This window comes from Vicugna pacos, chromosome 8 (assembly GCF_048564905.1).
Source record: "Vicugna pacos chromosome 8, VicPac4, whole genome shotgun sequence".
In the NCBI taxonomy this organism is placed as follows: Eukaryota; Metazoa; Chordata; class Mammalia; order Artiodactyla; family Camelidae; genus Vicugna; species Vicugna pacos.
The window spans coordinates 18,971,023-19,078,015 of NC_132994.1; the positions used below are offsets into that span (position 1 = coordinate 18,971,023).

General features: G+C 53.8%; 1 protein-coding gene across 1 annotated transcript; it reads right to left on the minus strand.

Moving 5' to 3' along the window:
• Positions 1–6,037: 6,037 nt before the first annotated feature.
• On the minus strand, positions 6,038–104,622 carry LOC140697662 (uncharacterized). The gene is made up of 115 exons (XM_072965609.1): positions 104,109–104,622; positions 101,673–101,787; positions 101,342–101,515; positions 97,207–97,313; positions 94,213–94,280; positions 91,236–91,294; positions 90,197–90,335; positions 89,654–89,712; positions 88,615–88,753; positions 88,068–88,126; positions 87,029–87,167; positions 86,506–86,564; positions 85,467–85,605; positions 84,940–84,998; positions 83,901–84,039; positions 83,378–83,436; positions 82,339–82,477; positions 81,780–81,838; positions 80,741–80,879; positions 80,214–80,272; positions 79,175–79,313; positions 78,656–78,714; positions 77,617–77,755; positions 77,108–77,166; positions 76,069–76,207; positions 75,540–75,598; positions 74,501–74,639; positions 73,980–74,038; positions 72,941–73,079; positions 72,434–72,492; positions 71,395–71,533; positions 70,886–70,944; positions 69,847–69,985; positions 69,318–69,376; positions 68,279–68,417; positions 67,758–67,816; positions 66,719–66,857; positions 66,212–66,270; positions 65,173–65,311; positions 64,666–64,724; positions 63,627–63,765; positions 63,108–63,166; positions 62,069–62,207; positions 61,562–61,620; positions 60,523–60,661; positions 60,016–60,074; positions 58,977–59,115; positions 58,470–58,528; positions 57,431–57,569; positions 56,912–56,970; positions 55,873–56,011; positions 55,366–55,424; positions 54,327–54,465; positions 53,798–53,856; positions 52,759–52,897; positions 52,240–52,298; positions 51,201–51,339; positions 50,694–50,752; positions 49,655–49,793; positions 49,118–49,176; positions 48,079–48,217; positions 47,541–47,599; positions 46,502–46,640; positions 45,973–46,031; positions 44,934–45,072; positions 44,403–44,461; positions 43,364–43,502; positions 42,857–42,915; positions 41,818–41,956; positions 41,310–41,368; positions 40,271–40,409; positions 39,746–39,804; positions 38,707–38,845; positions 38,200–38,258; positions 37,161–37,299; positions 36,653–36,711; positions 35,614–35,752; positions 35,093–35,151; positions 34,054–34,192; positions 33,545–33,603; positions 32,506–32,644; positions 31,975–32,033; positions 30,936–31,074; positions 30,405–30,463; positions 29,366–29,504; positions 28,859–28,917; positions 27,821–27,959; positions 27,313–27,371; positions 26,275–26,413; positions 25,769–25,827; positions 24,730–24,868; positions 24,222–24,280; positions 23,184–23,322; positions 22,633–22,691; positions 21,594–21,732; positions 21,090–21,148; positions 20,051–20,189; positions 19,543–19,601; positions 18,504–18,642; positions 17,992–18,050; positions 16,953–17,091; positions 16,447–16,505; positions 15,408–15,546; positions 14,906–14,964; positions 13,867–14,005; positions 13,355–13,413; positions 12,316–12,454; positions 11,804–11,862; positions 10,765–10,903; positions 10,257–10,315; positions 9,218–9,356; positions 8,712–8,770; positions 7,675–7,813; positions 7,206–7,252; positions 6,038–6,315 (listed from the first exon to the last, which is right to left on the minus strand). The coding sequence occupies exons 1-115, from the start codon at positions 104,327–104,329 to the stop codon at positions 6,121–6,123; spliced, it is 11,619 nt and encodes a 3,872-aa protein (XP_072821710.1). The 5' UTR covers positions 104,330–104,622; the 3' UTR covers positions 6,038–6,120.
• Between the last annotated feature and the right edge of the window lie 2,371 nt (positions 104,623–106,993).

Here is a 106,993-nt window from a genome sequence, read left to right on the forward strand (position 1 = left end):
AGTGGTATTGGGTCCTTTTTATAGCACACAGATTTCTTTCAGTCATAGCTCTGTAGTTTGGGACTCAGTCATTATTAGAGGCAGAAGTCATCTGTGTGATATTGAAAAAACTATACTGTACATGCTCTGAAAAGATGTTTGATGTCCTTTTGCATCACTGAGATTTGTTTAAAAGGTATTTACAAGTTTTTATGGCTTCATTTTTCTCTTAGACATTTCTGATCAGGACTTTGAATTTAGCATTAACTGTTCCAATAAAATGTAGTTGTCAGATATTAATTACTGTTTTTCTTATTTGTACTTTATTTGTGGGGACAGCAAACTCTTTGTGCAAATTTATTACACCTGTGGATCAAACTACACATACACATTTATTACAAATTTGCACTAGGGTCTTTTTTCCCACTATTTTTATTATTCTGAGTCTTTTTTTTTTAACTTCTGTGCTTCAGTGAACCTCTTGCACCATTAAACTTATTTTTGAGTTGCATTTGACCAAGAAAACACAAATTTAGTACATATAAAGTAGTCATGCAAATGAGATGAAAATATATTGGTTAAGACAAAAGTGTATACTTTTTTTAGTGGGGGGTGGTAGTTAGGTGGATTGATTGGAGGTACTGGAGATTGAACCCAGGACCTTGTGCATGCTAGGCATGCACTCTAACGCTGACTTATATCCTCCCCCAAGACGAAGTGTATACTCTTAATTGAATGTTAGAGAAGAATAACTGATCAGCCTTGTAAGAACATGCATAGCCTTTAAGAATAAAACTTCATTTCTGTAAGACTGATGATTCAATATTTCGAGTTGTATTTAGAGGGGTCTAAGTGAAAGGTACATAGAGAAGAGAATAAACAGAAGAGAGAGGCGAACACCTTGTAGAATTAGTGGAGAAGAGAAAATGCTGGAAGCTGGAAAGGGTAGGACATAACCACAGCCGTAGATGTCTGAAAGTTTGTCACACTGGCAAAAGATTTGACTTTTTTATGGACAATGGAAAAGAGCTGTATCCAATAGGTATGAGTTAGAGGGAGGCAGAGTTTGGTTAAAAGGAAGAACTTGTAGTTACAGAGTAATAGATTCCCCAGGGAATTTCATCGGGGATTTAGGTATCATGTAGTTGTTTCCATTAGGTGACCTCTTATGGTCAGTGTCCTCCCAGAGTCCTTTGTCTCTATTATTTCTTCTTTATTAGAAATTAGATTATGTTTACTTTAATCTGGAATCTTATTTGTAGGCTTGATATATTTCTTTGCTTCTTTAAATTATTTAAAATACAACTTTAAAAGTATAATGATAACTTCATTTATTGAGCATCTTTCATTGGTTTTAATTCTCTGTTTCAGGCCAGCTCATTTCTAATGCTTTATATTCAGTTTAGACATTTTAAATTCTTCTTCTCAAACAGATATTTTTCGTTAATCATTGCCACAAGCCATCCTTAGTATCAAAATAAAAGAACTGAACTCTGAGATAAAACAAGCCCTTTAACACAAACACTAAAATACCACTTTCTAAACTCAGAAAATGCAGAGGTAGGGAATTTTTGGCCCAAGGCCAGGGCTTTCCAGTTTATGGTTTTAGTTTGTGTATTTTATTGCTGTTCCCTGTTTTACCTCTACATGATTCAGTTGACTTTTGCTTACCTTAGCTTGGCATGATATAAAGCAGAGCATATTTTAATTTTACTTTTCCTTGACTAAGCATTTACTCTTCTGTGTTTTAAATCTAAAATGTGAAGTAAAATTAATCATGTCATCATCACTGTGTCCCTAATAGTGGTTTCTTCTTTTCACCTATTACTTAAAATTCACTCTGTATGATTATTTTTTACTGTGCTGTTGTAACAAGTTGCCTTTTCCATGGTCTTGGGCATACTCTGGGTTTTATTGAATCTACCTTTTTCCCCTGGGGATCTGCCTCCCAGGGCGCTCTGTCATTGTCCTGTTCCTGTGTTTGCCATTCTCCGGGGCTGTGGTACCTCTGTCATCCCTGAGCTTCGCCGCCCTCCTTGAGTGGAGCTCCTGTTTTCCTGTATTTCACTTTTTTCTTTCTCTTAGCACTCTTTACTTAATGACATCCTTAGTAACTTTCTAATAATGTTACACTTAATTAATATTTGCCTTTATATAGAAAACAAGATTGAGTATCACCTTTTCTTAAAAATTTAAGTCCTTGTTTCTTAGCTTTTTGTTACCTGGTGTAGCTGGTGGATTGTGTCCCTGGCTTTTGTGTGAGACTTGTTGCTTTGTTAGGTGCTCTTTCCTGCACCCCCACTCCAGGGTCTTCTCCTTATCTTTTGGTATTTAGTCTTTGATTTAGCTTTGCTGGCATGTGGTGGGACTTTTCAGTTTGGAGAGTGATCCCTTCAGTTATGGGAGGTTTTCTTGTGTTTTCTCTGCAGACTCCTAGTAGACGCTAGCCCTTCTGGATTAATTGCCCAAGTTTCTTACCACTGGCCAATCACAGGTGACCCTGTTGGGGCGCTGCCCACAGACAGGAGGCCATTAGTCCTAGTGAAGTGCAGAGAGAGGCCAGGAGGGCCTGGGCTCTGCTGGGGTCAGGGACGCACCTCAATACCTTGTCTTTGGGGTTCTTCCTTGTGAGGCCGGTTCTTGCCAAGCTTTGTGGTGGAGACCACGCTCCTCCCGGCTCTGTGAAGGGGCCGCCAGAATGAGGTGGAGGATGGATGACAGGAGGAAGACACACAAACACAGAAGAGCAAAACCCAAGAAAATGCACAAGAGTGAGGGAGAGCCAGCTTGAGCCCGTCACCTACGGGTCCCAAGATATACTGGGGGCCAAACTTCCCACATTGGGAGCCATGAGTGGGACACAGTGCAGAGGAAACCCCACCACTTCCTCCTTCCCCATGCATTTCACCAGTGAGGAGCAGGTCCGGGCCGGCGACCAGAGAAGGCAGCCTGCAGAACCGTTTTCATTGGGCTGATAACAGCCCCTCAGTCCAGTCTTGGAGCTCGGAGCTCTGCCAGTGCCACCAAGCTCATCTTCCCTGTCTGTGCACCCCACCTCAGCGGGGTGGAAAGAAAGCCAGATGATCAGACACAAGCATGAGAACAGAAGGGCAGGAGCAGCACTCAGAGGGCCAGAGGCTGATGAGGACGTGAGACGTGTGGCTGAAACTAGCTGCCTATTTCTCTGATGGCTCTGGTGCTCAGAGCCTGCCTTGTCTTTCCCAGCCTCTCCTTGCCCTGGGAATTTCCTTGGCCCCCAGTGAAAAGGAGGCGATGGGTCCTTTCCCATCTATGTTTGTTCCTGGCTTTGCTCTCTCTGCCTGTCTCTACAGAAACCCCCTTTCTGCCAACTCCTAGGAACATACGGCAGGTTCCATAGATCCTACCTCTTCTGGTTTGATGTGGCCTTGTGCCCCCAGGGGAAGGGCCTTGCAGTCAGGGGGGCTGAGGTAAGGGGGCAGGGGGTCCTCACTGTCCCTTCAGTGATGTCCTCGTAGCCAAGCTTGCAGTCCCTGGTCCAGGAGGGACCAGGAATAGGATCAGCAGGGGGTGAAGTGCGGTATTCCATTACCCCATCAATATTCCATGAGCTGGACACCGGATTCTCTCCATTTCCCAATCTCCATCCTCCCAGCTGCGGCCTGTCATCCTGCAGACCAAGGTGGGGCCGGGGGTGGACTCTAACCCTAAGCTCACCTACAGCAGAACCCACCCATGTCTGGGGTCAGGCATCTCCCATGCACAGGCTTCGATATGGTTCCCCAAGGACCCCTGTTATGTCGGGTCATATGAGGTTGGGGAAACTCTTTTTGCCCCTGTAGAGACAGCCTAGAAAACTTAGGCCTCTCTACTCAGGGCTAGGGAGCCAGTCTCACCCCCCAAACCTGGCCCCATCCTAGCTCTAGGCCTTTCCTTTATTCTTCATATGCCAGATAAGACACGGAGGGGTGTGTGTGTCTGTGTCCTGGTGAGAAGTCAACCAAGAACCACCTCTTTCATGCGGCATCAGCTCCCAGTTTAGGGAACCCTGGCATCTTCATGATTTCCAAAACAGTCCCAAGGCAGGTGAAAGAAGGCTGAGGTAGCACTGACCTGTCTGCATTATCCGGCTTTGTGTTATCTGGGACAGACCAGTGGGAGGAAGAGGGAAAGAAAACCACTCTAGAAACGGGAAATGGATGCCTTTGGAATTACCTTGTTTCTCCCCAAAATGAGACTATATAATCTTTCTCGAGCAACTAATCATAACCAAAGGCTTTGTCAGATATTTGCACATTTCATCCTCCTAGCAGTTATGGGAGGGCCACAGGCTTCTCATTCAATCCAGGAAACACCTGGGGCTCTGAGATTTGGGATCAAAGCACACAGCTCCCACCTCCCAGGCTGACAACACTCCCACCCCACCCTCAATGCTGTGGGATCGCACTTCTCTGCGAATGTGATTCCCATCCTGACCACTCGGAACTTTGGCAAAAAGTCTACTCATTCCAGCACCGCTTGCAGACGGGGACGTCGTCTGTGAAGAGTCCCATGGACCATGCCTATGTTTACAGAGAGGGACCTCATTTCAAAATAAAGCATCAATACATTTTGGAAGAAACTTACAAATATTAAATTACTGATGAACTAAACTGGAACAGATCAATGAGCCCATTAGAAACAGCCATGTGGGGGGGAGGGTAGAGCTCAATGGTCATGTGTGTGATTAGCATGCACGGGGTCGAGGGTTCCAACACCAGGACCTCTTTCAACTTCCAGGACTTCTGGTTAAAAAAAGTAATAAAGAAATGAATAAATAAACCTTATTACCACCACCAGCCCCAACAAAAAAGGAAAGAAACAGCCCTGTGGTGATGAGAAAGGAACCATCCTCTGACATTTCTCCCTGCCTGGTGGCCTGAAGGGGACAGGTGTGAGCTGTGCTCTGACACTTGCAGCAGGTAGTGGGTCTGTTGTGGGCCTGCTCTCCAATTCCAATCTCACTAGCAAGACAAATAAAATAATTATAAGTTCAGATGGCTACTGTAAGAAAAGAGAGCTCCATGATCAAGACACAGGGCTTGGTCTAGACTGGGCCCAGGGACTATCCCCCAGGGGTGAGATGGCCACACTGGGAAGGAAGGATGAGCAGGAAGCAGTTAAGCCCAAGAGGAAGCAGACCACCTAGAGCGCGTGCCCGAGGCCTCCCGCAGGCGGCTTCCAGCCAAGATGGAGGAACAGGCACGGACGGGCCTGCCTCCTTGAAACAAGCAAAACCAGAACAGACAAAATACATGAAAAAACAATCTTCAACACACAGGACTTCAGGCACTGAAGGACAGTGATCCCTAAACACACATGAAGTGAGTCTAGTGGATGCCCCAGTGCACGGCCTTGGGAGAATATCAAGGCTGTGACACAGGGACAGGGAACAGAGGTAGGAGGGTCCACCAGACGCCCTCACTCGAGGTGACGAAGCAGAGAGTCAGACGAAACCAACACAGATAAGAGATGAGAGAGAGGGCTGGTGAGGAGGCAGCGGACCACAGAAAGGCCCCTGGAAATCTGCAGTGCGGCCCCAAGGACAATTCAACTGAGTAAACAACAGCGCATTAAGGGTGAGAAAACACTTGAGATGCGGGATGGGGTGGGTAGATACATTTTAAAACAGGAAACAGTGCATACTGCTCACGTAGTTTGAGGAATAGAATCCATTCCTATCAACAGGATTGGCCCTGAATAGAGCACAACTGCATCAACTGATGGTATAAGAACGTAACGTATCTCATATAGCTTACCATACGGTTCATTCTCCTGAAATGTCCCTGCAGCTCTACTTGAAAACATAAAATTTCAAAGGAAGCAAGCACATGTTTTAAATTTCAAGAGATGAAAATAGAAAAAATAACAAAAACAAAAACACTATTCCTTTTAAGCAAATATTTTTGCCAGAATCACTGTAAAAATTAAAACATCCATTTATAAAAAAAAAAAACCCATCGAAACAGTATGACAAATACTTCTGAAATAAGAGAAAACATAGGTTAAGAATCCAAACAGAATCTATACAAATACAAATCACACATTTTTGAGCCAGAAAGACGGGTTTAATGAATCGAGGGGGAAACAATCGACAAATGGATACAACGCAGGATATACCATTTACACCCGCCACAACTCATCAATGGTTGGTTTATATAATACAATAAAAATCAAAACGACGCTGGAGAACAGTAATATAAACATTAAAATTCCTTCATAAAATGCGATTTCCTCCTGCACAATTGGATCCTCAGGAGCATCTTCAAGGGATTGAGTAACATATTCTACTGCATTTTTCTGCTGCGTTGAAACTTCCTGTAAAAACACAAGATAATGACACAAGCCCAACCCTGAGGAACCATCCTACTCATGCACGGGGCCATTCAGTCTATCAGTCAGCGAGGCAGGAGCTATGTAAGGTGTCTATCAATTCACACGCATTATCCTGGTAAAAGCTGGGAATACACACGAAGGACAGATCCTGCCCTTTACTGTTACCAGAGGCAGGGACCCGTGAACACCAATCAGCACACAAAAGGACCATTCAGCAGCTCTACAGCCGAAGGGAAAGGACAGGCAGGGCACAAAGGAGAGAAGACTTTGGGGCGGGTCCCGGCTTGGGGAACGCTGGTAAGTCCAGGCAATGTCTTTGAAGACAGGCCGAGCGCACAGGGGACAGGGTGAGGGATTCCAGGAAGGGCAGCTTGAGCCGAAGGACGAGGTGGGAAACGGCATGAGAAGTCACACGGAAATCCTGAACACACCGAGCGGGAAGGGAACGGGAAGGCCCCACTGGCAAGCTTCGGTAAGAGACAACAGTCGACTCATCCAAAACGAGGAGTGCCGAAAACACAAGACAAAATGGGAGACATCTTAAACCTCACCGAACTCGCACAGGAAACCGTCTACATTCAGTCACTTGGCCTAACCGGCTGAGGAAAAGTACTGGAGGAAAAGACCTCAGATACAGACACCGCTTTCCGTAGGTGAGCGTGGAAAACTCACACAAGTGCACTGTGTGCTCGCGGGACCGAAAGCACAGAATGACTTTAGCAGTTGTGGATTAGAAAATATTAGGCAAGAACGGTAATGGGAAAATGCAAACGTCAGGACGCAGGGGTGACGTATTCATCCGCTTACATATCAACGACCCTCGACGGTTAGGTAGTAAAAGAAGAAAAAAAAACAGCCAAAGGAGACGGTACCTCCTCGTCAGTGGACTCCGCGTCTTCCTCTTGTCCTGATGTGTCACCTACAGGGTGCAGACACACAAATGTTAGCGACAACACTGACCACTTTGAATTGTACCCAAACCCGAGAAGTCTAACCCCATTCAAGAATCTTTCTGTAAACTAACGTGGCCCAAAGGAACTTCAGAGGACTCAAGAATTTTCTTGAGGGAAAACCTGGTAGTGTTTGGGATGTGTGGGGGACAGTGGGGAAAAGGAAAGCAAGCAGTACTGAAGGTGGTATCTGGATCTACAGTCTTGAGGTACTTTAGGTTCGCACGTAGCTTCTTTCCTTCGACGGAGGTCCTGGCGATGGAGCCCAGGAACACCTGCGGCCGAAGCATGCCTTCCATCTACCCACAAGCTAACCCTTTCCCTAGCCCCACAGTGGCGTTTAAGCACAGACGGCAGAAAAGTCAACCTCCAGGGATGTTCGCCGACTTACCGGACATGTCAGGCTGGTCTGCTGTGAGCACAGACCTCAATGTCTTGTCCTCGGCTGGCTCCTCCAGAGCAACTTCGTCAACTATGCTCGTCTCAGGACGGGTGTCTTCCCGTTCGGTTTCTGGCTCGGGCACCCCTTCCTGTAAAAACAAAGCGGAAGAACCCAAAAATCCACCTGAATAAACCATCCTACTCATGCACAGGGCCATTCAGTCTATCAGTCAACAAGGCAGCAGCTATCTAAGGTGTCTATCAAGTCACAGGCATTATCCTTGCAAAAGCTGGGAATACACATGAAGGACAGATCCTGCCCTATACTGCTACCGGAGGCAGGGAACCGTGAACACCCATCAGCAAGGCTAAGGGGCACTCAGCAGCGTATCTACAGCCGACGCAAACGGACAGGCAGGGCACAAAGGACAGAAGAGTCTGGGGCAGGGCTCGGCTCGGGGAACGCTGGGAAGACCGCACCGTGTCTTCAAAGGCAGGCCGAGCGCAGAGGGGGCAGGCTGAGGGACTCGAGGAGGGGCAGCTTGAGCCAAAGGACGAGGTGGGAAACGGCACGGGAAGTCACACGGAACACCGGGAACACACTTGGGTGGGAACGGAATGGGAAGACCCCACTGGCAAGACTCAGTAAACTGAGGCACCAGCCACTCATCGAAACCGAGGAGGGCCAAAACGACAAGGCGAAGCGGGAGACCTCTGAAACCTGACCGAACTGGCACGGGGAGCTATCTATATGCAGTGACTTGGACTAACCTACCAGGGAAAAGCAGTGCAAGCAAAGAATGGAGACACAGACACCGCTCTCTGTAGGGGAGTGTGGAGAACTAACACAAGTGTACTGTGCCCTGGCGAGACCGAAAGCACAGAGTGACTTAGTGAGCTTGGATTACAAAAGGGGAGTCAAGAACCGCGACGGGAAAATGCAAACGTTGGGACGCAGGGGCGATGCATCCATCCGCTCATGTGCACTAGGGACCCTCGACGGCTAGGTGCTACAAGACGACGTAAGTCAAGAAAACGAGATGGTACCTCCTCGCCAGGGGTGCGTGCGTCCTCCTCCGGTCCCGAGGGGAAAGGTGACTCTTCACCTAGAGGGTGCAGTCACACAGATTATTCAGAGACATCACTGACCACTTTGACCTGCACACACACACACACACACACACACAAACACTTGAAGCCTAACTCCACTCAAGAAGCTTTCCGTAAACTAACATGGCCCAAGAGCATTTCAGAGGACTGAGGCAGTTTCTTGAGGGAAGGCCTGCTTGTGTTCGGGTATGTGTGGAGACAGTGGGCAGAAGGAAAACAAAACGGGAGTACTGCATGGGGTATGTGGACCTACAGCCTTGAGGTATCTTAGATCGCCATTTGGCTTCTTCCTTTGAAAGGAGGTCCTGGCCATGGGACCCAGGAACTCCTGCATCCGAAGCATGCCACCCATCTACCCACCAGCTACACCCTTCCCCGCCCCACAGTAGCCTTTAAGCACACACAGGAGAACAGTCAACCTCCGTGGATGTTCACCAACCTACCGGACTCATCAGGTTGCTCTGCCGCAAGCACAGACGGCAGGGTCTCGTCTTCGGCTGTCTCGTCTGGAGCGCCTTCGTCAACGACGAGTGTCTCAGCACGGGCGCCGTCCCGTTCTGCTTTGGGCTCGGGCACCCCTTCCTGTAAAAACAAAGCAAAGGAACCCCACAACCCACCTTGAGAAACCATCCGACTCCTGCACTTGGCCATTCAGTCTGTCAGTTCGGTGAGGCAGCAACCAGTCACTGCCTGTGTCAAACCACAGGCATCACCCTGGCCAACAGCTGGGAAGACACACGAAAGACACATTCTGCTCCGTGTTGTTACCAGACGCAGGGACACGGGAACACCCATCAGCACGGCAAAGGGCCATTCAGCAGCCTATCGACAGCCGACGCGAACGGACAGGCAGGGCACAAAGGACAGAAGAGTCTGGGGCAGGGCTCGGCTCGGGGAACGCTGGGAAGACCGCACCGTGTCTTCAAAGGCAGGCCGAGCGCAGAGGGGGCAGGCTGAGGGACTCGAGGAGGGGCAGCTTGAGCCAAAGGACGAGGTGGGAAACGGCACGGGAAGTCACACGGAACACCGGGAACACACTTGGGTGGGAACGGAATGGGAAGACCCCACTGGCAAGACTCAGTAAACTGAGGCACCAGCCACTCATCGAAACCGAGGAGGGCCAAAACGACAAGGCGAAGCGGGAGACCTCTGAAACCTGACCGAACTGGCACGGGGAGCTATCTATATGCAGTGACTTGGACTAACCTACCAGGGAAAAGCAGTGCAAGCAAAGAATGGAGACACAGACACCGCTCTCTGTAGGGGAGTGTGGAGAACTAACACAAGTGTACTGTGCCCTGGCGAGACCGAAAGCACAGAGTGACTTAGTGAGCTTGGATTACAAAAGGGGAGTCAAGAACCGCGACGGGAAAATGCAAACGTTGGGACGCAGGGGCGATGCATCCATCCGCTCATGTGCACTAGGGACCCTCGACGGCTAGGTGCTACAAGACGACGTAAGTCAAGAAAACGAGATGGTACCTCCTCGCCAGGGGTGCGTGCGTCCTCCTCCGGTCCCGAGGGGAAAGGTGACTCTTCACCTAGAGGGTGCAGTCACACAGATTATTCAGAGACATCACTGACCACTTTGACCTGCACACACACACACACACACACACACACAAACACTTGAAGCCTAACTCCACTCAAGAAGCTTTCCGTAAACTAACGTGGCCCAAGAGCATTTCAGAGGACTGAGGCAGTTTCTTGAGGGAAGGCCTGCTTGTGTTCGGGTATGTGTGGAGACAGTGGGCAGAAGGAAAACAAAACGGGAGTACTGCATGGGGTATGTGGACCTACAGCCTTGAGGTATCTTAGATCGCCATTTGGCTTCTTCCTTTGAAAGGAGGTCCTGGCCATGGGACCCAGGAACTCCTGCATCCGAAGCATGCCACCCATCTACCCACCAGCTACACCCTTCCCCGCCCCACAGTAGCCTTTAAGCACACACAGGAGAACAGTCAACCTCCGTGGATGTTCACCAACCTACCGGACTCATCAGGTTGCTCTGCCGCAAGCACAGACGGCAGGGTCTCGTCTTCGGCTGTCTCGTCTGGAGCGCCTTCGTCAGCGACGAGTGTCTCAGCACGGGCGCCGTCCCGTTCTGCTTTGGGCTCGGGCACCCCTTCCTGTAAAAACAAAGCAAAGGAACCCCACAACCCACCTTGAGAAACCATCCGACTCCTGCACTTGGCCATTCAGTCTGTCAGTTCGGTGAGGCAGCAACCAGTCACTGCCTGTGTCAAACCACAGGCATCACCCTGGCCAACAGCTGGGAAGACACACGAAAGACACATTCTGCTCCGTGTTGTTACCAGACGCAGGGACACGGGAACACCCATCAGCACGGCAAAGGGCCATTCAGCAGCCTATCGACAGCCGACGCGAACGGACAGGCAGGGCACAAAGGACAGAAGAGTCTGGGGCAGGGCTCGGCTCGGGGAACGCTGGGAAGACCGCACCGTGTCTTCAAAGGCAGGCCGAGCGCAGAGGGGGCAGGCTGAGGGACTCGAGGAGGGGCAGCTTGAGCCAAAGGACGAGGTGGGAAACGGCACGGGAAGTCACACGGAACACCGGGAACACACTTGGGTGGGAACGGAATGGGAAGACCCCACTGGCAAGACTCAGTAAACTGAGGCACCAGCCACTCATCGAAACCGAGGAGGGCCAAAACGACAAGGCGAAGCGGGAGACCTCTGAAACCTGACCGAACTGGCACGGGGAGCTATCTATATGCAGTGACTTGGACTAACCTACCAGGGAAAAGCAGTGCAAGCAAAGAATGGAGACACAGACACCGCTCTCTGTAGGGGAGTGTGGAGAACTAACACAAGTGTACTGTGCCCTGGCGAGACCGAAAGCACAGAGTGACTTAGTGAGCTTGGATTACAAAAGGGGAGTCAAGAACCGCGACGGGAAAACGCAAACGTTGGGACGCAGGGGCGATGCATCCATCCGCTCATGTGCACTAGGGACCCTCGACGGCTAGGTGCTACAAGACGACGTAAGTCAAGAAAACGAGATGGTACCTCCTCGCCAGGGGTGCGTGCGTCCTCCTCCGGTCCCGAGGGGAAAGGTGACTCTTCACCTAGAGGGTGCAGTCACACAGATTATTCAGAGACATCACTGACCACTTTGACCTGCACACACACACACACACACACACACACACACAAACACTTGAAGCCTAACTCCACTCAAGAAGCTTTCCGTAAACTAACGTGGCCCAAGAGCATTTCAGAGGACTGAGGCAGTTTCTTGAGGGAAGGCCTGCTTGTGTTCGGGTATGTGTGGAGACAGTGGGCAGAAGGAAAACAAAACGGGAGTACTGCATGGGGTATGTGGACCTACAGCCTTGAGGTATCTTAGATCGCCATTTGGCTTCTTCCTTTGAAAGGAGGTCCTGGCCATGGGACCCAGGAACTCCTGCATCCGAAGCATGCCACCCATCTACCCACCAGCTACACCCTTCCCCGCCCCACAGTAGCCTTTAAGCACACACAGGAGAACAGTCAACCTCCGTGGATGTTCACCAACCTACCGGACTCATCAGGTTGCTCTGCCGCAAGCACAGACGGCAGGGTCTCGTCTTCGGCTGTCTCGTCTGGAGCGCCTTCGTCAGCGATGAGTGTCTCAGCACGGGCGCCGTCCCGTTCTGCTTTGGGCTCGGGCACCCCTTCCTGTAAAAACAAAGCAAAGGAACCCCACAACCCACCTTGAGAAACCATCCGACTCCTGCACTTGGCCATTCAGTCTGTCAGTTCGGTGAGGCAGCAACCAGTCACTGCCTGTGTCAAACCACAGGCATCACCCTGGCCAACAGCTGGGAAGACACACGAAAGACACATTCTGCTCCGTGTTGTTACCAGACGCAGGGACACGGGAACACCCATCAGCACGGCAAAGGGCCATTCAGCAGCCTATCGACAGCCGACGCGAACGGACAGGCAGGGCACAAAGGACAGAAGAGTCTGGGGCAGGGCTCGGCTCGGGGAACGCTGGGAAGACCGCACCGTGTCTTCAAAGGCAGGCCGAGCGCAGAGGGGGCAGGCTGAGGGACTCGAGGAGGGGCAGCTTGAGCCAAAGGACGAGGTGGGAAACGGCACGGGAAGTCACACGGAACACCGGGAACACACTTGGGTGGGAACGGAATGGGAAGACCCCACTGGCAAGACTCAGTAAACTGAGGCACCAGCCACTCATCGAAACCGAGGAGGGCCAAAACGACAAGGCGAAGCGGGAGACCTCTGAAACCTGACCGAACTGGCACGGGGAGCTATCTATATGCAGTGACTTGGACTAACCTACCAGGGAAAAGCAGTGCAAGCAAAGAATGGAGACACAGACACCGCTCTCTGTAGGGGAGTGTGGAGAACTAACACAAGTGTACTGTGCCCTGGCGAGACCGAAAGCACAGAGTGACTTAGTGAGCTTGGATTACAAAAGGGGAGTCAAGAACCGCGACGGGAAAACGCAAACGTTGGGACGCAGGGGCGATGCATCCATCCGCTCATGTGCACTAGGGACCCTCGACGGCTAGGTGCTACAAGACGACGTAAGTCAAGAAAACGAGATGGTACCTCCTCGCCAGGGGTGCGTGCGTCCTCCTCCGGTCCCGAGGGGAAAGGTGACTCTTCACCTAGAGGGTGCAGTCACACAGATTATTCAGAGACATCACTGACCACTTTGACCTGCACACACACACACACACACACACACACACACAAACACTTGAAGCCTAACTCCACTCAAGAAGCTTTCCGTAAACTAACGTGGCCCAAGAGCATTTCAGAGGACTGAGGCAGTTTCTTGAGGGAAGGCCTGCTTGTGTTCGGGTATGTGTGGAGACAGTGGGCAGAAGGAAAACAAAACGGGAGTACTGCATGGGGTATGTGGACCTACAGCCTTGAGGTATCTTAGATCGCCATTTGGCTTCTTCCTTTGAAAGGAGGTCCTGGCCATGGGACCCAGGAACTCCTGCATCCGAAGCATGCCACCCATCTACCCACCAGCTACACCCTTCCCCGCCCCACAGTAGCCTTTAAGCACACACAGGAGAACAGTCAACCTCCGTGGATGTTCACCAACCTACCGGACTCATCAGGTTGCTCTGCCGCAAGCACAGACGGCAGGGTCTCGTCTTCGGCTGTCTCGTCTGGAGCGCCTTCGTCAGCGACGAGTGTCTCAGCACGGGCGCCGTCCCGTTCTGCTTTGGGCTCGGGCACCCCTTCCTGTAAAAACAAAGCAAAGGAACCCCACAACCCACCTTGAGAAACCATCCGACTCCTGCACTTGGCCATTCAGTCTGTCAGTTCGGTGAGGCAGCAACCAGTCACTGCCTGTGTCAAACCACAGGCATCACCCTGGCCAACAGCTGGGAAGACACACGAAAGACACATTCTGCTCCGTGTTGTTACCAGACGCAGGGACACGGGAACACCCATCAGCACGGCAAAGGGCCATTCAGCAGCCTATCGACAGCCGACGCGAACGGACAGGCAGGGCACAAAGGACAGAAGAGTCTGGGGCAGGGCTCGGCTCGGGGAACGCTGGGAAGACCGCACCGTGTCTTCAAAGGCAGGCCGAGCGCAGAGGGGGCAGGCTGAGGGACTCGAGGAGGGGCAGCTTGAGCCAAAGGACGAGGTGGGAAACGGCACGGGAAGTCACACGGAACACCGGGAACACACTTGGGTGGGAACGGAATGGGAAGACCCCACTGGCAAGACTCAGTAAACTGAGGCACCAGCCACTCATCGAAACCGAGGAGGGCCAAAACGACAAGGCGAAGCGGGAGACCTCTGAAACCTGACCGAACTGGCACGGGGAGCTATCTATATGCAGTGACTTGGACTAACCTACCAGGGAAAAGCAGTGCAAGCAAAGAATGGAGACACAGACACCGCTCTCTGTAGGGGAGTGTGGAGAACTAACACAAGTGTACTGTGCCCTGGCGAGACCGAAAGCACAGAGTGACTTAGTGAGCTTGGATTACAAAAGGGGAGTCAAGAACCGCGACGGGAAAACGCAAACGTTGGGACGCAGGGGCGATGCATCCATCCGCTCATGTGCACTAGGGACCCTCGACGGCTAGGTGCTACAAGACGACGTAAGTCAAGAAAACGAGATGGTACCTCCTCGCCAGGGGTGCGTGCGTCCTCCTCCGGTCCCGAGGGGAAAGGTGACTCTTCACCTAGAGGGTGCAGTCACACAGATTATTCAGAGACATCACTGACCACTTTGACCTGCACACACACACACACACACACAAACACTTGAAGCCTAACTCCACTCAAGAAGCTTTCCGTAAACTAACGTGGCCCAAGAGCATTTCAGAGGACTGAGGCAGTTTCTTGAGGGAAGGCCTGCTTGTGTTCGGGTATGTGTGGAGACAGTGGGCAGAAGGAAAACAAAACGGGAGTACTGCATGGGGTATGTGGACCTACAGCCTTGAGGTATCTTAGATCGCCATTTGGCTTCTTCCTTTGAAAGGAGGTCCTGGCCATGGGACCCAGGAACTCCTGCATCCGAAGCATGCCACCCATCTACCCACCAGCTACACCCTTCCCCGCCCCACAGTAGCCTTTAAGCACACACAGGAGAACAGTCAACCTCCGTGGATGTTCACCAACCTACCGGACTCATCAGGTTGCTCTGCCGCAAGCACAGACGGCAGGGTCTCGTCTTCGGCTGTCTCGTCTGGAGCGCCTTCGTCAGCGACGAGTGTCTCAGCACGGGCGCCGTCCCGTTCTGCTTTGGGCTCGGGCACCCCTTCCTGTAAAAACAAAGCAAAGGAACCCCACAACCCACCTTGAGAAACCATCCGACTCCTGCACTTGGCCATTCAGTCTGTCAGTTCGGTGAGGCAGCAACCAGTCACTGCCTGTGTCAAACCACAGGCATCACCCTGGCCAACAGCTGGGAAGACACACGAAAGACACATTCTGCTCCGTGTTGTTACCAGACGCAGGGACACGGGAACACCCATCAGCACGGCAAAGGGCCATTCAGCAGCCTATCGACAGCCGACGCGAACGGACAGGCAGGGCACAAAGGACAGAAGAGTCTGGGGCAGGGCTCGGCTCGGGGAACGCTGGGAAGACCGCACCGTGTCTTCAAAGGCAGGCCGAGCGCAGAGGGGGCAGGCTGAGGGACTCGAGGAGGGGCAGCTTGAGCCAAAGGACGAGGTGGGAAACGGCACGGGAAGTCACACGGAACACCGGGAACACACTTGGGTGGGAACGGAATGGGAAGACCCCACTGGCAAGACTCAGTAAACTGAGGCACCAGCCACTCATCGAAACCGAGGAGGGCCAAAACGACAAGGCGAAGCGGGAGACCTCTGAAACCTGACCGAACTGGCACGGGGAGCTATCTATATGCAGTGACTTGGACTAACCTACCAGGGAAAAGCAGTGCAAGCAAAGAATGGAGACACAGACACCGCTCTCTGTAGGGGAGTGTGGAGAACTAACACAAGTGTACTGTGCCCTGGCGAGACCGAAAGCACAGAGTGACTTAGTGAGCTTGGATTACAAAAGGGGAGTCAAGAACCGCGACGGGAAAACGCAAACGTTGGGACGCAGGGGCGATGCATCCATCCGCTCATGTGCACTAGGGACCCTCGACGGCTAGGTGCTACAAGACGACGTAAGTCAAGAAAACGAGATGGTACCTCCTCGCCAGGGGTGCGTGCGTCCTCCTCCGGTCCCGAGGGGAAAGGTGACTCTTCACCTAGAGGGTGCAGTCACACAGATTATTCAGAGACATCACTGACCACTTTGACCTGCACACACACACACACACACACACACAAACACTTGAAGCCTAACTCCACTCAAGAAGCTTTCCGTAAACTAACGTGGCCCAAGAGCATTTCAGAGGACTGAGGCAGTTTCTTGAGGGAAGGCCTGCTTGTGTTCGGGTATGTGTGGAGACAGTGGGCAGAAGGAAAACAAAACGGGAGTACTGCATGGGGTATGTGGACCTACAGCCTTGAGGTATCTTAGATCGCCATTTGGCTTCTTCCTTTGAAAGGAGGTCCTGGCCATGGGACCCAGGAACTCCTGCATCCGAAGCATGCCACCCATCTACCCACCAGCTACACCCTTCCCCGCCCCACAGTAGCCTTTAAGCACACACAGGAGAACAGTCAACCTCCGTGGATGTTCACCAACCTACCGGACTCATCAGGTTGCTCTGCCGCAAGCACAGACGGCAGGGTCTCGTCTTCGGCTGTCTCGTCTGGAGCGCCTTCGTCAGCGACGAGTGTCTCAGCACGGGCGCCGTCCCGTTCTGCTTTGGGCTCGGGCACCCCTTCCTGTAAAAACAAAGCAAAGGAACCCCACAACCCACCTTGAGAAACCATCCGACTCCTGCACTTGGCCATTCAGTCTGTCAGTTCGGTGAGGCAGCAACCAGTCACTGCCTGTGTCAAACCACAGGCATCACCCTGGCCAACAGCTGGGAAGACACACGAAAGACACATTCTGCTCCGTGTTGTTACCAGACGCAGGGACACGGGAACACCCATCAGCACGGCAAAGGGCCATTCAGCAGCCTATCGACAGCCGACGCGAACGGACAGGCAGGGCACAAAGGACAGAAGAGTCTGGGGCAGGGCTCGGCTCGGGGAACGCTGGGAAGACCGCACCGTGTCTTCAAAGGCAGGCCGAGCGCAGAGGGGGCAGGCTGAGGGACTCGAGGAGGGGCAGCTTGAGCCAAAGGACGAGGTGGGAAACGGCACGGGAAGTCACACGGAACACCGGGAACACACTTGGGTGGGAACGGAATGGGAAGACCCCACTGGCAAGACTCAGTAAACTGAGGCACCAGCCACTCATCGAAACCGAGGAGGGCCAAAACGACAAGGCGAAGCGGGAGACCTCTGAAACCTGACCGAACTGGCACGGGGAGCTATCTATATGCAGTGACTTGGACTAACCTACCAGGGAAAAGCAGTGCAAGCAAAGAATGGAGACACAGACACCGCTCTCTGTAGGGGAGTGTGGAGAACTAACACAAGTGTACTGTGCCCTGGCGAGACCGAAAGCACAGAGTGACTTAGTGAGCTTGGATTACAAAAGGGGAGTCAAGAACCGCGACGGGAAAACGCAAACGTTGGGACGCAGGGGCGATGCATCCATCCGCTCATGTGCACTAGGGACCCTCGACGGCTAGGTGCTACAAGACGACGTAAGTCAAGAAAACGAGATGGTACCTCCTCGCCAGGGGTGCGTGCGTCCTCCTCCGGTCCCGAGGGGAAAGGTGACTCTTCACCTAGAGGGTGCAGTCACACAGATTATTCAGAGACATCACTGACCACTTTGACCTGCACACACACACACACACACACACACACACACAAACACTTGAAGCCTAACTCCACTCAAGAAGCTTTCCGTAAACTAACGTGGCCCAAGAGCATTTCAGAGGACTGAGGCAGTTTCTTGAGGGAAGGCCTGCTTGTGTTCGGGTATGTGTGGAGACAGTGGGCAGAAGGAAAACAAAACGGGAGTACTGCATGGGGTATGTGGACCTACAGCCTTGAGGTATCTTAGATCGCCATTTGGCTTCTTCCTTTGAAAGGAGGTCCTGGCCATGGGACCCAGGAACTCCTGCATCCGAAGCATGCCACCCATCTACCCACCAGCTACACCCTTCCCCGCCCCACAGTAGCCTTTAAGCACACACAGGAGAACAGTCAACCTCCGTGGATGTTCACCAACCTACCGGACTCATCAGGTTGCTCTGCCGCAAGCACAGACGGCAGGGTCTCGTCTTCGGCTGTCTCGTCTGGAGCGCCTTCGTCAGCGACGAGTGTCTCAGCACGGGCGCCGTCCCGTTCTGCTTTGGGCTCGGGCACCCCTTCCTGTAAAAACAAAGCAAAGGAACCCCACAACCCACCTTGAGAAACCATCCGACTCCTGCACTTGGCCATTCAGTCTGTCAGTTCGGTGAGGCAGCAACCAGTCACTGCCTGTGTCAAACCACAGGCATCACCCTGGCCAACAGCTGGGAAGACACACGAAAGACACATTCTGCTCCGTGTTGTTACCAGACGCAGGGACACGGGAACACCCATCAGCACGGCAAAGGGCCATTCAGCAGCCTATCGACAGCCGACGCGAACAGACAGGCAGGGCACAAAGGACAGAAGAGTCTGGGGCAGGGCTCGGCTCGGGGAACGCTGGGAAGACCGCACCGTGTCTTCAAAGGCAGGCCGAGCGCAGAGGGGGCAGGCTGAGGGACTCGAGGAGGGGCAGCTTGAGCCAAAGGACGAGGTGGGAAACGGCACGGGAAGTCACACGGAACACCGGGAACACACTTGGGTGGGAACGGAATGGGAAGACCCCACTGGCAAGACTCAGTAAACTGAGGCACCAGCCACTCATCGAAACCGAGGAGGGCCAAAACGACAAGGCGAAGCGGGAGACCTCTGAAACCTGACCGAACTGGCACGGGGAGCTATCTATATGCAGTGACTTGGACTAACCTACCAGGGAAAAGCAGTGCAAGCAAAGAATGGAGACACAGACACCGCTCTCTGTAGGGGAGTGTGGAGAACTAACACAAGTGTACTGTGCCCTGGCGAGACCGAAAGCACAGAGTGACTTAGTGAGCTTGGATTACAAAAGGGGAGTCAAGAACCGCGACGGGAAAACGCAAACGTTGGGACGCAGGGGCGATGCATCCATCCGCTCATGTGCACTAGGGACCCTCGACGGCTAGGTGCTACAAGACGACGTAAGTCAAGAAAACGAGATGGTACCTCCTCGCCAGGGGTGCGTGCGTCCTCCTCCGGTCCCGAGGGGAAAGGTGACTCTTCACCTAGAGGGTGCAGTCACACAGATTATTCAGAGACATCACTGACCACTTTGACCTGCACACACACACACACACACACACACACAAACACTTGAAGCCTAACTCCACTCAAGAAGCTTTCCGTAAACTAACGTGGCCCAAGAGCATTTCAGAGGACTGAGGCAGTTTCTTGAGGGAAGGCCTGCTTGTGTTCGGGTATGTGTGGAGACAGTGGGCAGAAGGAAAACAAAACGGGAGTACTGCATGGGGTATGTGGACCTACAGCCTTGAGGTATCTTAGATCGCCATTTGGCTTCTTCCTTTGAAAGGAGGTCCTGGCCATGGGACCCAGGAACTCCTGCATCCGAAGCATGCCACCCATCTACCCACCAGCTACACCCTTCCCCGCCCCACAGTAGCCTTTAAGCACACACAGGAGAACAGTCAACCTCCGTGGATGTTCACCAACCTACCGGACTCATCAGGTTGCTCTGCCGCAAGCACAGACGGCAGGGTCTCGTCTTCGGCTGTCTCGTCTGGAGCGCCTTCGTCAGCGACGAGTGTCTCAGCACGGGCGCCGTCCCGTTCTGCTTTGGGCTCGGGCACCCCTTCCTGTAAAAACAAAGCAAAGGAACCCCACAACCCACCTTGAGAAACCATCCGACTCCTGCACTTGGCCATTCAGTCTGTCAGTTCGGTGAGGCAGCAACCAGTCACTGCCTGTGTCAAACCACAGGCATCACCCTGGCCAACAGCTGGGAAGACACACGAAAGACACATTCTGCTCCGTGTTGTTACCAGACGCAGGGACACGGGAACACCCATCAGCACGGCAAAGGGCCATTCAGCAGCCTATCGACAGCCGACGCGAACGGACAGGCAGGGCACAAAGGACAGAAGAGTCTGGGGCAGGGCTCGGCTCGGGGAACGCTGGGAAGACCGCACCGTGTCTTCAAAGGCAGGCCGAGCGCAGAGGGGGCAGGCTGAGGGACTCGAGGAGGGGCAGCTTGAGCCAAAGGACGAGGTGGGAAACGGCACGGGAAGTCACACGGAACACCGGGAACACACTTGGGTGGGAACGGAATGGGAAGACCCCACTGGCAAGACTCAGTAAACTGAGGCACCAGCCACTCATCGAAACCGAGGAGGGCCAAAACGACAAGGCGAAGCGGGAGACCTCTGAAACCTGACCGAACTGGCACGGGGAGCTATCTATATGCAGTGACTTGGACTAACCTACCAGGGAAAAGCAGTGCAAGCAAAGAATGGAGACACAGACACCGCTCTCTGTAGGGGAGTGTGGAGAACTAACACAAGTGTACTGTGCCCTGGCGAGACCGAAAGCACAGAGTGACTTAGTGAGCTTGGATTACAAAAGGGGAGTCAAGAACCGCGACGGGAAAACGCAAACGTTGGGACGCAGGGGCGATGCATCCATCCGCTCATGTGCACTAGGGACCCTCGACGGCTAGGTGCTACAAGACGACGTAAGTCAAGAAAACGAGATGGTACCTCCTCGCCAGGGGTGCGTGCGTCCTCCTCCGGTCCCGAGGGGAAAGGTGACTCTTCACCTAGAGGGTGCAGTCACACAGATTATTCAGAGACATCACTGACCACTTTGACCTGCACACACACACACACACACACACAAACACTTGAAGCCTAACTCCACTCAAGAAGCTTTCCGTAAACTAACGTGGCCCAAGAGCATTTCAGAGGACTGAGGCAGTTTCTTGAGGGAAGGCCTGCTTGTGTTCGGGTATCTGTGGAGACAGTGGGCAGAAGGAAAACAAAACGGGAGTACTGCATGGGGTATGTGGACCTACAGCCTTGAGGTATCTTAGATCGCCATTTGGCTTCTTCCTTTGAAAGGAGGTCCTGGCCATGGGACCCAGGAACTCCTGCATCCGAAGCATGCCACCCATCTACCCACCAGCTACACCCTTCCCCGCCCCACAGTAGCCTTTAAGCACACACAGGAGAACAGTCAACCTCCGTGGATGTTCACCAACCTACCGGACTCATCAGGTTGCTCTGCCGCAAGCACAGACGGCAGGGTCTCGTCTTCGGCTGTCTCGTCTGGAGCGCCTTCGTCAGCGACGAGTGTCTCAGCACGGGCGCCGTCCCGTTCTGCTTTGGGCTCGGGCACCCCTTCCTGTAAAAACAAAGCAAAGGAACCCCACAACCCACCTTGAGAAACCATCCGACTCCTGCACTTGGCCATTCAGTCTGTCAGTTCGGTGAGGCAGCAACCAGTCAGTGCCTGTGTCAAACCACAGGCATCACCCTGGCCAACAGCTGGGAAGACACACGAAAGACACATTCTGCTCCGTGTTGTTACCAGACGCAGGGACACGGGAACACCCATCAGCACGGCAAAGGGCCATTCAGCAGCCTATCGACAGCCGACGCGAACGGACAGGCAGGGCACAAAGGACAGAAGAGTCTGGGGCAGGGCTCGGCTCGGGGAACGCTGGGAAGACCGCACCGTGTCTTCAAAGGCAGGCCGAGCGCAGAGGGGGCAGGCTGAGGGACTCGAGGAGGGGCAGCTTGAGCCAAAGGACGAGGTGGGAAACGGCACGGGAAGTCACACGGAACACCGGGAACACACTTGGGTGGGAACGGAATGGGAAGACCCCACTGGCAAGACTCAGTAAACTGAGGCACCAGCCACTCATCGAAACCGAGGAGGGCCAAAACGACAAGGCGAAGCGGGAGACCTCTGAAACCTGACCGAACTGGCACGGGGAGCTATCTATATGCAGTGACTTGGACTAACCTACCAGGGAAAAGCAGTGCAAGCAAAGAATGGAGACACAGACACCGCTCTCAGTAGGGGAGCGTGGAGAACTAACACAAGTGTACTGTGCCCTGGCGAGACCGAAAGCACAGAGTGACTTAGTGAGCTTGGATTACAAAAGGGGAGTCAAGAACCGCGACGGGAAAACGCAAACGTTGGGACGCAGGGGCGATGCATCCATCCGCTCATGTGCACTAGGGACCCTCGACGGCTAGGTGCTACAAGACGACGTAAGTCAAGAAAACGAGATGGTACCTCCTCGCCAGGGGTGCGTGCGTCCTCCTCCGGTCCCGAGGGGAAAGGTGACTCTTCACCTAGAGGGTGCAGTCACACAGATTATTCAGAGACATCACTGACCACTTTGACCTGCACACACACACACACACACACACACACACACACACACACACACACACACACACACACACACACACACACACACACACGAAGCCTAACTCCACCCAAGAAGCTTTCCGTAAACTAACGTGGCCCAAGAGCATTTCAGAGGACTGAGGCAGTTTCTTGAGGGAAGGCCTGCTTGTGTTGGGGGTATGTGTGGAGACAGTGGGCAGAAGGAAAACAAAACGGGAGTACTGCATGGGGTATGTGGACCTACAGCCTTGAGGTATCTTAGATCGCCATTTGGCTTCTTCCTTTGAAAGGAGGTCCTGGCCATGGGACCCAGGAACTCCTGCATCCGAAGTATGCCACCCATCTACCCACCAGCTACACCCTTCCCCGCCCCACAGTAGCCTTTAAGCACACACAGGAGAACAGTCAACCTCCGTGGATGTTCACCAACCTACCGGACTCATCAGGTTGCTCTGCCGCAAGCACAGACGGCAGGGTCTCGTCTTCGGCTGTCTCGTCTGGAGCGCCTTCGTCAGCGTCGAGTGTCTCAGCACGGGCGCCGTCCCGTTCTGCTTTGGGCTCGGGCACCCCTTCCTGTAAAAACAAAGCAAAGGAACCCCACAACCCACCTTGAGAAACCATCCGACTCCTGCACTTGGCCATTCAGTCTGTCAGTTCGGTGAGGCAGCAACCAGTCACTGCCTGTGTCAAACCACAGGCATCACCCTGGCCAACAGCTGGGAAGACACACGAAAGACACATTCTGCTCCGTGTTGTTACCAGACGCAGGGACACGGGAACACCCATCAGCACGGCAAAGGGCCATTCAGCAGCCTATCGACAGCCGACGCGAACGGACAGGCAGGGCACAAAGGACAGAAGAGTCTGGGGCAGGGCTCGGCTCGGGGAACGCTGGGAAGACCGCACCGTGTCTTCAAAGGCAGGCCGAGCGCAGAGGGGGCAGGCTGAGGGACTCGAGGAGGGGCAGCTTGAGCCAAAGGACGAGGTGGGAAACGGCACGGGAAGTCACACGGAACACCGGGAACACACTTGGGTGGGAACGGAATGGGAAGACCCCACTGGCAAGACTCAGTAAACTGAGGCACCAGCCACTCATCGAAACCGAGGAGGGCCAAAACGACAAGGCGAAGCGGGAGACCTCTGAAACCTGACCGAACTGGCACGGGGAGCTATCTATATGCAGTGACTTGGACTAACCTACCAGGGAAAAGCAGTGCAAGCAAAGAATGGAGACACAGACACCGCCTCAGTAGGGGAGCGTGGAGAACTAACACAAGTGTACTGTGCCCTGGCGAGACCGAAAGCACAGAGTGACTTAGTGAGCTTGGATTACAAAAGGGGAGTCAAGAACCGCGACGGGAAAACGCAAACGTTGGGACGCAGGGGCGATGCATCCATCCGCTCATGTGCACTAGGGACCCTCGACGGCTAGGTGCTACAAGACGACGTAAGTCAAGAAAACGAGATGGTACCTCCTCGCCAGGGGTGCGTGCGTCCTCCTCCGGTCCCGAGGGGAAAGGTGACTCTTCACCTAGAGGGTGCAGTCACACAGATTATTCAGAGACATCACTGACCACTTTGACCTGCACACACACACACACACACACACACACAAACACTTGAAGCCTAACTCCACTCAAGAAGCTTTCCGTAAACTAACGTGGCCCAAGAGCATTTCAGAGGACTGAGGCAGTTTCTTGAGGGAAGGCCTGCTTGTGTTCGGGTATGTGTGGAGACAGTGGGCAGAAGGAAAACAAAACGGGAGTACTGCATGGGGTATGTGGACCTACAGCCTTGAGGTATCTTAGATCGCCATTTGGCTTCTTCCTTTGAAAGGAGGTCCTGGCCATGGGACCCAGGAACTCCTGCATCCGAAGCATGCCACCCATCTACCCACCAGCTACACCCTTCCCCGCCCCACAGTAGCCTTTAAGCACACACAGGAGAACAGTCAACCTCCGTGGATGTTCACCAACCTACCGGACTCATCAGGTTGCTCTGCCGCAAGCACAGACGGCAGGGTCTCGTCTTCGGCTGTCTCGTCTGGAGCGCCTTCGTCAGCGACGAGTGTCTCAGCACGGGCGCCGTCCCGTTCTGCTTTGGGCTCGGGCACCCCTTCCTGTAAAAACAAAGCAAAGGAACCCCACAACCCACCTTGAGAAACCATCCGACTCCTGCACTTGGCCATTCAGTCTGTCAGTTCGGTGAGGCAGCAACCAGTCAGTGCCTGTGTCAAACCACAGGCATCACCCTGGCCAACAGCTGGGAAGACACACGAAAGACACATTCTGCTCCGTGTTGTTACCAGACGCAGGGACACGGGAACACCCATCAGCACGGCAAAGGGCCATTCAGCAGCCTATCGACAGCCGACGCGAACGGACAGGCAGGGCACAAAGGACAGAAGAGTCTGGGGCAGGGCTCGGCTCGGGGAACGCTGGGAAGACCGCACCGTGTCTTCAAAGGCAGGCCGAGCGCAGAGGGGGCAGGCTGAGGGACTCGAGGAGGGGCAGCTTGAGCCAAAGGACGAGGTGGGAAACGGCACGGGAAGTCACACGGAACACCGGGAACACACTTGGGTGGGAACGGAATGGGAAGACCCCACTGGCAAGACTCAGTAAACTGAGGCACCAGCCACTCATCGAAACCGAGGAGGGCCAAAACGACAAGGCGAAGCGGGAGACCTCTGAAACCTGACCGAACTGGCACGGGGAGCTATCTATATGCAGTGACTTGGACTAACCTACCAGGGAAAAGCAGTGCAAGCAAAGAATGGAGACACAGACACCGCTCTCTGTAGGGGAGTGTGGAGAACTAACACAAGTGTACTGTGCCCTGGCGAGACCGAAAGCACAGAGTGACTTAGTGAGCTTGGATTACAAAAGGGGAGTCAAGAACCGCGACGGGAAAACGCAAACGTTGGGACGCAGGGGCGATGCATCCATCCGCTCATGTGCACTAGGGACCCTCGACGGCTAGGTGCTACAAGACGACGTAAGTCAAGAAAACGAGATGGTACCTCCTCGCCAGGGGTGCGTGCGTCCTCCTCCGGTCCCGAGGGGAAAGGTGACTCTTCACCTAGAGGGTGCAGTCACACAGATTATTCAGAGACATCACTGACCACTTTGACCTGCACACACACACACACACACACACACAAACACTTGAAGCCTAACTCCACTCAAGAAGCTTTCCGTAAACTAACGTGGCCCAAGAGCATTTCAGAGGACTGAGGCAGTTTCTTGAGGGAAGGCCTGCTTGTGTTCGGGTATGTGTGGAGACAGTGGGCAGAAGGAAAACAAAACGGGAGTACTGCATGGGGTATGTGGACCTACAGCCTTGAGGTATCTTAGATCGCCATTTGGCTTCTTCCTTTGAAAGGAGGTCCTGGCCATGGGACCCAGGAACTCCTGCATCCGAAGCATGCCACCCATCTACCCACCAGCTACACCCTTCCCCGCCCCACAGTAGCCTTTAAGCACACACAGGAGAACAGTCAACCTCCGTGGATGTTCACCAACCTACCGGACTCATCAGGTTGCTCTGCCGCAAGCACAGACGGCAGGGTCTCGTCTTCGGCTGTCTCGTCTGGAGCGCCTTCGTCAGCGTCGAGTGTCTCAGCACGGGCGCCGTCCCGTTCTGCTTTGGGCTCGGGCACCCCTTCCTGTAAAAACAAAGCAAAGGAACCCCACAACCCACCTTGAGAAACCATCCGACTCCTGCACTTGGCCATTCAGTCTGTCAGTTCGGTGAGGCAGCAACCAGTCAGTGCCTGTGTCAAACCACAGGCATCACCCTGGCCAACAGCTGGGAAGACACACGAAAGACACATTCTGCTCCGTGTTGTTACCAGACGCAGGGACACGGGAACACCCATCAGCACGGCAAAGGGCCATTCAGCAGCCTATCGACAGCCGACGCGAACGGACAGGCAGGGCACAAAGGACAGAAGAGTCTGGGGCAGGGCTCGGCTCGGGGAACGCTGGGAAGACCGCACCGTGTCTTCAAAGGCAGGCCGAGCGCAGAGGGGGCAGGCTGAGGGACTCGAGGAGGGGCAGCTTGAGCCAAAGGACGAGGTGGGAAACGGCACGGGAAGTCACACGGAACACCGGGAACACACTTGGGTGGGAACGGAATGGGAAGACCCCACTGGCAAGACTCAGTAAACTGAGGCACCAGCCACTCATCGAAACCGAGGAGGGCCAAAACGACAAGGCGAAGCGGGAGACCTCTGAAACCTGACCGAACTGGCACGGGGAGCTATCTATATGCAGTGACTTGGACTAACCTACCAGGGAAAAGCAGTGCAAGCAAAGAATGGAGACACAGACACCGCCTCAGTAGGGGAGCGTGGAGAACTAACACAAGTGTACTGTGCCCTGGCGAGACCGAAAGCACAGAGTGACTTAGTGAGCTTGGATTACAAAAGGGGAGTCAAGAACCACGACGGGAAAACGCAAACGTTGGGACGCAGGGGCGATGCATCCATCCGCTCATGTGCACTAGGGACCCTCGACGGCTAGGTGCTACAAGACGACGTAAGTCAAGAAAACGAGATGGTACCTCCTCGCCAGGGGTGCGTGCGTCCTCCTCCGGTCCCGAGGGGAAAGGTGACTCTTCACCTAGAGGGTGCAGTCACACAGATTATTCAGAGACATCACTGACCACTTTGACCTGCACACACACACACACACACACACACACAAACACTAGAAGCCTAACTCCACTCAAGAAGCTTTCCGTAAACTAACGTGGCCCAAGAGCATTTCAGAGGACTGAGGCAGTTTCTTGAGGGAAGGCCTGCTTGTGTTCGGGTATGTGTGGAGACAGTGGGCAGAAGGAAAACAAAACGGGAGTACTGCATGGGGTATGTGGACCTACAGCCTTGAGGTATCTTAGATCGCCATTTGGCTTCTTCCTTTGAAAGGAGGTCCTGGCCATGGGACCCAGGAACTCCTGCATCCGAAGCATGCCACCCATCTACCCACCAGCTACACCCTTCCCCGCCCCACAGTAGCCTTTAAGCACACACAGGAGAACAGTCAACCTCCGTGGATGTTCACCAACCTACCGGACTCATCAGGTTGCTCTGCCGCAAGCACAGACGGCAGGGTCTCGTCTTCGGCTGTCTCGTCTGGAGCGCCTTCGTCAGCGACGAGTGTCTCAGCACGGGCGCCGTCCCGTTCTGCTTTGGGCTCGGGCACCCCTTCCTGTAAAAACAAAGCAAAGGAACCCCACAACCCACCTTGAGAAACCATCCGACTCCTGCACTTGGCCATTCAGTCTGTCAGTTCGGTGAGGCAGCAACCAGTCAGTGCCTGTGTCAAACCACAGGCATCACCCTGGCCAACAGCTGGGAAGACACACGAAAGACACATTCTGCTCCGTGTTGTTACCAGACGCAGGGACACGGGAACACCCATCAGCACGGCAAAGGGCCATTCAGCAGCCTATCGACAGCCGACGCGAACGGACAGGCAGGGCACAAAGGACAGAAGAGTCTGGGGCAGGGCTCGGCTCGGGGAACGCTGGGAAGACCGCACCGTGTCTTCAAAGGCAGGCCGAGCGCAGAGGGGGCAGGCTGAGGGACTCGAGGAGGGGCAGCTTGAGCCAAAGGACGAGGTGGGAAACGGCACGGGAAGTCACACGGAACACCGGGAACACACTTGGGTGGGAACGGAATGGGAAGACCCCACTGGCAAGACTCAGTAAACTGAGGCACCAGCCACTCATCGAAACCGAGGAGGGCCAAAACGACAAGGCGAAGCGGGAGACCTCTGAAACCTGACCGAACTGGCACGGGGAGCTATCTATATGCAGTGACTTGGACTAACCTACCAGGGAAAAGCAGTGCAAGCAAAGAATGGAGACACAGACACCGCCTCAGTAGGGGAGCGTGGAGAACTAACACAAGTGTACTGTGCCCTGGCGAGACCGAAAGCACAGAGTGACTTAGTGAGCTTGGATTACAAAAGGGGAGTCAAGAACCGCGACGGGAAAACGCAAACGTTGGGACGCAGGGGCGATGCATCCATCCGCTCATGTGCACTAGGGACCCTCGACGGCTAGGTGCTACAAGACGACGTAAGTCAAGAAAACGAGATGGTACCTCCTCGCCAGGGGTGCGTGCGTCCTCCTCCGGTCCCGAGGGGAAAGGTGACTCTTCACCTAGAGGGTGCAGTCACACAGATTATTCAGAGACATCACTGACCACTTTGACCTGCACACACACACACACACACACACACACACACTTGAAGCCTAACTCCACCCAAGAAGCTTTCCGTAAACTAACGTGGCCCAAGAGCATTTCAGAGGACTGAGGCAGTTTCTTGAGGGAAGGCCTGCTTGTGTTGGGGGTATGTGTGGAGACAGTGGGCAGAAGGAAAACAAAACGGGAGTACTGCATGGGGTATGTGGACCTACAGCCTTGAGGTATCTTAGATCGCCATTTGGCTTCTTCCTTTGAAAGGAGGTCCTGGCCATGGGACCCAGGAACTCCTGCATCCGAAGCATGCCACCCATCTACCCACCAGCTACACCCTTCCCCGCCCCACAGTAGCCTTTAAGCACACACAGGAGAACAGTCAACCTCCGTGGATGTTCACCAACCTACCGGACTCATCAGGTTGCTCTGCCGCAAGCACAGACGGCAGGGTCTCGTCTTCGGCTGTCTCGTCTGGAGCGCCTTCGTCAGCGACGAGTGTCTCAGCACGGGTGCCGTCCCGTTCTGCTTTGGGCTCGGGCACCCCTTCCTGTAAAAACAAAGCAAAGGAACCCCACAACCCACCTTGAGAAACCATCCGACTCCTGCACTTGGCCATTCAGTCTGTCAGTTCGGTGAGGCAGCAACCAGTCACTGCCTGTGTCAAACCACAGGCATCACCCTGGCCAACAGCTGGGAAGACACACGAAAGACACATTCTGCTCCGTGTTGTTACCAGACGCAGGGACACGGGAACACCCATCAGCACGGCAAAGGGCCATTCAGCAGCCTATCGACAGCCGACGCGAACGGACAGGCAGGGCACAAAGGACAGAAGAGTCTGGGGCAGGGCTCGGCTCGGGGAACGCTGGGAAGACCGCACCGTGTCTTCAAAGGCAGGCCGAGCGCAGAGGGGGCAGGCTGAGGGACTCGAGGAGGGGCAGCTTGAGCCAAAGGACGAGGTGGGAAACGGCACGGGAAGTCACACGGAACACCGGGAACACACTTGGGTGGGAACGGAATGGGAAGACCCCACTGGCAAGACTCAGTAAACTGAGGCACCAGCCACTCATCGAAACCGAGGAGGGCCAAAACGACAAGGCGAAGCGGGAGACCTCTGAAACCTGACCGAACTGGCACGGGGAGCTATCTATATGCAGTGACTTGGACTAACCTACCAGGGAAAAGCAGTGCAAGCAAAGAATGGAGACACAGACACCGCTCTCAGTAGGGGAGCGTGGAGAACTAACACAAGTGTACTGTGCCCTGGCGAGACCGAAAGCACAGAGTGACTTAGTGAGCTTGGATTACAAAAGGGGAGTCAAGAACCGCGACGGGAAAACGCAAACGTTGGGACGCAGGGGCGATGCATCCATCCGCTCATGTGCACTAGGGACCCTGGACGGCTAGGTGCTACAAGACGACGTAAGTCAGGAAAACGGGATGGTACCTCCTCGCCAGGGGTGCGTGCGTCCTCCTCCGGTCCCGAGGGGAAAGGTGACTCTTCACCTACAGGGTGCAGTCACACAGGTTATTCAGAGACATCACTGACCACTTTGACCTGCACACACACACACACACACACACACACACACACACACACACACACACACAAACACTTGAAGCCTAACTCCACCCAAGAAGCTTTCCGTAAACTAACGTGGCCCAAGAGCATTTCAGAGGACTGAGGCAGTTTCTTGAGGGAAGGCCTGCTTGTGTTGGGGGTATGTGTGGAGACAGTGGGCAGAAGGAAAACAAAACGGGAGTACTGCATGGGGTATGTGGACCTACAGCCTTGAGGTATCTTAGATCGCCATTTGGCTTCTTCCTTTGAAAGGAGGTCCTGGCCATGGGACCCAGGAACTCCTGCATCCGAAGCATGCCACCCATCTACCCACCAGCTACACCCTTCCCCGCCCCACAGTAGCCTTTAAGCACACACAGGAGAACAGTCAACCTCCGTGGATGTTCACCAACCTACCGGACTCATCAGGTTGCTCTGCCGCAAGCACAGACGGCAGGGTCTCGTCTTCGGCTGTCTCGTCTGGAGCGCCTTCGTCAGCGACGAGTGTCTCAGCACGGGTGCCGTCCCGTTCTGCTTTGGGCTCGGGCACCCCTTCCTGTAAAAACAAAGCAAAGGAACCCCACAACCCACCTTGAGAAACCATCCGACTCCTGCACTTGGCCATTCAGTCTGTCAGTTCGGTGAGGCAGCAACCAGTCACTGCCTGTGTCAAACCACAGGCATCACCCTGGCCAACAGCTGGGAAGACACACGAAAGACACATTCTGCTCCGTGTTGTTACCAGACGCAGGGACACGGGAACACCCATCAGCACGGCAAAGGGCCATTCAGCAGCCTATCGACAGCCGACGCGAACGGACAGGCAGGGCACAAAGGACAGAAGAGTCTGGGGCAGGGCTCGGCTCGGGGAACGCTGGGAAGACCGCACCGTGTCTTCAAAGGCAGGCCGAGCGCAGAGGGGGCAGGCTGAGGGACTCGAGGAGGGGCAGCTTGAGCCAAAGGACGAGGTGGGAAACGGCACGGGAAGTCACACGGAACACCGGGAACACACTTGGGTGGGAACGGAATGGGAAGACCCCACTGGCAAGACTCAGTAAACTGAGGCACCAGCCACTCATCGAAACCGAGGAGGGCCAAAACGACAAGGCGAAGCGGGAGACCTCTGAAACCTGACCGAACTGGCACGGGGAGCTATCTATATGCAGTGACTTGGACTAACCTACCAGGGAAAAGCAGTGCAAGCAAAGAATGGAGACACAGACACCGCTCTCAGTAGGGGAGCGTGGAGAACTAACACAAGTGTACTGTGCCCTGGCGAGACCGAAAGCACAGAGTGACTTAGTGAGCTTGGATTACAAAAGGGGAGTCAAGAACCGCGACGGGAAAACGCAAACGTTGGGACGCAGGGGAGATGCATCCATCCGCTCATGTGCACTAGGGACCCTCGACGGCTAGGTGCTACAAGACGACGTAAGTCAGGAAAACGAGATGGTACCTCCTCGCCAGGGGTGCGTGCGTCCTCCTCCGGTCCCGAGGGGAAAGGTGACTCTTCACCTAGAGGGTGCAGTCACACAGGTTATTCAGAGACATCACTGACCACTTTGACCTGCACACACACACACACACACACACACACACACACACACACACACACACACAAACACTTGAAGCCTAACTCCACCCAAGAAGCTTTCCGTAAACTAACGTGGCCCAAGAGCATTTCAGAGGACTGAGGCAGTTTCTTGAGGGAAGGCCTGCTTGTGTTGGGGGTATGTGTGGAGACAGTGGGCAGAAGGAAAACAAAACGGGAGTACTGCATGGGGTATGTGGACCTACAGCCTTGAGGTATCTTAGATCGCCATTTGGCTTCTTCCTTTGAAAGGAGGTCCTGGCCATGGGACCCAGGAACTCCTGCATCCGAAGCATGCCACCCATCTACCCACCAGCTACACCCTTCCCCGCCCCACAGTAGCCTTTAAGCACACACAGGAGAACAGTCAACCTCCGTGGATGTTCACCAACCTACCGGACTCATCAGGTTGCTCTGCCGCAAGCACAGACGGCAGGGTCTCGTCTTCGGCTGTCTCGTCTGGAGCGCCTTCGTCAGCGACGAGTGTCTCAGCACGGGTGCCGTCCCGTTCTGCTTTGGGCTCGGGCACCCCTTCCTGTAAAAACAAAGCAAAGGAACCCCACAACCCACCTTGAGAAACCATCCGACTCCTGCACTTGGCCATTCAGTCTGTCAGTTCGGTGAGGCAGCAACCAGTCACTGCCTGTGTCAAACCACAGGCATCACCCTGGCCAACAGCTGGGAAGACACACGAAAGACACATTCTGCTCCGTGTTGTTACCAGACGCAGGGACACGGGAACACCCATCAGCACGGCAAAGGGCCATTCAGCAGCCTATCGACAGCCGACGCGAACGGACAGGCAGGGCACAAAGGACAGAAGAGTCTGGGGCAGGGCTCGGCTCGGGGAACGCTGGGAAGACCGCACCGTGTCTTCAAAGGCAGGCCGAGCGCAGAGGGGGCAGGCTGAGGGACTCGAGGAGGGGCAGCTTGAGCCAAAGGACGAGGTGGGAAACGGCACGGGAAGTCACACGGAACACCGGGAACACACTTGGGTGGGAACGGAATGGGAAGACCCCACTGGCAAGACTCAGTAAACTGAGGCACCAGCCACTCATCGAAACCGAGGAGGGCCAAAACGACAAGGCGAAGCGGGAGACCTCTGAAACCTGACCGAACTGGCACGGGGAGCTATCTATATGCAGTGACTTGGACTAACCTACCAGGGAAAAGCAGTGCAAGCAAAGAATGGAGACACAGACACCGCTCTCTGTAGGGGAGTGTGGAGAACTAACACAAGTGTACTGTGCCCTGGCGAGACCGAAAGCACAGAGTGACTTAGTGAGCTTGGATTACAAAAGGGGAGTCAAGAACCGCGACGGGAAAACGCAAACGTTGGGACGCAGGGGCGATGCATCCATCCGCTCATGTGCACTAGGGACCCTCGACGGCTAGGTGCTACAAGACGACGTAAGTCAAGAAAACGAGATGGTACCTCCTCGCCAGGGGTGCGTGCGTCCTCCTCCGGTCCCGAGGGGAAAGGTGACTCTTCACCTAGAGGGTGCAGTCACACAGATTATTCAGAGACATCACTGACCACTTTGACCTGCACACACACACACACACACACACACACACACACTTGAAGCCTAACTCCACCCAAGAAGCTTTCCGTAAACTATCGTGGCCCAAGAGCATTTCAGAGGACTGAGGCAGTTTCTTGAGGGAAGGCCTGCTTGTGTTGGGGGTATGTGTGGAGACAGTGGGCAGAAGGAAAACAAAACGGGAGTACTGCATGGGGTATGTGGACCTACAGCCTTGAGGTATCTTAGATCGCCATTTGGCTTCTTCCTTTGAAAGGAGGTCCTGGCCATGGGACCCAGGAACTCCTGCATCCGAAGCATGCCACCCATCTACCCACCAGCTACACCCTTCCCCGCCCCACAGTAGCCTTTAAGCACACACAGGAGAACAGTCAACCTCCGTGGATGTTCACCAACCTACCGGACTCATCAGGTTGCTCTGCCGCAAGCACAGACGGCAGGGTCTCGTCTTCGGCTGTCTCGTCTGGAGCGCCTTCGTCAGCGACGAGTGTCTCAGCACGGGTGCCGTCCCGTTCTGCTTTGGGCTCGGGCACCCCTTCCTGTAAAAACAAAGCAAAGGAACCCCACAACCCACCTTGAGAAACCATCCGACTCCTGCACTTGGCCATTCAGTCTGTCAGTTCGGTGAGGCAGCAACCAGTCACTGCCTGTGTCAAACCACAGGCATCACCCTGGCCAACAGCTGGGAAGACACACGAAAGACACATTCTGCTCCGTGTTGTTACCAGACGCAGGGACACGGGAACACCCATCAGCACGGCAAAGGGCCATTCAGCAGCCTATCGACAGCCGACGCGAACGGACAGGCAGGGCACAAAGGACAGAAGAGTCTGGGGCAGGGCTCGGCTCGGGGAACGCTGGGAAGACCGCACCGTGTCTTCAAAGGCAGGCCGAGCGCAGAGGGGGCAGGCTGAGGGACTCGAGGAGGGGCAGCTTGAGCCAAAGGACGAGGTGGGAAACGGCACGGGAAGTCACACGGAACACCGGGAACACACTTGGGTGGGAACGGAATGGGAAGACCCCACTGGCAAGACTCAGTAAACTGAGGCACCAGCCACTCATCGAAACCGAGGAGGGCCAAAACGACAAGGCGAAGCGGGAGACCTCTGAAACCTGACCGAACTGGCACGGGGAGCTATCTATATGCAGTGACTTGGACTAACCTACCAGGGAAAAGCAGTGCAAGCAAAGAATGGAGACACAGACACCGCTCTCAGTAGGGGAGCGTGGAGAACTAACACAAGTGTACTGTGCCCTGGCGAGACCGAAAGCACAGAGTGACTTAGTGAGCTTGGATTACAAAAGGGGAGTCAAGAACCGCGACGGGAAAACGCAAACGTTGGGACGCAGGGGCGATGCATCCATCCGCTCATGTGCACTAGGGACCCTGGACGGCTAGGTGCTACAAGACGACGTAAGTCAGGAAAACGGGATGGTACCTCCTCGCCAGGGGTGCGTGCGTCCTCCTCCGGTCCCGAGGGGAAAGGTGACTCTTCACCTAGAGGGTGCAGTCACACAGGTTATTCAGAGACATCACTGACCACTTTGACCTGCACACACGCACACACACACACACACACACACACACACACAAACACTTGAAGCCTAACTCCACCCAAGAAGCTTTCCGTAAACTAACGTGGCCCAAGAGCATTTCAGAGGACTGAGGCAGTTTCTTGAGGGAAGGCCTGCTTGTGTTGGGGGTATGTGTGGAGACAGTGGGCAGAAGGAAAACAAAACGGGAGTACTGCATGGGGTATGTGGACCTACAGCCTTGAGGTATCTTAGATCGCCATTTGGCTTCTTCCTTTGAAAGGAGGTCCTGGCCATGGGACCCAGGAACTCCTGCATCCGAAGCATGCCACCCATCTACCCACCAGCTACACCCTTCCCCGCCCCACAGTAGCCTTTAAGCACACACAGGAGAACAGTCAACCTCCGTGGATGTTCACCAACCTACCGGACTCATCAGGTTGCTCTGCCGCAAGCACAGACGGCAGGGTCTCGTCTTCGGCTGTCTCGTCTGGAGCGCCTTCGTCAGCGACGAGTGTCTCAGCACGGGTGCCGTCCCGTTCTGCTTTGGGCTCGGGCACCCCTTCCTGTAAAAACAAAGCAAAGGAACCCCACAACCCACCTTGAGAAACCATCCGACTCCTGCACTTGGCCATTCAGTCTGTCAGTTCGGTGAGGCAGCAACCAGTCACTGCCTGTGTCAAACCACAGGCATCACCCTGGCCAACAGCTGGGAAGACACACGAAAGACACATTCTGCTCCGTGTTGTTACCAGACGCAGGGACACGGGAACACCCATCAGCACGGCAAAGGGCCATTCAGCAGCCTATCGACAGCCGACGCGAACGGACAGGCAGGGCACAAAGGACAGAAGAGTCTGGGGCAGGGCTCGGCTCGGGGAACGCTGGGAAGACCGCACCGTGTCTTCAAAGGCAGGCCGAGCGCAGAGGGGGCAGGCTGAGGGACTCGAGGAGGGGCAGCTTGAGCCAAAGGACGAGGTGGGAAACGGCACGGGAAGTCACACGGAACACCGGGAACACACTTGGGTGGGAACGGAATGGGAAGACCCCACTGGCAAGACTCAGTAAACTGAGGCACCAGCCACTCATCGAAACCGAGGAGGGCCAAAACGACAAGGCGAAGCGGGAGACCTCTGAAACCTGACCGAACTGGCACGGGGAGCTATCTATATGCAGTGACTTGGACTAACCTACCAGGGAAATGCAGTGCAAGCAAAGAATGGAGACACAGACACCGCTCTCAGTAGGGGAGCGTGGAGAACTAACACAAGTGTACTGTGCCCTGGCGAGACCGAAAGCACAGAGTGACTTAGTGAGCTTGGATTACAAAAGGGGAGTCAAGAACCGCGACGGGAAAACGCAAACGTTGGGACGCAGGGGCGATGCATCCATCCGCTCATGTGCACTAGGGACCCTCGACGGCTAGGTGCTACAAGACGACGTAAGTCAGGAAAACGAGATGGTACCTCCTCGCCAGGGGTGCGTGCGTCCTCCTCCGGTCCCGAGGGGAAAGGTGACTCTTCACCTAGAGGGTGCAGTCACACAGATTATTCAGAGACATCACTGACCACTTTGACCTGCACACACACACACACACACACACACACAAACACTAGAAGCCTAACTCCACTCAAGAAGCTTTCCGTAAACTAACGTGGCCCAAGAGCATTTCAGAGGACTGAGGCAGTTTCTTGAGGGAAGGCCTGCTTGTGTTCGGGTATGTGTGGAGACAGTGGGCAGAAGGAAAACAAAACGGGAGTACTGCATGGGGTATGTGGACCTACAGCCTTGAGGTATCTTAGATCGCCATTTGGCTTCTTCCTTTGAAAGGAGGTCCTGGCCATGGGACCCAGGAACTCCTGCATCCGAAGCATGCCACCCATCTACCCACCAGCTACACCCTTCCCCGCCCCACAGTAGCCTTTAAGCACACACAGGAGAACAGTCAACCTCCGTGGATGTTCACCAACCTACCGGACTCATCAGGTTGCTCTGCCGCAAGCACAGACGGCAGGGTCTCGTCTTCGGCTGTCTCGTCTGGAGCGCCTTCGTCAGCGACGAGTGTCTCAGCACGGGCGCCGTCCCGTTCTGCTTTGGGCTCGGGCACCCCTTCCTGTAAAAACAAAGCAAAGGAACCCCACAACCCACCTTGAGAAACCATCCGACTCCTGCACTTGGCCATTCAGTCTGTCAGTTCGGTGAGGCAGCAACCAGTCAGTGCCTGTGTCAAACCACAGGCATCACCCTGGCCAACAGCTGGGAAGACACACGAAAGACACATTCTGCTCCGTGTTGTTACCAGACGCAGGGACACGGGAACACCCATCAGCACGGCAAAGGGCCATTCAGCAGCCTATCGACAGCCGACGCGAACGGACAGGCAGGGCACAAAGGACAGAAGAGTCTGGGGCAGGGCTCGGCTCGGGGAACGCTGGGAAGACCGCACCGTGTCTTCAAAGGCAGGCCGAGCGCAGAGGGGGCAGGCTGAGGGACTCGAGGAGGGGCAGCTTGAGCCAAAGGACGAGGTGGGAAACGGCACGGGAAGTCACACGGAACACCGGGAACACACTTGGGTGGGAACGGAATGGGAAGACCCCACTGGCAAGACTCAGTAAACTGAGGCACCAGCCACTCATCGAAACCGAGGAGGGCCAAAACGACAAGGCGAAGCGGGAGACCTCTGAAACCTGACCGAACTGGCACGGGGAGCTATCTATATGCAGTGACTTGGACTAACCTACCAGGGAAAAGCAGTGCAAGCAAAGAATGGAGACACAGACACCGCTCTCTGTAGGGGAGTGTGGAGAACTAACACAAGTGTACTGTGCCCTGGCGAGACCGAAAGCACAGAGTGACTTAGTGAGCTTGGATTACAAAAGGGGAGTCAAGAACCGCGACGGGAAAACGCAAACGTTGGGACGCAGGGGCGATGCATCCATCCGCTCATGTGCACTAGGGACCCTCGACGGCTAGGTGCTACAAGACGACGTAAGTCAAGAAAACGAGATGGTACCTCCTCGCCAGGGGTGCGTGCGTCCTCCTCCGGTCCCGAGGGGAAAGGTGACTCTTCACCTAGAGGGTGCAGTCACACAGATTATTCAGAGACATCACTGACCACTTTGACCTGCACACACACACACACACACACACACACACACTTGAAGCCTAACTCCACCCAAGAAGCTTTCCGTAAACTAACGTGGCCCAAGAGCATTTCAGAGGACTGAGGCAGTTTCTTGAGGGAAGGCCTGCTTGTGTTGGGGGTATGTGTGGAGACAGTGGGCAGAAGGAAAACAAAACGGGAGTACTGCATGGGGTATGTGGACCTACAGCCTTGAGGTATCTTAGATCGCCATTTGGCTTCTTCCTTTGAAAGGAGGTCCTGGCCATGGGACCCAGGAACTCCTGCATCCGAAGCATGCCACCCATCTACCCACCAGCTACACCCTTCCCCGCCCCACAGTAGCCTTTAAGCACACACAGGAGAACAGTCAACCTCCGTGGATGTTCACCAACCTACCGGACTCATCAGGTTGCTCTGCCGCAAGCACAGACGGCAGGGTCTCGTCTTCGGCTGTCTCGTCTGGAGCGCCTTCGTCAGCGACGAGTGTCTCAGCACGGGTGCCGTCCCGTTCTGCTTTGGGCTCGGGCACCCCTTCCTGTAAAAACAAAGCAAAGGAACCCCACAACCCACCTTGAGAAACCATCCGACTCCTGCACTTGGCCATTCAGTCTGTCAGTTCGGTGAGGCAGCAACCAGTCACTGCCTGTGTCAAACCACAGGCATCACCCTGGCCAACAGCTGGGAAGACACACGAAAGACACATTCTGCTCCGTGTTGTTACCAGACGCAGGGACACGGGAACACCCATCAGCACGGCAAAGGGCCATTCAGCAGCCTATCGACAGCCGACGCGAACGGACAGGCAGGGCACAAAGGACAGAAGAGTCTGGGGCAGGGCTCGGCTCGGGGAACGCTGGGAAGACCGCACCGTGTCTTCAAAGGCAGGCCGAGCGCAGAGGGGGCAGGCTGAGGGACTCGAGGAGGGGCAGCTTGAGCCAAAGGACGAGGTGGGAAACGGCACGGGAAGTCACACGGAACACCGGGAACACACTTGGGTGGGAACGGAATGGGAAGACCCCACTGGCAAGACTCAGTAAACTGAGGCACCAGCCACTCATCGAAACCGAGGAGGGCCAAAACGACAAGGCGAAGCGGGAGACCTCTGAAACCTGACCGAACTGGCACGGGGAGCTATCTATATGCAGTGACTTGGACTAACCTACCAGGGAAAAGCAGTGCAAGCAAAGAATGGAGACACAGACACCGCTCTCAGTAGGGGAGCGTGGAGAACTAACACAAGTGTACTGTGCCCTGGCGAGACCGAAAGCACAGAGTGACTTAGTGAGCTTGGATTACAAAAGGGGAGTCAAGAACCGCGACGGGAAAACGCAAACGTTGGGACGCAGGGGCGATGCATCCATCCGCTCATGTGCACTAGGGACCCTGGACGGCTAGGTGCTACAAGACGACGTAAGTCAGGAAAACGGGATGGTACCTCCTCGCCAGGGGTGCGTGCGTCCTCCTCCGGTCCCGAGGGGAAAGGTGACTCTTCACCTAGAGGGTGCAGTCACACAGGTTATTCAGAGACATCACTGACCACTTTGACCTGCACACACACACACACACACACACACACACACACACACACACACAAACACTTGAAGCCTAACTCCACCCAAGAAGCTTTCCGTAAACTAACGTGGCCCAAGAGCATTTCAGAGGACTGAGGCAGTTTCTTGAGGGAAGGCCTGCTTGTGTTGGGGGTATGTGTGGAGACAGTGGGCAGAAGGAAAACAAAACGGGAGTACTGCATGGGGTATGTGGACCTACAGCCTTGAGGTATCTTAGATCGCCATTTGGCTTCTTCCTTTGAAAGGAGGTCCTGGCCATGGGACCCAGGAACTCCTGCATCCGAAGCATGCCACCCATCTACCCACCAGCTACACCCTTCCCCGCCCCACAGTAGCCTTTAAGCACACACAGGAGAACAGTCAACCTCCGTGGATGTTCACCAACCTACCGGACTCATCAGGTTGCTCTGCCGCAAGCACAGACGGCAGGGTCTCGTCTTCGGCTGTCTCGTCTGGAGCGCCTTCGTCAGCGACGAGTGTCTCAGCACGGGTGCCGTCCCGTTCTGCTTTGGGCTCGGGCACCCCTTCCTGTAAAAACAAAGCAAAGGAACCCCACAACCCACCTTGAGAAACCATCCGACTCCTGCACTTGGCCATTCAGTCTGTCAGTTCGGTGAGGCAGCAACCAGTCACTGCCTGTGTCAAACCACAGGCATCACCCTGGCCAACAGCTGGGAAGACACACGAAAGACACATTCTGCTCCGTGTTGTTACCAGACGCAGGGACACGGGAACACCCATCAGCACGGCAAAGGGCCATTCAGCAGCCTATCGACAGCCGACGCGAACGGACAGGCAGGGCACAAAGGACAGAAGAGTCTGGGGCAGGGCTCGGCTCGGGGAACGCTGGGAAGACCGCACCGTGTCTTCAAAGGCAGGCCGAGCGCAGAGGGGGCAGGCTGAGGGACTCGAGGAGGGGCAGCTTGAGCCAAAGGACGAGGTGGGAAACGGCACGGGAAGTCACACGGAACACCGGGAACACACTTGGGTGGGAACGGAATGGGAAGACCCCACTGGCAAGACTCAGTAAACTGAGGCACCAGCCACTCATCGAAACCGAGGAGGGCCAAAACGACAAGGCGAAGCGGGAGACCTCTGAAACCTGACCGAACTGGCACGGGGAGCTATCTATATGCAGTGACTTGGACTAACCTACCAGGGAAATGCAGTGCAAGCAAAGAATGGAGACACAGACACCGCTCTCAGTAGGGGAGCGTGGAGAACTAACACAAGTGTACTGTGCCCTGGCGAGACCGAAAGCACAGAGTGACTTAGTGAGCTTGGATTACAAAAGGGGAGTCAAGAACCGCGACGGGAAAACGCAAACGTTGGGACGCAGGGGCGATGCATCCATCCGCTCATGTGCACTAGGGACCCTCGACGGCTAGGTGCTACAAGACGACGTAAGTCAGGAAAACGAGATGGTACCTCCTCGCCAGGGGTGCGTGCGTCCTCCTCCGGTCCCGAGGGGAAAGGTGACTCTTCACCTAGAGGGTGCAGTCACACAGATTATTCAGAGACATCACTGACCACTTTGACCTGCACACACACACACACACACACACACACAAACACTAGAAGCCTAACTCCACTCAAGAAGCTTTCCGTAAACTAACGTGGCCCAAGAGCATTTCAGAGGACTGAGGCAGTTTCTTGAGGGAAGGCCTGCTTGTGTTCGGGTATGTGTGGAGACAGTGGGCAGAAGGAAAACAAAACGGGAGTACTGCATGGGGTATGTGGACCTACAGCCTTGAGGTATCTTAGATCGCCATTTGGCTTCTTCCTTTGAAAGGAGGTCCTGGCCATGGGACCCAGGAACTCCTGCATCCGAAGCATGCCACCCATCTACCCACCAGCTACACCCTTCCCCGCCCCACAGTAGCCTTTAAGCACACACAGGAGAACAGTCAACCTCCGTGGATGTTCACCAACCTACCGGACTCATCAGGTTGCTCTGCCGCAAGCACAGACGGCAGGGTCTCGTCTTCGGCTGTCTCGTCTGGAGCGCCTTCGTCAGCGACGAGTGTCTCAGCACGGGCGCCGTCCCGTTCTGCTTTGGGCTCGGGCACCCCTTCCTGTAAAAACAAAGCAAAGGAACCCCACAACCCACCTTGAGAAACCATCCGACTCCTGCACTTGGCCATTCAGTCTGTCAGTTCGGTGAGGCAGCAACCAGTCAGTGCCTGTGTCAAACCACAGGCATCACCCTGGCCAACAGCTGGGAAGACACACGAAAGACACATTCTGCTCCGTGTTGTTACCAGACGCAGGGACACGGGAACACCCATCAGCACGGCAAAGGGCCATTCAGCAGCCTATCGACAGCCGACGCGAACGGACAGGCAGGGCACAAAGGACAGAAGAGTCTGGGGCAGGGCTCGGCTCGGGGAACGCTGGGAAGACCGCACCGTGTCTTCAAAGGCAGGCCGAGCGCAGAGGGGGCAGGCTGAGGGACTCGAGGAGGGGCAGCTTGAGCCAAAGGACGAGGTGGGAAACGGCACGGGAAGTCACACGGAACACCGGGAACACACTTGGGTGGGAACGGAATGGGAAGACCCCACTGGCAAGACTCAGTAAACTGAGGCACCAGCCACTCATCGAAACCGAGGAGGGCCAAAACGACAAGGCGAAGCGGGAGACCTCTGAAACCTGACCGAACTGGCACGGGGAGCTATCTATATGCAGTGACTTGGACTAACCTACCAGGGAAAAGCAGTGCAAGCAAAGAATGGAGACACAGACACCGCTCTCTGTAGGGGAGTGTGGAGAACTAACACAAGTGTACTGTGCCCTGGCGAGACCGAAAGCACAGAGTGACTTAGTGAGCTTGGATTACAAAAGGGGAGTCAAGAACCGCGACGGGAAAACGCAAACGTTGGGACGCAGGGGCGATGCATCCATCCGCTCATGTGCACTAGGGACCCTCGACGGCTAGGTGCTACAAGACGACGTAAGTCAAGAAAACGAGATGGTACCTCCTCGCCAGGGGTGCGTGCGTCCTCCTCCGGTCCCGAGGGGAAAGGTGACTCTTCACCTAGAGGGTGCAGTCACACAGATTATTCAGAGACATCACTGACCACTTTGACCTGCACACACACACACACACACACACACACACACTTGAAGCCTAACTCCACCCAAGAAGCTTTCCGTAAACTAACGTGGCCCAAGAGCATTTCAGAGGACTGAGGCAGTTTCTTGAGGGAAGGCCTGCTTGTGTTGGGGGTATGTGTGGAGACAGTGGGCAGAAGGAAAACAAAACGGGAGTACTGCATGGGGTATGTGGACCTACAGCCTTGAGGTATCTTAGATCGCCATTTGGCTTCTTCCTTTGAAAGGAGGTCCTGGCCATGGGACCCAGGAACTCCTGCATCCGAAGCATGCCACCCATCTACCCACCAGCTACACCCTTCCCCGCCCCACAGTAGCCTTTAAGCACACACAGGAGAACAGTCAACCTCCGTGGATGTTCACCAACCTACCGGACTCATCAGGTTGCTCTGCCGCAAGCACAGACGGCAGGGTCTCGTCTTCGGCTGTCTCGTCTGGAGCGCCTTCGTCAGCGACGAGTGTCTCAGCACGGGTGCCGTCCCGTTCTGCTTTGGGCTCGGGCACCCCTTCCTGTAAAAACAAAGCAAAGGAACCCCACAACCCACCTTGAGAAACCATCCGACTCCTGCACTTGGCCATTCAGTCTGTCAGTTCGGTGAGGCAGCAACCAGTCACTGCCTGTGTCAAACCACAGGCATCACCCTGGCCAACAGCTGGGAAGACACACGAAAGACACATTCTGCTCCGTGTTGTTACCAGACGCAGGGACACGGGAACACCCATCAGCACGGCAAAGGGCCATTCAGCAGCCTATCGACAGCCGACGCGAACGGACAGGCAGGGCACAAAGGACAGAAGAGTCTGGGGCAGGGCTCGGCTCGGGGAACGCTGGGAAGACCGCACCGTGTCTTCAAAGGCAGGCCGAGCGCAGAGGGGGCAGGCTGAGGGACTCGAGGAGGGGCAGCTTGAGCCAAAGGACGAGGTGGGAAACGGCACGGGAAGTCACACGGAACACCGGGAACACACTTGGGTGGGAACGGAATGGGAAGACCCCACTGGCAAGACTCAGTAAACTGAGGCACCAGCCACTCATCGAAACCGAGGAGGGCCAAAACGACAAGGCGAAGCGGGAGACCTCTGAAACCTGACCGAACTGGCACGGGGAGCTATCTATATGCAGTGACTTGGACTAACCTACCAGGGAAAAGCAGTGCAAGCAAAGAATGGAGACACAGACACCGCTCTCAGTAGGGGAGCGTGGAGAACTAACACAAGTGTACTGTGCCCTGGCGAGACCGAAAGCACAGAGTGACTTAGTGAGCTTGGATTACAAAAGGGGAGTCAAGAACCGCGACGGGAAAACGCAAACGTTGGGACGCAGGGGCGATGCATCCATCCGCTCATGTGCACTAGGGACCCTGGACGGCTAGGTGCTACAAGACGACGTAAGTCAGGAAAACGGGATGGTACCTCCTCGCCAGGGGTGCGTGCGTCCTCCTCCGGTCCCGAGGGGAAAGGTGACTCTTCACCTAGAGGGTGCAGTCACACAGGTTATTCAGAGACATCACTGACCACTTTGACCTGCACACACACACACACACACACACACACACACACACACACACACACACACAAACACTTGAAGCCTAACTCCACCCAAGAAGCTTTCCGTAAACTAACGTGGCCCAAGAGCATTTCAGAGGACTGAGGCAGTTTCTTGAGGGAAGGCCTGCTTGTGTTGGGGGTATGTGTGGAGACAGTGGGCAGAAGGAAAACAAAACGGGAGTACTGCATGGGGTATGTGGACCTACAGCCTTGAGGTATCTTAGATCGCCATTTGGCTTCTTCCTTTGAAAGGAGGTCCTGGCCATGGGACCCAGGAACTCCTGCATCCGAAGCATGCCACCCATCTACCCACCAGCTACACCCTTCCCCGCCCCACAGTAGCCTTTAAGCACACACAGGAGAACAGTCAACCTCCGTGGATGTTCACCAACCTACCGGACTCATCAGGTTGCTCTGCCGCAAGCACAGACGGCAGGGTCTCGTCTTCGGCTGTCTCGTCTGGAGCGCCTTCGTCAGCGACGAGTGTCTCAGCACGGGTGCCGTCCCGTTCTGCTTTGGGCTCGGGCACCCCTTCCTGTAAAAACAAAGCAAAGGAACCCCACAACCCACCTTGAGAAACCATCCGACTCCTGCACTTGGCCATTCAGTCTGTCAGTTCGGTGAGGCAGCAACCAGTCACTGCCTGTGTCAAACCACAGGCATCACCCTGGCCAACAGCTGGGAAGACACACGAAAGACACATTCTGCTCCGTGTTGTTACCAGACGCAGGGACACGGGAACACCCATCAGCACGGCAAAGGGCCATTCAGCAGCCTATCGACAGCCGACGCGAACGGACAGGCAGGGCACAAAGGACAGAAGAGTCTGGGGCAGGGCTCGGCTCGGGGAACGCTGGGAAGACCGCACCGTGTCTTCAAAGGCAGGCCGAGCGCAGAGGGGGCAGGCTGAGGGACTCGAGGAGGGGCAGCTTGAGCCAAAGGACGAGGTGGGAAACGGCACGGGAAGTCACACGGAACACCGGGAACACACTTGGGTGGGAACGGAATGGGAAGACCCCACTGGCAAGACTCAGTAAACTGAGGCACCAGCCACTCATCGAAACCGAGGAGGGCCAAAACGACAAGGCGAAGCGGGAGACCTCTGAAACCTGACCGAACTGGCACGGGGAGCTATCTATATGCAGTGACTTGGACTAACCTACCAGGGAAAAGCAGTGCAAGCAAAGAATGGAGACACAGACACCGCTCTCAGTAGGGGAGCGTGGAGAACTAACACAAGTGTACTGTGCCCTGGCGAGACCGAAAGCACAGAGTGACTTAGTGAGCTTGGATTACAAAAGGGGAGTCAAGAACCGCGACGGGAAAACGCAAACGTTGGGACGCAGGGGCGATGCATCCATCCGCTCATGTGCACTAGGGACCCTCGACGGCTAGGTGCTACAAGACGACGTAAGTCAGGAAAACGAGATGGTACCTCCTCGCCAGGGGTGCGTGCGTCCTCCTCCGGTCCCGAGGGGAAAGGTGACTCTTCACCTAGAGGGTGCAGTCACACAGGTTATTCAGAGACATCACTGACCACTTTGACCTGCACACACACACACACACACACACACACACACACACACACACACACACAAACACTTGAAGCCTAACTCCACCCAAGAAGCTTTCCGTAAACTAACGTGGCCCAAGAGCATTTCAGAGGACTGAGGCAGTTTCTTGAGGGAAGGCCTGCTTGTGTTGGGGGTATGTGTGGAGACAGTGGGCAGAAGGAAAACAAAACGGGAGTACTGCATGGGGTATGTGGACCTACAGCCTTGAGGTATCTTAGATCGCCATTTGGCTTCTTCCTTTGAAAGGAGGTCCTGGCCATGGGACCCAGGAACTCCTGCATCCGAAGCATGCCACCCATCTACCCACCAGCTACACCCTTCCCCGCCCCACAGTAGCCTTTAAGCACACACAGGAGAACAGTCAACCTCCGTGGATGTTCACCAACCTACCGGACTCATCAGGTTGCTCTGCCGCAAGCACAGACGGCAGGGTCTCGTCTTCGGCTGTCTCGTCTGGAGCGCCTTCGTCAGCGACGAGTGTCTCAGCACGGGTGCCGTCCCGTTCTGCTTTGGGCTCGGGCACCCCTTCCTGTAAAAACAAAGCAAAGGAACCCCACAACCCACCTTGAGAAACCATCCGACTCCTGCACTTGGCCATTCAGTCTGTCAGTTCGGTGAGGCAGCAACCAGTCACTGCCTGTGTCAAACCACAGGCATCACCCTGGCCAACAGCTGGGAAGACACACGAAAGACACATTCTGCTCCGTGTTGTTACCAGACGCAGGGACACGGGAACACCCATCAGCACGGCAAAGGGCCATTCAGCAGCCTATCGACAGCCGACGCGAACGGACAGGCAGGGCACAAAGGACAGAAGAGTCTGGGGCAGGGCTCGGCTCGGGGAACGCTGGGAAGACCGCACCGTGTCTTCAAAGGCAGGCCGAGCGCAGAGGGGGCAGGCTGAGGGACTCGAGGAGGGGCAGCTTGAGCCAAAGGACGAGGTGGGAAACGGCACGGGAAGTCACACGGAACACCGGGAACACACTTGGGTGGGAACGGAATGGGAAGACCCCACTGGCAAGACTCAGTAAACTGAGGCACCAGCCACTCATCGAAACCGAGGAGGGCCAAAACGACAAGGCGAAGCGGGAGACCTCTGAAACCTGACCGAACTGGCACGGGGAGCTATCTATATGCAGTGACTTGGACTAACCTACCAGGGAAAAGCAGTGCAAGCAAAGAATGGAGACACAGACACCGCTCTCAGTAGGGGAGCGTGGAGAACTAACACAAGTGTACTGTGCCCTGGCGAGACCGAAAGCACAGAGTGACTTAGTGAGCTTGGATTACAAAAGGGGAGTCAAGAACCGCGACGGGAAAACGCAAACGTTGGGACGCAGGGGAGATGCATCCATCCGCTCATGTGCACTAGGGACCCTCGACGGCTAGGTGCTACAAGACGACGTAAGTCAGGAAAACGAGATGGTACCTCCTCGCCAGGGGTGCGTGCGTCCTCCTCCGGTCCCGAGGGGAAAGGTGACTCTTCACCTAGAGGGTGCAGTCACACAGGTTATTCAGAGACATCACTGACCACTTTGACCTGCACACACACACACACACACACACACACACACACACACACACACACACACACACACACAACACTTGAAGCCTAACTCCACCCAAGAAGCTTTCCGTAAACTAACGTGGCCCAAGAGCATTTCAGAGGACTGAGGCAGTTTCTTGAGGGAAGGCCTGCTTGTGTTGGGGGTATGTGTGGAGACAGTGGGCAGAAGGAAAACAAAACGGGAGTACTGCATGGGGTATGTGGACCTACAGCCTTGAGGTATCTTAGATCGCCATTTGGCTTCTTCCTTTGAAAGGAGGTCCTGGCCATGGGACCCAGGAACTCCTGCATCCGAAGCATGCCACCCATCTACCCACCAGCTACACCCTTCCCCGCCCCACAGTAGCCTTTAAGCACACACAGGAGAACAGTCAACCTCCGTGGATGTTCACCAACCTACCGGACTCATCAGGTTGCTCTGCCGCAAGCACAGACGGCAGGGTCTCGTCTTCGGCTGTCTCGTCTGGAGCGCCTTCGTCAGCGACGAGTGTCTCAGCACGGGTGCCGTCCCGTTCTGCTTTGGGCTCGGGCACCCCTTCCTGTAAAAACAAAGCAAAGGAACCCCACAACCCACCTTGAGAAACCATCCGACTCCTGCACTTGGCCATTCAGTCTGTCAGTTCGGTGAGGCAGCAACCAGTCACTGCCTGTGTCAAACCACAGGCATCACCCTGGCCAACAGCTGGGAAGACACACGAAAGACACATTCTGCTCCGTGTTGTTACCAGACGCAGGGACACGGGAACACCCATCAGCACGGCAAAGGGCCATTCAGCAGCCTATCGACAGCCGACGCGAACGGACAGGCAGGGCACAAAGGACAGAAGAGTCTGGGGCAGGGCTCGGCTCGGGGAACGCTGGGAAGACCGCACCGTGTCTTCAAAGGCAGGCCGAGCGCAGAGGGGGCAGGCTGAGGGACTCGAGGAGGGGCAGCTTGAGCCAAAGGACGAGGTGGGAAACGGCACGGGAAGTCACACGGAACACCGGGAACACACTTGGGTGGGAACGGAATGGGAAGACCCCACTGGCAAGACTCAGTAAACTGAGGCACCAGCCACTCATCGAAACCGAGGAGGGCCAAAACGACAAGGCGAAGCGGGAGACCTCTGAAACCTGACCGAACTGGCACGGGGAGCTATCTATATGCAGTGACTTGGACTAACCTACCAGGGAAATGCAGTGCAAGCAAAGAATGGAGACACAGACACCGCTCTCAGTAGGGGAGCGTGGAGAACTAACACAAGTGTACTGTGCCCTGGCGAGACCGAAAGCACAGAGTGACTTAGTGAGCTTGGATTACAAAAGGGGAGTCAAGAACCGCGACGGGAAAACGCAAACGTTGGGACGCAGGGGCGATGCATCCATCCGCTCATGTGCACTAGGGACCCTCGACGGCTAGGTGCTACAAGACGACGTAAGTCAGGAAAACGAGATGGTACCTCCTCGCCAGGGGTGCGTGCGTCCTCCTCCGGTCCCGAGGGGAAAGGTGACTCTTCACCTAGAGGATGCAGTCACACAGATTATTCAGAGACATCACTGACCACTTTGACCTGCACACACACACACACACACACACACACACACACACACACACACACACACACACACAAACACTTGAAGCCTAACTCCACCCAAGAAGCTTTCCGTAAACTAACGTGGCCCAAGAGCATTTCAGAGGACTGAGGCAGTTTCTTGAGGGAAGGCCTGCTTGTGTTGGGGGTATGTGTGGAGACAGTGGGCAGAAGGAAAACAAAACGGGAGTACTGCATGGGGTATGTGGACCTACAGCCTTGAGGTATCTTAGATCGCCATTTGGCTTCTTCCTTTGAAAGGAGGTCCTGGCCATGGGACCCAGGAACTCCTGCATCCGAAGCATGCCACCCATCTACCCACCAGCTACACCCTTCCCCGCCCCACAGTAGCCTTTAAGCACACACAGGAGAACAGTCAACCTCCGTGGATGTTCACCAACCTACCGGACTCATCAGGTTGCTCTGCCGCAAGCACAGACGGCAGGGTCTCGTCTTCGGCTGTCTCGTCTGGAGCGCCTTCGTCAGCGACGAGTGTCTCAGCACGGGTGCCGTCCCGTTCTGCTTTGGGCTCGGGCACCCCTTCCTGTAAAAACAAAGCAAAGGAACCCCACAACCCACCTTGAGAAACCATCCGACTCCTGCACTTGGCCATTCAGTCTGTCAGTTCGGTGAGGCAGCAACCAGTCAGTGCCTGTGTCAAACCACAGGCATCACCCTGGCCAACAGCTGGGAAGACACACGAAAGACACATTCTGCTCCGTGTTGTTACCAGACGCAGGGACACGGGAACACCCATCAGCACGGCAAAGGGCCATTCAGCAGCCTATCGACAGCCGACGCGAACGGACAGGCAGGGCACAAAGGACAGAAGAGTCTGGGGCAGGGCTCGGCTCGGGGAACGCTGGGAAGACCGCACCGTGTCTTCAAAGGCAGGCCGAGCGCAGAGGGGGCAGGCTGAGGGACTCGAGGAGGGGCAGCTTGAGCCAAAGGACGAGGTGGGAAACGGCACGGGAAGTCACACGGAACACCGGGAACACACTTGGGTGGGAACGGAATGGGAAGACCCCACTGGCAAGACTCAGTAAACTGAGGCACCAGCCACTCATCGAAACCGAGGAGGGCCAAAACGACAAGGCGAAGCGGGAGACCTCTGAAACCTGACCGAACTGGCACGGGGAGCTATCTATATGCAGTGACTTGGACTAACCTACCAGGGAAAAGCAGTGCAAGTAAAGAATGGAGACACAGACACCGCTCTCTGTAGGGGAGTGTGGAGAACTAACACAAGTGTACTGTGCCCTGGCGAGACCGAAAGCACAGAGTGACTTAGTGAGCTTGGATTACAAAAGGGGAGTCAAGAACCGCGACGGGAAAACGCAAACGTTGGGACGCAGGGGCGATGCATCCATCCGCTCATGTGCACTAGGGACCCTCGACGGCTAGGTGCTACAAGACGACGTAAGTCAAGAAAACGAGATGGTACCTCCTCGCCAGGGGTGCGTGCGTCCTCCTCCGGTCCCGAGGGGAAAGGTGACTCTTCACCTAGAGGGTGCAGTCACACAGATTATTCAGAGACATCACTGACCACTTTGACCTGCACACACACACACACACACACACACACACACTTGAAGCCTAACTCCACCCAAGAAGCTTTCCGTAAACTAACGTGGCCCAAGAGCATTTCAGAGGACTGAGGCAGTTTCTTGAGGGAAGGCCTGCTTGTGTTGGGGGTATGTGTGGAGACAGTGGGCAGAAGGAAAACAAAACGGGAGTACTGCATGGGGTATGTGGACCTACAGCCTTGAGGTATCTTAGATCGCCATTTGGCTTCTTCCTTTGAAAGGAGGTCCTGGCCATGGGACCCAGGAACTCCTGCATCCGAAGCATGCCACCCATCTACCCACCAGCTACACCCTTCCCCGCCCCACAGTAGCCTTTAAGCACACACAGGAGAACAGTCAACCTCCGTGGATGTTCACCAACCTACCGGACTCATCAGGTTGCTCTGCCGCAAGCACAGACGGCAGGGTCTCGTCTTCGGCTGTCTCGTCTGGAGCGCCTTCGTCAGCGACGAGTGTCTCAGCACGGGTGCCGTCCCGTTCTGCTTTGGGCTCGGGCACCCCTTCCTGTAAAAACAAAGCAAAGGAACCCCACAACCCACCTTGAGAAACCATCCGACTCCTGCACTTGGCCATTCAGTCTGTCAGTTCGGTGAGGCAGCAACCAGTCACTGCCTGTGTCAAACCACAGGCATCACCCTGGCCAACAGCTGGGAAGACACACGAAAGACACATTCTGCTCCGTGTTGTTACCAGACGCAGGGACACGGGAACACCCATCAGCACGGCAAAGGGCCATTCAGCAGCCTATCGACAGCCGACGCGAACGGACAGGCAGGGCACAAAGGACAGAAGAGTCTGGGGCAGGGCTCGGCTCGGGGAACGCTGGGAAGACCGCACCGTGTCTTCAAAGGCAGGCCGAGCGCAGAGGGGGCAGGCTGAGGGACTCGAGGAGGGGCAGCTTGAGCCAAAGGACGAGGTGGGAAACGGCACGGGAAGTCACACGGAACACCGGGAACACACTTGGGTGGGAACGGAATGGGAAGACCCCACTGGCAAGACTCAGTAAACTGAGGCACCAGCCACTCATCGAAACCGAGGAGGGCCAAAACGACAAGGCGAAGCGGGAGACCTCTGAAACCTGACCGAACTGGCACGGGGAGCTATCTATATGCAGTGACTTGGACTAACCTACCAGGGAAAAGCAGTGCAAGCAAAGAATGGAGACACAGACACCGCTCTCAGTAGGGGAGCGTGGAGAACTAACACAAGTGTACTGTGCCCTGGCGAGACCGAAAGCACAGAGTGACTTAGTGAGCTTGGATTACAAAAGGGGAGTCAAGAACCGCGACGGGAAAACGCAAACGTTGGGACGCAGGGGCGATGCATCCATCCGCTCATGTGCACTAGGGACCCTGGACGGCTAGGTGCTACAAGACGACGTAAGTCAGGAAAACGGGATGGTACCTCCTCGCCAGGGGTGCGTGCGTCCTCCTCCGGTCCCGAGGGGAAAGGTGACTCTTCACCTAGAGGGTGCAGTCACACAGGTTATTCAGAGACATCACTGACCACTTTGACCTGCACACACACACACACACACACACACACACACACACACAAACACTTGAAGCCTAACTCCACCCAAGAAGCTTTCCGTAAACTAACGTGGCCCAAGAGCATTTCAGAGGACTGAGGCAGTTTCTTGAGGGAAGGCCTGCTTGTGTTGGGGGTATGTGTGGAGACAGTGGGCAGAAGGAAAACAAAACGGGAGTACTGCATGGGGTATGTGGACCTACAGCCTTGAGGTATCTTAGATCGCCATTTGGCTTCTTCCTTTGAAAGGAGGTCCTGGCCATGGGACCCAGGAACTCCTGCATCCGAAGCATGCCACCCATCTACCCACCAGCTACACCCTTCCCCGCCCCACAGTAGCCTTTAAGCACACACAGGAGAACAGTCAACCTCCGTGGATGTTCACCAACCTACCGGACTCATCAGGTTGCTCTGCCGCAAGCACAGACGGCAGGGTCTCGTCTTCGGCTGTCTCGTCTGGAGCGCCTTCGTCAGCGACGAGTGTCTCAGCACGGGTGCCGTCCCGTTCTGCTTTGGGCTCGGGCACCCCTTCCTGTAAAAACAAAGCAAAGGAACCCCACAACCCACCTTGAGAAACCATCCGACTCCTGCACTTGGCCATTCAGTCTGTCAGTTCGGTGAGGCAGCAACCAGTCACTGCCTGTGTCAAACCACAGGCATCACCCTGGCCAACAGCTGGGAAGACACACGAAAGACACATTCTGCTCCGTGTTGTTACCAGACGCAGGGACACGGGAACACCCATCAGCACGGCAAAGGGCCATTCAGCAGCCTATCGACAGCCGACGCGAACGGACAGGCAGGGCACAAAGGACAGAAGAGTCTGGGGCAGGGCTCGGCTCGGGGAACGCTGGGAAGACCGCACCGTGTCTTCAAAGGCAGGCCGAGCGCAGAGGGGGCAGGCTGAGGGACTCGAGGAGGGGCAGCTTGAGCCAAAGGACGAGGTGGGAAACGGCACGGGAAGTCACACGGAACACCGGGAACACACTTGGGTGGGAACGGAATGGGAAGACCCCACTGGCAAGACTCAGTAAACTGAGGCACCAGCCACTCATCGAAACCGAGGAGGGCCAAAACGACAAGGCGAAGCGGGAGACCTCTGAAACCTGACCGAACTGGCACGGGGAGCTATCTATATGCAGTGACTTGGACTAACCTACCAGGGAAAAGCAGTGCAAGCAAAGAATGGAGACACAGACACCGCTCTCAGTAGGGGAGCGTGGAGAACTAACACAAGTGTACTGTGCCCTGGCGAGACCGAAAGCACAGAGTGACTTAGTGAGCTTGGATTACAAAAGGGGAGTCAAGAACCGCGACGGGAAAACGCAAACGTTGGGACGCAGGGGCGATGCATCCATCCGCTCATGTGCACTAGGGACCCTCGACGGCTAGGTGCTACAAGACGACGTAAGTCAGGAAAACGAGATGGTACCTCCTCGCCAGGGGTGCGTGCGTCCTCCTCCGGTCCCGAGGGGAAAGGTGACTCTTCACCTAGAGGGTGCAGTCACACAGGTTATTCAGAGACATCACTGACCACTTTGACCTGCACACACACACACACACACACACACACACACACACACACACACACACAAACACTTGAAGCCTAACTCCACCCAAGAAGCTTTCCGTAAACTAACGTGGCCCAAGAGCATTTCAGAGGACTGAGGCAGTTTCTTGAGGGAAGGCCTGCTTGTGTTGGGGGTATGTGTGGAGACAGTGGGCAGAAGGAAAACAAAACGGGAGTACTGCATGGGGTATGTGGACCTACAGCCTTGAGGTATCTTAGATCGCCATTTGGCTTCTTCCTTTGAAAGGAGGTCCTGGCCATGGGACCCAGGAACTCCTGCATCCGAAGCATGCCACCCATCTACCCACCAGCTACACCCTTCCCCGCCCCACAGTAGCCTTTAAGCACACACAGGAGAACAGTCAACCTCCGTGGATGTTCACCAACCTACCGGACTCATCAGGTTGCTCTGCCGCAAGCACAGACGGCAGGGTCTCGTCTTCGGCTGTCTCGTCTGGAGCGCCTTCGTCAGCGACGAGTGTCTCAGCACGGGTGCCGTCCCGTTCTGCTTTGGGCTCGGGCACCCCTTCCTGTAAAAACAAAGCAAAGGAACCCCACAACCCACCTTGAGAAACCATCCGACTCCTGCACTTGGCCATTCAGTCTGTCAGTTCGGTGAGGCAGCAACCAGTCAGTGCCTGTGTCAAACCACAGGCATCACCCTGGCCAACAGCTGGGAAGACACACGAAAGACACATTCTGCTCCGTGTTGTTACCAGACGCAGGGACACGGGAACACCCATCAGCACGGCAAAGGGCCATTCAGCAGCCTATCGACAGCCGACGCGAACGGACAGGCAGGGCACAAAGGACAGAAGAGTCTGGGGCAGGGCTCGGCTCGGGGAACGCTGGGAAGACCGCACCGTGTCTTCAAAGGCAGGCCGAGCGCAGAGGGGGCAGGCTGAGGGACTCGAGGAGGGGCAGCTTGAGCCAAAGGACGAGGTGGGAAACGGCACGGGAAGTCACACGGAACACCGGGAACACACTTGGGTGGGAACGGAATGGGAAGACCCCACTGGCAAGACTCAGTAAACTGAGGCACCAGCCACTCATCGAAACCGAGGAGGGCCAAAACGACAAGGCGAAGCGGGAGACCTCTGAAACCTGACCGAACTGGCACGGGGAGCTATCTATATGCAGTGACTTGGACTAACCTACCAGGGAAAAGCAGTGCAAGTAAAGAATGGAGACACAGACACCGCTCTCTGTAGGGGAGTGTGGAGAACTAACACAAGTGTACTGTGCCCTGGCGAGACCGAAAGCACAGAGTGACTTAGTGAGCTTGGATTACAAAAGGGGAGTCAAGAACCGCGACGGGAAAACGCAAACGTTGGGACGCAGGGGCGATGCATCCATCCGCTCATGTGCACTAGGGACCCTCGACGGCTAGGTGCTACAAGACGACGTAAGTCAAGAAAACGAGATGGTACCTCCTCGCCAGGGGTGCGTGCGTCCTCCTCCGGTCCCGAGGGGAAAGGTGACTCTTCACCTAGAGGGTGCAGTCACACAGATTATTCAGAGACATCACTGACCACTTTGACCTGCACACACACACACACACACACACACACACACTTGAAGCCTAACTCCACCCAAGAAGCTTTCCGTAAACTAACGTGGCCCAAGAGCATTTCAGAGGACTGAGGCAGTTTCTTGAGGGAAGGCCTGCTTGTGTTGGGGGTATGTGTGGAGACAGTGGGCAGAAGGAAAACAAAACGGGAGTACTGCATGGGGTATGTGGACCTACAGCCTTGAGGTATCTTAGATCGCCATTTGGCTTCTTCCTTTGAAAGGAGGTCCTGGCCATGGGACCCAGGAACTCCTGCATCCGAAGCATGCCACCCATCTACCCACCAGCTACACCCTTCCCCGCCCCACAGTAGCCTTTAAGCACACACAGGAGAACAGTCAACCTCCGTGGATGTTCACCAACCTACCGGACTCATCAGGTTGCTCTGCCGCAAGCACAGACGGCAGGGTCTCGTCTTCGGCTGTCTCGTCTGGAGCGCCTTCGTCAGCGACGAGTGTCTCAGCACGGGTGCCGTCCCGTTCTGCTTTGGGCTCGGGCACCCCTTCCTGTAAAAACAAAGCAAAGGAACCCCACAACCCACCTTGAGAAACCATCCGACTCCTGCACTTGGCCATTCAGTCTGTCAGTTCGGTGAGGCAGCAACCAGTCACTGCCTGTGTCAAACCACAGGCATCACCCTGGCCAACAGCTGGGAAGACACACGAAAGACACATTCTGCTCCGTGTTGTTACCAGACGCAGGGACACGGGAACACCCATCAGCACGGCAAAGGGCCATTCAGCAGCCTATCGACAGCCGACGCGAACGGACAGGCAGGGCACAAAGGACAGAAGAGTCTGGGGCAGGGCTCGGCTCGGGGAACGCTGGGAAGACCGCACCGTGTCTTCAAAGGCAGGCCGAGCGCAGAGGGGGCAGGCTGAGGGACTCGAGGAGGGGCAGCTTGAGCCAAAGGACGAGGTGGGAAACGGCACGGGAAGTCACACGGAACACCGGGAACACACTTGGGTGGGAACGGAATGGGAAGACCCCACTGGCAAGACTCAGTAAACTGAGGCACCAGCCACTCATCGAAACCGAGGAGGGCCAAAACGACAAGGCGAAGCGGGAGACCTCTGAAACCTGACCGAACTGGCACGGGGAGCTATCTATATGCAGTGACTTGGACTAACCTACCAGGGAAAAGCAGTGCAAGCAAAGAATGGAGACACAGACACCGCTCTCAGTAGGGGAGCGTGGAGAACTAACACAAGTGTACTGTGCCCTGGCGAGACCGAAAGCACAGAGTGACTTAGTGAGCTTGGATTACAAAAGGGGAGTCAAGAACCGCGACGGGAAAACGCAAACGTTGGGACGCAGGGGAGATGCATCCATCCGCTCATGTGCACTAGGGACCCTGGACGGCTAGGTGCTACAAGACGACGTAAGTCAGGAAAACGGGATGGTACCTCCTCGCCAGGGGTGCGTGCGTCCTCCTCCGGTCCCGAGGGGAAAGGTGACTCTTCACCTAGAGGGTGCAGTCACACAGGTTATTCAGAGACATCACTGACCACTTTGACCTGCACACACACACACACACACACACACACACACACACACAAACACTTGAAGCCTAACTCCACCCAAGAAGCTTTCCGTAAACTAACGTGGCCCAAGAGCATTTCAGAGGACTGAGGCAGTTTCTTGAGGGAAGGCCTGCTTGTGTTGGGGGTATGTGTGGAGACAGTGGGCAGAAGGAAAACAAAACGGGAGTACTGCATGGGGTATGTGGACCTACAGCCTTGAGGTATCTTAGATCGCCATTTGGCTTCTTCCTTTGAAAGGAGGTCCTGGCCATGGGACCCAGGAACTCCTGCATCCGAAGCATGCCACCCATCTACCCACCAGCTACACCCTTCCCCGCCCCACAGTAGCCTTTAAGCACACACAGGAGAACAGTCAACCTCCGTGGATGTTCACCAACCTACCGGACTCATCAGGTTGCTCTGCCGCAAGCACAGACGGCAGGGTCTCGTCTTCGGCTGTCTCGTCTGGAGCGCCTTCGTCAGCGACGAGTGTCTCAGCACGGGTGCCGTCCCGTTCTGCTTTGGGCTCGGGCACCCCTTCCTGTAAAAACAAAGCAAAGGAACCCCACAACCCACCTTGAGAAACCATCCGACTCCTGCACTTGGCCATTCAGTCTGTCAGTTCGGTGAGGCAGCAACCAGTCACTGCCTGTGTCAAACCACAGGCATCACCCTGGCCAACAGCTGGGAAGACACACGAAAGACACATTCTGCTCCGTGTTGTTACCAGACGCAGGGACACGGGAACACCCATCAGCACGGCAAAGGGCCATTCAGCAGCCTATCGACAGCCGACGCGAACGGACAGGCAGGGCACAAAGGACAGAAGAGTCTGGGGCAGGGCTCGGCTCGGGGAACGCTGGGAAGACCGCACCGTGTCTTCAAAGGCAGGCCGAGCGCAGAGGGGGCAGGCTGAGGGACTCGAGGAGGGGCAGCTTGAGCCAAAGGACGAGGTGGGAAACGGCACGGGAAGTCACACGGAACACCGGGAACACACTTGGGTGGGAACGGAATGGGAAGACCCCACTGGCAAGACTCAGTAAACTGAGGCACCAGCCACTCATCGAAACCGAGGAGGGCCAAAACGACAAGGCGAAGCGGGAGACCTCTGAAACCTGACCGAACTGGCACGGGGAGCTATCTATATGCAGTGACTTGGACTAACCTACCAGGGAAAAGCAGTGCAAGTAAAGAATGGAGACACAGACACCGCTCTCTGTAGGGGAGTGTGGAGAACTAACACAAGTGTACTGTGCCCTGGCGAGACCGAAAGCACAGAGTGACTTAGTGAGCTTGGATTACAAAAGGGGAGTCAAGAACCGCGACGGGAAAACGCAAACGTTGGGACGCAGGGGCGATGCATCCATCCGCTCATGTGCACTAGGGACCCTCGACGGCTAGGTGCTACAAGACGACGTAAGTCAAGAAAACGAGATGGTACCTCCTCGCCAGGGGTGCGTGCGTCCTCCTCCGGTCCCGAGGGGAAAGGTGACTCTTCACCTAGAGGGTGCAGTCACACAGATTATTCAGAGACATCACTGACCACTTTGACCTGCACACACACACACACACACACACACACACACTTGAAGCCTAACTCCACCCAAGAAGCTTTCCGTAAACTAACGTGGCCCAAGAGCATTTCAGAGGACTGAGGCAGTTTCTTGAGGGAAGGCCTGCTTGTGTTGGGGGTATGTGTGGAGACAGTGGGCAGAAGGAAAACAAAACGGGAGTACTGCATGGGGTATGTGGACCTACAGCCTTGAGGTATCTTAGATCGCCATTTGGCTTCTTCCTTTGAAAGGAGGTCCTGGCCATGGGACCCAGGAACTCCTGCATCCGAAGCATGCCACCCATCTACCCACCAGCTACACCCTTCCCCGCCCCACAGTAGCCTTTAAGCACACACAGGAGAACAGTCAACCTCCGTGGATGTTCACCAACCTACCGGACTCATCAGGTTGCTCTGCCGCAAGCACAGACGGCAGGGTCTCGTCTTCGGCTGTCTCGTCTGGAGCGCCTTCGTCAGCGACGAGTGTCTCAGCACGGGTGCCGTCCCGTTCTGCTTTGGGCTCGGGCACCCCTTCCTGTAAAAACAAAGCAAAGGAACCCCACAACCCACCTTGAGAAACCATCCGACTCCTGCACTTGGCCATTCAGTCTGTCAGTTCGGTGAGGCAGCAACCAGTCACTGCCTGTGTCAAACCACAGGCATCACCCTGGCCAACAGCTGGGAAGACACACGAAAGACACATTCTGCTCCGTGTTGTTACCAGACGCAGGGACACGGGAACACCCATCAGCACGGCAAAGGGCCATTCAGCAGCCTATCGACAGCCGACGCGAACGGACAGGCAGGGCACAAAGGACAGAAGAGTCTGGGGCAGGGCTCGGCTCGGGGAACGCTGGGAAGACCGCACCGTGTCTTCAAAGGCAGGCCGAGCGCAGAGGGGGCAGGCTGAGGGACTCGAGGAGGGGCAGCTTGAGCCAAAGGACGAGGTGGGAAACGGCACGGGAAGTCACACGGAACACCGGGAACACACTTGGGTGGGAACGGAATGGGAAGACCCCACTGGCAAGACTCAGTAAACTGAGGCACCAGCCACTCATCGAAACCGAGGAGGGCCAAAACGACAAGGCGAAGCGGGAGACCTCTGAAACCTGACCGAACTGGCACGGGGAGCTATCTATATGCAGTGACTTGGACTAACCTACCAGGGAAAAGCAGTGCAAGTAAAGAATGGAGACACAGACACCGCTCTCTGTAGGGGAGTGTGGAGAACTAACACAAGTGTACTGTGCCCTGGCGAGACCGAAAGCACAGAGTGACTTAGTGAGCTTGGATTACAAAAGGGGAGTCAAGAACCGCGACGGGAAAACGCAAACGTTGGGACGCAGGGGCGATGCATCCATCCGCTCATGTGCACTAGGGACCCTCGACGGCTAGGTGCTACAAGACGACGTAAGTCAAGAAAACGAGATGGTACCTCCTCGCCAGGGGTGCGTGCGTCCTCCTCCGGTCCCGAGGGGAAAGGTGACTCTTCACCTAGAGGGTGCAGTCACACAGATTATTCAGAGACATCACTGACCACTTTGACCTGCACACACACACACACACACACACACACACACTTGAAGCCTAACTCCACCCAAGAAGCTTTCCGTAAACTAACGTGGCCCAAGAGCATTTCAGAGGACTGAGGCAGTTTCTTGAGGGAAGGCCTGCTTGTGTTGGGGGTATGTGTGGAGACAGTGGGCAGAAGGAAAACAAAACGGGAGTACTGCATGGGGTATGTGGACCTACAGCCTTGAGGTATCTTAGATCGCCATTTGGCTTCTTCCTTTGAAAGGAGGTCCTGGCCATGGGACCCAGGAACTCCTGCATCCGAAGCATGCCACCCATCTACCCACCAGCTACACCCTTCCCCGCCCCACAGTAGCCTTTAAGCACACACAGGAGAACAGTCAACCTCCGTGGATGTTCACCAACCTACCGGACTCATCAGGTTGCTCTGCCGCAAGCACAGACGGCAGGGTCTCGTCTTCGGCTGTCTCGTCTGGAGCGCCTTCGTCAGCGACGAGTGTCTCAGCACGGGTGCCGTCCCGTTCTGCTTTGGGCTCGGGCACCCCTTCCTGTAAAAACAAAGCAAAGGAACCCCACAACCCACCTTGAGAAACCATCCGACTCCTGCACTTGGCCATTCAGTCTGTCAGTTCGGTGAGGCAGCAACCAGTCACTGCCTGTGTCAAACCACAGGCATCACCCTGGCCAACAGCTGGGAAGACACACGAAAGACACATTCTGCTCCGTGTTGTTACCAGACGCAGGGACACGGGAACACCCATCAGCACGGCAAAGGGCCATTCAGCAGCCTATCGACAGCCGACGCGAACGGACAGGCAGGGCACAAAGGACAGAAGAGTCTGGGGCAGGGCTCGGCTCGGGGAACGCTGGGAAGACCGCACCGTGTCTTCAAAGGCAGGCCGAGCGCAGAGGGGGCAGGCTGAGGGACTCGAGGAGGGGCAGCTTGAGCCAAAGGACGAGGTGGGAAACGGCACGGGAAGTCACACGGAACACCGGGAACACACTTGGGTGGGAACGGAATGGGAAGACCCCACTGGCAAGACTCAGTAAACTGAGGCACCAGCCACTCATCGAAACCGAGGAGGGCCAAAACGACAAGGCGAAGCGGGAGACCTCTGAAACCTGACCGAACTGGCACGGGGAGCTATCTATATGCAGTGACTTGGACTAACCTACCAGGGAAAAGCAGTGCAAGTAAAGAATGGAGACACAGACACCGCTCTCTGTAGGGGAGCGTGGAGAACTAACACAAGTGTACTGTGCCCTGGCGAGACCGAAAGCACAGAGTGACTTAGTGAGCTTGGATTACAAAAGGGGAGTCAAGAACCGCGACGGGAAAACGCAAACGTTGGGACGCAGGGGCGATGCATCCATCCGCTCATGTGCACTAGGGACCCTCGACGGCTAGGTGCTACAAGACGACGTAAGTCAAGAAAACGAGATGGTACCTCCTCGCCAGGGGTGCGTGCGTCCTCCTCCGGTCCCGAGGGGAAAGGTGACTCTTCACCTAGAGGGTGCAGTCACACAGATTATTCAGAGACATCACTGACCACTTTGACCTGCACACACACACACACACACACACACACACACTTGAAGCCTAACTCCACCCAAGAAGCTTTCCGTAAACTAACGTGGCCCAAGAGCATTTCAGAGGACTGAGGCAGTTTCTTGAGGGAAGGCCTGCTTGTGTTGGGGGTATGTGTGGAGACAGTGGGCAGAAGGAAAACAAAACGGGAGTACTGCATGGGGTATGTGGACCTACAGCCTTGAGGTATCTTAGATCGCCATTTGGCTTCTTCCTTTGAAAGGAGGTCCTGGCCATGGGACCCAGGAACTCCTGCATCCGAAGCATGCCACCCATCTACCCACCAGCTACACCCTTCCCCGCCCCACAGTAGCCTTTAAGCACACACAGGAGAACAGTCAACCTCCGTGGATGTTCACCAACCTACCGGACTCATCAGGTTGCTCTGCCGCAAGCACAGACGGCAGGGTCTCGTCTTCGGCTGTCTCGTCTGGAGCGCCTTCGTCAGCGACGAGTGTCTCAGCACGGGTGCCGTCCCGTTCTGCTTTGGGCTCGGGCACCCCTTCCTGTAAAAACAAAGCAAAGGAACCCCACAACCCACCTTGAGAAACCATCCGACTCCTGCACTTGGCCATTCAGTCTGTCAGTTCGGTGAGGCAGCAACCAGTCACTGCCTGTGTCAAACCACAGGCATCACCCTGGCCAACAGCTGGGAAGACACACGAAAGACACATTCTGCTCCGTGTTGTTACCAGACGCAGGGACACGGGAACACCCATCAGCACGGCAAAGGGCCATTCAGCAGCCTATCGACAGCCGACGCGAACGGACAGGCAGGGCACAAAGGACAGAAGAGTCTGGGGCAGGGCTCGGCTCGGGGAACGCTGGGAAGACCGCACCGTGTCTTCAAAGGCAGGCCGAGCGCAGAGGGGGCAGGCTGAGGGACTCGAGGAGGGGCAGCTTGAGCCAAAGGACGAGGTGGGAAACGGCACGGGAAGTCACACGGAACACCGGGAACACACTTGGGTGGGAACGGAATGGGAAGACCCCACTGGCAAGACTCAGTAAACTGAGGCACCAGCCACTCATCGAAACCGAGGAGGGCCAAAACGACAAGGCGAAGCGGGAGACCTCTGAAACCTGACCGAACTGGCACGGGGAGCTATCTATATGCAGTGACTTGGACTAACCTACCAGGGAAAAGCAGTGCAAGCAAAGAATGGAGACACAGACACCGCTCTCAGTAGGGGAGCGTGGAGAACTAACACAAGTGTACTGTGCCCTGGCGAGACCGAAAGCACAGAGTGACTTAGTGAGCTTGGATTACAAAAGGGGAGTCAAGAACCGCGACGGGAAAACGCAAACGTTGGGACGCAGGGGCGATGCATCCATCCGCTCATGTGCACTAGGGACCCTGGACGGCTAGGTGCTACAAGACGACGTAAGTCAGGAAAACGGGATGGTACCTCCTCGCCAGGGGTGCGTGCGTCCTCCTCCGGTCCCGAGGGGAAAGGTGACTCTTCACCTAGAGGGTGCAGTCACACAGGTTATTCAGAGACATCACTGACCACTTTGACCTGCACACACACACACACACACACACACACACACACACACAAACACTTGAAGCCTAACTCCACCCAAGAAGCTTTCCGTAAACTAACGTGGCCCAAGAGCATTTCAGAGGACTGAGGCAGTTTCTTGAGGGAAGGCCTGCTTGTGTTGGGGGTATGTGTGGAGACAGTGGGCAGAAGGAAAACAAAACGGGAGTACTGCATGGGGTATGTGGACCTACAGCCTTGAGGTATCTTAGATCGCCATTTGGCTTCTTCCTTTGAAAGGAGGTCCTGGCCATGGGACCCAGGAACTCCTGCATCCGAAGCATGCCACCCATCTACCCACCAGCTACACCCTTCCCCGCCCCACAGTAGCCTTTAAGCACACACAGGAGAACAGTCAACCTCCGTGGATGTTCACCAACCTACCGGACTCATCAGGTTGCTCTGCCGCAAGCACAGACGGCAGGGTCTCGTCTTCGGCTGTCTCGTCTGGAGCGCCTTCGTCAGCGACGAGTGTCTCAGCACGGGTGCCGTCCCGTTCTGCTTTGGGCTCGGGCACCCCTTCCTGTAAAAACAAAGCAAAGGAACCCCACAACCCACCTTGAGAAACCATCCGACTCCTGCACTTGGCCATTCAGTCTGTCAGTTCGGTGAGGCAGCAACCAGTCACTGCCTGTGTCAAACCACAGGCATCACCCTGGCCAACAGCTGGGAAGACACACGAAAGACACATTCTGCTCCGTGTTGTTACCAGACGCAGGGACACGGGAACACCCATCAGCACGGCAAAGGGCCATTCAGCAGCCTATCGACAGCCGACGCGAACGGACAGGCAGGGCACAAAGGACAGAAGAGTCTGGGGCAGGGCTCGGCTCGGGGAACGCTGGGAAGACCGCACCGTGTCTTCAAAGGCAGGCCGAGCGCAGAGGGGGCAGGCTGAGGGACTCGAGGAGGGGCAGCTTGAGCCAAAGGACGAGGTGGGAAACGGCACGGGAAGTCACACGGAACACCGGGAACACACTTGGGTGGGAACGGAATGGGAAGACCCCACTGGCAAGACTCAGTAAACTGAGGCACCAGCCACTCATCGAAACCGAGGAGGGCCAAAACGACAAGGCGAAGCGGGAGACCTCTGAAACCTGACCGAACTGGCACGGGGAGCTATCTATATGCAGTGACTTGGACTAACCTACCAGGGAAAAGCAGTGCAAGTAAAGAATGGAGACACAGACACCGCTCTCTGTAGGGGAGTGTGGAGAACTAACACAAGTGTACTGTGCCCTGGCGAGACCGAAAGCACAGAGTGACTTAGTGAGCTTGGATTACAAAAGGGGAGTCAAGAACCGCGACGGGAAAACGCAAACGTTGGGACGCAGGGGCGATGCATCCATCCGCTCATGTGCACTAGGGACCCTCGACGGCTAGGTGCTACAAGACGACGTAAGTCAAGAAAACGAGATGGTACCTCCTCGCCAGGGGTGCGTGCGTCCTCCTCCGGTCCCGAGGGGAAAGGTGACTCTTCACCTAGAGGGTGCAGTCACACAGATTATTCAGAGACATCACTGACCACTTTGACCTGCACACACACACACACACACACACACACACACTTGAAGCCTAACTCCACCCAAGAAGCTTTCCGTAAACTAACGTGGCCCAAGAGCATTTCAGAGGACTGAGGCAGTTTCTTGAGGGAAGGCCTGCTTGTGTTGGGGGTATGTGTGGAGACAGTGGGCAGAAGGAAAACAAAACGGGAGTACTGCATGGGGTATGTGGACCTACAGCCTTGAGGTATCTTAGATCGCCATTTGGCTTCTTCCTTTGAAAGGAGGTCCTGGCCATGGGACCCAGGAACTCCTGCATCCGAAGCATGCCACCCATCTACCCACCAGCTACACCCTTCCCCGCCCCACAGTAGCCTTTAAGCACACACAGGAGAACAGTCAACCTCCGTGGATGTTCACCAACCTACCGGACTCATCAGGTTGCTCTGCCGCAAGCACAGACGGCAGGGTCTCGTCTTCGGCTGTCTCGTCTGGAGCGCCTTCGTCAGCGACGAGTGTCTCAGCACGGGTGCCGTCCCGTTCTGCTTTGGGCTCGGGCACCCCTTCCTGTAAAAACAAAGCAAAGGAACCCCACAACCCACCTTGAGAAACCATCCGACTCCTGCACTTGGCCATTCAGTCTGTCAGTTCGGTGAGGCAGCAACCAGTCACTGCCTGTGTCAAACCACAGGCATCACCCTGGCCAACAGCTGGGAAGACACACGAAAGACACATTCTGCTCCGTGTTGTTACCAGACGCAGGGACACGGGAACACCCATCAGCACGGCAAAGGGCCATTCAGCAGCCTATCGACAGCCGACGCGAACGGACAGGCAGGGCACAAAGGACAGAAGAGTCTGGGGCAGGGCTCGGCTCGGGGAACGCTGGGAAGACCGCACCGTGTCTTCAAAGGCAGGCCGAGCGCAGAGGGGGCAGGCTGAGGGACTCGAGGAGGGGCAGCTTGAGCCAAAGGACGAGGTGGGAAACGGCACGGGAAGTCACACGGAACACCGGGAACACACTTGGGTGGGAACGGAATGGGAAGACCCCACTGGCAAGACTCAGTAAACTGAGGCACCAGCCACTCATCGAAACCGAGGAGGGCCAAAACGACAAGGCGAAGCGGGAGACCTCTGAAACCTGACCGAACTGGCACGGGGAGCTATCTATATGCAGTGACTTGGACTAACCTACCAGGGAAAAGCAGTGCAAGTAAAGAATGGAGACACAGACACCGCTCTCTGTAGGGGAGTGTGGAGAACTAACACAAGTGTACTGTGCCCTGGCGAGACCGAAAGCACAGAGTGACTTAGTGAGCTTGGATTACAAAAGGGGAGTCAAGAACCGCGACGGGAAAACGCAAACGTTGGGACGCAGGGGCGATGCATCCATCCGCTCATGTGCACTAGGGACCCTCGACGGCTAGGTGCTACAAGACGACGTAAGTCAAGAAAACGAGATGGTACCTCCTCGCCAGGGGTGCGTGCGTCCTCCTCCGGTCCCGAGGGGAAAGGTGACTCTTCACCTAGAGGGTGCAGTCACACAGATTATTCAGAGACATCACTGACCACTTTGACCTGCACACACACACACACACACACACACACACACTTGAAGCCTAACTCCACCCAAGAAGCTTTCCGTAAACTAACGTGGCCCAAGAGCATTTCAGAGGACTGAGGCAGTTTCTTGAGGGAAGGCCTGCTTGTGTTGGGGGTATGTGTGGAGACAGTGGGCAGAAGGAAAACAAAACGGGAGTACTGCATGGGGTATGTGGACCTACAGCCTTGAGGTATCTTAGATCGCCATTTGGCTTCTTCCTTTGAAAGGAGGTCCTGGCCATGGGACCCAGGAACTCCTGCATCCGAAGCATGCCACCCATCTACCCACCAGCTACACCCTTCCCCGCCCCACAGTAGCCTTTAAGCACACACAGGAGAACAGTCAACCTCCGTGGATGTTCACCAACCTACCGGACTCATCAGGTTGCTCTGCCGCAAGCACAGACGGCAGGGTCTCGTCTTCGGCTGTCTCGTCTGGAGCGCCTTCGTCAGCGACGAGTGTCTCAGCACGGGTGCCGTCCCGTTCTGCTTTGGGCTCGGGCACCCCTTCCTGTAAAAACAAAGCAAAGGAACCCCACAACCCACCTTGAGAAACCATCCGACTCCTGCACTTGGCCATTCAGTCTGTCAGTTCGGTGAGGCAGCAACCAGTCACTGCCTGTGTCAAACCACAGGCATCACCCTGGCCAACAGCTGGGAAGACACACGAAAGACACATTCTGCTCCGTGTTGTTACCAGACGCAGGGACACGGGAACACCCATCAGCACGGCAAAGGGCCATTCAGCAGCCTATCGACAGCCGACGCGAACGGACAGGCAGGGCACAAAGGACAGAAGAGTCTGGGGCAGGGCTCGGCTCGGGGAACGCTGGGAAGACCGCACCGTGTCTTCAAAGGCAGGCCGAGCGCAGAGGGGGCAGGCTGAGGGACTCGAGGAGGGGCAGCTTGAGCCAAAGGACGAGGTGGGAAACGGCACGGGAAGTCACACGGAACACCGGGAACACACTTGGGTGGGAACGGAATGGGAAGACCCCACTGGCAAGACTCAGTAAACTGAGGCACCAGCCACTCATCGAAACCGAGGAGGGCCAAAACGACAAGGCGAAGCGGGAGACCTCTGAAACCTGACCGAACTGGCACGGGGAGCTATCTATATGCAGTGACTTGGACTAACCTACCAGGGAAAAGCAGTGCAAGCAAAGAATGGAGACACAGACACCGCTCTCAGTAGGGGAGCGTGGAGAACTAACACAAGTGTACTGTGCCCTGGCGAGACCGAAAGCACAGAGTGACTTAGTGAGCTTGGATTACAAAAGGGGAGTCAAGAACCGCGACGGGAAAACGCAAACGTTGGGACGCAGGGGCGATGCATCCATCCGCTCATGTGCACTAGGGACCCTGGACGGCTAGGTGCTACAAGACGACGTAAGTCAGGAAAACGGGATGGTACCTCCTCGCCAGGGGTGCGTGCGTCCTCCTCCGGTCCCGAGGGGAAAGGTGACTCTTCACCTAGAGGGTGCAGTCACACAGGTTATTCAGAGACATCACTGACCACTTTGACCTGCACACACACACACACACACACACACACACACACACACACAAACACTTGAAGCCTAACTCCACCCAAGAAGCTTTCCGTAAACTAACGTGGCCCAAGAGCATTTCAGAGGACTGAGGCAGTTTCTTGAGGGAAGGCCTGCTTGTGTTGGGGGTATGTGTGGAGACAGTGGGCAGAAGGAAAACAAAACGGGAGTACTGCATGGGGTATGTGGACCTACAGCCTTGAGGTATCTTAGATCGCCATTTGGCTTCTTCCTTTGAAAGGAGGTCCTGGCCATGGGACCCAGGAACTCCTGCATCCGAAGCATGCCACCCATCTACCCACCAGCTACACCCTTCCCCGCCCCACAGTAGCCTTTAAGCACACACAGGAGAACAGTCAACCTCCGTGGATGTTCACCAACCTACCGGACTCATCAGGTTGCTCTGCCGCAAGCACAGACGGCAGGGTCTCGTCTTCGGCTGTCTCGTCTGGAGCGCCTTCGTCAGCGACGAGTGTCTCAGCACGGGTGCCGTCCCGTTCTGCTTTGGGCTCGGGCACCCCTTCCTGTAAAAACAAAGCAAAGGAACCCCACAACCCACCTTGAGAAACCATCCGACTCCTGCACTTGGCCATTCAGTCTGTCAGTTCGGTGAGGCAGCAACCAGTCACTGCCTGTGTCAAACCACAGGCATCACCCTGGCCAACAGCTGGGAAGACACACGAAAGACACATTCTGCTCCGTGTTGTTACCAGACGCAGGGACACGGGAACACCCATCAGCACGGCAAAGGGCCATTCAGCAGCCTATCGACAGCCGACGCGAACGGACAGGCAGGGCACAAAGGACAGAAGAGTCTGGGGCAGGGCTCGGCTCGGGGAACGCTGGGAAGACCGCACCGTGTCTTCAAAGGCAGGCCGAGCGCAGAGGGGGCAGGCTGAGGGACTCGAGGAGGGGCAGCTTGAGCCAAAGGACGAGGTGGGAAACGGCACGGGAAGTCACACGGAACACCGGGAACACACTTGGGTGGGAACGGAATGGGAAGACCCCACTGGCAAGACTCAGTAAACTGAGGCACCAGCCACTCATCGAAACCGAGGAGGGCCAAAACGACAAGGCGAAGCGGGAGACCTCTGAAACCTGACCGAACTGGCACGGGGAGCTATCTATATGCAGTGACTTGGACTAACCTACCAGGGAAAAGCAGTGCAAGCAAAGAATGGAGACACAGACACCGCTCTCAGTAGGGGAGCGTGGAGAACTAACACAAGTGTACTGTGCCCTGGCGAGACCGAAAGCACAGAGTGACTTAGTGAGCTTGGATTACAAAAGGGGAGTCAAGAACCGCGACGGGAAAACGCAAACGTTGGGACGCAGGGGCGATGCATCCATCCGCTCATGTGCACTAGGGACCCTCGACGGCTAGGTGCTACAAGACGACGTAAGTCAGGAAAACGAGATGGTACCTCCTCGCCAGGGGTGCGTGCGTCCTCCTCCGGTCCCGAGGGGAAAGGTGACTCTTCACCTAGAGGGTGCAGTCACACAGGTTATTCAGAGACATCACTGACCACTTTGACCTGCACACACACACACACACACACACACACACACACACACACACACACACAAACACTTGAAGCCTAACTCCACCCAAGAAGCTTTCCGTAAACTAACGTGGCCCAAGAGCATTTCAGAGGACTGAGGCAGTTTCTTGAGGGAAGGCCTGCTTGTGTTGGGGGTATGTGTGGAGACAGTGGGCAGAAGGAAAACAAAACGGGAGTACTGCATGGGGTATGTGGACCTACAGCCTTGAGGTATCTTAGATCGCCATTTGGCTTCTTCCTTTGAAAGGAGGTCCTGGCCATGGGACCCAGGAACTCCTGCATCCGAAGCATGCCACCCATCTACCCACCAGCTACACCCTTCCCCGCCCCACAGTAGCCTTTAAGCACACACAGGAGAACAGTCAACCTCCGTGGATGTTCACCAACCTACCGGACTCATCAGGTTGCTCTGCCGCAAGCACAGACGGCAGGGTCTCGTCTTCGGCTGTCTCGTCTGGAGCGCCTTCGTCAGCGACGAGTGTCTCAGCACGGGTGCCGTCCCGTTCTGCTTTGGGCTCGGGCACCCCTTCCTGTAAAAACAAAGCAAAGGAACCCCACAACCCACCTTGAGAAACCATCCGACTCCTGCACTTGGCCATTCAGTCTGTCAGTTCGGTGAGGCAGCAACCAGTCAGTGCCTGTGTCAAACCACAGGCATCACCCTGGCCAACAGCTGGGAAGACACACGAAAGACACATTCTGCTCCGTGTTGTTACCAGACGCAGGGACACGGGAACACCCATCAGCACGGCAAAGGGCCATTCAGCAGCCTATCGACAGCCGACGCGAACGGACAGGCAGGGCACAAAGGACAGAAGAGTCTGGGGCAGGGCTCGGCTCGGGGAACGCTGGGAAGACCGCACCGTGTCTTCAAAGGCAGGCCGAGCGCAGAGGGGGCAGGCTGAGGGACTCGAGGAGGGGCAGCTTGAGCCAAAGGACGAGGTGGGAAACGGCACGGGAAGTCACACGGAACACCGGGAACACACTTGGGTGGGAACGGAATGGGAAGACCCCACTGGCAAGACTCAGTAAACTGAGGCACCAGCCACTCATCGAAACCGAGGAGGGCCAAAACGACAAGGCGAAGCGGGAGACCTCTGAAACCTGACCGAACTGGCACGGGGAGCTATCTATATGCAGTGACTTGGACTAACCTACCAGGGAAAAGCAGTGCAAGTAAAGAATGGAGACACAGACACCGCTCTCTGTAGGGGAGTGTGGAGAACTAACACAAGTGTACTGTGCCCTGGCGAGACCGAAAGCACAGAGTGACTTAGTGAGCTTGGATTACAAAAGGGGAGTCAAGAACCGCGACGGGAAAACGCAAACGTTGGGACGCAGGGGCGATGCATCCATCCGCTCATGTGCACTAGGGACCCTCGACGGCTAGGTGCTACAAGACGACGTAAGTCAAGAAAACGAGATGGTACCTCCTCGCCAGGGGTGCGTGCGTCCTCCTCCGGTCCCGAGGGGAAAGGTGACTCTTCACCTAGAGGGTGCAGTCACACAGATTATTCAGAGACATCACTGACCACTTTGACCTGCACACACACACACACACACACACACACACACACTTGAAGCCTAACTCCACCCAAGAAGCTTTCCGTAAACTAACGTGGCCCAAGAGCATTTCAGAGGACTGAGGCAGTTTCTTGAGGGAAGGCCTGCTTGTGTTGGGGGTATGTGTGGAGACAGTGGGCAGAAGGAAAACAAAACGGGAGTACTGCATGGGGTATGTGGACCTACAGCCTTGAGGTATCTTAGATCGCCATTTGGCTTCTTCCTTTGAAAGGAGGTCCTGGCCATGGGACCCAGGAACTCCTGCATCCGAAGCATGCCACCCATCTACCCACCAGCTACACCCTTCCCCGCCCCACAGTAGCCTTTAAGCACACACAGGAGAACAGTCAACCTCCGTGGATGTTCACCAACCTACCGGACTCATCAGGTTGCTCTGCCGCAAGCACAGACGGCAGGGTCTCGTCTTCGGCTGTCTCGTCTGGAGCGCCTTCGTCAGCGACGAGTGTCTCAGCACGGGTGCCGTCCCGTTCTGCTTTGGGCTCGGGCACCCCTTCCTGTAAAAACAAAGCAAAGGAACCCCACAACCCACCTTGAGAAACCATCCGACTCCTGCACTTGGCCATTCAGTCTGTCAGTTCGGTGAGGCAGCAACCAGTCACTGCCTGTGTCAAACCACAGGCATCACCCTGGCCAACAGCTGGGAAGACACACGAAAGACACATTCTGCTCCGTGTTGTTACCAGACGCAGGGACACGGGAACACCCATCAGCACGGCAAAGGGCCATTCAGCAGCCTATCGACAGCCGACGCGAACGGACAGGCAGGGCACAAAGGACAGAAGAGTCTGGGGCAGGGCTCGGCTCGGGGAACGCTGGGAAGACCGCACCGTGTCTTCAAAGGCAGGCCGAGCGCAGAGGGGGCAGGCTGAGGGACTCGAGGAGGGGCAGCTTGAGCCAAAGGACGAGGTGGGAAACGGCACGGGAAGTCACACGGAACACCGGGAACACACTTGGGTGGGAACGGAATGGGAAGACCCCACTGGCAAGACTCAGTAAACTGAGGCACCAGCCACTCATCGAAACCGAGGAGGGCCAAAACGACAAGGCGAAGCGGGAGACCTCTGAAACCTGACCGAACTGGCACGGGGAGCTATCTATATGCAGTGACTTGGACTAACCTACCAGGGAAAAGCAGTGCAAGTAAAGAATGGAGACACAGACACCGCTCTCTGTAGGGGAGTGTGGAGAACTAACACAAGTGTACTGTGCCCTGGCGAGACCGAAAGCACAGAGTGACTTAGTGAGCTTGGATTACAAAAGGGGAGTCAAGAACCGCGACGGGAAAACGCAAACGTTGGGACGCAGGGGCGATGCATCCATCCGCTCATGTGCACTAGGGACCCTCGACGGCTAGGTGCTACAAGACGACGTAAGTCAAGAAAACGAGATGGTACCTCCTCGCCAGGGGTGCGTGCGTCCTCCTCCGGTCCCGAGGGGAAAGGTGACTCTTCACCTAGAGGGTGCAGTCACACAGATTATTCAGAGACATCACTGACCACTTTGACCTGCACACACACACACACACACACACACACACACTTGAAGCCTAACTCCACCCAAGAAGCTTTCCGTAAACTAACGTGGCCCAAGAGCATTTCAGAGGACTGAGGCAGTTTCTTGAGGGAAGGCCTGCTTGTGTTGGGGGTATGTGTGGAGACAGTGGGCAGAAGGAAAACAAAACGGGAGTACTGCATGGGGTATGTGGACCTACAGCCTTGAGGTATCTTAGATCGCCATTTGGCTTCTTCCTTTGAAAGGAGGTCCTGGCCATGGGACCCAGGAACTCCTGCATCCGAAGCATGCCACCCATCTACCCACCAGCTACACCCTTCCCCGCCCCACAGTAGCCTTTAAGCACACACAGGAGAACAGTCAACCTCCGTGGATGTTCACCAACCTACCGGACTCATCAGGTTGCTCTGCCGCAAGCACAGACGGCAGGGTCTCGTCTTCGGCTGTCTCGTCTGGAGCGCCTTCGTCAGCGACGAGTGTCTCAGCACGGGTGCCGTCCCGTTCTGCTTTGGGCTCGGGCACCCCTTCCTGTAAAAACAAAGCAAAGGAACCCCACAACCCACCTTGAGAAACCATCCGACTCCTGCACTTGGCCATTCAGTCTGTCAGTTCGGTGAGGCAGCAACCAGTCACTGCCTGTGTCAAACCACAGGCATCACCCTGGCCAACAGCTGGGAAGACACACGAAAGACACATTCTGCTCCGTGTTGTTACCAGACGCAGGGACACGGGAACACCCATCAGCACGGCAAAGGGCCATTCAGCAGCCTATCGACAGCCGACGCGAACGGACAGGCAGGGCACAAAGGACAGAAGAGTCTGGGGCAGGGCTCGGCTCGGGGAACGCTGGGAAGACCGCACCGTGTCTTCAAAGGCAGGCCGAGCGCAGAGGGGGCAGGCTGAGGGACTCGAGGAGGGGCAGCTTGAGCCAAAGGACGAGGTGGGAAACGGCACGGGAAGTCACACGGAACACCGGGAACACACTTGGGTGGGAACGGAATGGGAAGACCCCACTGGCAAGACTCAGTAAACTGAGGCACCAGCCACTCATCGAAACCGAGGAGGGCCAAAACGACAAGGCGAAGCGGGAGACCTCTGAAACCTGACCGAACTGGCACGGGGAGCTATCTATATGCAGTGACTTGGACTAACCTACCAGGGAAAAGCAGTGCAAGCAAAGAATGGAGACACAGACACCGCTCTCAGTAGGGGAGCGTGGAGAACTAACACAAGTGTACTGTGCCCTGGCGAGACCGAAAGCACAGAGTGACTTAGTGAGCTTGGATTACAAAAGGGGAGTCAAGAACCGCGACGGGAAAACGCAAACGTTGGGACGCAGGGGCGATGCATCCATCCGCTCATGTGCACTAGGGACCCTGGACGGCTAGGTGCTACAAGACGACGTAAGTCAGGAAAACGGGATGGTACCTCCTCGCCAGGGGTGCGTGCGTCCTCCTCCGGTCCCGAGGGGAAAGGTGACTCTTCACCTAGAGGGTGCAGTCACACAGGTTATTCAGAGACATCACTGACCACTTTGACCTGCACACACACACACACACACACACACACACACACACACACAAACACTTGAAGCCTAACTCCACCCAAGAAGCTTTCCGTAAACTAACGTGGCCCAAGAGCATTTCAGAGGACTGAGGCAGTTTCTTGAGGGAAGGCCTGCTTGTGTTGGGGGTATGTGTGGAGACAGTGGGCAGAAGGAAAACAAAACGGGAGTACTGCATGGGGTATGTGGACCTACAGCCTTGAGGTATCTTAGATCGCCATTTGGCTTCTTCCTTTGAAAGGAGGTCCTGGCCATGGGACCCAGGAACTCCTGCATCCGAAGCATGCCACCCATCTACCCACCAGCTACACCCTTCCCCGCCCCACAGTAGCCTTTAAGCACACACAGGAGAACAGTCAACCTCCGTGGATGTTCACCAACCTACCGGACTCATCAGGTTGCTCTGCCGCAAGCACAGACGGCAGGGTCTCGTCTTCGGCTGTCTCGTCTGGAGCGCCTTCGTCAGCGACGAGTGTCTCAGCACGGGTGCCGTCCCGTTCTGCTTTGGGCTCGGGCACCCCTTCCTGTAAAAACAAAGCAAAGGAACCCCACAACCCACCTTGAGAAACCATCCGACTCCTGCACTTGGCCATTCAGTCTGTCAGTTCGGTGAGGCAGCAACCAGTCACTGCCTGTGTCAAACCACAGGCATCACCCTGGCCAACAGCTGGGAAGACACACGAAAGACACATTCTGCTCCGTGTTGTTACCAGACGCAGGGACACGGGAACACCCATCAGCACGGCAAAGGGCCATTCAGCAGCCTATCGACAGCCGACGCGAACGGACAGGCAGGGCACAAAGGACAGAAGAGTCTGGGGCAGGGCTCGGCTCGGGGAACGCTGGGAAGACCGCACCGTGTCTTCAAAGGCAGGCCGAGCGCAGAGGGGGCAGGCTGAGGGACTCGAGGAGGGGCAGCTTGAGCCAAAGGACGAGGTGGGAAACGGCACGGGAAGTCACACGGAACACCGGGAACACACTTGGGTGGGAACGGAATGGGAAGACCCCACTGGCAAGACTCAGTAAACTGAGGCACCAGCCACTCATCGAAACCGAGGAGGGCCAAAACGACAAGGCGAAGCGGGAGACCTCTGAAACCTGACCGAACTGGCACGGGGAGCTATCTATATGCAGTGACTTGGACTAACCTACCAGGGAAAAGCAGTGCAAGCAAAGAATGGAGACACAGACACCGCTCTCAGTAGGGGAGCGTGGAGAACTAACACAAGTGTACTGTGCCCTGGCGAGACCGAAAGCACAGAGTGACTTAGTGAGCTTGGATTACAAAAGGGGAGTCAAGAACCGCGACGGGAAAACGCAAACGTTGGGACGCAGGGGCGATGCATCCATCCGCTCATGTGCACTAGGGACCCTCGACGGCTAGGTGCTACAAGACGACGTAAGTCAGGAAAACGAGATGGTACCTCCTCGCCAGGGGTGCGTGCGTCCTCCTCCGGTCCCGAGGGGAAAGGTGACTCTTCACCTAGAGGGTGCAGTCACACAGGTTATTCAGAGACATCACTGACCACTTTGACCTGCACACACACACACACACACACACACACACACACACACACACACACACAAACACTTGAAGCCTAACTCCACCCAAGAAGCTTTCCGTAAACTAACGTGGCCCAAGAGCATTTCAGAGGACTGAGGCAGTTTCTTGAGGGAAGGCCTGCTTGTGTTGGGGGTATGTGTGGAGACAGTGGGCAGAAGGAAAACAAAACGGGAGTACTGCATGGGGTATGTGGACCTACAGCCTTGAGGTATCTTAGATCGCCATTTGGCTTCTTCCTTTGAAAGGAGGTCCTGGCCATGGGACCCAGGAACTCCTGCATCCGAAGCATGCCACCCATCTACCCACCAGCTACACCCTTCCCCGCCCCACAGTAGCCTTTAAGCACACACAGGAGAACAGTCAACCTCCGTGGATGTTCACCAACCTACCGGACTCATCAGGTTGCTCTGCCGCAAGCACAGACGGCAGGGTCTCGTCTTCGGCTGTCTCGTCTGGAGCGCCTTCGTCAGCGACGAGTGTCTCAGCACGGGTGCCGTCCCGTTCTGCTTTGGGCTCGGGCACCCCTTCCTGTAAAAACAAAGCAAAGGAACCCCACAACCCACCTTGAGAAACCATCCGACTCCTGCACTTGGCCATTCAGTCTGTCAGTTCGGTGAGGCAGCAACCAGTCAGTGCCTGTGTCAAACCACAGGCATCACCCTGGCCAACAGCTGGGAAGACACACGAAAGACACATTCTGCTCCGTGTTGTTACCAGACGCAGGGACACGGGAACACCCATCAGCACGGCAAAGGGCCATTCAGCAGCCTATCGACAGCCGACGCGAACGGACAGGCAGGGCACAAAGGACAGAAGAGTCTGGGGCAGGGCTCGGCTCGGGGAACGCTGGGAAGACCGCACCGTGTCTTCAAAGGCAGGCCGAGCGCAGAGGGGGCAGGCTGAGGGACTCGAGGAGGGGCAGCTTGAGCCAAAGGACGAGGTGGGAAACGGCACGGGAAGTCACACGGAACACCGGGAACACACTTGGGTGGGAACGGAATGGGAAGACCCCACTGGCAAGACTCAGTAAACTGAGGCACCAGCCACTCATCGAAACCGAGGAGGGCCAAAACGACAAGGCGAAGCGGGAGACCTCTGAAACCTGACCGAACTGGCACGGGGAGCTATCTATATGCAGTGACTTGGACTAACCTACCAGGGAAAAGCAGTGCAAGTAAAGAATGGAGACACAGACACCGCTCTCTGTAGGGGAGTGTGGAGAACTAACACAAGTGTACTGTGCCCTGGCGAGACCGAAAGCACAGAGTGACTTAGTGAGCTTGGATTACAAAAGGGGAGTCAAGAACCGCGACGGGAAAACGCAAACGTTGGGACGCAGGGGCGATGCATCCATCCGCTCATGTGCACTAGGGACCCTCGACGGCTAGGTGCTACAAGACGACGTAAGTCAAGAAAACGAGATGGTACCTCCTCGCCAGGGGTGCGTGCGTCCTCCTCCGGTCCCGAGGGGAAAGGTGACTCTTCACCTAGAGGGTGCAGTCACACAGATTATTCAGAGACATCACTGACCACTTTGACCTGCACACACACACACACACACACACACACACACACTTGAAGCCTAACTCCACCCAAGAAGCTTTCCGTAAACTAACGTGGCCCAAGAGCATTTCAGAGGACTGAGGCAGTTTCTTGAGGGAAGGCCTGCTTGTGTTGGGGGTATGTGTGGAGACAGTGGGCAGAAGGAAAACAAAACGGGAGTACTGCATGGGGTATGTGGACCTACAGCCTTGAGGTATCTTAGATCGCCATTTGGCTTCTTCCTTTGAAAGGAGGTCCTGGCCATGGGACCCAGGAACTCCTGCATCCGAAGCATGCCACCCATCTACCCACCAGCTACACCCTTCCCCGCCCCACAGTAGCCTTTAAGCACACACAGGAGAACAGTCAACCTCCGTGGATGTTCACCAACCTACCGGACTCATCAGGTTGCTCTGCCGCAAGCACAGACGGCAGGGTCTCGTCTTCGGCTGTCTCGTCTGGAGCGCCTTCGTCAGCGACGAGTGTCTCAGCACGGGTGCCGTCCCGTTCTGCTTTGGGCTCGGGCACCCCTTCCTGTAAAAACAAAGCAAAGGAACCCCACAACCCACCTTGAGAAACCATCCGACTCCTGCACTTGGCCATTCAGTCTGTCAGTTCGGTGAGGCAGCAACCAGTCACTGCCTGTGTCAAACCACAGGCATCACCCTGGCCAACAGCTGGGAAGACACACGAAAGACACATTCTGCTCCGTGTTGTTACCAGACGCAGGGACACGGGAACACCCATCAGCACGGCAAAGGGCCATTCAGCAGCCTATCGACAGCCGACGCGAACGGACAGGCAGGGCACAAAGGACAGAAGAGTCTGGGGCAGGGCTCGGCTCGGGGAACGCTGGGAAGACCGCACCGTGTCTTCAAAGGCAGGCCGAGCGCAGAGGGGGCAGGCTGAGGGACTCGAGGAGGGGCAGCTTGAGCCAAAGGACGAGGTGGGAAACGGCACGGGAAGTCACACGGAACACCGGGAACACACTTGGGTGGGAACGGAATGGGAAGACCCCACTGGCAAGACTCAGTAAACTGAGGCACCAGCCACTCATCGAAACCGAGGAGGGCCAAAACGACAAGGCGAAGCGGGAGACCTCTGAAACCTGACCGAACTGGCACGGGGAGCTATCTATATGCAGTGACTTGGACTAACCTACCAGGGAAAAGCAGTGCAAGCAAAGAATGGAGACACAGACACCGCTCTCAGTAGGGGAGCGTGGAGAACTAACACAAGTGTACTGTGCCCTGGCGAGACCGAAAGCACAGAGTGACTTAGTGAGCTTGGATTACAAAAGGGGAGTCAAGAACCGCGACGGGAAAACGCAAACGTTGGGACGCAGGGGCGATGCATCCATCCGCTCATGTGCACTAGGGACCCTGGACGGCTAGGTGCTACAAGACGACGTAAGTCAGGAAAACGGGATGGTACCTCCTCGCCAGGGGTGCGTGCGTCCTCCTCCGGTCCCGAGGGGAAAGGTGACTCTTCACCTAGAGGGTGCAGTCACACAGGTTATTCAGAGACATCACTGACCACTTTGACCTGCACACACACACACACACACACACACACACACACACACAAACACTTGAAGCCTAACTCCACCCAAGAAGCTTTCCGTAAACTAACGTGGCCCAAGAGCATTTCAGAGGACTGAGGCAGTTTCTTGAGGGAAGGCCTGCTTGTGTTGGGGGTATGTGTGGAGACAGTGGGCAGAAGGAAAACAAAACGGGAGTACTGCATGGGGTATGTGGACCTACAGCCTTGAGGTATCTTAGATCGCCATTTGGCTTCTTCCTTTGAAAGGAGGTCCTGGCCATGGGACCCAGGAACTCCTGCATCCGAAGCATGCCACCCATCTACCCACCAGCTACACCCTTCCCCGCCCCACAGTAGCCTTTAAGCACACACAGGAGAACAGTCAACCTCCGTGGATGTTCACCAACCTACCGGACTCATCAGGTTGCTCTGCCGCAAGCACAGACGGCAGGGTCTCGTCTTCGGCTGTCTCGTCTGGAGCGCCTTCGTCAGCGACGAGTGTCTCAGCACGGGTGCCGTCCCGTTCTGCTTTGGGCTCGGGCACCCCTTCCTGTAAAAACAAAGCAAAGGAACCCCACAACCCACCTTGAGAAACCATCCGACTCCTGCACTTGGCCATTCAGTCTGTCAGTTCGGTGAGGCAGCAACCAGTCACTGCCTGTGTCAAACCACAGGCATCACCCTGGCCAACAGCTGGGAAGACACACGAAAGACACATTCTGCTCCGTGTTGTTACCAGACGCAGGGACACGGGAACACCCATCAGCACGGCAAAGGGCCATTCAGCAGCCTATCGACAGCCGACGCGAACGGACAGGCAGGGCACAAAGGACAGAAGAGTCTGGGGCAGGGCTCGGCTCGGGGAACGCTGGGAAGACCGCACCGTGTCTTCAAAGGCAGGCCGAGCGCAGAGGGGGCAGGCTGAGGGACTCGAGGAGGGGCAGCTTGAGCCAAAGGACGAGGTGGGAAACGGCACGGGAAGTCACACGGAACACCGGGAACACACTTGGGTGGGAACGGAATGGGAAGACCCCACTGGCAAGACTCAGTAAACTGAGGCACCAGCCACTCATCGAAACCGAGGAGGGCCAAAACGACAAGGCGAAGCGGGAGACCTCTGAAACCTGACCGAACTGGCACGGGGAGCTATCTATATGCAGTGACTTGGACTAACCTACCAGGGAAAAGCAGTGCAAGCAAAGAATGGAGACACAGACACCGCTCTCAGTAGGGGAGCGTGGAGAACTAACACAAGTGTACTGTGCCCTGGCGAGACCGAAAGCACAGAGTGACTTAGTGAGCTTGGATTACAAAAGGGGAGTCAAGAACCGCGACGGGAAAACGCAAACGTTGGGACGCAGGGGCGATGCATCCATCCGCTCATGTGCACTAGGGACCCTCGACGGCTAGGTGCTACAAGACGACGTAAGTCAGGAAAACGAGATGGTACCTCCTCGCCAGGGGTGCGTGCGTCCTCCTCCGGTCCCGAGGGGAAAGGTGACTCTTCACCTAGAGGGTGCAGTCACACAGGTTATTCAGAGACATCACTGACCACTTTGACCTGCACACACACACACACACACACACACACACACACACACACACACACAAACACTTGAAGCCTAACTCCACCCAAGAAGCTTTCCGTAAACTAACGTGGCCCAAGAGCATTTCAGAGGACTGAGGCAGTTTCTTGAGGGAAGGCCTGCTTGTGTTGGGGGTATGTGTGGAGACAGTGGGCAGAAGGAAAACAAAACGGGAGTACTGCATGGGGTATGTGGACCTACAGCCTTGAGGTATCTTAGATCGCCATTTGGCTTCTTCCTTTGAAAGGAGGTCCTGGCCATGGGACCCAGGAACTCCTGCATCCGAAGCATGCCACCCATCTACCCACCAGCTACACCCTTCCCCGCCCCACAGTAGCCTTTAAGCACACACAGGAGAACAGTCAACCTCCGTGGATGTTCACCAACCTACCGGACTCATCAGGTTGCTCTGCCGCAAGCACAGACGGCAGGGTCTCGTCTTCGGCTGTCTCGTCTGGAGCGCCTTCGTCAGCGACGAGTGTCTCAGCACGGGTGCCGTCCCGTTCTGCTTTGGGCTCGGGCACCCCTTCCTGTAAAAACAAAGCAAAGGAACCCCACAACCCACCTTGAGAAACCATCCGACTCCTGCACTTGGCCATTCAGTCTGTCAGTTCGGTGAGGCAGCAACCAGTCACTGCCTGTGTCAAACCACAGGCATCACCCTGGCCAACAGCTGGGAAGACACACGAAAGACACATTCTGCTCCGTGTTGTTACCAGACGCAGGGACACGGGAACACCCATCAGCACGGCAAAGGGCCATTCAGCAGCCTATCGACAGCCGACGCGAACGGACAGGCAGGGCACAAAGGACAGAAGAGTCTGGGGCAGGGCTCGGCTCGGGGAACGCTGGGAAGACCGCACCGTGTCTTCAAAGGCAGGCCGAGCGCAGAGGGGGCAGGCTGAGGGACTCGAGGAGGGGCAGCTTGAGCCAAAGGACGAGGTGGGAAACGGCACGGGAAGTCACACGGAACACCGGGAACACACTTGGGTGGGAACGGAATGGGAAGACCCCACTGGCAAGACTCAGTAAACTGAGGCACCAGCCACTCATCGAAACCGAGGAGGGCCAAAACGACAAGGCGAAGCGGGAGACCTCTGAAACCTGACCGAACTGGCACGGGGAGCTATCTATATGCAGTGACTTGGACTAACCTACCAGGGAAATGCAGTGCAAGCAAAGAATGGAGACACAGACACCGCTCTCAGTAGGGGAGCGTGGAGAACTAACACAAGTGTACTGTGCCCTGGCGAGACCGAAAGCACAGAGTGACTTAGTGAGCTTGGATTACAAAAGGGGAGTCAAGAACCGCGACGGGAAAACGCAAACGTTGGGACGCAGGGGCGATGCATCCATCCGCTCATGTGCACTAGGGACCCTCGACGGCTAGGTGCTACAAGACGACGTAAGTCAGGAAAACGAGATGGTACCTCCTCGCCAGGGGTGCGTGCGTCCTCCTCCGGTCCCGAGGGGAAAGGTGACTCTTCACCTAGAGGATGCAGTCACACAGATTATTCAGAGACATCACTGACCACTTTGACCTGCACACACACACACACACACACACACACACACACACACACACACACACACACACACACACACACACACACACACACACAAACACTTGAAGCCTAACTCCACCCAAGAAGCTTTCCGTAAACTAACGTGGCCCAAGAGCATTTCAGAGGACTGAGGCAGTTTCTTGAGGGAAGGCCTGCTTGTGTTGGGGGTATGTGTGGAGACAGTGGGCAGAAGGAAAACAAAACGGGAGTACTGCATGGGGTATGTGGACCTACAGCCTTGAGGTATCTTAGATCGCCATTTGGCTTCTTCCTTTCAAAGGAGGTCCTGGCCATGGGACCCAGGAACTCCTGCATCCGAAGCATGCCACCCATCTACCCACCAGCTACACCCTTCCCCGCCCCACAGTAGCCTTTAAGCACACACAGGAGAACAGTCAACCTCCGTGGATGTTCACCAACCTACCGGACTCATCAGGTTGCTCTGCCGCAAGCACAGACGGCAGGGTCTCGTCTTCGGCTGTCTCGTCTGGAGCGCCTTCGTCAGCGACGAGTGTCTCAGCACGGGTGCCGTCCCGTTCTGCTTTGGGCTCGGGCACCCCTTCCTGTAAAAACAAAGCAAAGGAACCCCACAACCCACCTTGAGAAACCATCCGACTCCTGCACTTGGCCATTCAGTCTGTCAGTTCGGTGAGGCAGCAACCAGTCACTGCCTGTGTCAAACCACAGGCATCACCCTGGCCAACAGCTGGGAAGACACACGAAAGACACATTCTGCTCCGTGTTGTTACCAGACGCAGGGACACGGGAACACCCATCAGCACGGCAAAGGGCCATTCAGCAGCCTATCGACAGCCGACGCAAACGGACAGGCAGGGCACAAAGGACAGAAGAGTCTCGGGCAGGGCTCGGCTCGGGGAACGCTGGGAAGACCGCACCGTGTCTTCAAAGGCAGGCCGAGCGCAGAGGGGGCAGGCTGAGGGACTCGAGGAGGGGCAGCTTGAGCCAAAGGACGAGGTGGGAAACGGCACGGGAAGTCACACGGAACACCGGGAACACACTTGGGTGGGAACGGAATGGGAAGACCCCACTGGCAAGACTCAGTAAACTGAGGCACCAGCCACTCATCGAAACCGAGGAGGGCCAAAACGACAAGGCGAAGCGGGAGACCTCTGAAACCTGACCGAACTGGCACGGGGAGCTATCTATATGCAGTGACTTGGACTAACCTACCAGGGAAAAGCAGTGCAAGCAAAGAATGGAGACACAGACACCGCTCTCAGTAGGGGAGCGTGGAGAACTAACACAAGTGTACTGTGCCCTGGCGAGACCGAAAGCACAGAGTGACTTAGTGAGCTTGGATTACAAAAGGGGAGTCAAGAACCGCGACGGGAAAACGCAAACGTTGGGACGCAGGGGCGATGCATCCATCCGCTCATGTGCACTAGGGACCCTCGACGGCTAGGTGCTACAAGACGACGTAAGTCAGGAAAACGAGATGGTACCTCCTCGCCAGGGGTGCGTGCGTCCTCCTCCGGTCCCGAGGGGAAAGGTGACTCTTCACCTAGAGGGTGCAGTCACACAGGTTATTCAGAGACATCACTGACCACTTTGACCTGCACACACACACACACACACACACACACACACACACACACACAAACACTTGAAGCCTAACTCCACCCAAGAAGCTTTCCGTAAACTAACGTGGCCCAAGAGCATTTCAGAGGACTGAGGCAGTTTCTTGAGGGAAGGCCTGCTTGTGTTGGGGGTATGTGTGGAGACAGTGGGCAGAAGGAAAACAAAACGGGAGTACTGCATGGGGTATGTGGACCTACAGCCTTGAGGTATCTTAGATCGCCATTTGGCTTCTTCCTTTGAAAGGAGGTCCTGGCCATGGGACCCAGGAACTCCTGCATCCGAAGCATGCCACCCATCTACCCACCAGCTACACCCTTCCCCGCCCCACAGTAGCCTTTAAGCACACACAGGAGAACAGTCAACCTCCGTGGATGTTCACCAACCTACCGGACTCATCAGGTTGCTCTGCCGCAAGCACAGACGGCAGGGTCTCGTCTTCGGCTGTCTCGTCTGGAGCGCCTTCGTCAGCGACGAGTGTCTCAGCACGGGTGCCGTCCCGTTCTGCTTTGGGCTCGGGCACCCCTTCCTGTAAAAACAAAGCAAAGGAACCCCACAACCCACCTTGAGAAACCATCCGACTCCTGCACTTGGCCATTCAGTCTGTCAGTTCGGTGAGGCAGCAACCAGTCACTGCCTGTGTCAAACCACAGGCATCACCCTGGCCAACAGCTGGGAAGACACACGAAAGACACATTCTGCTCCGTGTTGTTACCAGACGCAGGGACACGGGAACACCCATCAGCACGGCAAAGGGCCATTCAGCAGCCTATCGACAGCCGACGCGAACGGACAGGCAGGGCACAAAGGACAGAAGAGTCTGGGGCAGGGCTCGGCTCGGGGAACGCTGGGAAGACCGCACCGTGTCTTCAAAGGCAGGCCGAGCGCAGAGGGGGCAGGCTGAGGGACTCGAGGAGGGGCAGCTTGAGCCAAAGGACGAGGTGGGAAACGGCACGGGAAGTCACACGGAACACCGGGAACACACTTGGGTGGGAACGGAATGGGAAGACCCCACTGGCAAGACTCAGTAAACTGAGGCACCAGCCACTCATCGAAACCGAGGAGGGCCAAAACGACAAGGCGAAGCGGGAGACCTCTGAAACCTGACCGAACTGGCACGGGGAGCTATCTATATGCAGTGACTTGGACTAACCTACCAGGGAAATGCAGTGCAAGCAAAGAATGGAGACACAGACACCGCTCTCAGTAGGGGAGCGTGGAGAACTAACACAAGTGTACTGTGCCCTGGCGAGACCGAAAGCACAGAGTGACTTAGTGAGCTTGGATTACTAAAGGGGAGTCAAGAACCGCGACGGGAAAACGCAAACGTTGGGACGCAGGGGCGATGCATCCATCCGCTCATGTGCACTAGGGACCCTCGACGGCTACGTGCTACAAGACGACGTAAGTCAGGAAAACGAGATGGTACCTCCTCGCCAGGGGTGCGTGCGTCCTCCTCCGGTCCCGAGGGGAAAGGTGACTCTTCACCTAGAGGATGCAGTCACACAGATTATTCAGAGACATCACTGACCACTTTGACCTGCACACACACACACACACACACACACACACACACACACACACACACAAACACTTGAAGCCTAACTCCACCCAAGAAGCTTTCCGTAAACTAACGTGGCCCAAGAGCATTTCAGAGGACTGAGGCAGTTTCTTGAGGGAAGGCCTGCTTGTGTTGGGGGTATGTGTGGAGACAGTGGGCAGAAGGAAAACAAAACGGGAGTACTGCATGGGGTATGTGGACCTACAGCCTTGAGGTATCTTAGATCGCCATTTGGCTTCTTCCTTTGAAAGGAGGTCCTGGCCATGGGACCCAGGAACTCCTGCATCCGAAGCATGCCACCCATCTACCCACCAGCTACACCCTTCCCCGCCCCACAGTAGCCTTTAAGCACACACAGGAGAACAGTCAACCTCCGTGGATGTTCACCAACCTACCGGACTCATCAGGTTGCTCTGCCGCAAGCACAGACGGCAGGGTCTCGTCTTCGGCTGTCTCGTCTGGAGCGCCTTCGTCAGCGACGAGTGTCTCAGCACGGGTGCCGTCCCGTTCTGCTTTGGGCTCGGGCACCCCTTCCTGTAAAAACAAAGCAAAGGAACCCCACAACCCACCTTGAGAAACCATCCGACTCCTGCACTTGGCCATTCAGTCTGTCAGTTCGGTGAGGCAGCAACCAGTCACTGCCTGTGTCAAACCACAGGCATCACCCTGGCCAACAGCTGGGAAGACACACGAAAGACACATTCTGCTCCGTGTTGTTACCAGACGCAGGGACACGGGAACACCCATCAGCACGGCAAAGGGCCATTCAGCAGCCTATCGACAGCCGACGCGAACGGACAGGCAGGGCACAAAGGACAGAAGAGTCTGGGGCAGGGCTCGGCTCGGGGAACGCTGGGAAGACCGCACCGTGTCTTCAAAGGCAGGCCGAGCGCAGAGGGGGCAGGCTGAGGGACTCGAGGAGGGGCAGCTTGAGCCAAAGGACGAGGTGGGAAACGGCACGGGAAGTCACACGGAACACCGGGAACACACTTGGGTGGGAACGGAATGGGAAGACCCCACTGGCAAGACTCAGTAAACTGAGGCACCAGCCACTCATCGAAACCGAGGAGGGCCAAAACGACAAGGCGAAGCGGGAGACCTCTGAAACCTGACCGAACTGGCACGGGGAGCTATCTATATGCAGTGACTTGGACTAACCTACCAGGGAAAAGCAGTGCAAGCAAAGAATGGAGACACAGACACCGCTCTCAGTAGGGGAGCGTGGAGAACTAACACAAGTGTACTGTGCCCTGGCGAGACCGAAAGCACAGAGTGACTTAGTGAGCTTGGATTACTAAAGGGGAGTCAAGAACCGCGACGGGAAAACGCAAACGTTGGGACGCAGGGGCGATGCATCCATCCGCTCATGTGCACTAGGGACCCTCGACGGCTAGGTGCTACAAGACGACGTAAGTCAGGAAAACGAGATGGTACCTCCTCGCCAGGGGTGCGTGCGTCCTCCTCCGGTCCCGAGGGGAAAGGTGACTCTTCACCTAGAGGGTGCAGTCACACAGGTTATTCAGAGACATCACTGACCACTTTGACCTGCACACACACACACACACACACACACACACACACACACACACAAACACTTGAAGCCTAACTCCACCCAAGAAGCTTTCCGTAAACTAACGTGGCCCAAGAGCATTTCAGAGGACTGAGGCAGTTTCTTGAGGGAAGGCCTGCTTGTGTTGGGGGTATGTGTGGAGACAGTGGGCAGAAGGAAAACAAAACGGGAGTACTGCATGGGGTATGTGGACCTACAGCCTTGAGGTATCTTAGATCGCCATTTGGCTTCTTCCTTTGAAAGGAGGTCCTGGCCATGGGACCCAGGAACTCCTGCATCCGAAGCATGCCACCCATCTACCCACCAGCTACACCCTTCCCCGCCCCACAGTAGCCTTTAAGCACACACAGGAGAACAGTCAACCTCCGTGGATGTTCACCAACCTACCGGACTCATCAGGTTGCTCTGCCGCAAGCACAGACGGCAGGGTCTCGTCTTCGGCTGTCTCGTCTGGAGCGCCTTCGTCAGCGACGAGTGTCTCAGCACGGGTGCCGTCCCGTTCTGCTTTGGGCTCGGGCACCCCTTCCTGTAAAAACAAAGCAAAGGAACCCCACAACCCACCTTGAGAAACCATCCGACTCCTGCACTTGGCCATTCAGTCTGTCAGTTCGGTGAGGCAGCAACCAGTCACTGCCTGTGTCAAACCACAGGCATCACCCTGGCCAACAGCTGGGAAGACACACGAAAGACACATTCTGCTCCGTGTTGTTACCAGACGCAGGGACACGGGAACACCCATCAGCACGGCAAAGGGCCATTCAGCAGCCTATCGACAGCCGACGCGAACGGACAGGCAGGGCACAAAGGACAGAAGAGTCTGGGGCAGGGCTCGGCTCGGGGAACGCTGGGAAGACCGCACCGTGTCTTCAAAGGCAGGCCGAGCGCAGAGGGGGCAGGCTGAGGGACTCGAGGAGGGGCAGCTTGAGCCAAAGGACGAGGTGGGAAACGGCACGGGAAGTCACACGGAACACCGGGAACACACTTGGGTGGGAACGGAATGGGAAGACCCCACTGGCAAGACTCAGTAAACTGAGGCACCAGCCACTCATCGAAACCGAGGAGGGCCAAAACGACAAGGCGAAGCGGGAGACCTCTGAAACCTGACCGAACTGGCACGGGGAGCTATCTATATGCAGTGACTTGGACTAACCTACCAGGGAAATGCAGTGCAAGCAAAGAATGGAGACACAGACACCGCTCTCAGTAGGGGAGCGTGGAGAACTAACACAAGTGTACTGTGCCCTGGCGAGACCGAAAGCACAGAGTGACTTAGTGAGCTTGGATTACAAAAGGGGAGTCAAGAACCGCGACGGGAAAACGCAAACGTTGGGACGCAGGGGCGATGCATCCATCCGCTCATGTGCACTAGGGACCCTCGACGGCTAGGTGCTACAAGACGACGTAAGTCAGGAAAACGAGATGGTACCTCCTCGCCAGGGGTGCGTGCGTCCTCCTCCGGTCCCGAGGGGAAAGGTGACTCTTCACCTAGAGGATGCAGTCACACAGATTATTCAGAGACATCACTGACCACTTTGACCTGCACACACACACACACACACACACACACACACACACACACACACACACACACACACACACACACACAAACACTTGAAGCCTAACTCCACCCAAGAAGCTTTCCGTAAACTAACGTGGCCCAAGAGCATTTCAGAGGACTGAGGCAGTTTCTTGAGGGAAGGCCTGCTTGTGTTGGGGGTATGTGTGGAGACAGTGGGCAGAAGGAAAACAAAACGGGAGTACTGCATGGGGTATGTGGACCTACAGCCTTGAGGTATCTTAGATCGCCATTTGGCTTCTTCCTTTGAAAGGAGGTCCTGGCCATGGGACCCAGGAACTCCTGCATCCGAAGCATGCCACCCATCTACCCACCAGCTACACCCTTCCCCGCCCCACAGTAGCCTTTAAGCACACACAGGAGAACAGTCAACCTCCGTGGATGTTCACCAACCTACCGGACTCATCAGGTTGCTCTGCCGCAAGCACAGACGGCAGGGTCTCGTCTTCGGCTGTCTCGTCTGGAGCGCCTTCGTCAGCGACGAGTGTCTCAGCACGGGTGCCGTCCCGTTCTGCTTTGGGCTCGGGCACCCCTTCCTGTAAAAACAAAGCAAAGGAACCCCACAACCCACCTTGAGAAACCATCCGACTCCTGCACTTGGCCATTCAGTCTGTCAGTTCGGTGAGGCAGCAACCAGTCACTGCCTGTGTCAAACCACAGGCATCACCCTGGCCAACAGCTGGGAAGACACACGAAAGACACATTCTGCTCCGTGTTGTTACCAGACGCAGGGACACGGGAACACCCATCAGCACGGCAAAGGGCCATTCAGCAGCCTATCGACAGCCGACGCGAACGGACAGGCAGGGCACAAAGGACAGAAGAGTCTGGGGCAGGGCTCGGCTCGGGGAACGCTGGGAAGACCGCACCGTGTCTTCAAAGGCAGGCCGAGCGCAGAGGGGGCAGGCTGAGGGACTCGAGGAGGGGCAGCTTGAGCCAAAGGACGAGGTGGGAAACGGCACGGGAAGTCACACGGAACACCGGGAACACACTTGGGTGGGAACGGAATGGGAAGACCCCACTGGCAAGACTCAGTAAACTGAGGCACCAGCCACTCATCGAAACCGAGGAGGGCCAAAACGACAAGGCGAAGCGGGAGACCTCTGAAACCTGACCGAACTGGCACGGGGAGCTATCTATATGCAGTGACTTGGACTAACCTACCAGGGAAAAGCAGTGCAAGCAAAGAATGGAGACACAGACACCGCTCTCAGTAGGGGAGCGTGGAGAACTAACACAAGTGTACTGTGCCCTGGCGAGACCGAAAGCACAGAGTGACTTAGTGAGCTTGGATTACAAAAGGGGAGTCAAGAACCGCGACGGGAAAACGCAAACGTTGGGACGCAGGGGCGATGCATCCATCCGCTCATGTGCACTAGGGACCCTGGACGGCTAGGTGCTACAAGACGACGTAAGTCAAGAAAACGAGATGGTACCTCCTCGCCAGGGGTGCGTGCGTCCTCCTCCGGTCCCGAGGGGAAAGGTGACTCTTCACCTAGAGGGTGCAGTCACACAGGTTATTCAGAGACATCACTGACCACTTTGACCTGCACACACACACACACACACACACACACACACACACACACACACACACACACACACACACACAAACACTTGAAGCCTAACTCCACCCAAGAAGCTTTCCGTAAACTAACGTGGCCCAAGAGCATTTCAGAGGACTGAGGCAGTTTCTTGAGGGAAGGCCTGCTTGTGTTGGGGGTATGTGTGGAGACAGTGGGCAGAAGGAAAACAAAACGGGAGTACTGCATGGGGTATGTGGACCTACAGCCTTGAGGTATCTTAGATCGCCATTTGGCTTCTTCCTTTGAAAGGAGGTCCTGGCCATGGGACCCAGGAACTCCTGCATCCGAAGCATGCCACCCATCTACCCACCAGCTACACCCTTCCCCGCCCCACAGTAGCCTTTAAGCACACACAGGAGAACAGTCAACCTCCGTGGATGTTCACCAACCTACCGGACTCATCAGGTTGCTCTGCCGCAAGCACAGACGGCAGGGTCTCGTCTTCGGCTGTCTCGTCTGGAGCGCCTTCGTCAGCGACGAGTGTCTCAGCACGGGTGCCGTCCCGTTCTGCTTTGGGCTCGGGCACCCCTTCCTGTAAAAACAAAGCAAAGGAACCCCACAACCCACCTTGAGAAACCATCCGACTCCTGCACTTGGCCATTCAGTCTGTCAGTTCGGTGAGGCAGCAACCAGTCACTGCCTGTGTCAAACCACAGGCATCACCCTGGCCAACAGCTGGGAAGACACACGAAAGACACATTCTGCTCCGTGTTGTTACCAGACGCAGGGACACGGGAACACCCATCAGCACGGCAAAGGGCCATTCAGCAGCCTATCGACAGCCGACGCGAACGGACAGGCAGGGCACAAAGGACAGAAGAGTCTGGGGCAGGGCTCGGCTCGGGGAACGCTGGGAAGACCGCACCGTGTCTTCAAAGGCAGGCCGAGCGCAGAGGGGGCAGGCTGAGGGACTCGAGGAGGGGCAGCTTGAGCCAAAGGACGAGGTGGGAAACGGCACGGGAAGTCACACGGAACACCGGGAACACACTTGGGTGGGAACGGAATGGGAAGACCCCACTGGCAAGACTCAGTAAACTGAGGCACCAGCCACTCATCGAAACCGAGGAGGGCCAAAACGACAAGGCGAAGCGGGAGACCTCTGAAACCTGACCGAACTGGCACGGGGAGCTATCTATATGCAGTGACTTGGACTAACCTACCAGGGAAAAGCAGTGCAAGCAAAGAATGGAGACACAGACACCGCTCTCAGTAGGGGAGCGTGGAGAACTAACACAAGTGTACTGTGCCCTGGCGAGACCAAAAGCACAGAGTGACTTAGTGAGCTTGGATTACAAAAGGGGAGTCAAGAACCGCGACGGGAAAACGCAAACGTTGGGACGCAGGGGCGATGCATCCATCCGCTCATGTGCACTAGGGACCCTCGACGGCTAGGTGCTACAAGACGACGTAAGTCAAGAAAACGAGATGGTACCTCCTCGCCAGGGGTGCGTGCGTCCTCCTCCGGTCCCGAGGGGAAAGGTGACTCTTCACCTAGAGGGTGCAGTCACACAGATTATTCAGACAACACTGACAGCTTTGACCTGCACACACACAAACACACACACACACACACACACACACACACACACACACACGAAGCCTAACTGCTTGCAAGAATTTTTCCGTAATTTAACGTTACCCAAAAGAATTTCACAGGGAAGATGCACTTTGCTTAGGAAAACCTTGGTCTTTTGTTGGCTATCTATTGCTGTAGTTGGGAAATGGAAAAGAAACAGTAATGGATATGTTATCTGTAGCTACAGACTTCAGATATATTTCATTAGCTGTTGTATTTTTGTTTTTAATGGACATACTGGGTATTGAACCAATGAACTCCTGTATCTGAAGCATGCGATTCATCTACCAATCAACTATTCTCTTCCCTCACCCTGTAGTGGCTTTTAAGCACAGAGAGAAGAAAAATCAAACTCCATAGATTTTACTATTTTACTGGCCATGTCAGTGTTGTCTTTTCCATCCACAAAGGTCAACTTCTTCTCATCTGTTGGTTCCTCTGGAGCACCTTCATCGCTTGCATCCGTCTCAGTACCGTTTTCTTGTTTCTCTATTTCTGGCTCGGTCATCCCTCCCTATGCTTTAGGTCATGACCAGAGAGCCCTAATACTCAAATCTAATCTTCTTGCTCTTTTCCTCAAAATTCCCTATGGAATCCCTGCAGCACATGTTGCTCATTTCCAACCTGACAGCCATTGTTTTTCTTCCCTCTTGTTGCACAATTGCAACTTTACTTTGATATCTTTTTATCCCAATATACAAAGAAGGTAACCTCCCCCCAGCTCCCAAAACAGAATTGACTTCTAAGATAATGAGTGGAACTACCTTTCCTTCACCAGAGGCTCATTTAGGAATGAGTATGTGATATAACCCAGCCAGTAAAATATCCGGGGAAGGCTATTGTAAGCATCCTACTGTTCTTCGTTATTTGTAGGAAAAGAGGTAGACAAAAGCAGTCCTTCCGGCCTTTGGATATTCCCATGTGAGAATATAATGCCAGGAGCTGCTGCCAACCAGCAGACCAGGAAAGGAGACGTCAAACACCGGCAGCCTCACAGCTGAAGGAGGGACATCTGGGATGCTGATGGCATCATGAATCATCTGCACAATCCTACTTCTTCTTGTTTTAGCCACTGCCCCTCAGGTCTATTATTCGTTACAGCAAGCAGCATTCCGATACATTTCCCGGGGTCTACAGGAGACCTACTCTTCTCTGTAGAACTAGAAGGACTTCCCAGAGCGTGCCTGAGCTCTGCATTCACCTCGTTCCCAACCACGCCCACGGCATCCTTTTTGGGCCAACTTCATGAAACTCATGAATCCCCTTGAGTTCCCTGGCACATCTTTGCCTCTGCCTGCTGTTCCTTTGGCCAAATGTCATCTTGAAAGTTGTTCCTCCTACCAAACACTGTCCTTCTCTCTGCTTCCCTGGCAAACTTCTCGCCCTGCATGCTTCCCTCCAATCCTGCCCACTTTTTCAAGAGCCATTTCCTCACCATGAACTTAAAGCATTGGGCACATATGAAATACCAATGAAAGATACAGAAAGACACTTATGAAGCCCTAGGGGCCCTGGGACACAGGGAGCAGAGTCACCGAGAGGGACTCACAAACATGACGATAAGTGACATGCTCCTGGGGGGTGGGGCTGCATGTTAAATGTCTGCATTTTGTAACATCAGGTTCGTGCTTAGCACCTATGAGACACTTGACAGCCATTTATATGGGGAAAAAAATGACCTAAAAAGTGATAATAATTATCAGATCAATGAGAATGCTTCCTTTCAAAATTCTATTTTAAAAAACACAGAAAACAACCAGGGACAACTGTGTCGTATTCTGATTGCCTTAAGGACAAGAACTACCAGTTCCATCTCTGTCTCCCATAACTGGCAACGCCAACCAGCAGAAGCTCTTTGCTTGCCAGGGGCTAGCTGTGTTACAGGGGCCCCCACAGAGCGCAGACTGTGCAAGTGCCAGGGCTCTCATCTAGGCGGCACAGCAGTGTTCATGCGCATGGGAAGCATTTTTGTGCTTTTACTGCAGTTTCTTAAGTCCTGTGTTGGGCTATTTGAATATTTATGATGAAAATCTTTAACTGATGGCAACAGAGCAGCTGGTTCTAACAAAATTAGTTTCATGACAAGTATCCAAGAATAAGAAGAGGAAGAGGGAGGAGGAGAAGGAGGAGAAAGACAGGAATATATCTGGTTGTCATTAGGTCAGCATATCACATTCTGTTCGCACTTATGAGGAATGAAGTTGTAAGAGTGAGACCTGGTTGGTGTAAGGATGGGAAAAATGACCAGTGCTTCTCCACAAGGCACTGCTTTCCGGACTTCTGTACTGTCGCTGGGTACTTTTCAACAACAATCTCTTACTGGTGTGCTGCGCACTGGCTCAGCTTTGCAGTACTCACGGGTTGCCAAAGCGTTAGAGTACCAGGAAGGGATTACTGACTTCTCCCTTTTAAAGACAGTAACTTTTTAAGTGAGATGAGTCACTATGCAATAACTAACCTTCATTTCCCCAGTGTAACCCATTAGATCCAGTTCTATGAGAAGTCCAGTGTGTTATAGTGTGGTTGATGGAGGAAATGTACAACAAACTTAAAGATCTGTTTTCCTTCTTTACACAAAGACAGAACATGGGATTTCAGGGGCTGTGTTTAAATACATGAATTTCTTTCCAGACAACACTGTCTCAGGGTTTAAATGACCTACAATTAAATTCCTAAATAATCTGGAACAGTAGAGAATTAAGGGAGAAATTAATTGTAAAAATCAAGGTATACATGGAATTCCCACACTGGCTGTTCTGACTGCTCTGTCATGATCAGCACTGCCTCACTCTCACTTTCTCCATCTATGGCAGGACCACAGAGAGTCACTTACAATCAGAAGTCTTCGCCAGGCTGGTAGTTTGAAAGGGTCTTTCACGTCTCCTTTCGTCTTTGTGTTCGCTATGTTAAAAAAAGTAATCGATAAATATTACTCTTGAATGCCAATATGAAAATAATGACCAAAGATACTAAACTCTTACATTATTTCATACAATAGCAGAGCTAATATCAAACCTTCAATGGTCCTGTATACCTCAAATTTCTAAGTTCTATACACTTGTTCTTTAACATGTAATTAAAGGAGAAAAAAAGTCAGGTTAAGTAGTCATGAGTTGAGGGCAGGATAGCTCATGAAGTGAACTAGACTTAGTCTGACACACGGAAAGGATCTTGAACTCAGAAGTCCGAGCTCTGTAACCAACAGCTATTTGTTCCCGGAAAAGTTGTTTCTCATCAGCTCAAAGTGTTCCTCTATAAAACTGGGATCTTATAGCCTTAATTCCCAATAGTATTCAGAGGATTTAATGACATAATATACCCCCACAATGCTCCAAGAAACGGTGAAGAAATTGAACAAGTCCTTCTTGAACTTTAATGCCAGAACTATTTTAGCACCCCAAATAAAAACCAATGTGTGTTTTTTCATAGGTGCAATATTCAAAGGTGCAGTTTTCAGAAAATGTTCCAAGTTATGGTGATGAGCCGTCCTTTTTCAGGGATTATAATTCAGGGCACCTCAGCTATTACATGTTTTGTAGCTGTATTTGTAAGTACAGGACGTCACACAAGCAATGCATGAGAACTATACAAGCTGTCGCCCTGCAGTCTGAGTGTGGGTCACGAGGAAGGCTGAGGAGCGTGGGTCAGCACGGGCATCCTGGGAGGAGAGGTCACACAGGACCAACTGCAGGGCCACATTCTGTTTTCTTTTCTTCTTTTAAAATGATGTTATTAAAGGTCTTTAGAGAACAACATGCACAGCGCAGACCCAGCTGCCAACGAGACCCTGCTGAGACCAGTTTTCATACCGACGCTGCAGCAACAGAATCGAGGGGAACAACAGAATGGCTAGAAAGCCCTCCTCCCCACCCCAACCCCAGTGACCTGTGGAAGACGGGTGTCACTTTGACCTCAGGGAATCCCTTCGCTTCTTGGAAGATTCCAGAGGAAGAGTACAGAGGAAAGCCCTCAAGGCAAAAGACAGGATTTTCTGCTCAATTAAACACTTTAAGACCCAAATAGCTGCTTAGAAAAATCAGTTATGACATTGTTTGTACCCCATGCATAAGGGATACACTTGGAATGAAATACAGAACACGAGGATGCTGAAGGACAAAGGGCTCAGAGGCCCTGAGATAAAGGATCCTGGGCCACTGCTGCATCTCACTAGTCTGGCCTTTGGCGTGATTTCCAGCTCATGATGGGCACAGCTCACTGCCATCCCCCAACTGCCTGCACCCAACTCGGAACTCTCACCTGTCGTGTGACAAGTAACACTTATTTTCAACCTCAGTTTAGTGATCATCGCCATTTTAGTGTAAACACTTACGTATTAAAACCACTAATAAGAGCATATCCTTCTACACTCCATGCCTAGGTATCTTGAGGAAAGACATCAATGCCTTGTTGAAGAAGAAGCCTGACCATATTTGGTGATTCATCATTTACAGCAAGCATGAGGGCTGTTCTAAAATCAGGGAAGAAAACCCACCCCCTCCCCAAGGAATTTACTTAACTTACTCCAACAGCTTATTTGATATATTGTACCTTGACCATCTCTGTAAGACTGATCATATACATGCTCAAGTGTTCATCTCGGCAAGTTACCTCAAGGCCAAAAGCAAGCCACAAAAAAGCAGCCCCCTGTCCTCCTGGGGTAACACAGAGACGAACTTGCAGATTTAAAGTCCTCTGATGGACAAGAAACGATGCTGAGGTCACTTATGTCAATTAGGGAAAGATTTAAATAAAGATTTCCCCATTTCTTGATGAGTCTGAAATTTTATACTTTAAAATCAGCTAGAGGTCAGGAAAACAAAAGCTGTTTGCAGGCTTCAAACAATAATATGAATAATGAAAATAGTCCCGGTTGCAGTGAATCATGCTGAGAAGCATGTGCTTGGCCCTGAATTAAATACCGTATGTATTTCCTTCTTACACACAACCCCCCATAAAGGATGTACTCCTGTCCTCCTTTACATATCAGGAAACTTATCTGTCGATAAGAAGTTATGTTCCTCAGGGAACACACCTGACAAACAGGAAAGCTAGGACTTAAACCTGGTCTGGATCTAAAGCTCAACTCTTTCCTCTTTATCATCTACCACTGCCTTGTCTGCTTTAAAGGAAATGTTTATTCAATCACTAAAGCTATCTTTCCTGTTTCTACCATTATCAATTAAAAATAAAATCATCAAAATGAACAAGAATTGAGAAAGGATAAAAACGGATGAGCCCATAGGATCCGGTAATGGTGATGCACACTCGTGTGTGATAACCTAAAAATATCAGTATTCTTCAAAGAAAGTCATTTCAAGCTAATAGTCATCTAAAAGATAAAACAAATTCCTCTATGTTTAACCTTCATCTTTTAAGAAAAAACCTATACACAGTAGAAATTTAAACATTATTATAAAAGAATTCAGATATTCAATGTTCTATCATAACATCAATTAAAATTGGAATTCATACTAATAAAATGAAAGTGATCTCCCTGACCTATGAGAAGATCATATGATCAAAAGAATCAGGTTGCAAATGACATCAGTCAATATTATAAAGGAAGAGGAATCCTGTTCTATTCTGTTCTTTGTGACACCCAGTCGGAATTGCTTTTCTCCCTAACCGAAGATGTGTGGATTCTAAGTTAATCATTTTATTAATTTAAGTTTTCTAACTGATACTGCTCGGGAACAATAGCAAAGTTTTTTTTTTTTAAAAGGTGTGGATTCTAAGTTAATCATTTTATTAATTTAAGTTTTCTAACTGATACTGCTCGGGAACAACAGCAAAGTTTTTTTTTTTAAAAGGTAACAAACTACTGTACCTTTTCGTCTTCTCAACTGTAGGCATATGTGCCTGTTTTTCCTTTAAAAAGTCTGCCATTAGCTGCCTGTTGTTCCTTCTGGCAAGTAACAGTGGTGTCAGGTCATCCTGTAAAACAGCAAAAACAGTGTATAATGTACAAAATTACATATTTCAAAACTGAATGTAAAAACTTGTAAGTCTCTGAACATAAACATATCATGTAAAGTAAATACAAAGTAGCCTCTTCCTCCTCACCCCTCTGGGCTCCTACTCTTTAAAACACTCCTCCTTGAGCTCTTCAGAAAGTTCACCGTGAAGTCATTCTCTAAAACTCACTTCAAGCACTTACTGGTTCCAAGAACCTTTGCTTCTGCCAGGCCTTCTGTCGCCCCCTTACTGCTCTGTGACTGCGCTCAGCGCTCTCAGCACTGCTCCACAGGGAGCCATGTAGCTACTGAGTCAAGCGCAACTCTAAGGAGCCACGTGGAGGAGAAAGACATCACACCGTCTGCAGTGAGCATAACCTGTACAGATTTGACCACGACCAACCTCATCAGGTTTAAAGACATTCCGATGGGAATATGATTATTTGCATATTCATGAAAAGAAAAAGGTTGTTTTAAAAATCAACTTATAAGTTCTAATTTGAAAAATTCAATCCCATGCATGAGATTATTATACAATATGAAATAGATTATAAATTTAATATTCACTGACTTTAAAACCTCAAAATCATTATCAAAATATACTGTAAAACAGGAATTGTCAAATCAAATGCTTACAGAGGCAAAGTAGAGGACCCATGTTCAGTGAAGGTCCCAGGTGAGGACGGCAAAGTGGAGAACACACACCCCACTGACTAGGGGCCGCCTCTGCACAGCAGACCACACGGGAGCCTGGGCTCACGGGGGACTAGATTTGTTCCTTTAGTTCAAGTCTGAAACGTAGATTTCTGCACGAGTCTCCTAAATTTTAAACGTTGACTCAACGTGTGGAGGCCAACTGAACATATCCAGGGGCCATGTTTCGTCTATAGCCCACTTGTGTTTGTATGTTTGCTGTGTTTCCAAACAGCTGGGTATGAAGCAAATATTTGGATGTAAAACCTTTCCTTCCTTTAGTAGCATATGTCCTACCAAAAAAAAAAAAAAACTGGGCCCCAACATGTCATAAAAAGTGCTGTTAAGACTCATAATACCTACTTTAAGAACTTTTCCTATGCCTACTCAGACTACAATCTGTATCGCAATCTCCCTTATTGTTAATCATATGGATGTCTAGTTCATAAGATGCCTGAAACTACATTCTTAAAACAATTCCCTTCTGTTAGTAACCTCCTGGGTTTTGATGTTTAAAACTGCCATCTTGCATGGTGTATTCATTTAGAATGGAATACTACTCGGCCATAAAAACAATGAAATCCTGCCATTTGCAACAACATGCATGGGACCAGAGATTATCATCCTGGATGAGGAAAGTTGGAAAGAGAAAGACAAACCCCAGGTGATATCACTTAATATGTGGACTCCAAACTATGACACCAATGAACTTACTGAAGAAACAGAAACAGACTCACAGATGTAGAAAACAAACTGATGGCTACCAGAGGGGAAAGGTGGTGGAGGCGGGGTAAGTTAGCAGTTTGGGAGTAGCAAATACAAACTACTGCATATAAAATAGATAAACGACACCGTCCCACTATACAGTGCAAGGCCCTGTATGCGACATCCTGTAGTCAACCAAAGTGGCCAAGAATATGAAAAAGTGTGTGTGTGTGTATATAACTGAATCACCGCTATAAAGCAGAAACTAACACAACACTGTAAATCAAGTATACTGCAATTTTTTAAAAAAACCCACCATTTTAATGATGCAGGTGCTCAGTGAATCTAACAGATATATTGCAAGATTCGGTCACACAGATTTAACCAACAGAAGGGTCATGATTTACTATCACTGCACTCAGGAAACCCTGTTGGCCTAATGCCTTGGTTGGTAACAAAAGGTGCAAAATCCTCAAAGGGCTCTACTTATTAAATCATTCACCAGAAGCAAATTTCTAAGACTCTTTGAGTGACACCGAATGATCAGTGATTGGAAGGAAAAAGGAGTTATTCTTCAAGCCCACAGATACTGCCAATAATACTCGTTTTAACTTGTCAAGCACAGAAGTAGGGATGGATAGAAGTCAGACTTCTGTGGCTGGACAGGAGAGCACTGAAGGACGCCGCATCTGTCACACTCCCACTCTTCTAGAGAGGCCTTCTGTTCGAGAGCTGTGAACTGACACGTAGTACATGTAGCCATTCAACAGTTCTCACCCAAGGGCTGTATCAGAATCTCAAGGAAATCTTTCGACTACCCGTGCCCAAGCCTTACTACATTTATTCACTCAAAATCTTCAGGGGACAGCCTAGGCTTGAACATTTTTGGAGATGCTGCCAGGTGATTGTGGTTCACTGGCACGATTTTAGCTGAGAACTCGCACAGGAGACAACCGACCAGTTCGGACTCATCGCTTACCCACGTGGCCAGTTCCTTCCCTCATCTGAGGATTTGCACAAACAAAGAAATGTTGAGACATAAAAGTCACTTAACAAAACTGCATTTCATTCTCCTGGGTAGACAGCAGTACAACAGGGACTACTCAATTCAGAAGCAACTTGATTTCATTATCTCTGCATTCTTTACTTCCCATCAAGACATCCTAGATTTGACAGCCAAGTCTAGACTCTTATCTAAGAGGCTGTTTCTGCCAGAATAGGACACTGGGTCAGTTTGTTATCTGTTCTTCTTATTTCCCACGGACTCACCCCCTGTTCACCACCAGTGTCATTTCCTCAGAGTCCCCATAAAACTGATGTCTCGGCAAGTGTACAGTTCACTCACACTCTTTCCCAAGATGACAATGTTTCTCCCCAACAAGTGAAGAACAGCTTGCCCAACTACATAAACAGAAGGAAAACAAAAACCTCCTCTTGCTATTTCCCAATTTCCACACTAGCCTGCGTATTTCAACTGCTCAATCCATAGTCTGTTTCCTTTTATTTCCCCTTAAGCCTTGGGCAATGAGACAGAAATCAGTTTTAGATAAATTCTTTGTTTTAATAAAACAGAAACTTGTCCATAGCAGCAAGAAGTTGATTACACTGTCAGATGTTTTTGTTTTGCTTCAGTGTTAAGACAAAGTCTATTTCCAAGGCAAGTTTTGCTTTCTTTGATTTTTACACCAAACAGAAAAAAAAGTGAGTGGGTAAAAACTGAAAAGAATTTTTTTTTACCTGCAACAAATGCAACGTTTGCACAAATATCTGCCATAAATAAACAAAAGAAAGCTGCACCTTCTAATGCTTCTTTGCAAATCTCATTATTTAAAGTGAAATCTTAGACAAGTTCTTTCCAAACATTTTCACTCAGGAAGTGCCTGAGCCTCCAATATGTAAAACTGCACCTACTATGTCAGCGGAGGGCATTCCTGGCAGGGCTGCAGTGGCGGGAGGTAACAGATGTCCTGGAGCAAAAGCAGGCGGACCAGCTTTGCCATCACCTGCTGCCCACAAAGAGCCACAGCCCCACTGAGGAGCTACACCAGGCTAAGCGTGGAAGACCCTAAGGTGTACGTGGTGGGCCACATGGACACCAGCACCAGTGAATGCCCTTGCCGGTTGTCAAACATGACCTGACTGACCTCACTTGCCCTGATCCTATTACCGGGGGTCCTGGGGTGCTCAGGGCCTGTGGCCTGCTGCCTCCCCTGCCCATGTGCACTCACCCAGCTCCCCTGCTGCATACTGAGCCTCCCTCCTCCCACCCATCCCCAGTAGCCACCCCGCCTCTTAAGGCAGCCAGCCCTCATCATCATTTCACTCCCCCCAGGCCTTCATCTTCTATGGCCTCTGAACCTACCACCCACTCCCAAGCACTTCCTAATGGGGAGCTGTTCCTTCCAGGGTAGCACAGGTGCTGGGTGACAGAGCTCTGCCTTTCCTGTGGGCATCACCTTTCTCTAGCCCCTGGCGTTGGCTTTGGACTTGTTTCCATGGTAACAGGGCCTGATGTAGTCTATTCGGTACATGTATTAGAAATAAAACACCTGTGGCTAAAAAAGAACCTGTATTTGAAATACTTTGTCAAGAAAGCGAGTGGAGCTATACCTGATTTCTCATGTCCATGTCCGCGGCGTGGGACAGCAGCTTCTCCGCGATAGACGCGGTGTCGAGGCATGCCGCATAGTGGAGTGCGGTGTTGCCAAGCACATCTGCGGCGTTGACGTTCGCTCCACTTTTCAGGAGGATCTCCACGCACTCCTCCGCCTCGCACTGTACGGCCTGTCGGTATCATGCCAAGAAACAGACTGTAAGTGCCAGGAATTCCAAGTCAACATGCCACAAGTCCCAGCGGTTCATTATGCTTAAACCAAACCAATTCAGTTTTAAGTCATTACATGGACTCCACCTCATGTGGGCACGGCTGGCTGCTACACACCTTGATCAGCGCCGTCCTTTTCTTCCTGTCCCGGGCATCGATCTGGCAGCCTCGCTCCAGAAGAAGAGTCACCACGCCTCCGTGGCCATTGGCAGAGGCCAAATGGAGGGCCGTCCTATGAACAGGAGACAACTTTTTAGGACAGTAGAGCGTAGTAGTTCAAACATACAATTACTCATATCACTGGAAACATTCAATAGCATGCTCTTCCTACCCCTTTAAAAGAAATACTCAGTTTCCTTATGCAGGAAGAACACTATTTATAAGCTCTTATTACTCACCACATTAAAGGAAGAACAACCTGTTTGAATAGTAAGCATGACCTCGAGATTCAGCTCAACTTGGGCCGGACTTCTACTTTAACTGTCACTTACAAGCTGCCACTTAGCCTTTCTGTGCCTCAATTTCCTCATCAACCAAACAGGGATGAAGTAGGAGTTATCTCACAGGACACGGCTGTGACGCTTCAGTGAAAATCCATGCAAAGTGTTTGCAACAGTTCCTTGCACAAGTAACAGCTCAGTTGCTGTCCGACAATATAATCATGACTCTCACTACTATTTTACAAAGACAGCATTTCAATGAAGTAAAATGGTATCACACCTACTTTGCTTCTGTAAGGATCAGAGAGAACACTGGACTTCAATGATTCTAAGATGCTCATTTTCTCACAGTTTAACATCTCTGGCATGGGAAGGCAATTTCAAATTCATCATGTCTTACAACCATAATTGGTAGTATTTTTTAAAACTGTTTCTCATTTTTCCTGTTGGTCTAATTATTGGAATATCTTTTGGTCTCCGGTTGCATTTTTATTGTTGCGGAAGTATAGTTGATGTATAACACGGTGACAGAAATTACAGGTGTACAGTTCAGTGATTCACAACCTTTCAAAGTTATACTCCACTTGGAGTTATTATCAAACAGTAGCTATACTCCCCGTGTTGTACAATATATTCTGGTAGCTTCTTTCAAATCTTACAGTTTGTGCCTCTAAGTTCCCTACCCCCATACTGCCCCGCCCCGCTTCCCTCTTCCCACTGTGAACCACTAGTTTGTTCTCTGTATCTGGGAGTTGGCAGCACTTAACAAATTTCCTTATTGGGGCATAAAATAGTGGGGCATTTGACAACCTATGGTGCCTTTCAGTAAGTGCAATAATGGTCCATGCCGCAGGTCTACTGCAGTTCTTGTCACACGGGTGGCATTTAAATCAACTTTAGACCTTAAAAACATGATAGGCAATATTGTAAATCAACTAGACTTCCATTGAAAAATTGTGAGTTACACATGCTGTTTTGAATTCTTGTGATGAAATTCAAACATCTGTGTAGTAGACAAAGACAAAGCGTTACCCTTCTTGATATCAAAATGTGCTGTAAATTTCCACAAATTACTGATTTACCAACAGTTGAAAAAACAGATAAATGAATGGATCGGAACATGCCCAAACACCCAAGTCTATGTAAGACTTTAGAACTTGTTACTGATGAAATTTCATATAAGGGAAAGAGAAGTTATTCATGCGTGATGGAGAAACAATCTATTTAGAGGAAAGTAGCTAGATTTTTATCTCACGTACATAAGTGTAAGACGTATGGATAAACATTTTTAAATATACAAAGTGAGAAAAGTACCAGAAGAAAACATAAATTTCTATCTATACATTTTTTATGCTGACAAAGACATTCCAAAGAAGGACTTCAAAAGCAAGAATTCTGGAGGTTGATTGAACAACATAAAAAAAAATTAAAACCCTGTAGATCAGAAAATAAGATTAACAAAAAAAACCAACAATGTGCCTTTAAAAGATGTACAGTGTGTTTGTGTCAGACAATATGTTCATTTTTACTGACAAGTCTTTGAAAGCAACAAGCAAAAAAAGCCTGTAATTTGAATTTGGTTTATGGAAAATTCAATAAATATGGGAAGACCACAGATTTAAAGAAAATGAGTCCACGTGTTCAAGAGCACAGCTATCTATCTCCCCACTTCAAAGTTGTCCTCTAAGGTCCTTCAGTAAAGAATGTATGTACAAACGTGTACACTGATATAAAATGGATCTTGAATTTTATCCCAAGAAGTTTTATCCCAGAGGCTCATCTATCATGGCAATTATTTTTCTCATTACACACTTTCCTGTATATAAAAGTGTACATTCAAAATAAGATGCCATTTTTATCTTTATGTTGAATCTGGTCTCTATTATTACTGCCATGCAGTTAAGTCACTGAAAAACTGTCAGGAAAGTGCTCTCTAAGGGGAATTATGAGTGGGTCCAAAACCAGCTCAAGCTTTAGCCGCCTATAAAGTTTGCTGGCCACTGGACCCCACGCTGGTTTCCAGGAGCCTCAGAGGGAAACTGACAGCTGGGCCAGGCCCCCGGCCCCCGGCCCCTCCCAGACCCGCCCTGCCCTGTCCTGCCACCCCTGTGACCTGTTCTTTCTATCACGCTCGTCCAGGCCATTCTGTCTCAGGAAGAGTACTCGCTGGACCTTCCTGACATCTCCAGCACAGGCAGCTCTATGGATCTTTTTTAGGTCCCTCCTGTGAATGTGGTAGCCAGGCTGCGAGTTCCTGCGGTCTCTCTGAGGGCTGATGGTACAGCCCACAGGCGACTCGCAGCTCGCACGGCAAACGCAAAAAAATCGGCTCATTATCTCTACAAGTAGGCTTTCCACCACCACTGGGGTCTGGCTGGGAAGCTGTGTCCGTTGGATTCTATCCGTACACAGTAACCGCAGCCTAGCAACGCTGATGCAGTGCCCGTGCGCCTCGGAACCCCGAGCCCCTACCCGTGCGCACAGAGGCCCTGAGGCCCAGCACGCCCCGCCCGCACGTGCCAGCCCCAGGCATCTCTGATCTCTGCCACTGCTTCTGGGCCACACTGCTTTCCTTTCAAATATTGCTGCTACTTGGCTGGCTGGTTCAGGACATTTGCAGAATTTAGACTCACCCAAGAAAGACGTGTTGGCATGTGACTGGTCATGGAGTGGTGTGGAGCTTCAGGATGCTGAGGGCCTCATCCCCCGGAGAGCTCCCCCCGAAAACTCTTTCAACCTCCTTGCCCTTCAGTTTATTCCTGTTGTCAACTGAAATAAAGTCACACAATTTGAGAGTTCTGGGTTAAGTCATATTGGCGGCAAGATGAAAGCTCTGAGAAATTCTTCCAAAGAAGCAAAGGGAAAACTCAGTGTCATACAGGATTTCAGTGAAGGGGGGCACATGCAGTCAAGCACACACTCAGGCAGAAGCTGCTGCTAGTCATGAGGAGCAGATGTCACCATCAATGATTTTCGTACTTTTCTAGATAGAAGATGCAAGACTTTGGGCCATAAAATCTTCTCCTGAAAATACCTAACTGTCTGAAGGCCTGTTCAGCCAGTTTTCAGAGAGCACAGAGTGCCTCACTCCTGACCTCTGCCATGAACTCCTCTCACAGAGTGTTGGAGGTGAGCGGTGGCAGCAGCTCCTGATTGAATCCAAGCAGAGTTAGCTGGCGAGTGCCAACCCGATCCGATCCTTGGAGAGGCAGGTGCCAAGTGCCACTTTTTAGTTAGCACCTTCCACATGCCTATGGGCCCCAGCCGCTCTCCATGGAAAGTAGCAGATGCAACAGCAGAAAAGCTCTTTTCATCGTTTCAGAGACTGTAGCAATGTGGGTCTTTCAGTTCAAACTTAAGAGAAACTGATGCACATTCTCCAGATGAAATGAAAACGTGTTTCCACGGGCCTGCTGAACCTTCCCTGTGGCTCAGCCTTATGTTTTCACATTTGCTTCACTTTTAATTTTTGCTTTGACTTTCCACCAAATACATCTTTCATCAATCCAAGATTTGTTTTGGAACATGGGGTAACATTGGAGAATGTTTTAAAAATGATTATTCACTTGTCCCAAACAACCCATCTTTTCTCAGCTGTACCACTTCAGCTTGCATTCAGTTCTCAGAGGTTTTTTTCCATTTCTGGGTTTTCCATTCTGTTCCACTGAATGGTCTGCTGCTTCTAGCATCAGCAGTACACGTCCAAACTTCCCCTCCTCATCCTTCCTCTTCAGGATTCTCTCGGAAATGTTTACCTTTACATTATTTGACCTGAATTTTTAACCATCACTATGCCCCCTTAAAAAGAATTCTTAGTTTAGTGAGGCTTTTCATGGTAATTATGTTACGAAAATTAACTGAGAATCAATCTCCTGTAACAGTGTATCCAGGTGCATGGTATGTCTCTCAATTGGTCTCATTTTATGTCCTTCTTTAGCTTATGGTGTCTTTTTTCCTTATGTAAGTCCTGTATATTTCTTGATATATTTATATATGGGTTTTTTTCATTTCTTTATTGTGATGGTATATTACTTCTTCACTACAATTTATAAATGATCATTGGATGTCTGTGGTTTTGTTTTATTTTCTTTTGTTTTGCTTTTGATAGCAGGAGTGAAGAAAATGTTTAAGCTGTAATTCTGTTACAGGAGACAGAGGAGACAGTTTCTGGCGGTACTTAAGGCAGGCACAGACTGACTGGTGTAGATTTCACCAGATGTCAAAATTGAAGAACAGTATGCAGATGAAAATTAAAAAATCAAGTAAAATGCAAACGTGGAAGGCAGAGGGGAACAAAGAGGATTGGGGAGAACGTCTGAAACTGAAGAACAATTCTAATGTTTCTGGCAAGGCCAAAGGAGAGTCCCGGAGCCTTAAAATGCCCAATAAAGAAACCCCACTTCTTCCAGAAATGGGCTTGTACTGTACCCCTACCCTGCTAGTCAGAGGCTAGGAGCACTTGTGGGAAACATGGCCATGGTACAGACACAGATGTGGGTCCAGAAGGACAGCTGCTGGGGCATAGGAATGTGTCCTAAGTGGGCTCCCGGGTTTGCCCAGGACTGGGGGATTCTTGGCACCCAGGCCTATCAGTGATAAAATCAAGACAGTCCGGGGGAAACTGGCATGGTTCGCTCCCCTCTCCCTAACACTGTAGACCTGATCTGAACATTTTCTTGCCTGGCATAGCCCTCATCTCTGTGGCTCCTTTAGGATCATGGCAGCTAACAGCTGCAAAATGTTTTCACCCTCTTCCTACTTTGGCCATCTAGCCAGAGCAGACAGCATCTGTGATTCTGAGATTCCTTAGGCAGAATGGGGCATTTGTAACTTTTCTTGGTAGCTCTCAGACATTGAAACTCTCGGAGAATGCAAGTTAAAATTTCAGCTCGGTCCTGTTTTACTTCCACACTTTCCCATCTAATCCAGACTAACCCCTGTGTCATGGGCCCTCCAGCACTGTGAGGGCACAGAGCAGGCCTACTTTAACCCTCCCAC

Bases quoted from the DNA above. Each gene is read 5' to 3' on its own strand.
- LOC140697662 (XM_072965609.1), bottom strand. From the start codon at position 104,329: ATGAGCCGATTTTTTTGCGTTTGCCGTGCGAGCTGCGAGTCGCCTGTG. The intron at 78,715-79,174 runs GTAGGTTGGTGA...TGCACCCTCTAG, and splicing joins AGAGCAACCTGATGAGTCCG to GTGAAGAGTCACCTTTCCCC. The intron at 77,167-77,616 runs GTAGGTTGGTGA...TGCACCCTCTAG, and splicing joins AGAGCAACCTGATGAGTCCG to GTGAAGAGTCACCTTTCCCC.